A 143,185-nucleotide genomic window follows, 5' to 3' on the forward strand; every position below is an offset into this window, starting at 1 on the left:
GTAGTACTGCAGCACTCCCCGCCTCTCCTCAACAGGCAACAAGCACTATTGATTTAGCCTTGGCCAGTTCTCCTCACATTTTGTAAAATACAAGCCCCTCTCAGGGAGGGGAGGTTCCTCCAGGCCAGGCGGAGTTGGCAAGGCACCATCCTGCTTCTCTGTAGCAAGCTGGGTCCACCCCCAGGTCACCTGGCCTCCCCCTCCCACCACCCCCCTCCCCCTCCCACCACCCACGAAGGCCCAGCCTCGGCAGTGCCCCTGGCTGGAAAGTCACTTGCAGAAGAGCTCACCGTTTCTATTCAGAGGCCTGGAGTGGTAAAAGGTATTAAGATTACTAAAATCAGCAAAACAGCCAGGGTCCCTGACAGCCTGCTGTGGGTCCGGCTCCGAGCTACACGCTCGGCCCACTTGCCTTGATCACCTGTCTCCCGGCTGCACTGCTTCCACAGGTGAGACTCAGCGAGGTCGCGTGGCCCATGGGTGGGTGTGCCAGGCGCTGGAACCGGAACCCCAATCCTGCTCACGCTTCCCGGCGCCACGCCCCCTGTGGGGAGGGGCCCTGCTCACGCTTCCCGGCGCCACGCCCTCTGTGGGGAGGGGCCTCATCAGCTGGGTGCATCCTGACCGGCCAGTCATGGTCACCTCACACTCCCGGCCAAGGCACTGAGAAGCGGTGGGCAGGGAGCACAGGAGAACTTTGGAAAGTTCTCCTCCCCTTTAAGGAAGAACAGAGGACAGGCTGCTTCTCGTCCTGCCTGTGGAAGGCTCCCGTGTCAGCTGCCCTGCCCTGCACGGTGACAGCCCTGCGGGGACCCCAAGGATTCAAGTGCGAGGACAGAAGCTGCCCGTGAGGCCGGGGGCAGGGCGGTGGGGGAGGCGGAAGGAAGCTGGGCATCCTTAGCGACGCGCCCAGCTGCCGCATTAGTCTCGGCACGTGGTGGAAACATCCTTATGGTTGAAGCCCCCTCTGCTGGGTTTTCTGCTTCTGAGACCAGAAGCAGCCTGATGGCCACAGGCTGAGAAACCAGGCCTGCCCTCATGGCCCCGTGCTGGTACCCCTGATCCCCGCTCTTTAATCAGCAGGTGCTGCTACCTTGCTGATTAAACCATGGGGTTGGCGGGGGAGCCGGGAGAGGGGGTTGGATACAGGCAGAAGCCTGACAGTCAAACCTGCCAAGAACTGTCATCTTTCATTTCCACAAATATTTCTTGGCATGAGGCAGATATTGAAGAACAGTCTGCACAAGATTTATAGACACAGTAACGGCTACGTGGATACAGAAGGGGCCAAGTTTACAAAGAGCAGCAGGACCTGCCGAGCGCACCTGTTCTGGAGAGCGCGGAGGCCGCGGCAGCACGGAGAGCGCGGAGAGCGTGGAGGCCGAGCACGGAGAGCGCGGAGGCCGGGGCGGCACAACGGGGCCTCCCGATCCCACACAAAACTCAGACAGTGCCGTTTATTTGATCATTTTAATACAGGAAATGCCAGACCAATCAACAGGGAGGACAAACCTTACAGAGAGGCTGCGTTCACTGCGCGGATGGGAGGGTCTCCACGGCCCTGGGCACGCATGCACGTCCTTTTGAAAAGGGCAGGTTGAGGGCATAAATACCACAAAATAACCAGGCTCGGAGGGATCACAGGCCACGAGGGAACCACGCTTCAAAGGCAATCGAGGCATTAAATACAGGACCTACACATTACATTTCACTTCACCATACGTATAACTTATATATTAAAGGGAGACCACAGTATATATACGTGCAAGCGGCTTTGGTCAGAGAAAACGAACCGAGCTGGGTGAAGCCATGCACGGGGAGGGCTTGCCCGTCTACTCTCCCTCTGTTCTTGTCCCCATTTTCCCTGCGATCACAAAATCAATCAGCTGGCCTTGGCGCGATCTTAGAAAGTCCCACGGGGATCCTCGGGGTGTCCCCTGGGCTCCCTGCGGGCAGGGAGGTGCCCCAGAAGCCAGGACACCGTGAGCCCTGGGAATAACCACATGCCAGGGAGTTCGCCCTGGAGGGACTGGGGAGGGGGCGGGAGGAGGCCAGGTGAGGAGGGAGGCGTGGCCACCAAGCCGGCAGATGCGTGTTGCCTGGCCGCCCCGGGAGAGCAGGAATGATTGAAGAGGCATCCACTTTTGCAAGCTAAGCTTAAACGGCAAGACAAGCCTGTGTTTCTCTGCACTGTCCAGACGCCGACCCCTTAGAACTGACTGGCGCTGCTGGGGTCACACTGTAACAACCGGACGATGGATGGGTCGCTCTTGGCACCTTTAATGAATTCTTCCAGGGACAATTTGCCTGTGGGATGGAGGACGGGAGAAACGGGAGTTAGCCAGTACGCACAGTTCATCACCCTTAGGAGAGCATGGGGACAGCTCCGGTGTCAGGGACGTCTCCTCTGGTCCAAGTCTTGAGCCCTCCTGAAGCTAGACGCGTCCAGGCTCCACACACTTCCAGAGCATTTCTGGAAAAACCTTTTTTGCTTTCAGTGCTCATTGCAAAGCACTGGGCACCTCAAAGGACGTACCCAGTATGGCAGCAGACCGTGCCTGGTGGGGCAATTCAAACCCTTTTAGAAATAGCCCCACGCCTTATTTAAGAAAGATGCGCCTTGTCCAGAAAGAACATGACACCTGCCTCTAAACCAGAACTAACCCAGGGTCGAGAGGGCCAGGCCTGGGTGGGGACCTACTGCTTGCCTCTGCGTCTGAGGCTCTGCAGCTGTACAATGAAATAGAGCCATTTACCCCAGAGGACAGCAGTAGAGCGAATGCCAACCTCTCCACGTCCCAGGGTCTTCATCTGTGTGGTGGGATCGTGGGAACGCCCATCTCAAAGGGCCACCGGGAGGGTTAATTGGGAGGATGTGTTTGAGGGGTCAGCCCACGCCTGGCCTGCAGGATGCACTGTTAGTTAGCTGCCGCCGGGAAGCCAGGCAGGGACCTCCTGCTTGCCCACTGCCAAGAGGGACACGTCCTCCTGTGGGTCCCCAGCAGCGGGGGCAGACAGGCTGCCCCCGAGGGAGACTAAACAACCCCAGGCTAAGGGACGGATTGGGAAGGGAGGGGACAGCCACCCCCTCGGCAGAAGACAAGACCTCTGGGGCCCTCTGACGATGGACAGGGGTTACTGGGCTTTGTTACTATTCACATGGTCGGTGGGGACTTGGGCTCCGATCGCCCAGGGCACCAGCCTCTTCTCCGGGCAGAAAGCGAGGCTGGCAAGGCGCTGGGGGTCCCTGAGCACAGTCTGTCCTGCAGCCATCAGGGTGTTCCTGGTGCATGGCCAGGCTCAGGTCACAGGAGAGGGCTTCAGTGACACCTGTGCTTTCCTAGGGGGGCAGGGAAGGTGTGGGGCAGTCCCCGGAGGACGACCCCAGCTTCACTCTTCTCTCTTCCAACATCGCCTCTTCCACCCCTCTCCGAGCTCCAGGGATGCACGGATCCCGGTGTTCACAGGAGGAGCTCTGTCCCGGTGGGCACAGGCCCAAGTTCACAAACACCCTGGGAAGGTGCCCAGAGCGGGCCCTGAGGGGTCGGGGCAGAGGTGGGTGGAGGGAGAGCCAGGCGCTGTGCTAAGAGCTCTACTGGCTCTATCTCACTGAATCCTCAAAACCACAAGAGACTGAATTATTATCCCCATTTCATAGAGGAGTAAACCGAGGCTCAGAAAAGCCAAGATTGGTTGGAGCAGGTCTGTCGAACCCAAAGCCTGTGCTGCTACTCTGGAAGGCAGAAGACATGTTTTAAATTGGCCCAAAGGCAACGCCAGGCACGAGGCTGTCTTGTTTTGCGCCTGATGGATCATGTTTTGGAAACCGTTTCCTTGCGGAGATGTGCCTGCAGCCATGTTGCCCCCCTCCCCCTGCTGGCTCAGTCCTTGGCGTCATCTGCAAACCACACTTTAGGGTTTAGGAGCACTTTTCTGTACATTAGCTTATTTTTAATCTCCAGCACAGCCCGGGGGTATCTTCTCTTCTTCTTTTCTAAATGCTGCATTTCTTTATCCTTCAAAAGCAAATCAGACCGGACTCTGGGACTGCACTTAACACTGGCAAGAGGTGCGGATCCATCCAGTTTTATAGCTACCTTCCCCGGCAGGGACCCTGCAGAAGCTCACGGCCAATGCAGAAAAGAAAACACAGGGCACGTCCTCACTGTATGGTCGCCACCGCCCCTCCTGGACACGCCACTTCTGCTGCGGTGTAGGCCCAGAGATCCTGGCAGAGCTGCTGCAGGCCAGCACATCCCGACAGAGTCCCTGGGGCCACTGAGGTTTGGGGGAGGGATGACGGGGGGCAAAGGGACCCCCACCACCTGGAAGGCTTGATCCCAGCCCCTCCAGGGCCCAGGTGCCAAGGGCACAGCTGCCTCTTCTCCCCGGGACACGCCCACGGGCCTACAGTCTCCCCGTTCTAGAAGCAAGGAGACTATGGCTCGTGGGGCAGGATGCTGACCCAGTGCCCCAACTCCGAACACTGGCTCTCCCCTCAGCGCAGCTGCGCTGGCCGGGCAGGGCCAGGGGTGGGCCAGGTGAGGTCTGAGAAGCTACAGAGAAGGAGGAAAGGGTCCCGAACACATCTCTGCTCCCAGCAGTGGGGCACAGACACACAGGGATCTTACCGTCATTGTTGGTGTCCATCTGCCTGAAGATCTTGTCCGTCCGTTTCTCCGGTGTGGACTCATCCTCGGGCATCTTCATCACGGAGGACACCATTTTGTATATAGCCTGCAAAGGGGGACACAGACACATGTGCTCAGAGGTTCCAGGGTGTCCCTGGGTGGATGGGGCACAGGCATGAGCTTCGGCCCAGCCCACAGCAGGACAAGAGGTCAGGATGCTCACAGCCTCAGGACCCTTCCCCAGCTGGAAAGTTCCCTGCTACTCCCAATACTGTGGATGCATGTCACAGACAGCATGTGAGCAGAAGGAAGCCCGACTCACTTACGTGACGTTCAAGAACAGGCCAAACAACCCACTTTCACAGCTATGAGCCTGGGGTGTCTGCGGGGGCAGGAGGCGGGACAGTTCCCAGGCCCTCTGGGGCGCTGGGAATGCTCTCTAACTCACAGAGGGTGGTGGTGACACAGGCGCATACGTGCACAGCCCATCACTCAGCACACGTAGCCACAAACATTTGACTATGGGATTGCTGTACCTGAGTTAGAAGCAAAAAAGACAGCCCACAGGGAAAGCCACATAACTAGCCCCAGAAAGGCCAGCGCCAGGGCAGATGGGTCTCTCCAGCAGGACCGAGAACCCCAGGACACTGCCATCCAAGGGCTCAGCACCATTGCCAGCCGTTTCTGTGTGTCTCTGTCCAAGTGGCCCGGCCCAGTGTTGTGGTGTGTGTGTGTGTGTGTGTGTCCAGGGGGCACGATGAGCCCAGTGACCAGCAGCTCATCAGAGTAACTCGCGAGGGGGAGGGGCTGTGCCACTGTGGGTTTCTGTGCGGAGATGGCTTGACTGAGAGTCTCATTCCTGAAACAACACACCAAGGATAGCAGAAGTCTGAGAGTTGTAGCATGTTAAAAAGCAGGTTTATGGGCTTCCCTGGTGGCACAGTGGTTGAGAGTCCGCCTGCCGACGCAGGGGACACAGGTTCGTGCCCCGGTCCGGGAAGATCCCACGTGCCGCGGAGCGGCTGGGCCCGTAAGCCATGGCCACTGAGCCTGCGCGTCCGGAGCCTGTGCTCCGCAACGGGAGAGGCCACAACAGTGAGAGGCCTGCGTACCGCAAAAAAAAAAAAAGAAAGAAAGAAGAAAGTAGGTTTACAAAACAAAACCATAAAGGAATGATCCCAAGTGAGGCTTCTGGTATCTGTTACACTCTCTCCTCCTTGGCCCCTCTCCATTTGCCGAGGAGGGTGGAGGTGGCCAGGCCTCACAGCATGGCCAGTGTGTCTTTCAGGGCCTCTTGAGACAGAACCCCCTCCTAAGAGGGGCAGGCACTTGTTCAAGTGCAGAGGAGGCAGAGCAAAGACCCTCCCCGGCCTCTGGTGGGCTCTGAAGCACGTAGAACCCAGCCCGTTCTGACGATGGAATGGCGGCCGGGCGCGCCGCTCAGCAGGCCAAGCCGCCTGCGGGAGCCACGCGAAGGGCCTCAGAGTTGGGGCACTTGGTCTGGGGGCCTAGCAGCCAGACCCCGTTCGGACAGGCATGGGGCCCCTCGCTGTCCTGCTGTGTCTCTAAGTCTGGGCCGGGCCAGTCTGCTTGGACAGGGCCAGGGAAGCGAACGGGCCAGCTTGTGGGCCGGGACAGGTGATTCCTGAGAAGGAGATCTCTTCCTTCTACCACCGCTTTGTCACCAAGAGCCAGGAGCGACAGCTGAAGCAGAGTGCCCTGAACCTGTGCTGATTTATTCTCACTGTGCGAAAACCACCTGTTTGGGAAATAGGTTGGTCACTCCTCAGGCCACTTGCTGCTGGTCTAGGAGTTCATGAGTTTGATACCCTCTGTTTGTGGCTTAGCCCGGAAGTTCCTTCCATGTAGAGGACATCTCCTCTGAGGAATTCTAGAACTGAACCTCCCAGGCTCCTGGAGTGGGAGTGCAGGGAGGCACCCAGGCAGCGGCAGCTCTGTGCCTCTCTACCACACACCTAGGAAGCTGGGGAAGTGAACAAAACACGGTTTCTTTCTGGAAAACAGCTTCCCCTGCCAGAGCTGCTGGCTGGAGTCGAGGCAAAGAGGTCTCTGAAGTGCCTTCTGTACCAGAGCTTATTCTGTGGCCGCTAATGTTTCAGGTTTGCTCCACAACTGCACCTTCCTGGGGACATGCCAAACTGTTTGTTCTTTTATTCTCAGACACGGGGACTCGAACAGGTCTTGGCAGGTGGCTTCTGTAAGTGTCAAGGGTCCTCTCAATTACTGGAATTCTCTCTGAATTACTATAGCTCAGCTCTGTTAACTCTCTGGAAAACACAGTCCCCCACCCAGCCTCAGATTTTGTGAAATGCAGAGAATGACACCTCCATCCCCGGCTCCGCCCACCCCACCCCCGCCCCGCCAGGGTCGGGAAGGCCACAACTCATCAAAGGGCTTAGGCCAGGCCTGATGGGTGGCCAGTGATCAGTAAACTATGGCTCTTCTCATCACTATCTGCAAGGACCCGCCAGTCCGGAAACAACTCGTCACTTTCAAAAGTGCACGAGGGAGGGGCTGGCAGCCATCTAGCTGCGAAGGGCTGAAGGCGCGGGGAGGGCAGGAGCGCTGTCCGGAGTGGGTGGGGCCTCGGGGGACCCCGCCCCCACCCCACCCCCCACCCCGCGGGCGCGCTCCGCCAGCCCCTCCCTCTCCGGGGCGCACCTGCACGATCTCCAGCATCTCGCTGCGGCTGATGTAGCCGTTGCCGTCCAGGTCGTACATGCTGAAGGCCCACTTGAGCTTCTGCTCCAGCTTGCCCCGCGAGGTCACGCTCAGCGCGATGATGAACTCCCGGAAGTCGATGGTGCCGTCGCCGTTGGTGTCGAAGGTGCGGAAGACGTGCTCTGCGAACTTGGAAGCGTCGCCGTAGGGGAAGAAGTTGGCGTAGATCTTCTTGAACTCGTCCACGGTCAGGTGGCCGGTGGGGCAGTCCTTGAGGAAGCCCTTGTACCACTCCTGCAGCTCGTGGTCCGTGAACTCCGTGTTCTCCCGCAGGTCCTGCAGCACCTCGGGCCGCAGCTTGCTGTTCTGCTTGCCCATGGCGGCCGGCGGCGACACCTGCAAGACAGGGGCCCGGGCTGGCGCCATCAGGGCGGGGGAGGGCGCCCCGCAGCCTACAGCCACCGAGCGGCGCGGAGAAACGTCCCCCGCGTGTCCCGCACCAAGGGCTGGAGAGGCCCGCCTCCGGCCCTCCCCGCGATGCAGTGCCCCAGCCCTCCTAGGACCCCTGCGGGGAGGCGGGCCCTCGGTCTATGTACCACCAGGAAGGCCGGGAGGCGCCGGTGGAGTCAGGACAGGCCACCTCGCGCTGCAAGGCACATCCTGACTTCCAGAATGTGGAAAGGTGGAAACAACTTGAAATCAAGTGCCCAGCAGGGGCTGTACAAGATTGGAGGATGAAACCCTTACTCTCACCGCCCTCATCAGCTTCCGGCAAAACTGTCACGCTGCCTGCACCCCACGCCCTGTGTTCTGAGCAGTTCTTTTCTTGTTCGGGCACCATGTTCTGATTTTATCCTTAGAACAGGCGTCCAGAAGCTTTTAAGGAGTCCCTCTTGTTTGTTTTTGCCTCTGAGAAGCCCTCTGGTTGGGAGTGGGGGGCAGGGGTGGATCTAGAATTAGCACCAAGAGTACATGAATGTCTCTAAGGTTCGTAGTAAAGTCTCAGGCACCTGCGGGCGTGCAGAAGCGTGCTCCCCAACGAGGTTTTCCATAAGACCCATCCATAAGACTGACCCTGGGGTGATACTCTTACTAGACATTAATACAGCTTTCACCTCGCCACCTCACTTTATTTTCTGATTTTTCACAGTAACACTAGTACATGGCTTACTCATTTTTGAAGCATATAGAATAGAAAATAAAAACAAAAGGTTTTCCACCCTCGTCCCAGAGGTAACCACCCTGAACTGCTTCTTAACATTTATAAATGCTAAACATTAAGTACCGAATCCCCATCACTAAATATAATCCGTGTAGTTCACATATCTTCCCTGGCACCTCCTTTTACTTCTTTGTCTCCTCCCAGGTTTTATTAGTTTCATACATATATATCATTGTTTTTACTTGTTATCTTTATGACTTGAAATTATATGAAATTTAAATTGATATACATTTAAATTATAGAAAAGTTCCTTTTCTAACCCCCAGGTAGGGGGATTTGGGAATATCTTTCAAAACTACAAACACGTTCCCTTCGACGCAGCAACCCCACTTCTAGGAACAAATCTAAAGATGCTCCCACCCGTGCGAATAGCCTGTGTACACGGCCAATTCCTGCACGTTGTCTGTAATAATAAACAACCCAGGCGTCTGTATTACTAACTGATGTGAAATAATCATAGATCTGTTTTTAAGTGAAAAGAAAAGGTGTAGAACAGCACATAGAGTTTGCTACTGTTTGTGGAAGAAAAAAAAAAGAAAATATATGTGCGTGCTTGTATGTTTGGAATGACTTCTTGGGAAATGATAACACTGGCTACAGAAAGAGAGACAGCTGATAGACAAGGGTCAAACCGAGACTTTTTTTTTAGTTTAGTTTAGTTTTCATTGAAGTATAGTTGATTTTTTTTAATGTTCTTTGGATCATTTATTCTTTTACAACAAACATATTTTCTTTGAATAAATATCCCTCTACCATTGCTTTCAGTTTTTATTATTATATATATTTTTTATTTTATTTTTTATACAAACGTAGACTTTTTAGTGTAAATCTTTCTGTAATTTCAAATGTTGAATTCTGTGTATTTTTTTAATTCAAAAAAAATAAACACACAAGAATCCTCTATTTCTTGCTTTAGCAACTTGACCCGGACCTCTCTCTCTCTGTATGATCAAGCTACTGATTCCCTTCTCCTTCCCTAACCTCTCCACCTTCCTTCCACATCAGCTCCTGTCTTGCGTGGGAACCACTATTTGTACATCGTCAAGGTTTACAGTCTCTACTTTCTGCTTTACCTATAGGTTGATCCTAATAAGTGGAAACCAGCGAATCTCTAAGTAACTTGGTTGTCAGTTCCCAATGGCCCCCAGCAGCCCCACTCCCCCGCCCCAGGGCCCCCAGACTTGACTTAAGACACCCCGCAGACCGCACACTTCCACCTCCGCATTTCCTGCACTAAAAAGGCTAATCTTCAGTCCTTTACTCAGTTCAGCTCCTCTCAAGGCTTTGTATTTTCCACACTCCTCTTAATTGTGAAAGTCTCCCAGCCAGTGTCTGGAGGGCGTGGAGAGGAGTGGTTTGTCTTAGGTGTCTCTCCTCCAACTTCCCATCTCATGCTTCAAAGACAGCATCCACGAGCAGAAGGGGCTGCAACGTGGAGGGTTTCACCACATCTGCCCCTCCTCGCTCCTCACTCCTTCAGCTGAGACCTGAGGCCCTTTTTCCAGCAGCGTGTGCCCACGTGTCCGTAGGGGTGGGCAGAGCGGGCCAGCTGCTGTCGTGGACTGAACTGTCCCCCCCAAATTCACACGCTGAAGTCCTAACCCTGGGAACTCAGAATGTGGCTGTATTTGGCGACAGGGCCCTTAAAGAGGTAATTAAGATAAATGAGGGCATATGGGTGAGGCCTAATCCAATCCGACTGGTAGCCTTGAAAGAGAAGCTTGGGACACAGACACACAGAGGGAAGACCATGTGTGGACACGGGGAGAAGGTGGCCGTCTTCAGGCCAAGGAGAGAGGCCTCGGAAGGAGCCAAACCAGCTGACACCTTGATCTTGGACTTGCTGTCTGCAGAAGCGAGAGAGAATAGATTTCTGTTTTCGAAGCTGTCCAGTCTGTGGTGCTTTGGTGCAGCAGTTCTGGGGCCCTAAGACAGCTGCCCCGAGAACTGACCTGGTACCGTGTGGCATCAGCATCTGTGAGGCAGAGCCCCGTGCCAGGCACCATGAGGTTCCCAAAGCTTTAACTCCTGATCTGCCAGCATCGGGGACAATCAGAAGGTCCACGGACTGTGGGACACTTTTGTTTTTATCAGACACCTTGCCTGTATTAGTCCCACTTCACCAGGGAGGAAACAGACCCGGAGGCTCTGGAGGCAAAGCCAGCCCTCGGACCAGGTCGTCTGGCCCCCTCCCACATCTTGCCGGGGGCAGCCAGGGGAGGCTGGTCCAGGGAAGGGCACCCTGGTCATGAACATGGCCTTCCCGGCCGCCTTCAATAGTTAATGGTACAGCCTTTTCCCGATTAGCATTCCTGCACTTTTCATCGTGGAAACAACCCACCTTCTGTGAAGCTCTGGGCTCTGAGAGCTCCGGGTTGGTCCTTCTACATCTTCTTTTTTTTTTTTGCTGCACCGCATGGCTTGCAGGATTTTACTTCCCTGAGCAGGGACCGAGCCCAGGCCCGGGTAGTGAAAGTGCTGAGTCCTAACCACTGGACCACCAGGGAATTCACACGGTCGGTCCTTTTAGAATCCGTTCACCTCAGTGAAGACCAAACCACCGCTCAGAACAATGGTATCAACTGGCCTCAGAATGCGTCTGTGATTTGTGTTGTTTCTGATCCCACAGAAATGCCGACTCCTAACACCTCCTCCACCCAATGTAACGAATGTTTATGGGAAGGAAGGGACCATACCAGGGAGCGTGACAAATACGGTCAACACAACCACTGGAAGGTGACAGCCGAGGCCTCCGAGGTCCGCCCGGGAGGCTTCCGCTTTCCCAGCCCTTCTCGCGTGTCCCCGCGGGCAGGCGCGTGGGGCTGCAGAACCCCAGCGGCGCCCTGCGCCGGGCGCACAACAGACACCTGTGTTGGTTGAGGGGGCCTTCCCGCTGCAGTGCTGGTACTGGTTGTGTACACACACACACAGACACCTGCTAACTCTGAGGCAGGGTGGTTTCTGGCAAAGCTGGCCTTCCAGCAGAGCCTGGGTGTGCTCCCCTTTGGGGGATGCAATGCAAAGGAGTTCCTGAGAGTTCTGGGGGCTCACGGGATGGGGAGAGGGGAGAAGGTAGGACTCTGGGACGGACATATCAGGCCTGGGTCCTGCCTTTGAGAGCTCATCAAGGCCAGAGCATGTAGGATGCAGGCGAGGCCCTCACACTGGCCCATTTTAGCATCAAAGCCCCCCACTGCGGCCACAATTCACCAAGCCGTGCCAGGCCCTGTGCAGACCATTTCACAAATGGTGAAACTGGGGCCCGGGGGTGTCAAGTAACTTTCCCAGGGTCCCACAGCTGCTGGAGCTGGGATGTGACCAGGAGTCCATTTGAGCTTGACCACAGAGCTCTACGATCAACCCTGAACCCTGCGAGATGGGCAGGGCCGGCCTGGCATTCCCAGCTGTACAGAGAGGAAAAGCAAGGCTGGGAGAAATTGAGGGATGGGTCCAGGAAGCAAAAAAGATAAGTTTTACTTTGGGGGAAAACTGTCAAGAAATCGTGGGTGGAAAATCATGTTTTCCTGCCACTGTCTTGAAGGTTGAGTTAGTAAAGTCTGGGGCCGTCAGCATCAGGGCTGATGGGAGACCACAGGTTAGAGGATGATGTTGCAGGAATCCATCACTGATTTTCCAGTGTCCTTTAGGGAGACCCCACGGCTTTCAAGTAGGGTACCCACCTCTGCTTTGATTTCTTGACCACACCCAGTCCGCTGAATTAAAGGGCTGACTTACAGCATTACCGTTTTAAAAGTCGGTAACATTAATTTTGCTACAGAAAGCTCAAGACAACTCCAAGGATGTCGAAGCCATCCTGGGGTACCAGGGAAGAATCCAGAGTTGGGGACAGGGCTTCTGTTTGTAGAAATTCCCTAAGAGCCCAAGCTGAATTTAGAGGAGGAGAGTTCTGGAGAGTGCTGGCTGCACAACAGTGTGAATGTGCTTAACACAACCGAACTGTACACGTACAAATGGCTAAGATGGTCACTTTCATGTTATGTATATTTTACCACAAGTTTTAAAACCGGGGGTGGGGGTGGGTGGCAAGCGGTATAAGGACCACAGTGTTCTTTCGGCCCCTCTGCGGTCTGATGGTCTAGGACCCCTGGGCCTGGAGGTCCCAGGTCGAAGAATCCTGTGTCCCTATTGAGTTGCAGAAGCCTCTCATCACAAGGGCTGACCCCCCCCCCCAAGAAAGGCAATGGAGTCAGGGAAGGCGGTACCGCATCCCCTGAGAGAATCCGGAAACTGGTTGTCTACCAATCCCGTGTGGCTCATCACATCCTGCACCTGAGTAATTGTGCACATGCTTGTGGTGCACATGTGCCCACTAGCCGCTGCTCTGCCCCCCAAAACCTCAGCCCAGGAGTGCAGGCCACCCTTGCCCTCGGCGCGTCCTCTGGGTCTGGCTCCAGGCTGGGTGCACAGGCTGTGCGCACTATACTCCAGTCCACTGGGTCCTCTGAATGCCTGGGGACGAAGGTCCTGGCTCTCACTGCAGGCTGCTTATGGCATACGGATGGGGCATAATAAGTGACACGAAGGAGGGGGAAGGTCCAAGCTCCGAGGAGGAATCCTTCATTCCCACGTGGAGCGGAGGCAGTCTGCCTGGAAGGTGGCACGCGGAATCCAAACTGAATGACAAGGACTTTAAGAGCCACTGGAGGCTCGACTCCCACCGGCCACCTCTAGGGCGCACACGGCAGGTTCCAGGCCCTGCAGGCGGGGGTCACGCTTGACCGGACTGGGAGCAAGGGCATCTCCATCATCTCTGACTTAGAGACGAAGAACTGAGGCTTCTGCGAGGCATGAGACTGTCTGTGACAGGCGGGGCTTCCAGCTGGTGACCACCTCCCCTGTCTCCTCGCCATTAAACTTCTCTCCAGACAGTTTCACAAGACGGCCTTCCCACTGTGAAGTGGGGCCCGTGAATGTCACATAAAGCCCCCCCCCCGCCCCGGCACTCCCCATCACCTCCTGGATCAGCCTGCGTGTGCTTTCCAAAGGCTCGGGTGAAATATTTCTAAAGAACCTCATTTCAGCACTCTGTCCCAGAGGCTCTTGGCCTGAAGCAGGCAGCCTCAAGGGAACATGGTGGATGGAGGAATGCTGCACCCCAGTGACCCCTCTGTTACTAATTAAGCCAATGAACCAACCTTACTGACGACCAGCTGGCTGGAAAGATGGCTCACAAAATGCAAGCCTTTCTGCAAAGACAAAGCCACCACTCCCACTTCCCAGCAGAAATGGCCCCCTGGCCCTGTCATCAGGCAAACACCCCAGCTTTCATTTACCGGAAAATCTTACTTTCATCTACAGTGAAAGATGGGGTGAAGAACGGATGTGCCAGGGGAGGACAACTGATTCAGGGTCAGAGCCATCGCTTACTGGGCTTAAAAAGCTTCACGACCAAGCAGGGGTTGGATCAGACAAACAACACCCTTCTGAGGGCATCGAAAACGATGTTTTAATTCACAGTAATGGAAAAATGGGGGAGGGAGTTAATGTAGCGCTAACAGCCATCTCTGTGGTCCTCAGTTACTCTGTTACTGTTCTTAATGTGTTAAATTGTAAAGAAAAAAAAAAGTAAACATGTAACTGGGGAGCCCTATGAAAATATTTAACCCAAAGTCTGTATTGCCTGCAAATTAAAGCCTTTTTAATGGCGTCGTTCCTATCAGCTGCCCGCCTCCTGGAACCGAGGGCGCTCATGTCCCATTAATCACAGCTCAACGCCTGCTGCCGGCGTGCGTAGACATTTCATCCCATTGCTCTAAAACGCTTTCATCACCTCAGATCTCCAAAGCTTGCTGGGCCAACCAGACTTAGAAACACTTGGGGGGAAGATGATGGGAGAGGTGGGAGGAACCAACTCCTCATAAAAGGCCAAAGGCTGGAGGGGCGGCTGCAGTGAATTTGCACTTCAGGGGACTGGAGGGCTCATTTGAGACAGTGCTTGTTCTGTCCGGCAGGACAGGATACGGTGGGCGGGGTGGGGTACGGGGGGCGGGAGGGGCAGGAGAAAAACTGGTGGTATGTGTTGTTTCTCAGGCAGCAGCAGCCCTGGGTCTTTCTCCTGATGACTCATGGACAAACGCTCCTCCTGTGGCTGAGCCCGGGTCTTAGAGGGAAAAGAGGCTCACTGCATTTGTGTCCTTCTTTCCTCCCAGTATGCAGGTGGGAAGCAAGCCGCCTGCTGCCTGGGCTTCTAGTGCAGCTGCTCTGAGGAGGGGCCAGTCCTGTCCCGAGAGGTCTGCGACAACTGCCAGGACCCGGTGCAGGGGTGGCTCCGGCTGCAGTGAGGTTGGGTGGACGCTAGAGGGCGCAGTCGGGCAGGCTCCCCAGGACTTGAGCTGGAGACCCCGCCTCCCAGCTTTCTGACCCCGCCCCTACCACGCCCCCTCCACCTCGCTGGTGCCTCAGTTTTTCCGTCTATAAGCTGTATTTGTCCAATATAGTAACCACAGTGGCTACTGAGCACTTAAAATGTGGCCGATCTGGGGCTTCCCTGGTGGCGCAGTGGTTGAGGGTCCGCCTGCCTATGCAGGCGACGCGGGTTCGTGTCCCGGTCCAGGAAGATCCCACATGCCGCGGAGCGGCTGGGCCCGTGAGCCATGCCCGCTGAGCCTGCGCGTCCGGAGCCTGTGCTCCGCAACGGGAGAGGCCCGTGTACCGCAAAAAAAAAAAAAAAAAAAAAAAAAAGTGGCTGATCTGAATTCATATAAGTGCCCTAGGCGTAAAATTCTCACTGGATTTTGAAGACTTAACACAGGGAAAAAATATCTCATTAATTTTTCGGGACTTCCCTGGTGGCGCAGTGGTTAAGAATCCGCCTGCCAAGGCAGGGGACATGGGTTTGAGCCCTGGTCCGGGAAGATCCCACATGCCACGGAGCAACTAAGCCCATGAGCCACAACTACTGAGCCTGCTCTCTAGAGCCCACGAGCCACAACTACTGAGCAAGCCCGTAGGCCTAGAGCCCGTGCTCCACAACAAGAGAAGCCACGGCAATGAGAAGACCACACATCACAACAAAGAGTAGCCCTTGCTCGCCGCAACTAGAGAAAGCCGGCGCGCAGCAACAAAGACGCAACGCAGCCAAAAATCAATTAATTAATTAAAAATAATTTTTCTATCCTGATTACATGTGAAATGATAAATGATAACATTTGAGATACAGTAGATTAATCATTTTGGTAACATTAATCTCATCTGTTTCTTTTTACTTTTTTAAGGTGGTTAAAATTACATATGTAGGTGACTTGCGTTGTCTATCTAGTGGTTGCTCAGCACTGGGTAGATCCTTGGGGCGCGGTTTAGGGGGCTACCAAGCTCCTTAGCGTCCTGTTTACAGACCCACTGCTAACTGCGAGCCAGCTGGGAGAGGTGGCCTGTGTTTATTTCACTCCTTGTGCCCTTGAGTGAAAGATAAGGGTGTTTGCGTTTCATAATTACATGCGAGTCCCACAAGTTTCTATTTTCAGCAGCTTCAAGAACTTTGCCGGAGGCCAGCTGCAATGAAGATCCAAGTCTGGTCCTGGCTAAGGTGTAAGGCCAGGGGGAGGGGCTGCAGAAAGGGGGTGTCCCTCCTCCTCTTCTGAGGGAGAACACAAAAGCCCCAGGTGAGATCTAGGGCAAGAGGGCGTTAGTAACACCTCTAGAGCCGGTGGCTACTGGGTGTACCTGGATCCAAATTCAGCCCACGTACCTCGGCGAGCCACATGCTGGATGGGCTCCAGGCAATGACAATGGCTGAGAAAATCCAACTGAAAGTCCTCCTGACTTCTGTATCCACCCCAGCAGTTTAAAACCCCACGACTCCCCAAAGCTTTAAAAATATATAAAAGGATGGAAGGAGGGAGGGAGGGAGGAGAGGAAAAGAGAGAGGAAGGGAGAGGGAAGGAAAGAGGCAGGCTGGCCAAGCAAGGCAGAGAAATCTCCTCCTTATCTTGAGCCATCCTCTCCTTCCACTTTCCTGAGGTTGACATGCCCTAAATGAGGCAGGGGAAAAGGAAGAGGTGGAGAAAAGGAAAGGAAAGTCCCCGAGAGGAGAGGATGTTCTTTCCCTTGCAGAAACCCCTAACACAACAGGAATAGGAACTGTAGGTAGCTTTCCCTGAATACTTTGTGCCTGAAATCACCAGGTCAACCATGTGGCTGCTCCTCTCAGCCACCCAGCAAACTCCTACTCATCCACCAAAGCCCAGGTCAAATGTCACCTACTCACGGATGCATTTCCTAACCCCCCTACAGTTGCTCTTCCTTTTGCATTCCAATACCATTTTTAAACCTATTTCTATTATGACCTCAACTTTTAGTACATCGTTTACTAATGTTTTTCGCTCATTAGACTGTGAGATCCTTTAGGAAAGAGGATACCTCACTCATGCTAGTAGGAGAACCTGCTAGCCTGTTCTAGCCCCAAGGCCTTTGCATTTGCAGTTCCCTCCACCTGTCTGTCCTCCCCCTCAGTACCTGCAAAGTGCACTCCCTCAATGTTCACATCTTTGCTCGAGTCTTCTTGGCGGTACCTCCTCCAAAGAGCCCATCTCAAGCAGCGGATGCTGCTTACCCGCCCTTACCCTGCCCCCTTTCCGTGGCCGTTCCTGTACTGATACATGGTTGACTCCCTGCTTTTGCTCACCATTACATCCCCACACTGCCCAGAACAGGGCCTGGCACACAACTAGGCTCAGTAAAAATATCTGAATAACGGTTGCGTGTCCAAGGGCTTAGCGCAGTGTCCGAATGAACGAACAGATGAACAAGTGAATGGGTTTCTTCTAGGACCCTCTTGTTCTAACAGTTTGGGACTCTTCCAGGAACAGGAAAATGGGAAGCAACATCAGGGATTAGGATGACAAAGTGCTCTCTTGCTCGGGTTCGAAGCTCCAGGAAGGGACATTCTGTAATTCAGACTTGGTGTTCTGGAAAGTTCCATGTATCGGCACAGGACCAGCTGCAGCAGAGTAGAGGTCCGTTCACCAAACTGGTACCATCTCCTCCCTCCTGCAGTGAACACACCCCCAGCTCTGTGGTCCTCCGCCACGGGGGCTCACTCTGCCCTCCAGCTGGGATCTCTCAATTGAGTGGTGCAGTCTCACCCTAGAGCCAAGGTCACTGCTACTGGAATCTTCAGGGGACGAGCGCTCTGAACTGCTTCCCCAGTGGAGGAAGGCAGGTTAGTGGGTCAGACGTAAAGGAGCCTCTGGGGGAAGAACAAGACAGGGAAAGGAAGGGGAGATGCCCGAGAGGATAAGCCTCTCTCGACGGACTCTGACGATGCAACAGGAAAAGGACTCGAGGCAGGACCGAAACCAAGACCACGTGGTTTTTCCTAATGCTGAAATTTCCATGCATGTCCAGCCATAGGTGAGTCCCATGTTTCTACAGAGGGTGCTGGATGCCAGGCCAGGAGCGGGGCCAGCAGCACCTGGCGAGAGGTGGGCCTGAGCGAGCCAGGTGGGCATCCAGGTGTGCGGTCCTGGCCCCAGAGCCCGGGTCTCCCTCTGCCCCACCTGGCGCCTTAGTGCCTTTGCTTTGAAGGCAAATTTGACGCTTACGGTGGCACAGCCCCAAATGCCAGGCTGGAGTGGGGAGGGACATTTGTTCCCTTTTGCCCACAAATGTTCCCGAGGCCCACTCTGTGCCGGGCATGGAAACACCTGGATGAACAAGACGCAGAGACCCTTCCCAGGTGCCCCCAGCACAGCCACGATGTGGGTAACGTGTAGAACGAGGCTGACTTACGAGGGTCCAGGAGTGCCGGAGCCGAGCTGGCCTGTCCCCCGTGAGACGGCTGGGAGGTCTGACAGCGCAGGTCTGAGCCAGGCTTAAGGGCTCAAGAGTTCTCCAGGTGGGCGGACAAAGGCATGTGCCAGGCAAGGAGGCCCAGGGAACCCAGCCAGGGCCACAGAGGCTGGGACGCGAGCGCTGAGCACGACTGCAGAAGGACGCCAGAAACGCAACGCCGATTGCAGAGGAGATGGTCAAGGGGAGCAACAGGAGGGGCTGACGCCCCCCAACCCTCCCCAGAAAGAGCCCATGCCCCAGGAAAACGCTCAGAATGAATCTAGTCCAGGACTCGGGACTCTATCACTGTTCTATGGAACGATAAAAGCTCCGAGGTTGAAACTAACGAACATATGAGTCACACAGCACCACCTCAGGGACGCAGAGCCGGCCGCAGGCTGACTGCTCTTTTGAAGGAAACCTAAGAGGCCACGGCAGGCTGGACACCGTGGGCTGAAGACAGGAACCGGTGTGAGATTTCAGAAGCCACTCCCTCCACTCCCAGCCCCACCATAGATCTGCTCCCCCTTCGGTCAGCCCTGGGGGGCACAGAGCTGGCAGAGGGGCCACCACCTCAGCTGGCTTATTGCGCATGGAGGTTTGGGACGCCGGCCCCTGCACATCTTGGAGTAAATTCCTCCTGGCTGCTTGGGCCCGGCTGGCTGCGGAGTGACTCACGCAGACCAAGCCCGCGTGGGAAAGACCCGCAGGCAGGCGGCAGAGTGAGCCTACAATTCCACTCTGATGCTTCCGGCCGGGATGTGAGCCGCTGTCTTTCCCCGAGGCAACGTCCTCCCAGCAGGAGAGGAACGGAGAAGGAGAGGCCCAGCCGGTGGGCCAGCACCCAGCACGCAGTGCTGGACAGGCAGCTCTCGGGAGGCATGGGGGGGGCCACTCTCCGGGCTTCAGTCAGGCAGGCAGTCCCCCGTCTCAAGGCTCCAGGCTAAGGCTCTGATGCTCCTCTGTAAAGGGGACCTAATGCCAGCCTCGGGGGCTGCAGTCGGGATGGGGACTGTGTACAGGAGGGACCCCCACTGGACGGTAAATGGCCTGAGTCTCCTCCCAGGACCCACTTCTCCAGCCTTTTGGTCTTGGCTGTCTCTGGGCTTCTCTGGGCCTCAGTTTCTTTGGCAGTAAATGGGAATAATGGTCCCAACCCGTTGGTTTCACAGTGTAGTTGTGAGGATAAAGGGAAATGAAGGCTGTGAAAGGGCTTTGACAAATTTAAGCATCAGACAAATATACGGAGGTTATATCGCAGCTTTTATGATAAAAGACATGCGTGATGGGCTAGATGAGCTCAATCACAGCATCAGACAGAGCCAGGCTGGGAGGCCGCAGGCTGCAGGCGGTCCCGCACTCTCCGGCCGACCCTCTCCCTTGCATGCCCGACACGGTGGTATTAAACCCTGGGCCACACACCCGGGTGGGCAGAGGGCCTGGGATCCCGGCGGCTCAGTACATCCAGCGGGGGCAGGGCCAGTGAAAATCCAACTCCTGCTCTTCAAAGAGAAAATGAGGGAAAAGGATGGGAGGAACCCAGTCCCTCAACAGCGGCAGAGCCTTGGGCTCACACTGCCCAAGGCAAGTCCGGCTCCAGCCTGAGGCCCCGGGGATCAGAGCAACGCGGACACCACGAACCCCCATCCCGAGGAGGTGAAGGGCTCTCTCCAACAGCAAGGTGTCTCCTGGGGCTTCTAACTGGTTCAGGTCCACTTGAACGGGCACGAGGGTCCTGTTTACCACGGGACAGGCTCCCTGAAGGACAGGGAACTTCGCAGATACTGAAGGAGAATAAGCCCAGAGCAACCCCTGCGCTCCCGGGAGGCCGGCCGCTCAGATCTGTGCTGGACAGAGCAGCCCTCGGTGGGCCTGTGACACACCTGTGCACACACACACCGTACTGCACGCACCACATACACCTCACACACACACCCCCCCCACACAATACCCACAGACACACCATCCATATACACCACACACCACAACATACCGCGTATCACGCCCTACGCACATCCCACACACACCATGCCCATCCCACACGCAGCGTGCCCCTTTCCTCCACACTGGGGTGCTCCCCACCACTGACTGTCTGAAAGCCTCGGTCTGTTCTCTGGCTCCTGGTACTGGGACGGAAATCAGACTCAGGTCTGGTGGTGGGGCTGGCAGTGCTCTCGGGGTGAAGGCCTTTCCTACACGACAGCGTATGGAATGAGCGGGATTTCACTCCTGGGAATTCAACTATCTCAGAGAAAACAGTATGGGCCGTGCTTGTGATTCCTGCCCTCGTGCCACCTCTATTTTATGCACCTACTGAACTCGCAGATACTTTAGGCACCAGCAGGACCTGAAGACGGGACGCGTGAGCCGTGCTAGAGCCGGGCTCTGAGGGGGCAGAGGGGCGAGTGGGCCTCCAAGCTGCCATCCGGGGAACGTCCACCCAGTGGAGAAGGGTCGGAAGCGTTCCAGGAGAAGTCAGCGTTCTACGCGGCGTGAGGGTGTGAACGTATGCGGTGTAGCTGGAAGAACAATGCCGGGGAGATGGGCGGGGAGCCCAGGCCGCATCTGCACTTCAAACAGTCACAGGCCCGAGCTTCTGGGGAGACCACCGCCAGCAAGTACCCGTCCAGGCCGCACAGCTGGGCCTGCTACCTCCCCAGGCACCTTCCTGGGCAATGACTGGCCTAGCAACACAACAGTAGTGAACAGCGTAGAACAGCGTGGAGCGATACAGAGCAGTAGACGACACTGAGGAACAAAAGGACAAATGCAGGCTGGGGAGGGGAGAGGCAGCTGGGGAAGGAAGGAAAAGGCACCATCAAGTGCTAGGAATTCAGACGAATTACAAATCTGAACTCTGCGCTTTGGGTAAAGTCTGAGTCAAAAAATACCTGAAAAAATGCCTCTGAATTCTTTTTCAGGCAAAGGGTAAGGATTGGAACGGCAGAGAGCTGTGAGGTAGATGACGGGCGTTTGCAGTGAGCAGAAGGAATCAGTTATTAGCACAGCCAACGACGTCCCCCCCCTCAGGGCAGACTCGGGAGGCCTGGGCGAGCTTGGGTAAGTCACAGGTCTCACGGCTTTACTTTCCTCATCTAAAGAATATGAGTTTGGACAATGTGGCCCCCAGGCACGACCCACTCTAAAAAACGTCTTGGAGTCTATCCCCAGTGGAGGCCTCCACCGCACCGGAGAAGCTGGCCCACGTGGCTGGAGTGTGTGTCCCTCTCCCCGGGATCCCTGGGAAAAGACCCCTTCCCTTTTTTCCCAGCAGGTGGTAGAAAGCTAATTTCTGCTAGGTTCCTGCCTGAGTGATGACTCAATTCTCAATCCATGGGCCCTAAACGAACCCTTTCCAAATTTTGAATTCCTGTGCCCCAAATGAATGAGGTTTGGTCACAGTCTATGATGTCTTGGGTAGAAACAGAAGAAATGTCATTATAAACATTAGACTTGAGGTGTTTTCAAGAACCACGTGGCCCCCCTGGGGTTTTGCGCCAGTTGACACAGGGCTCCGACCTCAGGGCAAGGTCCACTCTGCGAGGTGCTGCCCACAGCAGAGCCCCTGGAGGGATGGCTTCCGCCGAACGCTGCCTGGCTTCACTCAAGTGCGCTTCAGCACACCAATCCCCATTTTTTGTGTGTGTTTTTTGAAACTTGGAAGAAAACTTCCAGTGAATCATCTCATCTGCTATTTGATTCATGTTTAATGTCTTTGGAGAGAAATAAAAACAGTCAGTCATTCTTCCTAAAAGTGGCATCAGCCTGGCCAGGACACACACATGTTGAGGTACCAGCTGCCCCTTGGTGGGCGCAGGGCTACGGTCTTGAGCTGTCATCAGAGACGGTATTTATAATCAGAGTGAAGACAGCTCACGAACGTTGCCCTTTGCCATTTTTATTCTTTAAATCACAGCACCAGAAGCCAGAGATTCTGCAGGGAGAGCTGGGGCCAAAGCACAAACTCACACAGAAAGTGTCGATCAACACAGATTAACTGAGCACCTACTGAGTGGGAACCACTGGGATACACAAAAGTACAAGGTGCCCCCAAAGCTCCTCCAGTCTAGCTGGGAAGGAAGGAAGACATGGAAGGCGTGAATTCCTCCTTCCCTTTCTACTCCGAGTTAGTTCCTACTCTAGCCTAACTCTGAGACAGCACGGTGCTGGAGGTGTGTGGGGAGGGAGGGAGGCAGCGGAAGGGGTGCAGAGGGGGGAGGGAAGGAAGGGGGCATTCCAGCTCAGGGCCCAAGGGTCCTTCCTTGACCCTTTTCCCCAAAGACATAGAGCTGAGTTCCAGTTACTCAGGGCGCGGCTAGGAATAGTCCACAGCCAATTAGCACAGCACCTCACACACACACACACACACACACACACACACACACACACACACACACACACACACACACACACACACACACACACACACACACGATGGATGCGTAATTGGTGAGAGGAAGCAAGGAAGAAGAAGAAAAGGCCGGCGACGGGGGTGCCCCTGGCAGCAGCCCCAGCTCCTCCGCGGGCCCAGCAGTTCAGCGCATCTGTAGCCGTGGAGCACTGTCCAGCGTGCCCGAGAGCCCGCCTTCCTGGCCCTCCAGGTATCGGAATTGTCCATCAGAGGCCATCTGACCCAGATGTTCTGCGACATCAGTGGAAGAGCCAGTTTCCTGGAGACCCTCTGAGGTCCTAGGAACAGCCATCAGAGCTACCATTTGGTAAGCATGCCCCAGGGGTATTTCTAATCTAAAAATGTGCACCTGGGGTCTGACAAACCCAAGAAAATATGAGGGGTCCACAGGAAAGAAAATGTGAAATCTGGGCTGTCTCAGAAATCACGGCCACGGGCCTGGGGCCGTGCCGGGTGCCTTGGGAGGCGAAGCCAGAGGAAGCAGCGTGGGCTCGACGGGAGAGGTGGGCGACAGAGGGGGAAGAGCCGAGCGGGCTCAGACCTGGCTCAGGGGCCCCGCCAGCGGCCAGCAGGCAGCGAGACCTCGGGGACATTGCTTGATCCTTCGTCTGTTCATTATGAAGCCTCCCTCTCTGTCCTGCCCCTTGGGCGCTGAGCAAAGACTGACCGGCAGGTGCCCTTCCTTTTACCCCTGCCCTCCTTCTCATGCAGAAACCTACCCAGAGCAGAAGCTCAGGGATGCCGCAGACAGCGATTCCCTTGCCTGGGGCTGGCCGTCCTGCAGACAGGCCAGGACAACAGCCCCCACCCCTCCATTGTGCGCAGTGGATGAAAACGCTGAGCCGAGTGGTACGTACCACGTGTGTGCGTGTGCGTGCGCACGTGTGAGCACACGCTTGCCCACGACGCTCGTCGTGCAGGACCTGCCCCTGCGGTTGAGGGTTGAAGGAGACGCCCATAGGAAGTGATGTTACCAAGTCATCGCTAGTTACTCTAAAAATAACCCTCAACGTACAAGCTAGGAAGGATTTCCCTTTCCCGGTGTCCCGCCTCAAAACCACAGCAGTTTCCATTTTGCCGGCCACTTCCGGACGGGCAGGTGGACAGCACCCAGGGGAGAGGTTAGCCCAGGGTCATGTTTCTCCTGGCCCCTGCAGAACCCCTGGTCTCCATGTCCCTGTTCATCTACCATCTTACACAGCCATGGTTAAATCTCTAGGAGCAACAATTATCTTTGAACTGTGTGCAGAGGTCCACCATGCAGTGCGATTTCAGCTGCACTGAGATGCTTCTCCTTGTTGGATTATGGTTGCGAGTGTCCCACTCCTCAGGCATGATCTACACCCTCCCACCTGTCCGGCTCATCTCCTAGCCCCCCACTTGTTCATCCCCTCCAGTGACACTGATCTCCTTGCCGCTCCTGAACACCTCAGACATGCTACTGCCACAGGCCCTTTGCACTGGTTCTTCCTCTGATATCCAATTGCTCCCTCACCTCCATCAGGTCTTGGCTCAGGGCACTTCTCAGTGAAGCCTTCTGTAAGTCCTCTGTCCAAAACTGAAGACCCAACAAACATTCTTATCCCCTTGCCTACTTTATTTTTTCTCTTTATTTTACTGAATTGTCTCTCTCCCCCCAACTAGAATACAGAGTCCCTGGGGCCAGGTTTTATTCTAGTTGGTTCTCCATGGGAAGTCCAGAGCCTGGAAGCTCTAGTGTGTGTGACCGGTACGTGTTTGTCGAGGGAATGAGTGCATGATTGCGGGGGGTGGAGGCTGGGACCCGCAGCCATAGCACGCAGGTGCCTCTTCTCCAGTGCCTGGAGCAGGGGGGCCGAGATGGAGGATGCAGGGGACACACTGGCTTGTCCATCACCGAAGGCAGAGGGAAGAGAGAAGGGGTCCTCCCATTTCCCATCACTGACCCAGCACATCCTGACCAAGGATGTTCCCTGCCAGAGGCGCCATCTGCCCCCCAGAGCTTCTGATCTCCTGGTGGTAGGGGTGGAGGGGTTACTGAATATTTGCCGTGTGTGCACTGAAATACCCGGGGTCCCGGGATGGGAAGAGACACCACAGACCAGCTCCTCTGCCCACTTTGGACCCCTGCGTCTGCTTCAGCTCCTGACGCCTCGCTACTAGCCTCAGCAGGACTCAACCTGGACGGGCACCACCCTCACCCCGTGCACCGGTGCCCACCCGCCAGCCTCCAGCTGGGCATCTGTATGCAGGTGATGTCCAGGCAAGGAGACCCAGACCCAGCTCCAACAGGGCCGGTGAAAGGAGACTGGACTAACGAAAGCAGCACCTTCGTCTGTTTTCTTTGGGGAGAAAAGCCCAGAGACCCACTCACTAATCTGTGTCCTGAGGCAGGGGCCCCGCCTGGGTCTCTTGTTCCACCCCAGTGAATGCTTTCACTGGGTGAACAGGGAAGATGAGAGAAGGAAGGATGGGGCAGTGGGAGTAACACCCCTCCGTCAGGAAGTCCACACCCCAGTGTCCAAACAAGAGAGGCAGGAAAGCCCCACCCACGGGATGCCGGGAGGAGAGAGTGCTCGGCTGGTGCCGCGGCATCTGCCCCCAGGGTGTGCGGGGACCTGTGGGTCTGAGCTGCCAGCTCACATCTGGTGGGAGCCCCCAGATGGAACCGGCAACCTGGCATCTGCCCTCAGACACACCAGTCGTCATGCCGGGCACCCAGCGACCTCGGAAATTAAGGTGCTGACACTTCAGCAGGCTTGGGGTCCAGATCTTAGCCTCATAGCCGGGCGCTAAAGGTGATGGCTTCTGGGTGGGAAGATGAGAATTACAAAGCAGCATCCTCTGCTTCCGAGGGCGAGCAAATTCCAGATGTCCCGGGAGGGCTCTGAGGCTGGCTCTCCTGGGCTGGGCATGGCCAGGCAGGGCTGAGCCTCCAACAGCCGCTGCCCCAAGCCCTCCCCCCACTTGGGAAACAGAGCCCACATCCCTGGCCTCCATGGGCGCTCACAGCACTGGGGGCGGGCAGGGCAGGGCTGAGGACTTAGAGCAGTCACTGTAGTAACTACTGGGCACCTGGGTGGGAAGGCAGAGGAGCTAAGGGGCCCCCGAGCCTCCTTCTCACCCCCACGGCACCGGCCCCAGCACCGCACCGGACACTATTCTTAGCTCTAATCTCGTAACCACCCCAGGGAGGGAGGTGTGATTAACCAGCTTATGGGTGAGACTGGGGGAAGGCTAAGTGGCCTAGAGGGATCCGAGTGCACAGATCCAAGTCAAAGGCCTTTGTCCCACCCACCGACTGGTTCCTTCCTTCGGGACAGGACTGAACACTCAGCTCGAGAAGAGCAACACAGCTGAGCGGCTGGCTTCTCAGCGCCGCAAGCCAGCTGGCTCAGTGCAGCCCGCAGGGCAATAGGGATCACAAGGGAGCAGTACAGAGTGCCTCTGGGCACAGGTGACAGGCACCGACTCTGCCCAGGGTCAGGAAGGCCTGGGAAGGGATGGGATGTGTGAAACGGATACAAGGGGAAAGGTGGTGCAGGCAGAGGGCAAGGCCGAGCAAAGGCCCGGGGGCTGGATGCCACCTTCAGACGGTGCAGGCGCCCTGCGTTCACAGAGCCTCCCTCACACCCAAAGCTTGACGTGAGGCCGGGAGGGCAGCGGATTCAAACAGATGAAGGGCCCACAGGTCATGCTAGTTACCTTGCACTTTGCCCCTTGTCTGACAGGAGAGCAGGCGGGGTTCAGCGCTCCAGGTTTGGGGTTCAGACCCGGTTAGGGCCTTGCCATGCAGGAGGACAGGAGGCTGGGGAGCCTCTGGGCGAGGAAGAGATTCCTGTGATCAGTCTGGGGGGACGGGAAGGGCAGCAAAGCAGGGGGCTGGAGAGAGACAACTGGGAAGAGGGAGGTGGGTGGGAAAAGGGGGCGTCTGAACCCAAGCTGTCAGAGGTAACGATGCGGCTGAGGTCCCGGTGTGGCCATGGGAGGGGCTGTGTAGACAGGGCGAGCAGGGAGGGTAGGCTAGCACTGGGACCCCGTGCCTCTGGGAGGATGGGGTCTGCGTAGTGGATGACAGGAGATGTGGGGGGAGAGGGAAGAGCTCAGCGGCAAGAGCCTCAGCGACCAGGGGCCCCTTCTTAGCTAGAGGAGGGAGGACTTATGCCCATTTCCCACTTTGTCATCGGGGTGACAGCTGGAGCCAGCTGCAGGGTGCTGCGTCCTTGCACACCATGGTTTGGGGGTGGAGCAAAGTCAATTCACCTGGGAGAGGGGCACCAAGCGTCCTGTGGGGCGTGGGCTGGGAGCACCGAGGGCCCCGACCACACTCACCCCTGCCCTGCTCAAGAGTGTCCTCTTCAAAGTGTGCCCCTTGCCCTCAGGGAGGCGCGGGAGAGGAGTGGAGGGCGATCGCGCCACCCACTCAGGCACTGGGAGGCTGCTGAGCTCCCAGGGCGATCCCCGCCCTCCAAACCCCCCTCCAGGCCACATGGGCCCTCGGGGGCACAGGAGGGAGGCCGGGGAGATCAGGAGAGGCAGGCGGGAGGGGCCCTCCAGGACCCCAGACCGGAGGAGCAGGAGAGGAGAGGAGGGAGTTTGCCCCGCCCACTCGAGCCCAGGAAGCCTGCTGAGCCCCCAAGTGAGGTCCTCTGCCCTCTGAGACTGGGGTTGGGGGCTCGCCTGGGCCCCTTCTGTTCCTTGAGCCTAAGCCCCACCCCGCACAGCCCCCAGGGCCTTTTCCAGCCCTGGGGGTCCTAAGCATTGGCCCCACCCACCCCCCCAAACCTCACCCTTGCTTAGGCCTCGCCCTCCACAGTCAAGGCCTTTCCATCCCCCCCCTTTTTTTTCCTTTCCCCCCTCCTCTATTTTATTACTGTGGTACTGATGTACCTTCTGGTTGTTGATTCATCTATATTTTTATTTTTACATTCTTTCTAACATATCTGTTAGTTTCCTAGTCTAATTTTATTTTTTACTTTGTTATTTTTCTCTCTCTCTCTTTTTTTTTTTTTTTTGCCACCCCACGCAGCTTGCGGGAATCTTGATTCGCAAGCCCAGGGTTGGGGGGAAGCTCCTGACGTGGGAGCTCCAAGTCCAAACCACTGGACTAACAGAGAACCTCAGACCCCAGGGTATATTCATTGGACTGAGCTCTCACAGAGTTCCTCATCTCAGCACCAAGACCCAGCTCTACCCAACAGCCTACAAATGCCAGTGTTGGAAGCCTCAGATCAAACAACCAGTAAAACAGGAACACAATCCCACTCATAAAAAGAAAAAAAGATGAGACAGCAAAAAAAATATGTCACAGATGAAGGAGCAAGGTAAAAACCTACAAGACCAAATAAATGAAGAGGAAATAGGCAGTCTACCTGAAGAAGAATTCAGAGTAAGGACAGTAAAGATGATCCAGAATCTCGGAAACAGAATGGAAGCACAGATTGAGAAACTACAAGAAATGTTTAACAAAGATCTAGAAGAACTAAAGAACAAACAAACGGAGATGAACAACACAATAACTGAAATGAAAAATGCACTAGAAGGCATCAATAACAGAATAACTGAGGCAGAAGAAGGAATAAGTGAGCTGGAAGACAAAATGGTGGAAATAACTGCTGAGGAGCAGAATAAAGAAAAAAGAATGAAAAGAATGGAAGACGATCTCAGAGACCTCTGGGACAACACGAAACACACCAACATTCGAATTATAGGGGTCCCAGAGGAAGAAGAGAAAAAGAAAAGGTCTGAGAAAATATTTGAAGAGATTATAGTGGAAAAATTCCCTAACGTGGGAAAGGAAGTAGTCACCCAAGTCCAGGAAGCACAGAGAGTTCCATACAGGATAAACCCTAGGAAAAACATACCAAGACACATATTAATCAAACTAAGAAAAATTAAATTCAAAGAAAAATATTAAAGCAGCAAGGGAAAAACAAAAAATAACATACAAAGGAATCCCTGTACGGTTATCAGCTGATTTTTCAGTGGAAACTCTGCAGGCCAGAAGGGAGTGGCAGGATATACTTAAAGTGATGAAAGAGAAAAACCTACAACCAAGATTACTCTACCCAGCAAGGATCTCATTCAGATTCAATGGAAAAGTCAAAAGCTTTTCAGACAAACAAAAGCTAAGAGAATTCACATCACCAAACCAGCTTTATAACAAATGCTAAAGAAACTTCTCTAAGTGGGAAACACAACAGAAGAAAAAGACCCACAGAAACAAACCCAAAGCAATTAAGAAAATGGTAATAGGAACATACATATTGATAATAACCTTGAATGTAAATGGATTAAATGTTCCAACCAAAAGACACAGACTGGCTGAATGGATACAAAAACAAGACCCATATATATGCTGTCTACAAGAGACACACTTCAGACCTAGGGACACATACAGCCTGAAAGTGAAGGGATGGAAAAAGATATTCCATGCAAATGGAAATCAAAAGAAAGCTAGAGTAGCAATACTTGTATCAGATAAAATAGACTTTAAAATAGACTGTTACAAGGGATAAGGAGGGACACTACATAATGATCAAAGGATCGATCCAAGAAGAAGATATAACAATAAATGTTTATGCACCCAACATAGGAGCACCCCAATACATAAGGCAAATGTTAACAACCATGAAAGGAGAAATCGACACTGCACTTAACACCAACGGACAGATCATCCAAACAGAAAATAAATAAGGAAACCCAAGCTTTAAATGACACAATAGACCAGATAGATCTAATTGATATTTATAGAACATTCCACCCCAAAGTGGCAGAATACACTTTCTTCTCAAGTGCACATGGAATATTCTCCAGGATAGATCACATCTTGGGTCACAAATCAAGCCTCTGAAAATTTAAGAAAACTGAAATCATATCAAACATCTTTTCTGACCACAACGCTATGAGATTGGAAATCAATTACAGGAAAAAAACTAAAAAACACAAATACATAGAGGCTAAACAGTGCGCTACTAAATAACCAAGAGATCACTGAAGAAATCAAAGAAGAAATAAAAAAATACATAGAAACAAATGACAATGAAATCACGACGACCCAAATCCTATGGGACACAGCAAAAGCAGTTCTAAGAGGGAAGTTTACAGCAATTCAACCTCACCTCAAGAAACAAGAAAAATCTCAAATAAACAATCTAACCCTACACTGAAAACAACCGGAGAAAGAAGAACAGAGAAAACCCAAAGTCAGTAGAAGGAAAGAAATCATAAAGATCAGAGCAGAAATAAATGAAATAGAAATGAAAAAAACAATAGCAAAGATCAATAAAACTGAAAGCTGGTTCTTTGAGAAGATAAACAAAACTGATAAATCCTTAGCCAGACTCATCAAGAAAAAAAGGGAGAGGATGCAAATCAATAAAATTAGAAATGAAAAAGGAGAAATCACAACTGACACTGCAGGAATACAAAGGATTATAAGAGACTATTACAAACAACTATATGCCAATAAAATGGACAACCATGAAGAAGTGGACAAATTCTTGGAAAGGTACAATATACCCAGATTGAACCAGGAAGACTTAGAAAATATAAACAGACTTATCACAAGTAATGAAATTGAAACCATAATTAAAAATCTTCCAACGAACAAAAGTCCAGGACCAGATGGCTTCACAGGTGAATTCTATCAATCATTTAGAGAAGAGCTAACACCTATCCTTCTCAAACGCTTCCAAAAAATTGCAGAGGGAGAAACACTCCCGTATTCATTCTACGAAGCCACCATCACCCTGATACCAAAACCAGAAAAAGATATCACAAAAAAGGAAAATTATAGACCAGTATCATTGATGAACATAGATGCAAAAATCCTGAACAGACTCAAACAGCACATTAAAAGGATCATACACTATGATCAAGTGGGATTTACCCCAGGGATGCAAAGATTCTTCAATATATGCAAACCAATCAATGTGATACACCACATTAACAAATTATGCAAAGATTCTTCAATATATGCAAATCAATCAATGTGATATACCACATTAACAAATTAAGGAATAAAAACCATATGATCATCTCAATAGATGCAGAAAAAGCTTTTGACAAAATTCAACACCCATTTATCATAAAAACTCTCAAGAAAATGGGCATAGAGGGAACCTATCTCAACATAATAAAGGCTATATATGACAAACCCACAGCAAGCATCATACTCAATGGTGAAAAACTGAAAGCATTTCCACTAGGATCAGGAACAAGACAAGGATGTCCACTCTCACCACTCTTATTCAACATAGTTTTGGAAGTCCTAGCCACGGCAATCAGAGAAGAAAAAGAAATAAAAGGAATACAAATTGGAAAAGAAGTAAAACTGTCACTATTTGCTGATGACATGATACTATACATAGAGAATCCTAAAGATGTCACCAGAAAACTACTAGAACTGATCAATGAATTTGGTAAGGCTGCAGGATACCAAATTAATGCACAGAAATCTCTGGCATTCCTATACACCAATAACGAAAAATCAGAAAGAGAAATTAAGGAAACACTCCCATTTACCACTGCAACAAAAAGAATAAAATACCTAGGAATAAACCTACCTAGGGAGACAAAAGACCTGTATGCAGAAAACTATAAGATACTGATGAAAGAAATTAAAGATGATACCAACAGATGGAGAGATATGCCATGTTCTTGGATTGGAAGAATCAATATTGTGAAAATGACTATACTACCCAAAGCAATCTACAGATTCAATGCAATCCCTATCAAACTACCAATGGCATTCTTCACAGAATTAGAACAAAAAATCTTACAATTCATATGGAAACACAAAAGACCCCAAATAGCCAAAGCAATCTTGAGAAAGAAAAACGGAGCTGGAGGAATCAGGCTCCCCGACTTCAAACTATACCACAAAGCTTCAGTAATCAAGACAGTATGGTACTGGCACGAAAACAGAAATATAGATCAGTGGTACAGGATAGAAAGCCCAGAGATAAACCCACGCACATATGGTCACCTAATTTACGACAAAGGATGTAAGAACGTACAATGGAGAAAAGACAGCCTCATCAATAAGTGGTGCTGGGAAAACTGGACAGCTACATGTAATAGAATGAAATTAGAACACTACCTAACACCATACACAAAAATAAACTCCAAATGGATTAAAGACTTAAATGTAAGACCAGACACTATAAAACCTTTAGAAGAAAACATAGGAAAAACACTCTTTGACATAAACCACAGCAAGATCTTTTTTGACCCCCCCTCCTAGAGTAACAGAAATAAAAACAAAAATAACCAAATGGGACTTAATTAAACTTAAAAGCTTTTGCACAGCAAAGGAAACCATAAACAAGACAAAAAGACAACCCTCAGAATGGGAGAAAATATTTCAAATGAATCAACAGACAAAGGATTAATCTCCAAAATATACAAATAGCTCATGGAGCTCAATATCAAAAAAACAAACAATCCAGTTAAAAAATGGGTGGAAGACCTAAATAGACATTTCACCAAGGAAGACATACAGATGGCCAAGAGGCACATGAAAAGATGCTCAACATCACTAATTATTAGAGAAATGCAAATCAAAACTATAATGAGGTATCACCTCACGCTGGTCAAAATGGCCATTATCAAACAAACTAGAAACAATAAATGCTGGAAAGGGTGTGGTGAAAAGGGAACCCTCTTGCACTGTTGGTAGGAATGTAAATTGATACAACCACTATGGAAAACAGTATGGAGGTTCCTTAAAAAACTAAAAATAGAACTACCATATGACCCAGCAATCCCACTGCTGGGCACACTGAGAAAACCATAATTCAAAAAGAGACATGCACCACAATGTTCATCGCAGCTCTATTTACAATAGTCAGGACAGGGAACCAACCTAGATGTCCATCAACAGATGAATGGATGAAGAAGATGTGGCACATATATACAATGGAATATTACTCAGCCATAAAAAGAAACAAAATTGAGTTATTTGTAGTGAGGTGGATGGACCTAGAGTGAAGTAAGTGAGAAAGAAAAACAAATACCGTACGCTAACGCATATATATGGAATCTTAAAAAAAAATGTTACTGATGAACCTAGTTGCAGGGCAGAAATAAAGAGGTAGACATAGAGAACGGACTTGGTGACATGGGGTGGGAGGGCAAAGCTGAGGCGAAGTGAGAGTAGCATTGACATATACACACTGCCGAATGTAAAATAGTTGGCTGGTGGGAAGCAGCCGCATAGCACAGGGAGATCAGCTTGGTGCTTTGCGATGACCTAGAGGGGTGGGACAGGGAGGGTGGGAGGGAGGCTCAAGAGGGAGGGGATACGGGGACATGTGTGGGCATATGGCTGATTTGCTTTGTTGTGCAACAGAAACTAACACGGTATTGTGAAGCAATTATACTCCAGTAAAGATCTATTAAAAATAAATAAATAGGGCTTCCCTGCTGGCGCAGTGGTTGAGAGTCCGCCTGCCAATACAGGGGACGCGGGTTCGTGCCCCGGTCCAGGAAGATCCTACATGCCGCGGAGCGGCTGGGCCCGTGAGCCATGGCCGCTGAGCCTGCGCTCCGCAACAGGAGAGGCCACAGCAGTGAGAGGCCCACGTATCACAAAAAAAAAAATAATAAAATAAATAAATAAATAAATAAAATAGTTTAAAACAAAAAGTCTGCCCCTTATATTCTTTCTTTTTTTTGGGGGGGGGGGGCCTTGCTGCACGGCTTGCAGGATCTTAGTTCCCTGACCAGGGATCAAACCCGGGCCCTCAGCAGTGAAAGTGCCGAGTCCTAACCACTGGACCGCCAGGGAATTCCCTGCCTCTTATATTCTGATTCGCTAATTCTCCTCAATGGACGCATCCCACAACCAAAGCACCCAGGCCAAATGACTTACCCACAAAAACCCGGCCAATTTAGGACAAGAAACCTAGATTACTGTAGGACCTGGGTGGTTCTTTTTGTCTCCAGGCTTCAGTTTCCTGACCCATCTCATGGGAGTGCTGGTCAGGCTGTCCCCCCAAAGCCCGGTCTTCCCTGTTCGTTCCGCTGAGCTGGGTCAAGTCCGTGCACACCGGCACATGGTCAGGACCCCATAGAGTGGTAGAGGCCCCTCAGCTCTCCATCCTCACCTGCCCCCAGGCCCGTCTGGTCTCCAGGAACACTTACCCAAGGCCAAGTGGAGGCGGAGAGGGAGCAGGGATCAGAACCTCGGAGGCCGGTTCCACGTCCTGGCCCGGGCTGCTAGACCATGCCCTGCAAGAGAGGACAGACCAGTCATGTGGGGTGGGGACACCCCGGCTCAGAGCAACTGACTTTCTCCCCGGTCGGTTCCGTGCAATCTACGCACATTTCCCCGTTATCTTCTCATAATACTAGGTTCTCTCCCTCCACAGCAATGATCATGGTTTATATGCACTCACTGGAGCGGTCCTGAGGACAGGAACAGAGTAGCTCACCCACCCGGAAAGCCCAGGCCCCCACAGTGTGAGGGCCCCCGGGGCTCCCCTTGCTGCTGCAGACTGAGGGGCTACAGCTCCCCCGAACTGACTGTGAGCTCCACAAGGGCAGGGAGGCGGCGTGTTTGTTTCTGTGCAGCAGGCTCCTGGCCCAGAGCTGTATGCAGCAGGTGCTCAATAAATAATCCGTGTTTGACAAACGAGTGCCCCAAAATGCATCACACGGACATTACTGCAGGCAGAGTGCACTTTGCTCAGAGTTGAAATTCGACCCTGCTTCACCAATACAGAGCTTCATATGCCAGTTACATTATTTAAACTCACTGCTAGGATTCCAGACGTGGAGCAGAAAAGGCACACATCTTTCCACCAGAAATTCTCACTGGAGGTCACTTACAGATTTTATACATATACATACACACACATATATATCTATATGTAACATTTTTAATAGACTTTATTTTTTAGAGCAGTTTTATGTTCACGGCAAAACAGAGCAGAAAGCACAGAGATCCCACAGACCCCCTGTCCCCCAGACACAACTTTCCCCACGTTCAGCATCCCCTCCACACAACGGGGTGTACGTGTTACGATCGGTGGACCTACAATGGTACATATTATCACCCCAAATCCATAGTTCACACGAGAGTTCATTCTTGGTGTTTTACATTCTGTGGGTTTGGACAAATGTTTAATGTCCTGTATCCACCCTTATAGTATCATACAGAGCAGTTTCACTGCCCTAAAATTCCTCTATCTATGCTCGCCTCGTCTCATATTTTGAAAAGGCGCTTTCACGTCAATGATCTCAGCGAATTCATCTCACGACTCTGTGATCTCTGCTTTGACACTCAGGGAAATCAAGGTCCGGACAGGGTCAAGGGCCCTCCACAAGGTCACCCTCGTGAAAACCAGTAACAAGAGTCGGTGGCAGAATGTGCTAGAAGCATTGTGTCTGGTGGTCGTTTTATCATCCCACCCTCCTAACAGCCCTGGCAGGGAAGGTCCATTCTAACCCCCGGTTCACAGAGGTGCAAACAGACTTGGGGACACTTGCCAAGGTCACACGCGGCTAAGTGGGACGCTCAAAATGCAAATCCCTAAGCCCACTTCTGCTCTTTCCAGATGACTTGTTAGTTACAGGGGCTTATAGAAGGCATGAGAATGCAGGGGGAAGGCACCGCCTCGGGTTAGGGGGGCTTTTGCTTTCCCGGAGCTGGAGCAGGTGGGTCCCAGGGCTGCAGCCCTCCTGGGGGGACCCCGCCCTCCAGCCATACTGCACAATTAATACCTAGGGGCCTCGCCTGGCTGCAGGTCAGTCCAACATCCGGCCACAGAGGCCCCACCATTCCCAGCCTCGTGGGGGCAGCCCTGCAGAAACATCGAGCTCAGGGATCAGCTCAGGGATGGATGAAAACATCCCTAGTACACATGGACACCGTCCTGTCTCACCAGACACACCCCAGCTCTCACGGGGCAAGCTCTGTGCAGTGGGGAGAGCAGAGAGGTGCACCTGTGCAGAGCGGCCCTGTGATCTCTGCCATCCTTAGTTTCCCCATCTGTGACAAGGCGGAGGGGCTGGATCCCTGGGAGGCTGGGCCAGCTCTGACACCAGGCTTCCTAGCAGGAGGGGCCCTCATTCCAGAGGCTTCTGGCTCCCAGGCTGCTTGGGAACACTCCATTAACTCAAATTGCAAATTTCCTCCTGGCTCTATCGCTAAGCCACAGGGGCTCCCCCGGCCACCAGCTTTCCTGTGACAGATAAAGATTACAGTCATTGCTCGAGATGGAATCGAGGAGCAGAAGTCATTATGCAGAAATAATTATGTGGAGTTATGTCTGGTTGCTCCTGATTTCTGCCTCACAATTGTCTTACAAATGGTCCTGCCTCTTCCTCTCCGGGACAGCAAACTGCGGAGGCCTGGGTGATTCAGACAGACCTCCTGGGCCCAATTGTGCTGCTCCAAACTCCTCCTGCTGGGTGGGGCATCAGCATGGTGGGGCAAGGTTCTCTGTGACACTCTTTCCTTTCTCTGGGCACTTGGGACAGAGGAGAGGTAGAAGACAAAAGCCCTGGGGAGGGGGCACACTCACTGACTCACCCACATGCCCCACTGCATTGAACCCTCCTAGGAGGCCCTCTTCACCCATCACTTTCTCCTGGGTCCCTGCCTGACCTCTCAGCCCTTTGTTCACGATAGGCCTAAGGCACCTCCCTCTCTTAGGTCTGGGGTCTCTGAGGAGTGACTCAGGCAGTGACTAGGATTGATTCATTCTTGTACTCCCAGCTCCTAGCACAGAGCAAGGCCTCGGGAGAACGGAGAGGGCTGTGTGGCTGGACTGCTTGGGCTCAAATCCCAGCTCTCCTATTCCCTAGCTGTGTGACCCTGGCCCATTATTTAACTTCTCTCTGCCTCAGTTTTCCAGGCTGTAAAATGGAGACGATGATAATCCGACCTAGTTCTCAAGCTCTTATAAAGATTAAATGAGCTAATGTACACACACACAAAAGACTTGCTCATAGGAAGAACGCACTAAATGTCAACACTGACTAAAAGAGCAGAGAGGTCTCAAAAACATTCTTGTAAGACTCTAAGCCAACTAGAAAGACACAAACTATCGAAACGGACTCAAGAAGAAATATGTCTGAAATAACCTATAACAAGGCAAGAGATTGAATTAATAATCAAAAAATTACTCACAAAGAAAAGCCCAGATGGTCTCACTACTGAGTTCTGTACACTCTTAAAGGATTAATAACAATTCTTCACAAACTCTTCCAGAAAATAGAAGAGGAGGGAACACTTCCCAACTGGTTCTATGAGGGTAGTACTACCCTGATACTAAAACCAGATAAAGTCTTCACAAGCGAAGAAAGCTACAGGCCAATGTCCTAATAGGCGTGGATGAAAAGAGAAACAAACCAACCCTCAACAAAATACTAGCAGACCAAATCCAGCAACATAAAGGATAAAAAGAATTATGCATCACACCAAGTGGGATTTATCTCAGGAATGCAAGGTTGGTTTACCATCTGAAAATCAATTAAGGTAGTATATCATACAATAAAATAAAAAGCAAAATCACATGCTTGTCTCAATTGATGCAGAAAAAGCATCTGACAAATCCAACATCCCTTCATGATAAAAACACTCAAACTGGCATAGAAGGAAACTTCTTCGGTCTGACAAAGGGTAGTTGTGAAAAACTCACAGCCAACATCATACTTAATGGTGAAAAGACCAGATGCTTTTTCCCTAAGATCAGGAATGAGACAAGGATGCCCGCTCTTGCCACTTCTATTCAACATTATACGAGAGGTTGTAACCAGGACAACTAGGCAAGAAAAGGAATACAAGCCATCTGAATTGGCAAGAAGAAGTGAAATTATTTCTATTTGCAGATGACATGATCTTATATATAGAAAATCCTAAGGAATCCACAAAAAAAAAAACCCACCTAAATAGAATTAATAACATAAGTTAAGCAAGGTTGCTGGATACAAGATCAACATACAAAAATTAATTGTATTTCTGTACACTTGGGATGAAAAATCCGAACGCGAAATTAAGAAAACAATTCCATTAGCAACAGCATCACATATAGTTGTAAATGTACTAAAAACCATTGCGCTGTATACTTTCTAAGCGTGAATCGTATGGAACGTGGATTCTACCTCAATAAAGCTGTTTTTAAGAAAACAGAATCCAAGCCAGCGCTCTTGTACTTCTCTACCTCAGAGGACAGAACGGCAAAGGTGCAGGGAGACAAGCCACAGGGCTTCCCAGTGCTACAGCCCGGGGACCCAACGGGGCTCAGAGCTCGTCAGTGTGGCCGACCTTGAGCACCTGGCAGACTCAAGTCCAGGCAGAGCTGCAAAATTGCCTTGAAACACCCGCCTCTCCCCACAGCATGCACTCCAGAAACATGCTGAGTGCCTGCAATGTGTATTAGGTGCAGGGACACTGGCCCAACTTTTGAGGAGCCCACAGCCCAGTGGGGTGCCAGATGTCAGGGGTGGGCAGCCAAACACAAGCTCTAAGGATGGCTCTGCATTCAAGGGGGTGATCTGGTCCACTGGCGGGGCAGGGAGGGCGGAGTCCCTCAGGATACACCCTCGGTCCAGGCTGAAAGAGCTCAGTTCCCGAAACCACACGTGCTGCCCCGCAGGGCTCTCACTGTGAATCGCCACCTAAGAAGCAGCAGTTCTAGGGCCATTTCTGGGGCCAGTTCCTCCTCTAGTTGCCCAGGCCTGGAGGGCTCAGTGCCCATCGTCCTTGCTGGCCAGCCCTTGGGAAAGGCAGCTACACAAGCTTTTTCCTGCCAGGGCTCGACGCCTCCTCTCGCCCAGCCACAGGCCTCCTGGGCTGCCCCTGATCTGCCCGCTCACACCAGGGTGGATGTGTGCTCAAGAGATGACAAATTATTTTAATATATCCTGAAGTCCAACTTAATTCAGCAGCAAAGTCCCGGTGGGAGAAAAATATAGTGGGTCTGGAGTCAAAGACGGATGGATTTTGGATTATGACTATTTCTGAGGTGACTGTGGTTTTAGGATGACTAATCTCCCCACGGTCCCCAGGGAATCAGGGCAGCGGCTCGCAGAATACTTTCACACAGACATTTGGCACAAGACAGAGGCATTTTCTTCTACTGCTCAATTCAAGAACTGAGTTAGAGGGGCTGCATGTCCTGCAGATGTCCCCAGGGGCGGGAAAGACCACAGAACATACCATGGAAGCCAAGACGTGCTGGTGAGACCACACAGGATGCAAGCTTCACAAAGGGGAGCAGGACTGTAAAGGACATCAACGCGATAGCGAGCTAAACCCTGAGCCCTGCGTGGCCACGACCAGTACCCAGCACTAGCCCTCCGGTCACCTGGGGCCCTGGCGGCTGGCCAGCTGCATTCCCAGCTTCCAGTGGGCACTCACAACGTCTTACTGTAGCTCCTGTGTCCACTCCCATTACTTGGGTATTTGAGCTCATGTCACTAAACAAAAGGAGCCTACAATCTCCAACCGTTTTGAAAAACTGTCATATTTACTAAAGATGACTACACACACTCCATGAACCAGAAATTCAACTTCTTGATGTATTCCCGACAGAAAGTGGACCTATGTCCACCGAGAAGGCTCACAGCTGCACGACTTGTAAAAGTCCCTGGTGGAAACTGTCCCTGTGTCTATCCACCATCAATGAATAAGAAACTGTAATGTGTTGGTACAGCGGAGGACCACAGAGCAATCAAAACGAACCTCAGTGACACATGACACATAGATGAAGCTCTAAGCAAGACGCTGAGTGAAACGGGAAGACACAGAAGAGGACATGCTGTGTGAGTCCATCTACAAAACGGACGCGTGGTGATTGGCACCAAGCTAGCGGCTGTTCCTGGTGGGGGGCAATGACCAGAAATGGTCAGGAGGGGGCTTCTGGGTGCTGGTGACACGGATTTGTTCATTTTGTGAAAACTGACCAAGCTGTCCACTTAATGCACACAAGTTAAATTTCAGTAAAAAGTTAAAGAAAGGAAGCGAGGCACCCGCTGTCATTCCTGCATCCATCCTAGCCCACCCGGCAGATCTGGGGGCTTCCCGGGAGGCCCACCCAGGCTGAGGACTGGTGGTAACTGTTCTCATAGCCCATGGACATCTCCCAAGACAGGTCCACTTATGAAATGGTGGAAAGAGAGAGCTCTGAAGTCGGGCAGGCTGGGTTCAGGCCCTAACCTCCTCCAGGGGCCCCAGTTTCCCCATATCTGTCCAGGGAAGCTGCTAGAGATGTGAGTTTTCACAAAGTGAGACCCCTGTGGACCCAGCGCCCAGCGTGCACTTCCTGAAATGTCAGCCACCCATTTACTGGACAGAAATTTACTGATGAACTACTGTATATGCCAGGCATCAGGGGTACTGAGTATTGACCAGCACCCCATTTCTCAAAGGGCTGGCTTTCCAGTAACAAGACACCAAAAGAGAAAGTACGCGCAGATCACAAACTGCTAGGAAAAACATAAAATGAAGTGATCTGACAAAGATTACCAGGCAGCTAGGGGTCAGGGCAATACTCTAGCTTGGATGCTCAGGGAAATCCTGAGTCAGGGACACACATGAGGAGGAAGGGACAGACTTAGGAAGACAGCTCAGAGCAGAGTGAGCAGCAAGTGCAAAGGCCCTGAGGCCGGAGTGTGCTTGGCATTGTCAAGGAGCAGCAAGAAGGTGAGTGTGGCCAAAGTACGGCAAACAAGGCCAGGGTGGGGGTAAGAGATGCGGTCAGCAGTGAGCAGGGGCTCAGAGGACGGGGCAGGGAGTTCACATTTTTATTTTAAGCACAATTGTTGTAGAAGAGCTCTGGGAAACCAGAGAGTGCTACAAAAATACCAGGCATTGGGGAATGGGATTATAAGATTCCCTGGAACTGAGGGCAGCAAAAAGTGGGACCTTCTGGCGACCCTCCAGGCCTCCCCCAGTGGTGGGGGGTTGGGGGTAGGGGCAGGTTACTTCTAAAGGTGTTGCACTTCCTTGAGACGTAACATTCGAGTTTGTTCACTCTTGATACTCCGTGGGCAGGAAAGAACATAAAATGGCTCATTGCCCACTAATGAATTCCTAGAGCCTCCGGAGACCCAGCCACTGCTCCCACTCGACAGGCTCCTGATGCCAAAGACCAGGGGCCATAAAAACCCTGCCTAGCGTTCTTCTCAGGCGGCGTCTGAGGCACCTCCTGTTCCCGACAGAGGAGGAAAAAGCAAACCTTTGCCAACAGAGAACAATGAGGCAGCCACAGGGGAAACACCGGTAGGCCCGGGGAAGGGGGAGCAAGAAATCCAAGCCCGAGCCGGCAATTTCTATTTGGGGGCACATTCTGCCCACAGATACGCCCACCGTCAGCTGTCAGTCTCGGCCAGAGAACGAGCCTCACGCTTTTGCAGTTGAGGGGACCCTAGAGACCCCAGGCTGGTGCCGGGAAGTGGCCAGGCTTCCCCCACCCCCGGTGAGGCCACCTCACCTGCCGTGTACATGGACCTCCACCACGAATTCACTTGGGAGGAAAAGATTCCGCTGCAAAGAATAATAACAAAGAAAAACCACCCACATTGTCCCACCCTTTCTCTCACTTTGCAGTTGAGCAGACAAACATCCCCGAGAGAAGGGTCTCACCCAGGATCACAGAGCGAGGTCCAAGCCCGACCTCTCACCCAGGATCACAGAGCCAGGCCCAAGCCCGACAGGAGGGGTGGAGGGGTGCAGGCGCTTTCAATCTGCTGCGCAGAGATGCGAAGATTCAGGCCCCTTCCAGGTGCTCAGACTGCATGTCACCTGTCCCCGCTGGTCACTTGTCCCGTGAGCTGGGCCACAGGCCTCTCTCTTAAATGTTCTGAGAATTTTACGAGTAACGATGTTGGAGAAGAGAGGGGAAGGGTTTCGAACGAGCTGTCAACATTGCTCTTTTCCTTGAAAGCCCGTGGGCAGGAGAGGACAGGAATGATGCGCCCCATGAACGGCAGCAAGGGCCACACCCGGGACCCCAGCTGACTTCATGACAGCGGGGCGACACACTGGATTCAGTCTCACCCCCACTTCATGGATGAGAACACTGAGGCCCAGAAGTTCAGGGTCTCTCCTGGAGCCACAGGGCCAGAGAAAGGAAGAGACTGTGGGCTTCTGACTCCCACTCAGGTCACTCAGGGGAGGTGTCAGCACTCCCAAAGGGGCTACTTGATGTCCAACCAGTTCTTCCCCCTCAGAACAGCTGTCCCTTCGAGGAAGGAGGCTCTCTGCCGGCCCGGGACGTGCCCGGTCTGGTCGCAGGCTTGAGGTGGGAGCTAGCTCTGGCCAGCCCACCTGCTTCTCTGCCCTGTGTGCCTCTATCCACTGACCCGACGGCCCATGAGTCGGCCGACCGTCCAGACACAGAGGGCACACAGACCCAGAGCCCTGCCCTCTTGGGGCTTAAGTTCTGGTTACATATGGTTCATGCCACACATTGTAAGTTCTGAGGGGGGAGGGGGAGGGGTTTGCAATTCTACACAGGAGCCAAGGAAGGGGTCACCAGGTGACAGTGGCCATGCCTTGTAGACAGGCACCCCGTGGCCTCTGTTCTCTGGCTGCAGGCCCAGGCGGGGTCCCTCACCATGGACGTCTGGAGTAAGTAATGACGAGGAAAGAGAGCACGGGGGCGCCCGTACCGCACCTGCCATCCCAAAGTCCCCTCCCTTCACAGCCAGTGCGGCCACAGCTGGGCAACAAAGGACAGGAAGGCCGCTTCTCGACAAGGTGTCCCTGGGCCCACCCTGGATGCCCCGGACAGCAGGTACTAGAGCATCAGGAATGGGGGTGGGTACCAAGCACCCCCTTCACATGGAAATGGCCCGAAGCGCATTAGATTTGGACTCTGACATGTCACCATGTGGCTCTGGGCAAGTCACCTGTCCTTTGTGACTGCTTCCACCCCGTGAGCTCCCGCAGGGGACTGCAAGGACCAGAGGAGGCGACACATTCACGTGGAGGCCCTTGAAGCTCCTAGCGTTTAAGGCTCTACCTCAGGACCACTGGGCACACTCACACACCGCCCCAGTCTCAGGATCATCACCCACCTGTAGATGGGGAAATGGAGGCTCAGAGACATTAAGCCACTTTCCCGAGGTCACACAGCCAGACGGTGCTATGCCAGCTGAGCCTGCCGGGCCCTGCAGGCCATATGACCTGCGCAGTGGAGGCTGCCAGAGACTACACCTTGCCTTCGAGGAGCGACAGATAAAGGAGCGAGGAAAGCGGCGTTAATTAAGCATTGAGGTGTAATTAAGTGAGACGTGCAAGGCAGCGCAGAGGGTAGTGAGGTGGGGTCTGTGCAGAGGGGCCCCTGGCCAGGCTGCCCGCAGAGCAGTCTCCTCAGGCCGGCCTCCCGATGCCTGCCCCGTGCCCTGACTGAAGCCCTGGTGGTCCCCCAGGCCCCAGCACTGAGCGTTTGGGGACTCTGACAATCCAGCCCCAGTCCAGGTACCCCTGGGGCCTCAGGTCGAGGATGTGGACAATTCCGAGACTCCTTCCCACACGGCCTCCCCCCATTCCCGGGGCGCTGGGAGTCTGTGAGGCCTGCCTGGAAGCCGCCTGCTGGGGCTCCTGGCCCTGGAGACTGAGCGCTGGGAGGGCTGGGTCTTGTTCCTACATCTGTCATGCACGGCGCCTGGAGGGCGGCGGAGCAGACCCCGAGCGTTTAACGAATGAATCGGCAACCAGGCGGCTCCGCGGAAGAGGAGATGCGAGATGAGGCTGCTGAGAACGACACGGCCAGACCATGGAGGGCATGAGCACTGGGGTCCAGGTCGCTTTTGGCAATACGGAGCCACGGTGGGATCTTAAGCGAGGGATTAGGAGGAAGACCTGCGTGGCAGCCTGGGCAGGAAGGAAGGTCAGCAGTGCCGAGGCTGGTGTCAGGGAGACCATCGGAGGAGTGGGGGTGAGCGACGCGGGCACTGACACTCGTGAATATCGGGGATTTTTAAGGGTGACTGCGATCACGTGTGGCTTTCAGCTGGTCACACACAGAAATGGGAAACAACCCCACCCCCCAAGACAGAACTCTAGTGCATTGTTGGCATTAATGTCCTAGTTGCCGGTCCACCCTGAAACCCCAGGCCAGCTTGTGCTCCGGGCTGTGCTTCCCAAAGCAGGTAACCGGGAGGAAAAGTATAACTTCCCCACAAAGAAAGGAAAGCACCTTGAGAGCATCTGGGCTCCCCTGAAACACAGCAGCCTGCAAAGCAGCCCGCCAACGGGCAGCCAGGGCCGTGGAGCATTGAAGCAAGTTCTCCTGCGAAGCCACTTATCCAGCCACTTATTCAGCACAGAGCTCGCGCAGCCGATGTGCCGTATCCGCGATGAAGGGATAGTCATCTGAAAACACAAATAAATTATTCATTCCCCGCAAACGAGCAGCCTCTGGGCTCCTGCGGCAGCTGAAAGGCTCTGCGAATCCTATTAGCGACAGCGCTCAGCCGAGCAGACGCTGGATCCCGCCGCCGCCCGGTGTAGGCGGCTCTAGCCGGGAGCTGCCCACGCTGCGGTCCATTCCGCGTCCGCGGGTGAAAGCAGCCCGGCGCCACGTGGAGAATCACAGCCCTGCCGGCCTGACCCGGGCGGCACGGGGCCCCTGGGCAGAGCATTTACACCGGAGGACCGGGTCCCAAGGACCTGCCTTCCACACAGAGCCTCCCCAGGCCCCCACTCCGGGGTCTGCATCGCCCTACCACCACCCATCAGGACCCAAGCCTGGGGTCGGCCCGCTTGCTCGAATGCAGAGTCCCAGGCCCTGCCCCAGACACCCTCTGGGACTCAGTCCGCAGCACCGCATTTCCCACACACGCTGGAGCTGAGGTCACCAGGAGAAAGTGCTGGGGTCCCCGAGTCACCCCCGGATCAACGGCAGCTCAGCCGGCCTCGCAGCCCTAGGTCAGGTTCTGGGCCTCTCAGGGCCCCAGGTGCTCTGGGGGGCTCTTGGGAGGATGACAAGAAAGAACCTTTGCAAAGCAACTGTCACACATGGGTCTCTGCCCTCTCCGTGTCTGTATCTTTGATTCCAGCCTCTCAGCTCACTTCACAGCTGGGAAGAAAAGCCTCAGGGGTTTTGACTGCCAAGGCGGGGCTCCGCACCACTATTTCCTCCACCTGGAACAAGCCCTCTGTCCCCACGGCCCCTTCCTCGGGGAGGACTCCCACCTCCCCGCAACGCCCCCCTTACTTTGAACGCACTTTACCGGGGTGCCGCTCGGCGTCTGTAGCACAAGGGAGGGGCTGTGGACGGGACGCGGCCCGACCGCGGGGCCCACAGGCGGGCACAGAGCCGCGCGTCAGTGTGGCGGTGAAGCGGTGACAGCGTGAGAGGGGCGCCCGCGGCCCACAGCGCTCGTTCAGCTGAAAGCTGTCTCTCTGCAGACCTGTTGCACGTGATGTGAGCGCGCGGGCTCTGTCCCTCCATCCCCGTCCTTGCAACGAGGGGTCTTCTGCAAGAGCCACACTTCTCACCTCTCTCCTTGGCGGGGAGGAAGGAGGGGGCTTATCTGACCTGGCTAAAGAAACGACCTTCCAACCTCATTCCCCCATCCCCGCTCCCATCTCCCCTACTCTGTCCCGACAGCGGACGCTGGCAGTGGGTCTGCTGTCTGCCTACGACTGGGAAACATTTTTAAGGGTGAGAGCAAGTAGCAGGAAGCTGATTCTGGCCACAGAGCAAGCTTGCCAATCCAGAACTACCAGCAAAAATAGGGTGTGTGTGTGTGTGTGTGTGTGTGTGTGTGTGTGTGCGCGCGCGCGTGTGTGTGTGTGTGTGTGTGTGTGTGTGTGTGTCTCTGGAGACATTTCTGGTCCTTATAACTGGGACGGGGGAGGGATCGGCCGTGGGGGAGTCATCTACTGGCACCTGATGGGTAAAGGCAAGGATGCTCCTAACACCCCAGTGCACAGGTCGCCCCACCACAAACAGTCATGCAGCCCAAGCTGTCCACAGTGCCGAGGGTGAGATCCTGACATAAACGCTGTCCCCTGTTGCTCACCACTTGGGTCCACCTCTCCACTGGTTTCAGAATCTAGTGGCCTGGGGTGTGCGGATGGAACCACACCCTCATCTCCAAATGCCAGGTCAAAGGTCCTGCAGGGCGCAGAGCCACTGCTCTGCCCGCACCCACTGCTCTGGAATCGTGGCGACCACAGCCACGTTTTACACTCACCCTACTCGGGGGCAGCGGGCAATGTTTTAGGAAGCCCAGCCCTCGGGGTAGTATGAGCCCCCATGAAGACCTGGGGGCTGCCTCTGTCCTGCACCAGCGGTGACCCAGGCCAACCAAGACGCCCAGGGGTTCCCACATTTGACCCTTCTCACAGGAGTGATGGGCTGGTCTCTGAGATGGAACAGAAGTCTCATTTATGCATCCTTTCACTCATTCAAAACACATTTAATTGAACACCTACTATGTGCCAAGCACTTTCCCAGGTGTTACCGATGCAACAGGGAACATGCGCAATTCTTGCTTTCAAGGAGCTCACTTAAGTGTCCCAGGAGATTATGGGGCAAAGTGACAAGTGCCATAAGGATAGTGAGTATAAAATTTGAGGGGGGCCGTGGTGAGATGTACAGCCCTACCTAAGGATCTGGGAAGGCTTCTTGGAGGAGGTGACATCTAAATGGCAACCTGAAGGATGCCTAAGAGTTAGCCATGCAGAGAAAGAGGAAATGCAGAGGGGTGGGGTCTAGGGAGAAGCTTTTCCAAGGATTCCCAAGATGCTCCCTCACCCAGGCAGGGGCAGTTGACACACCACAGGGTGGTGGGCCTGAGAGGATCAGGTGGGGAAGCCTTTGCCAGGAGCCCACAGGCTTGTGTCCGGCAGGGCTGGCCTGGGTGGAAGAAGCCCAGGGGCCAGTCATATTGAAGTCACAAACAGCAGACACACATCCACCCCCACCCAGACCACAGCAGTGGCCCTGCGTAAATACCCTTTGGCCCCCCGAGGAGGCAGGCTGACCTCTGCCGGCCTGCCCACCACCTTCTCACCATCCCCAGGGCACAGGACCCTGGTGTCCCTAGACCAAGCCAGCCTCGTGCACTTCCTGACTGAGAGCTGGATTTTTTTTTTTTAATTATAAATTTACTTTGGCAAAGGGAAACGCAGCCCACAGTTTCACAACCAGCTCTGCCTACACCTCTTCGGTGCTGTAGACATTTGTGCAGTTAAAATTGTGCCAAGGTTTTCTGCAGTGATGACAATTCCTGTCTGGACCTCCAGGTAGACCTGGCGCAGGGAGCCCACCCTCCCTTACAAGAGGGCCCCCTGGCTCCCGGAAGCTTTGCCCAGAGGACGCACAGCCGGGCCTGCTCCGGACTCCAGCTCGGAGGCTGCAGTGCAGCCTGCGTGGACCAACCGGGAAGAGTCAGGATCCGCGTGTGCGCAGAAGCCTCCCACGTCTTTCCATTTTTTCTCAAACCTGCACGCTCATGAATGAATGAATCTGCACTAAACCAAAGTGCACAGCTTGCCTTTAACCCTGTTAAATTCGTCTTATGTTCCGCTCGTCCTTTCAACCTACCAGAGCTTCTGGAATTTCATAGCTCTCCAGTTTTGTACCCTCAGCCCATCTGATACACATGCCACATCTTATACAGCGGTGGCTGAAAACGCAGACGCGGTCGGCAACCACCATCCCATCACTCAAGGCGTCTGGGGGTCGGGTCATTCGGCTGCCTGTGAGGCCACCTAACCATTGATCTTCAGCGCCCGTCACCAGAGGCCCAGCTGCACCGTGCTTGAAGGGCTGGGCCCACAGCTGTCCTCTGATAGCCCAGCCCATCAAAAAGCAGGCGGAGTTGCGTGTCCTCACGTATGGCCACCCTCAGACCCGCCTCCCAGGGCCATCGACACCTCGCCTTCAAATTAACTCCCGCTGGGAAGCTGGGACTTCAGGTCTCATCTCTAGAATCGCCCGTTTGCTCGGGCGGACAATCACAGGCCTGTGGGCTGGAGAGCCAAACACGCTTCCAGTGGAGGGAGCAGAGTGGTACGGGGGGCAGGTCACAGGGTCGCATCCAGTGCCAACTCCCCACTCCGTCCTGATGCCCCCGGGAGGGTGCCAGGGGCACGAGGACCACCTTCCATGGAATGAGGAGGCTGGGCTGAACCATGTCCGAATCCAAAACTTCGTGACCCTCCATTAAAAGTTTACAAAAACTTTTGCTGTAGTTGTTGTTGTTTCATTTTGTCTGTGGCCACGCGGCACAGCACGCGGGATCTTAGTTCCCCGACCAGAGATCGAACCCGCGCCCCCTGCATTGGAAGCGCGGAGTCTCAACCACTGGACCGCCAGGGAAGTCCCTACAAAAACTTTTTAATGACACAGGAAAATGGGCTGAAATGAGAGTAAATGGAAAAGGTGGGACGTGACACGAATGTTACATGACGTCAAGGAAAACATACCGCTATGTCTCTTCACCTCTCTGTAAACAAATACTGACCAGAGAGATGGCCCCAAAGGTTAGCTGTGATTATCTCTGAACTGTCGGCCTGCAGATTATATTTGCTTTCTTCTTTTGATCATTACCCGCCTTTTTTTACAATGAGCATTTAACGTATATAACCAGAGCAAAAATATTTTGAAGGACATGCTTCTCCACGACAGATGCCCAGAGGACAGCAAGCCCCCCGGCCCCGCGCCCAGCACCGTGCAGCGCCCTCCTCGGGACAGGAGGTAAAACTGACAGCTGCAACCACATCTCTCTGGCCCCCGTGGGCCTCGGAAATGTTAACGCTTCATGCAAACGAGTCCCACACCGCCCTTCAAGGCAGCCTTTTAAAAAAACCAAGCGTGAGACTATACCTTCCTCCAATTTGCCTTGGGCAAGGCAGCTGCAGAGTCTTGACACTGGAACATGCCAGAGAATTCAGACAGCTGAAGCCATCCTCAGGATCCTACTATGTCAGAAATCCCATCGAGAGCCCGAATCCAAACAAGTTACCCCAAAAGGGCCAATGTCATCCTGTCCTCTAACACCCAGGCTGGCAGGAGGACACGAGCCTGGAAATTACCACCTTGCCTCTACTAAGGCCTTCAGTCCAAAGGAAGAGGCCTTCCCAGCCCCGTGCCTTCTGGCTCCGGCAGCCCTCCCTTCCCTGCAACTGCTTCAATGCCCCCCCACCCCTGCTGCCTTCCCTGCCCCTCGGCAGCTCGTGCCCCCGGGACAACTCTGAATGTTCGTATATGTTTACGTGTTTACTTTTCCACACTGGGCCAGCAGTTCTCCAGGACAGAACTCCCTAAGAACCTGTGTGTCTCAGTGCCAAACCCAGCGCTTGGGTTGAATGGAAGACAGGAGAGAAGGAGAAAGCAGGTGGTTCTGTGTTTTGGTGAATAACCTTGGCCCCGGGCACCGCCCGAGGAGCTGCTCATCTGCTGGGGAGACACTCAATGTGAACAGAGAGGGAGGGAAGCTTCCGGGAGGGAGGACCTACGGGTGGGCTTGGAGGCAGACGGGGAGGAGTGGAGGGAACCGCGCCCAGGTGGGAGGGGGTCCTATGTGGCCAGGCACTCGGGTGCCAGCCAGGTAGTGGGTGAAGCCACTTAACTATCCCAGAGTCCACAGATTGGGAGACAAACTTATCAGCAAGCAGTATGGCAGTGACCGTCCACACACCTGTCCAGGTGACGCACCTCTGCGTCTAAAGCAATGGAAAAACAGAATAAATCCAGAGCGTCCAGCAACTCTGGACGCACAAGGTACTTTAGTACCTTTAGTACCAAGGGCTTTAGCTGGGGCTCAGTTCAGCCACCGCCCACTCGGCCATTCAGGGTGGACTCGGCCCCCGCTGCCCAGCTTCCCTCACGCCTCCCGGCGGCGCCTTCTAGAAGGACCAAGCACTGAACAGCAGGGTGTTAGTTTAACAAATCGTCGTGCACGCTGAGGAGTGAAACAGTACAAAGCCTGCAGAGTCCGGCCACGCAGGGTGATTTTAATAAACGGAGTAACATTTTTCAATAAGTCATGACGTTAGGTCACAGCACAGTATGTAAAAACTAGAGTCCCGTTATGGTAAACTTGAATGAAACATGCATTTTGTGACATTCACGAGAGTAGGAACTCTAAGACAGTGTGATCGGGGCGGCCCTGCCCGGTGAGGAGGGTTTATTTCCCCACTCAGACTTTTAAGGTTGCCCCAAATTGCTCTCCACTCTCCCCACGGGCTCTGGCACTGGCTCGGCCTGTACCACCCTCCTCGGCAGTGGTCCCCATACTTTGCTCGCCTATCACCTTCTTAGTGAGGTCTGCCATCGCGACTTACCTAAAACTGCGAGACCCCCGCCAGCTTGTCTCCACTCTCCATCACCCTGCTCGATCAATGCCTTCCCGTGGCGTGTAGCACCTGACACGTGATACGATTTACCCACCACATTCATTATTGGTCTCCCCCAAGAAATGTGCACCTCTTGAGGCAGGAAGCTTGTCATTTTATTTTTCAGGTGGCTCCCCAGAGCCTAAAACAGTACCTGGCACATAGCAGGCACTCAACAAACACCTGTTGAATGAGGAACGAACACGTATAACTTTTGTAACAAGGAAAAAATAATAGAATATTTAAATCCTTTTTCTTCTTCATCTAGGTCAGCCCTATTTCTCCTTAATGCTAGACCTGGGTATTTTCATATGCTTTGTCGGCATTAAGAATGGGGTCTTTTTTTTTTTTTTTCAGTCAAGCCCTTTAAGGTATAACTCACATACTGTAAAATTCACTCATTTTAGGTATATGGTTCAGTGGGTTTTACAAATGTGTATGGCTGTGTAACCACCGACGTAATATTTTCAGCACAAGTATGGGATCTTTGAATATTATGATAATAAGTGGTCGTGGCTGATATGAATTTTTATCATCTCTCCGACTACTCTTCTGATTATTTTACTAATTGATAGGTTTCCAGTTGATTCCTTCATGTTTTACCAGGTACAGAAGAAGGGCAGAAGGGCAGCCAGCACACGCTCAGTGCCCCGTGTGCATAAGGGGTTGTTGTAGAGACTTTTCTGGGGTTTCATTTTCTCCTCCAACTCTCAGAGGGAGGCACTGTCCCCACCGTACATGGGGCAGCTAACTCGTCCAAGGTCACCCGGTTGCTAAGAAGACGATCTGGGGCTTAAATCCAGGTCAATTCTGATTTCAGAATTCACGTTCGTCCCAACAAATAACGGTACAGTACCACCACCAAGGATGTAGCTGTAATTTGTGTTCTTATTTCTGCGTCTTGTCTGACAGCTTCGTCTTGAGTTTCCTAAATGATATGAAACAGGAGTGGGGGTCATTCCCAGTCTCTCTGCCGCTGTGCTTTACCCGGACGGCTGTGACACACAACTCTGGGCCTAAGAAAAGCCCCCAAGACCTCCTAAGACCAGCCCCAAGATGAGTTACAGGGTGTCCGGGCAGGAGAGGTTTCTCTCTCTTTTTTTTTTGTTTTTTTTGTTTTTGCGGTACGCGGGCCTCTCACCGTTGTGGCCTCTCCCGCTGCAGAGCACAGGCTCCGGATGAGCAGGCGCAGCGGCCATGGCTCACGGGCCCAGCCGCTCCGCGGCACGTGGGATCCTCCCGGACCGGGGCACGAACCCGTGTCCCCTGCATCGGCAGGCAGACTCTCAACCACTGCGCCACCGGGGAAGCCCAGGAGAGGTTTCTTGTCAATACGGTGCTGCCTGGTGAATTCTACAGAGAACGAAACGTCGCTAAGTGAACAAAAACAGGCTTTCAAACAGTAGATGCGGGATGATCCCACGTATGAAATCATATCTGTAGGATTACGGATCTGTGCAAGAGCATCCCGGGGTAGGATGTACACCAAAGTGTTGCCTCTGTACTGGGATTAAGGGTAGGAATTCTCTCCCCTCCCCACATTGCTTTGTTCGTCTATGATTTTCTCATTTTTCTTCTCCAAAGACAGCTAATTAGGGAAGATACCCCAGAACCCCTCTGGGCTCAGATCCCCCTGCAAAGACCACCCTTCTGCGGCCAGCCCATGGATTCTGCCATTGCACAGACATCAGCCTACCACCCCTCCCCCTCCCATCCCTCCAGTCCGTACTTTAAGGTGTCTATTCTGTGTGGCGAGTAGGCCAACGAAGCCCTGTCCCTTGGGCGTTCCCCTCAACCCATCCCGCCAGACAAGGTAACAGCAGACTGGTCCTCACCGGGGATGACGGGGTTAGGACACCATCTCTACGCCACTTGGTCGGGGGGAACGTCTGCCTGCCTCCTCTCTGTCCCAGCTCAGCTCCCAGGCCTTTCCAAGAGGCCGTCACGGAACCTCTCAGTCAAAAGCACTCTCTCCTTTCCACCCAACACCCCCATCTCCAGACCCCGCTCCTGCCTCACTTGGATCCCGTCACATGTTTCATCTCTGAACTAGATGCACCCATGTCTGTCTCCCTGCACGCTCCGAGGAGCCAGGCCTCACCCGCACCCAGCACGGGTCTGGCAGTCACGGGGCCCTGGGAAGGCCAGCTCAGTTCAAGCCGTGCCTCCGGTCTAGAGCGTCAGCCCCTCCGAAGGCAGGACGGGGCCCCATCTCTGCATCCTGTGCTCTATAAGACCTTGAAGAGACAGCAGTACATGAAGAGCAAGGGTACAAATGAACTTATTTACAAAACAGAAGTAGAGTCACAGATGCAGAAAACAAACTTATGGTTACCAAGGGGTAAGTGGGGGAGGGATAAATTGGGAGATTGGGATTGACATACACACACTACTATACATAAAATAGATAACTAATAAGAACCTGCTGTAGAGCACAGGGAACTCTACTCAACACTCTGTAGTGGCCTATATGGGAAAAGAATCTTAAAAAAAAAAAAGAGTGGATCTATGTATATGTATAACTGATTCACTTTACTGTACACCTGAAACACAACATTGTAAAAAAAAAAAAAAATCTCAAAACAAAAACATGAAGAGAAACAGCTCCCCAGGGCAACCTGTAAAGACCTCAAGAACCATCAGATGGGGGGCAACAGGCAACCCTGGAAGGTAGGTGCCGATATTGCAATGAAAACAAAGACCAGAAGGGGATACACAGAGGAGAGGGAGCCTGCTTTGGGAAGCCACCATCCGTGATTTCTTTTTTTTTGGCCTTTACTCTGCCAACTAGCTGATAGGTTGTTACATAACTCTTCTAATTAAAGTAAGTGTGTTACGCGGTCCGCTGTCCCCTGGGCTCCGGCGTTCTGCCCCAGTGACCTGAAGGTCGTGGCCCAGTGGCTCAGGGGAAGATCTAGGACACCCAGAAGGAAGGAAAGGAGGCGCAGGACCATGGGGACGGGCACGGACGGGGGCGGGGTGGGGGGCTGCTAGCTAAGCCAGCCAGGTCACCACGAGCCCCGGGCAGGGAAGCAAGGCTGCAGCCAGCTGGATTTTCCTTGAGGCCCGGGGGAAAACAGACTAAAATGCATCAGAAAGGCAGCCATGCCGGGGCCCAGGTGAGGCAGGTGGGCGGTCTAGATTAGGAGCCCCAGGGCCCTCTGGTCAGGAATGGAAACATCCAAATCTACCGGGGTTAGGGTGCCACTGGGCCACGCCAGGGTGCCCAGCTTCCCAAGGGCCTGTGCCTGCCCGGCCCGGGGGCCTTCCTGGTTCCAGAGGCTGGGGGCCGGGTGGGAGGAGAGTCTGCTTCCCAAGGCTGGTGGAAGATCTGAATGAGAAGGAGGTCTCAGACCCGAGGGGGTCAGCTCTGGTCCCCTGCAGGAAGGAGCCACCCCAGGACCGCAGAGGCTGCACCCGGAAACAAAGCTGTGATATGTGACTCAGCCTGAGCCTGGGACTCAGAGCGCTGCAGACGGCGGACACCCTCCAGCCGCCCCAGAATCAAGGGACCTTTCACCCTTGCGTTAGGATTCTGAAACATTAAAAACCCGCCAAATCCAGGGGCTTTTGCGTCTGATATCATCTGTCCTGAGATCTGCTCTGCCACCCAATCTCCGGTTTCTAGGAACATTCCTGTCACTTGTCGCTTTAGATCACTTTAAGTTTTAATTTTTCTATTATCAAGTCAAATGGTAACGATGCCACGTCGAGGCCTCTGCCCACCTCATGCCTTATTCACGGAGAAGCAGCAGTGTCTTCAGGGAGAACGTGCGGGAGGCCCGGTTCCGCCCTTCCCAGGACAAGCCCCGCTGCTCTGGGCCTCAGTTTCCCACCTGCCTCCCATCCAGTCCAGGAATCTTGCCCACCCGCCTCCCCCGGCCCACAGGCCACTCTCTTTCCTGGAGCATCATCGGCGCTCAGACCTGCTAGCCTCACCGGCCTGGAACATGCCTGTGGCTCTGAGCCCCCGATGTCACACCTGTTCAAGACCGTCCCACCTGTGGGGTAAGGCCAGCGTGGGGACAGTGAGGCAGGGGGGCCCTGAGCGCTGATCTGCTCACTCGGGAGGGCGCTGAAGGATGAGAGGTGGGAAGAGGGGTCCAGGAAGCTTCCAGAGGCCACAGGGAGCTGGCCGCCTTCTCCAGGATCAGCCTCAGCTTCCGGGCCAGGGAGTGTGGGCCCCCGCTGCCCCAGTGGCAGTGCCCGTGACACTGTGTCACATCTATGCTCCCCTGCCCATCTCCCCACCCAACCGGGGGCTCCCGGGCATCAAGCCTCACCCAGCGGGTATCCCCCACATGGAACACAGTGTCTGGAACACAATAGGGGCTTAATAATTGAAGGAGGGTGGGAAGTGGGCACTCGACACACTCAGGCAGAACCAAACCATGCCCCAAAGAAGCACCTCTTGGGAGATTCCGCTCCCTCACCTGAGCCGCGCAACCCACAGCGCCACCCGGCTCCCTTACGCGGCTCATGCCACAGAAACGCAACCTTTCAGATCTTTAGCCCCAGCTGAAGAATGATCAGAAACAGAGATGAAGCCAAAGTGAGAGCGGAACCAGCTGGTGAAACTAGACTGATCTCCGTTCACCCAACACCCAACAGTTAAGCAACGCAGTTCTGGGCTTTTATGTTAGAGAAAGAAGGCCCTCGAGGTCTATTCTGTCATCTTCAAACTCACCGGGCAGAGGAAACGAGGGATGCGAAGCCGCCTTTTGAGGACGAGAGAGCCGTCCAAAGTGCAGCAGACCCAGTCACGGCCCGAGGAGAGGGCGGCCAGGCCCACAGACCGTAGTCTCCCCACCACCCACATTGGCTTCCTGAACAGGACCGGAGCCAACCCGGCCCGGAGCCCCGGGACAGCCAAGTGTGCGGACCCCGCTCGGCTCAGACGTGATCCAACCCGCCCCGAGGCTAGCACTTCCTCTTCCCGCCAGCATCCATCTAACTGTTCCTTGGAGAGACAGTCCGGTTCTGCACACAAAGGCCTAGATAGAGCTTCCCCAGCTGGGGACAAACTCACAAAACAGGCCAAAATCCTAACCCCAAAGTCCCCTGTGCGTACGCGCGTGCGCGCGCGCACACACACGCAGACCAAATTCCGTGCACGCAGCCATGGACACAACGGGTGCACACGCACACGTGCTGCTTCTCGGTCCTCCACCCCATGGCCCACCCCCTCTAGGACTGCTGGGAACTGGGTTGGAAGAAAATTAAGCTGGAGGCGTTGGGATGGGGAAGTAGTGGCTACTAAGGGGAAGGGGAGATTCAAGAGACAAAGAAGAAAAGGGCTCCCAGATTTATTTAGCTACCTCCACTGGGGCCCCGCCAAGGACAAGCTTGGGCTGCCCTGGGCAGGATGCCAAACACAATACCTGAGTCCCCACCAGCCCTGGGGCCTAACCCCGTCATTTCTTGAAGGTAAGTGGACCAGGTACGGCCTGCACGTAGAGATAAGGGCTGTATACAGAAGAAGAAAGTTGGTTTTTCCTGAATGTTAAGAAGCATATTTCAAGCGGTGGAAAGGGCTCAAAGGACACACTGGGAGTGGCCTAGTGAGGCCAGAGCCTTTCCCTTGTTCAGAATCCTAAGTTGAACTTCTTAAAGTATAACTAATTCCGGTCTGGTTGGACTCACACTGCTTTTTAGCTCAGTGAAGCTTTCCCTGTTGGATCCAAACACAACGTATAGTATTTGATTAAGAGGGAATCGAGGGACTTCCCTGGCAGCCCAGTGGTTAAGATTCCACGCGCTCCCACTGCAGGGGCTTCCTGATCGGGGGACAAAGATCCCGCAAGCCACACAGCGCAGCCAAAACAAAAACCAAAACAACAAAAGAGGGAATCAAATAGGGGACAGCTGCCAACAACGCTGGCTGGCTTAACTGCCACCTCCTCCAGGGAGCCCGCCCCAGCGCTCCCACTGCACCCACCGTCATGGGAGCTGTATTAGGGCCACCGTGAGAACACCTCCCTCTGTCCAGAGAGCCCCTGGGGGCAGGAGCGGTCCTGCAGTACTTGGACTTGCACCTCATCAAAAGGAACTGAACCAGAAAGCACCAGGCGGCCCACAGGCGCTGCTGGTTAAAATGACCGCAACAAAACATGTTTTATCAACCAGCTCCCTGCCTTGCGGCTGGCCCCATTCTCATTTCTTAGGCAGGGCTCGGTTACATTCCCTCGGGCCTACTCCCAGCCCTGGGCCCGGGGCCCTACGTGGGAGATGAAAACGGAGGCCCAGCTATGGGCCTGGATCCCGTGCAGCCTGACCCTACACCCAAGATCACCCAGAGGACGTCCACACATCAACAGCACGGAGAGAAGGACCAGGTCAGAGCAGAGGGGAAGGAGGGGACGGGAGCTGGCAGCAGGCTGAGGGCTGTCCTTTCTGGATCGGAGACTCTCTCCTCTGAAGTTCCTTAGGAAAACTCACGTCTTCCTGGACACACCAGGGTCTAAATCCGCCTCCTGTCTCACTGCTGGGAGGGCCTCCGCGGCTCCCACCTGTCCGCAGCAGCAGACACCTCTGGACTCACACCCTGGATGGGGGCCGGCCAGGGGCCCAGCTCAGCTCCACGCAGAACCCAGACAGGCGCACGGGGCAAGTGTCTACACTTGCCCGGCCCCCAGACTCCCGGCCAGGAGGCAAGAAGGCAGATGCCCACGCAGGGCCAAGAAGGCACCCCGAGACCTCTACAGGGTCTCCCGATACCGTGAGGCCAGAAAACCCCAGAGAGAATTTCCCAAGGGGTGAAGGAAAGGACAGCCAGCCACGAGGGCTGCCGGGGCCCGGGGACGTGTGACCCCGAGGAAACAGCCCCAAAGAGGCAAGATGGGGCACAGAAATCAGGCCGCAGGTATTCTGTGACTCTCCAGGGCACAGGGGGACGTCTCCCTCTCCCTGATCCCACAGAGCTGGAGGGACATCCCTCTGCTGTAGCTGCCACCCTGAAGCGGCATCTGTAGCTGGCTGGGTGCTAGGCAAGTTCAGCCACGTGGGCCAGGTGGGGCAGCCGGGCGCCGGGCGGCACGCTGGGCGGGTCTGGGTCCTACCTGGAGGCGACCTCACGCTTTCCCCAACCTCCAGAAAAGGCCACAGGCCACCACCAGCTTGGGAGACGCGCTTTGGGGAAAATGCAGTCCTTGTGGCATTCCTCTGCTGTCTCTCCCCACTCGGGATAGACGATGGCTAAGAAAACAAAGCCAGTCGTGGCAATGACTTCCAACAGATGTAATCAAATTATCTATTCCTGGATTCTGCAAGTACTGAAACGTCGTAATTCAATTCCTGAAGTGTCATTTGGAGCTGCTGGTGCAGGTGACAGGGAAGCTCGGGAATCACGCATCATTCAGGCCCAAACACACCTCCGTGACCCGGAGCTCCGGTGCCCGGAGCCTGTGCTGGGGGCCGGCCAAGGATGCCACAGGGGCGGGGGGCAGGTGGCAGTGACTGAGAGTCTGGGAGGTGCGCTGCAGAGCAACGAGGACGTGACACACTGAGCTTGAGGACAGATGCGCCCACCGCACCGGGGGAGTCGGAAGGCTCCCGAGGGAGGTCCCTGGCGGTCAGCAAAGCTCCACTGACCGCAGGATTAAAGGCTAGGCCAGCACTGGGGACAGAGAGGAGAGGGACCTGGCCTGCCCTCAGGGGCCTCCAGTCCAGTGACTGTGGGCACACACATGCTGACACCCACGCACACACATGCACTCGCAAAGTCCCAGGGCAGGCAGTAAGGACCACATGACAAAATGAGGACCCCAGGCAGCGCAGGGGTCCAGGGCAGACCTACCCCCAGCACCAGGCCCACTGTGACAATTCCAAGGTTCCCATGGGGGCTGTGGACTGTGAAATGGGACGAGAGTTTTTCTGGCGCTTTGACAAACTTACGCTGAGAAGCCTAAAATATATATATCTAAACCAACGTGTGGGACTATAGTGATTATTATTTCACATATCTACTGGTTTCCTTCGAAAGTTGATGAATTTTCCACAAGAGGGTATGAAAATTTTAGTTTAGGGGCTTCCCTGGTGGCGCAGTGGTTGAGAGTCCGCCTGCCGACGCAGGGGACACAGGTTCGTGCCCCGGTCCGGGAGGATCCCACATGCCGCGGAGCAGCTGGGCCCATGAGCCATGGCCGCTGAGCCTGCGCGTCCGGAGCCTGTGCTCCGCAACGGGAGAGGCCACAACAGTGAGAGGCCTGCATACCGCCAAAAAATAAAATAAAATTTTAGTTTAAAAAATGCCAACAAAGTGCCCCCAGATACAGCGCCACTATCTAGCCACCTCCCCAGATTAAATCTCATGTAAGGAGCAGCATGTGCAGGGACAGAGTTCTCCTCAAGGCCCAGGCAGGTGACAAGAAACTGGAGAAACAACTGGAAATAGCAAGACAGAAACATCTCCTTCCACCCATCGCGACTCGGGGGCCGTGCTCCTGACGGGCTCCTCCCGCCAACAGGCAGGTCCAGAACGACTGCGTGTGGCTCCAGGCCCCCCTCGCCTGGTAAAAGCCCCCATGCTCACGCTGAGGGTCCAGCGCCTGCCCTGCAGCACTGTCCCCCGGAAGTCCTGACTCCGTCCCCTGCGTGAGATCCACTGGGGCCCCTGCAGCCCTAGCATCCTTGATCTAACAGCCAAACCACTGGTGCTTTCACCGAGTGCCGAGCGCTCCCTGTGCCCATGGCTAGAGGCTCAGAGATGCACAGGCAGACTGTCTACACCAGGGGGTAGAAACCAGGACAGCACACAGTTCGGTGGACGGGCGGGGCGGGCATCGGAGGCTTCCAGAGGTGATGGTGGAGCCACTGAGGTGGGAGGCTGAGGCTACAGATGGGCCGGGGAGGCGGGAGGCGTCAGACCAGGAGGGACCAGGTGCCATGAGCTAGGGATGCTGGTTCCCCCGGCGCCAGACAGATGTGCTCTGGGAAAACCAGATCTTTCACTGAATTCGAGATTTTGCTATTTATAGGAATGCAGCAGTGAGCGCCTCTGGGGCACCAAAGCATCCCTCCGTGGCAGGCGAGGCACTTCCTCCGAAAGACGGTGAGAGGAGTGGGTTCCAGAAAGCAGAAGAGCCGGGGCTGGTCCAGAGCGACGGCTCGGTGTGCTGCTCACCCTTCACCTTCTCGGAGCCGCGTGAGGTCAGGACAGACAGCCCCTCACTCGGACGAGCGTGTGTGAGCTGCAGGCCTGCCATCTGCTAGTGGCTGTCATGACTGTCCCACCTCAGCAGCTAAGGCAGGCAGAGGCGACTGTGGGGTTGCGACGGGCACATCGTGATGCAGGAGGGGTGAGGGGGAGCCATTCCTGACCAGGCAGGAAGGCAAGCGATGGCTCCTGGCTGCCGCCTCCAGAAACAGCCATCCCTGGGGAAGACCTGCTGTCCCTCCCAGGCCGGAGTCCAGTTCCACTCCACCCCCTTCCACCTCCGGGCTGGCGGTCCACACGGCAGACACACTACCCACCCGCCTCGCTGCTGGAAGGTGCAGTTGTTTCCAAGAACATGTCTAGAGGTGGGGCTCCGGCTCTGGAAAGTACCCTCAACACACACACACGCACGCACGCACGGACACACGAGGGCCTGGAGCAGGTGCTCGGTGAGGGTGTCCACCAAAATAACCAAGATCTTACTGTCCTAGAACATCATTCCAGAGGAGCAAAAGCAGGGTCAGAGGACCTGAGCTCTAGTCCCAAAGGCCACTCTCCTCCAGGAGGCCCATCACGACCAGGTACCTTCCCTGCGGGGATGTCCCACCACCCAGTGCCTGCACCCCCTCTGCACCCCAAGTCACCCTGCCCTGCTTACCACTTAGCAGGCCCACTGAAGGCCACCACTCCCTGGGCGCTGAACGCCTTCTACACGGCAGGCAATCGTGACCTAGAATGGCGGTGCGGTATCTCCGCCTTACAGAATAAATCCCAAGGCTCAGGAATGGGGAATTGCTGACCCAAGGGCACAGCCACATCTGAACCACATCCTGGCTCCGGGCCAGGGGCGCTCACACCTTGGCTGACCTAGGAACCACCTAAGGAGCTGGTTTAACATGTGGATTCCTGGCCCCGCCCTGGAGATTCTGATCAGTAGCTCTGGGAGGACCCAGGAGTCTCACCTTCCCCTGCCAGCTCCCCGGTGGTTCTGAGGGAAAGTGGGTCACACCTTCCAGAAACACAGCGATGGCCCAGAACCTCTCATAGAACTGAAATGCCACACATAAAACTTATGGGAGTGAGTACGTATTGACACGGCTAAGTTTGGGGGCAGCAGAAACGGAGGTGATGGAGGGGAAACCTCCACCCACCCACACTGGAGGGTGCATCTGCTCGCTTCACATTGCCGAGCTCTCTGAGTCAAATGCTCTCCCTCCTTGCCATGGTGTCACGGTGACCTCAGAAAAATGGCTATCCTGCTGCTCTGCTCTTTACTGCATTTGTTTAAAAACAAAAACCAAAAAAACCCCAAAACCCCCTCATCTTCAAGTCCACTTCAAAAAAAAAACAGACAGCATGGGCTAGAGAGAACAGTGCTGCAAGGCTGTGTGACTCTGGGAAAACCACTTTCCCTCTCTGGGCTGGAGATTCCCGCCATACGGGAATCCCTAAGATCCGTCTCTGCTCAGGAATCACCTGACCTCATCCTTTCTATAATACAGGCCAGGGTTGTCCTAAAGCCACCGTTCAAAGGAGCCCCTTTATGGGGTGCTTCTATCTGACAGAGGACAAGTGTAGGCTGCGTCCCCCTTCAGCCTGGGCGCTGGGGAAAGGCCGGGGCAGGTGCCATGTGGGTCCCCACCCCCACCCCCACCCCCACCCCGGCATAAACAAGCGTGCATTTTGCACAGCCTCAGGGCCTGCAGCAGCAGAATGGGATCCCGTGTCTGCAGATAAGCACAGGTACTGCTATGTCCCCCCCACAGGCTGTCAATCAGCAGAAGCCTACAATAGCACATTGTGAAGGCCTGGGCCTCCTTCCGTCTCGGCGGCTCACCTTTCTTTCCAGAAGGAATGAAGGCTCATCTAAATAAGGAAGTAGAGGGACGAGCAGAAATGTTCCTTCCCTGTTCTCGCCACACTCCCCGGATGTCTCTCTGCAGAAATAAACCCCCAAGAATGCCTGCCTGACCTGTCAGGGGAGCAGGACCCAGAGGCATTCGAAGTTCTAGCCTCCCACAGGTACTGTCCCCACCTGAGGTCCAGGTGCCACCCATACACCTGCCCTGGGCTCTTCCCCCTGCCCGAGGCCGCGCCAGCCTGAGACTGCCACCCTCCCCCAATGCCACCACTCAAGCTCTGACTGCTACTGCCTGCGTGCCTGTGCTCCACTCTCCCCCATAATGCTGCATACAGCAAGTGCTCAATATAGATTGGCTGGTTGAGAAACCCATATTCAAGGACAGCAGAGTCAAGTCGAACCAGCACTGAGGCCCTGCTCGACCACGTATTAGCTGCGTGACCTTGGGCGCGTCACTTAACCTCTCTGAGTCTCAGTTTCCTCATTATGAAAGAGAGAAGATAGAACTCCAGTTCCTAGTGCTACTGTGAGAATCAAATTAGCTGATGTATATGAAAGCACTCAGCAAGCTCTCAAGAGCCATGGAAATGTTATTAATGTTATTATCAAAAGACACAGTCACCATAACAGAGCCCAACCTTCTGATGAAGAGAGTAACATTTACAGCATAAGAAGGGCTGGAAGCATAATGTTAAGCATTACTGTTCACAGCTTAGGCAATCAGCTACAAAGTAATTGACGAATCGACCATCTCAAGTCCCTAAATGTGACTGGTTTCCCAAAACCAAATGAGGAGACGGAAGTAAGATCCAGACAGCTGGGGTTGGCCAAGATCCTTTGCTGGGAGTTCTCCCTTCAAGTAGGGTAACTGATTCAAATTTCAGAGACAGAACAAAATGTGAGTTATTTTGTAACTTTCCTCACGAGATAATGGATGGAAAGTGAAACCAGCTTCTCTCTCTGATCCCCCCACCCATCCACCACTGACTGAACTCCCCCATCACCTGGGAGCCTGTGACCATCAGATGCCCTGGGTGGCCACTCGCACCAGGGTTTCCAGGGTACTCTCGCCCATCCCGAGCTAATATTTATAGAAATAGAGGACCCGGCCAACAGGCCAGACAATGAGCTCCTTGAGCGCAGGGCCCACGTCTGCCCATCTTGTTCTCACACGGTCCCAGCACCTTGCAGCTGCACAGCACATGCAGGAGACAGGCTGTCGGCTACGTAATGAAAAGTGTGATGGAAGGAAGAGAGAGAGAGAGAGAGAAGAGGGAATGGAGGGAGAGGCGAGCTCCACTCTGGACCGCGCGCAAGGCTCAGCCCTCATACTAGGAAGATGGCTGTTTTCCTATCACAGGGGATTCATTGTCCAAAGGAAATTTTGATGAGATTTAGCTTTATTTTGTTTTTGCTTTCCATTTTTCAGTCTTTCATCAAACAGGGCTGTCAGATAAAGCCTCAGCTACCCTTCCTGGAAGCCTAAGGATCTTCTCAATTTCCTGGACAAGGCGTCATGTGCCTGGAATCCCCTCCCCGCTCAGCGCGCTCTCCCCTGGCAGCCCCTTCCAGGGACGCCTCCCCGACACCCTGTACCCTAGGGGAGTCGGGCCTCCCCCCCTTTAGCCCGTGCCCCCTCCATCCATGTGCTTGTGGGATCTGACTGCCCTCGCGAGACTGGGAGCCTTTGCTAGTGACCAGCAGCCCCAGCGCAAGGTCAGACAGGATGCCAGCGGAGGAATGAATGACAAACAGAGCAAGTGAGCGAAGGTGCCGTTCAGCCCTGACGCCACACCAGAGGGCGACACACAAGGAGGTGGGAAGCAAACTCAGGGTCTCTCAAGCTGGGGGAAGACCCCGGCCTCCTCTGAAAGGGGTTTTCCGTGTGCATACGGAAATAAAATCGCCCACCACTGCTGGGAGCTCTGGACTCTGCTGGGGGGCGAGGGCGGGGGGGCACCTCACTCCGGGTGGAGAGGAGCTGGCCCGACGTCAAGCCACGGTGTCACTAAAGTCAGGGTCCCGGGAGGAAGGGAACCGGGCGCTGTGGTTGGTCTGGGTTTGGAGAGTGAGGCCACCAACCACCCACCACCCAGCAGACCCGGAAGCCCAGCGCGTTCACGGTTCAGAGACGTGGCTTTCTTGCCTCTGAGGCCCAGGTCTAGCTGGGAGGCTCCACCTGCGGAGAGAGCCAGAGAGACGAGGCCCCACTCGCCGTGGCTCAGGGCTCCCTTCGGGGCAGAGGGTGGGAGAAGGGCCTCCGGGACAACTCTCTGACCTCGGTGCTGCCACGCAGGCCACGAGGATGGGGCAGGAGTGGGGACGTCTGGGAACAAAGGCGCCTCGTTTCAGCTCCTTAGCTGCTGGCTGGCAGTCCCATGCCTGCGGGGACTACAAAGGAAAACAGATGTGGAGAAACCAGGTAAAATGCAGGCCCACGGACGCCTGCAAAAGCACCAGGCCGGGGGTGCCCACATCACCTGGGAGGCTCGACTCCAGCCGGAGGGCTGGGGCTGGGGGCGCCCTCGCTAGGCAGGCTGCCCCTCTGCCCACCGTATGGCCACTGCTGTGGTCGCCAGGAATTTCTGAAGTAGGAGGAGGCTCTTCAGACAGTTACGCTACTGATTTATTCTTGTTTCCCTCCTCAGACTTTCTATTAAAAAGGTAGGGCTTGACCCAGCTATCCTGACAACCCGACGTTACACCTGTCCATTTATCAAGGGGGACCAGAGTCATCGCAAGCAGGGCCATGTCTAGCCAGAAAGGCTCTTCCTTCTGCCGGCAATTCACACAGGCTCCTGGGCCACGTGAAAGGAAGCAGGCTGGGAGGAAGATGATGGGCCGGTGGTCAGAGCTAGCAGCCCGCAGGGGCAGTAGCCCTGGGGGGTGGGTACACCTGGGGAGGTGTGGCTGCTCCCCGCTCAGCCCCCACTGCTCCTTATGATTTCTCATCCCTGGTAAGAAAACGTCCTTTCTGGGCTTCCCTGGTAGTGAAATGGTTAAGAATCTGCCTGCCAATGCAGGGGACACAGGTTCGAGACCTGATCCGGGAAGATCCCACGTGCCGTGGAGCAGCTAAGACCATGTTCCACAACTACTGAGCCTGCGCTCTAGAGCCCGCGAGCCACAACTACAGAGCCCGCGCGGCACAACTACTGAAGCCCGTGCGCCTAGAGCCCATGCTCTGCAACAAGAGAAGCCATCCCAATGAGAAGCCTGCACACCTCAACAAAGAGTAGCCCCTGCTTGCCGCAACTAGAGGAAGCCCGTGCACGGAGACCAAGATCTAATACAGCCAAAAATAAATAAAATAAAATTAATTAATTAAAAAAAAATAAATAAAGACTATGTGGTTAAAAAAATCACATTGGTTATTAAAAAAAAAAAGAAAGAAAGAAAGAAAAGAAAAGAAAACATCCTTTCTGCCCAAAGAAGTTGCTGCGATTTCGTAACAGGATGACAGTCTCCTTACTGTTGCTGTCGGGGATGGGATTGTTCGGGGGAGAGAAACATGATTTCTTGATTTTCTTCTCTAAACTGCAAATGGGGAAAACAACAGGAGTAAATAACATTGTTCTGAAAACACCTCGTGGGGAGGGAAGGTCGTGATGTTTAAAAGAACATTCTGGTTCGATGCTCAATTTAGGGTAATCTAATCATTGATGCAAGTGGCATTTCTGCTCTTTCTAATACACTCCTTGGGGGAAACGCATCACCAGAGATGGTGGGAAACCAATCAGGATAGAATTCTGCCGGTGCCAAGCCCCACAAGGGCCCACTCCCTCCCGCATTTCATCTGGGGTTTACCGTGACCTGCTGCCGCCTCTCTGCCCACATCAGCGCCACAGAAGGTACGAGACTTGGGCCTTGCATCACACAGCTCACACCATGGATGAAGGAGTAAGATAAGGAAGCGCTGTGAATTAATAAGGAAAATGCTCACATGGGAAAGAAGGAAACCTGAGCTGGGGTACGCAGGACTCCGGGCTAGGCCAGGGTGTGGGAACTTGGTCACCTGCGCGGCTCTCCCTCCTCCCCAGCCCCAGCCACCCCCCAGCTGCGTGGACCCAGCACTCCTCCTCTATCCCACTCGGCCATCCAGACCTTTTATAAAAGGATGCAGCTGCCTGAATGGACAGTGTGGGCTCGTGGGAGGAACACCTGGCCCACAGGTGGAGAGCACGGCCCACAGGTGGAGAGCACGGTCATCTCAAACTGCTTTTTTGTCTGGCCATGTCACGCGGTTTGTAGGATCTTAGTTCCCCAGCCAAGGACTGAACCCAGGCCTCGGCAGTGAAAGCACCAAGTCCGAACCTCTGGACCGCCGGGGAATTTCCTTAAACGGCTTCATAGATGAGGATTTACAGCTAGGATTTGGGGGATGGGTAGCCAGTGAAGGTGTGAGCCCCCAAACACGTCAGGCCTGAGGAGCTCACAGGAGCCCAGGGCAGGAGCTGGACCTGGGGGAGGCCGGGGCCAGGGCCCAGGACCCCACGGGAGGTACCTGGAGAATTAAGCTGAGGGCTTCTCAGTACATCGGCCGCTCACTTAGTGCCACCAACGCTGGAATGCTAACTGGGGTGCTCCTTCCTGCCAGCCAAGCCCCGGGTGGTGGGGTGACGGGGGCACGGGCTTGCTGTGAGGCCAGACTGACCTGGGTCCCCATCCTACCCAGTTACTTAGCCTTTCTGAGTGGCTGTAGGACGAAGGGGACAGTGTGTGTGACACCCGCACTGGGGCGCCCAGCACCGAGCAGCCTGTCTCCACCCCCTCCCCCAGTGTCTGCACCACCTGTCCCACCTCAAGCTTGTCCTTCGAGGTCTAATTCAAAGCCACCTCCCAGACCCTCAGGCTAGAACGGGTCTCCGGCCTGGACTTGGGAGCTGTGTGTCCTTAAGCAGGTTACCTAACCTTGCTGGGTATCCATTTACGGGTAAAACAGAGACAATAAAAATACCTGGCTCACAGGGTTATTGCTGGAATCAGAAAACAAATGATTTGAATGAGTGAGTGAATAAGCACGGGGGGCGGGGCGGGGACGTATCCCCACCAGGCTCCTCCCACGGGGGGCTCTGTCCCTTCACAGGCACAAGGCGATGAGGGGGGCACCAGGCAGCTCAGAAACCATGCTTCCCAAGGAGGCGAAAGGCCAGGGCATGAGTGAACCCAACCACACCGGCCTCTCCCCCTGGCCCTTCTCTGGACCTGCATCTCCACGTGTCTCGCCCCCGACCTTGTCTCTGCATGTCTTCCTCTGTGCATATCTTTCTCTCCCTATCTCTCCATCTCTGCCCAGAGTGTCTCTGCATCTCTCTCCCAGTCTGTTCGCCCTTCCTGTGTCTTTCTCCATCTCCCTGTCTCCCTCCCCCGTGTCTCTCTCCCACTGTGCACCTCTCCTTCTTTCTTTCATTCCGCGTGTCCGTGTGTGTGTCTCCCTCCATCTCTCCCCTCCTCTTGGTCCCCTTGCCTCCTTCTCTCTGCAGATCTGTATGTGTGCGTGTGTGTGTATGTGTGTCTGTGTCTGTCTGTCTCTCTGCACCCCACCCCCATCATCTCTCTCTCTCCATCTGTCTCTCCCGACGTGTGGAGAGCAGGGCAGGACCTCACCTGTGACCATGGACTCAGGCTTTGCACGGCATGTCTTCAGGCTGGTCTCTTGCCAGATATGAACAAGTATGTTTTGCCAAAAGGCTCACAAATCAGTACCATCCCACTCTGTACAAGTCCTGGGGTAAATTACGGTTACATGACTAATGTTCCCTGGGACAAGAACACACTTTCCAAGACAGAGCCCATTGCCTCAGCCAGGGACCCCCATGTCCAGATAAGAGAAAATAGGTACTGATTTCTGAGACTCTCATAGCAAGGCTTTGTGGGCCCCCTACACAGAGCCAAAAGAAACCTTAATAAGTTCTTTCTTTATCTATCTAGAAAAAAGTGTGTATGTCTATGTGGAGTTTTTTCTTCCAATGCCTTTGTAAAACTACCTTCTCACTCTGCTTGACCCCTGGGCAGTAAGCAGATAAAGGAGGTCAAACAGTTATTGATCTTCCCAGCCATTTCTAGGGTGTCACTGCAAAAACCAACACAGACAGTCTCCAGGAAAGGTTGTCAGGACTGAACACCATTGTTGCTCCTCACTTACTGTTTAGCAATCAGTTGATTTTGTGGCTGTCCTGGAAAACTCTTATGCACCCTTCAAAGCCCAATTCAAAAGTCCTCTCCCTTTGCTGCCACTGCTCAGCCCAGGAACGTCCCACCCATTGTTCCCAGGGAGCCTTCAGAAGGCTGGGTGCATGTGCCCCCTTTGCCTCCTGACCTTCTGCTAATCTGTGAGCTCCCAGGGCACAAGGTCACCATCTCCCTCATCGTCTCCCAGCAGCTAACACAGGGCCTGGCACCTGGAGGAAGCTCAGTGGACCTGTTCATCGAAGGACCTATGTGGAGGTGACCATAGTTTGCAAAACAAAGGTTGCTCCACAAGTTTTCACAGTAGACCCTCCCATGGGGCTGCATGTTTAGGATCAGATGCTTTTGGAAAAGCTGGGGCACTTGTACAATAAGCCCCCATCCATATCTTCCACCCCTGGAGCTTCTGGAAGAACCCAGAAAGAAGCAAAAAGGAGCCTTAAGTAGTTAGAACCCTGGTCCCTGCCTTGACAGTGTGGCACGATGGAAAGAACGTGAGATTCAAAGCCAAGAGACCTGGCCTTGAGTTCACGACTCGGCCTTGGGCTGAGCAATGAGCCTGGGAGCCTGGGAGCCTGGTTCACGCCTCCGTACAAGGACAAGGGTGCTCGTGGGACGCCTGGGAAGTGAACGTGTAAGGTAGCTGGCCCTGACCCTGACCCTGGCCAGGCGGGCCCTGATTTCAGCCCAGAATTTCTGAGAAGAGATGGGAGGTTCTGTTTAAGTGAGCCGCGGAGCAAAGTGGCCTCTTACCCTGACGGGGAAAACGAAGGCACGGGGCTGGGAGGATTGGGGAGTGTCTCCCAGAGGCCTTTTAGCTGCCTGACAGGTAGGAGGTCCTCAGAAACATTTGTGGAATGAAGGAAAGAGGGAGTGGACATAGGGAACTCACCTAGTGCACTTCGGTAACCTAAACGGGAGGGAAGTCCCAAAGGGAGGCGATATCTGTATGTGTACGGCTGATTCATTTTGTTGTGCAGTGGAGGCTAACACAACATTGTAAAGCAACCATACTCCAGTAACAATTAAGCAAAAAAAAAAAAAGGAGTGGAAGTGCGGGGCTGAAGGGCTGTGCACAGGGAAGAGGGAGCCAACCGCCGCTGGGCCTGGAGGGGCTGAAAAGGAAGATCTGTGAGTCAGACAAGGACAAATATTATATGATATCACTTATATGGGGAATCTAAAAACTAATACACATAAACTTATTTACAAAACAGAAACAGACTCACAGACATAGAAAACAAACTCAGGGTTACCACAGGGGAAAGGGGGGGAGGGATAAAGTAGGAATCTGGGATTAACAGACACGCACCGCTATATATAAAATAAACAAGGTCCTACTGCACAGCACAGGGAACCATATTCAATTTATCTTGGAATAACCTATAATGGAAAACAATCTGAAAAAATATATATATTATGTATATGTATATATAAAACTGGATCACTTTGCTGTACACCCAAAACTAACACAGTATTGTAAATCAACAAACATTACTTCAATAAAAATAAATAAGGAAATAAAGAATAAAATAAAATAAAATGCCCCTTCTATTATCAAAGAATAATAACAGTAGTTGAGAATGTTTTATGTTCTTATTTGACAAAATTTAAAGTTAGAAACCCTATCTTGGCCCCAACTTAAAAAAAAAATTTTTTTTAACCAGTTCATAGAATCCTAAAGTCTGGGAGCCACTGCCCCTTCCTTGGGTCCTAAAAACTGACTTTCCCTCAGGCTTCTCTTGACCCTCAGAGCCTCGCCTCTCCAAGACCCACGTGAAGCACCTGCGTGACGCCCTGACCCCCTGCCAGCGCTGAGGGCAAAGCTGAGGTGGCCGCAGCCTCAGGCGGAGAGTGGCACTGTGGGTACAGGGGACCTGCCTCGCCGTGGGTGTCACCCTGACCTCATCGTCCCAGGTCCCACACGCCTGCATAGGCCCTTGCTGCTTCTCAAGTCAATCTTCGAGGCCAACAGGGCAGACATACTCCCCATTTGACAGATGAGGAAACTGAGGTGCAGAAAGGCCAAGTGACCTCTCCATGGTGCCCCAGCAAATGAACGGCAAGTCCTCACTGACTGACCACCAGCCCAGGGCAGTGGGGATCATCTCTGCCCTCATCTTAACCTGGTCAAGCAAACAACCTCCAACCGCCCTGTCTCTGCAGAACTAACAAAGCACAATTTTCGTGAAAAGTCTTGGTTTTCAGTGACCAATTCAAATCAAAAAGCATTACGTGTCTAACCTGCTCAGAATTTTTTAATGTCAAGAATGGAACCCACCACCCGCCTACAAGAAAGAGCCTTGCAGTCTTCCTGACCAGCTAGTAAGCTCTGTAAAGGCGGGTTCCATTCTTGACATTAAAAAAATCCCCACGTCTCCTTCCCCACCTCTCCCTGGAGGCCTGTGCTGACTGCTGTGAACTCTCCTGACCCCTTGGCAGGAGACCAGACCAGATCCCAGACGTCCCCAGAGGGCTACAGAGGAAGAGACAAGCCTGGGTCTTGCCCCAGCACACATGACCTGTGCCAATGGAACCAATGGGGGATGGAGTCAACTGCTTCCCGGATAATTAATTTAGGTCCAGACAGCCCATTAAGAGAAAAAGAGATTCAAGACTATAATGGAAAAGTTTTAGCTAATATGTGGGTGGGGATAAAGGTATATTCTACCTTCTAAGAAGGGGCTTAAAGGGATTACGGAGGGGAAAGAGGAGGGTCCCAATATCTCAAAAGGAACAGGATGCAGAAGAACCTCCCTCTGCTAGAAATCTGAGATGGGAAAAGAGGGAGGGGTCAGGCAGGGGTGAGTACGGATAGGCAGCAGTGCTCCTGGTGTTTTGTTTTGTTTTTAAAATAACAGCTTGTTGAGATATAATCTACACACCACACAACTCACACATTTCAAGCGTATAATTGAACAGCGGCACAGAGTTGTGCAACCATCACTGCGATCAGTTTTAGAACATTATAAGAAATCCCTTACCTGTTAGCAGTCACGCCCCGTTTCCCCCCAACCTCCCAACCCCAGCCCTAGGCAACCAGGAATCTACTTTCTGTCTCCATATATTTGCCATTCTGGATATTTCACATAAATGAAATCACACAATATGCGGTCTTTCGTGACTCACTTCATTCACTCAGCAGACTGTTTTCAAACTCCGTCTGTGTTGTAGCATGAGTAGTACTTCACTCCCTGGACCGGGAGGTTCCCACATGCAGCAGAGCAACTAAGCCCGTGTGCCACAACTACTGAGCCTGCGCTCTGGAGCCCACAAGCCACAACTACTGAGCCCGCAAGCCACAACTACCGAGCCCATGCGCCACAGCTACTGAAGCCTGCGTGCCCTAGAGCCCGTGCTCCACAACAAGAGAAGCCACTGTAATGAGAAGCCCGCGCACCGCAATGAAGAGTAGCCTCCGCTCGCCACAACTAGAGAAAGCCCGCGCACAGCAACGAAGACCCAACACAGCCAAAAAAAATAAATTTATTTTTTTTAAAAAAAGAGCATAGATAGAAAAAAAGACCAGAAAGAAAAAAAAACAGAGCTTCGTTAACTTCATCCCCTGAGCTGTCCCTGGGTTGTGGGAGGTGCTCACCTCCCTCTGTGAGGCACAGGGCCTGTGGGACCCTCTCAGGCGGGCTGCACTCTGAGCTCGCCAAGACTCAGCTGTGTCTGTCCTCAAACCTGCTTATTCCAGTTGTACTTATTACATTACTTAATTAAATTTTACATAAACCATTGGAATAGGTGTTAAAAAGGAATTGCTTTTATGAAATAAGAGTTGAATATTTGGGGAAGATTGCTGTTAACTCAGGCACAGACAAAATAGCTGTATAATATTAGGGATCTATAAAAATCTGCAAGTATTGGGCACTTAGTTCCTGCTTCACTTGATAGAAACCAAGAATCACAGAAAATGTATTAAAGGATACTACAGGGCTTCCCTGGTGGCGCAGTGGTTGAGAGTCTGCCTGCCAATGCAGGGGACACGGGTTCGAGCCCTGGTCTGGCAGGATTCCACGTGCCACGGAGCAACCAGGCCCGTGAGCCACAACTACTGAGCCTGCGCGTCTGGAACCTGTGCTCCGCAACAAGAGAGGCAGCGATAGTGAGAGGCCCGCGCACCGCGATGAAGAGTGGCCCCCGCTTGCCACAGCTAGAGAAAGCCCTCGCACAGAAACGAAGACCCCAAACGAAGACCCTAGTCAAAATTAATTAATTAATTAATTTTTAAAAAAAGGATACAACAAAAAAGGTAACGTGGACACCATGCAGTGGTAATCCGAGAAAGGCCTGGGCCTTAAATCAGATGATGGCAGAACGAACACACGTTTTATGTTCAAATGAAATGTTTTACATTAAAATCAAATGCTCAAGGTATGCCTGTATTCTTTTTCTTTTCATTTTTATGATCCCCTCTTTAATACTCTTTTTCATTAAGCAACTTGTTGCCAGGGCTGATGGTAGCAGAAGAGGGCTTTTTCTGGACACAAATATACAATGGTTACCTGGGCACGTGTGACAAGATGTCATTTTTTCCTCTCTCCTTTTTATCAATCTAGTATTTTCAAGATGTTCTAATGAGTATGTATTGCTTTTATAGTAGAGAAAAATGTGTGATAAATGTTCCTTTTTAAGATTCAGATTCTATTACTTCCAGCTAGCAATGGGGAGAAATTCAGGACTGCCACACTGTCCGGGCCAGCACTGTCCCCGGTGGTGCCAACCAAGTACCCCGGGGCTACACAGGTAAATAAGGAGCAGGAACAGAAAGGGAACAGCATAGAACCAACCAGGACTCCCAGGAGTGTGCTGCTACCTTCACTGAGAGGTAACAAACACTGAAATAGAGTCCCTACTTTGGTGGAAACTAAGACAGGCCCCTCCACTAAGCATTTTGGGCCAGCAGTTGGAGAGGCAGCCTAGCTTTTGGAAATGAGACAAGGCTGCCAGATCAAACAGGTTTGAGTAACATCACGCCACGCAAATCTGGATTTCCTGGGAGAAGGCCAGAATCCAGAGTATTGCTAAAGAAACACAAGGCTTCTGCTTTGATACGTGCGAAATAAGGCAGTTAAGAGGCCCGTCTCACTGTACCTAAACTTCTCCACTGCTGATGAGGCTTCTGAGTCCCCGGCACCATGCTGGGTTCTAACAATGGGCTGGGTTCTAACAGCAGGCATCTAACGATGGGATGAAAGAATGCGTGATGCAGTGCAGAGTGGCTTATCAGGACACCGATCCTTCTGCTGCAGACCAGGGCTTCTGCAATGGCAGGGGCCATGGAAACACGCCTTCCATCCTTCAGCTGCACAGCCACTCCTCACATTCTCATAACTAGGCTTTCTTATGTTTGAAAGACAGTCTGCTAAGCCAGGACCCCGACTGAATCCACAAAGACATGGAAGTGAAGGGACTGGGGAACTGAAAGCAAGCCGATCGGCCCGTGCTCTGTGCCAGGAACACAGTGCATCCCAGGGGTGTGAGGGAGGCCTCCGGGAATCCCCACCCTCACCCGGAGAGAGGCGATAACCCACGGGTGTTTAAATCCGTAGGGGACCAGGGGCCGGCAGAAGGACCCAGAGTCTCTGAGCTGGACTTGAAGGAAGGGACTGACACCCCCAAATCAGATCCTGGAACCCCAGGGTAGCAAGAGGCACTTCCGAATGAGGAGTGGAAAGTGTGGCCATTTGAAAACTGTTTTCCTCCCCCCACCTCTGCCCCCCGCCCCGTCCCCACTGCCCCCCCACAGGTCACTACACCCGTGACTGGAGCTCAGCCAGAACGACCATTATCAGGCGCTGGGAGGCACAGTTCTTACCGAACATGAAACCACATGATCCAAGTCGGCCACCAGCTCAGGAGGAAGCTTCCCCTGGACGCGCTGGATCCCAGACCCCGTGAGGTTCGGCCACAGCCGGGCCTGGCACCGAGGAGGTGCTCAGAGGGGAAGGCTAGTGGGTCAAAGACCAAACCAGTGACCGTGTGAGCGAGTCCTCCCAAAGGTCAGGGCCCACCGCTCGGACCCCAGAGGCCACGTGGTCAGACACACTCCCTCTCGTGAGCTTGGCCCGCATGGCAGGCTGAGCTCACATGACCAGCTTCCACCACCAGCCAGCACCTGGGGCAGGTGTTCCAGAGACGCCTTCTGAAAGTGAATTCCAGTCGTACAACACTCGGGCTTGTCTGTGAGCTCCGTGTCCCTTTGAGGATGAGAATGGTTCGCACCACCCCCTTCCTCCCGCCCCCCTCGCCCCAAGCAAGTAAATACAAATCCCTCAGAAACTAGTGTGGGCAGTAGACAGGGTGTCGAGAGGGAGAGAGAAGGGGGAGGGAGGGGGAGGGCCAGCATCTGCGTAGGGGGATACGGGAGCTTTAATAGACATGGAAAACAAAAGGGGAGGGAGAGAGAGAGTGACAGACTGGGTCACGTTCTCATTTTTATACCGTCGTCCTGCAGATACAGAACTTTTAGTTCGCTTGACGGTGACCATGCTGAACGCTCTCCCGGCACCTAATCAATGTAACTAAACACCTGTCTTGGGTCTGGGGTCCTCAGTTCAGTTGCCCAGTCAATGGGGGGGGGGCACTCAACTGATCGTTTACACCACCTGGCTTGCGACGTAAGACACAAACACCCTCAAGAGTATCTGGAGATGTGTTTTGGTTAACGGTCTCTAGAAGACAGAACTGCTTCCCTACCCAAAGAGGAAAAAAGCCTCTTCGTGGAGCAGGGTGGTGAACCAGTCAGACAAAGTGTGCACCGGGGGCTCCAAAGGCCAGTCCTAAGTGAGGCACGAGGGCTGGGATGGGGTCGAGGACCGGTCAGGTGGGGCATCCCGGGACCAGGATTCCTCTGCCACATCCCAGAGCTTCCCGGCCCAGCCTCTGCGGGGCCGGACCGGGAAGCTCTGCCACATCCCAGAGCTTCCCGGCCCAGCCTCTGCGGGGCCGGACCAGCTCCTCGGCAGCACTGCTGGAAAAAAAAACAGAGGAGGCCAGCAGCGCACCTTCACACCCCCGTGCCACCAGCACCCCGCCTCCCCTCAGAGAACGGCACCCATGGAACAGAGCTGGTGCCCCACCAGGGGACCTGTGGGCCCCTGCTCGGACCAAGGCAGGCCCAGAGACCCCAAGGCATCGTGCACACGTGAGCACACTCACACATACACGCACACATACATGCCCCCGCGGGAGCACACTCAGACGTGCCCAGAGACTCACGCTCCGTTTATAAACTCAATCACTCCCCCTGGTTTGCGTACATGGACCATCTGTGTGCTCGAGCTACTTGGAAAATCTTCCCCCAAATGGCCAAATGGTCTCCGTGGTTGCCCCTTGGCAGGGAGGGGTATTACACATTATTAATCTGTTCTCTAGTTTCTCTATATTTTCTGAATATTCTACAGTGAACACGCACGTATCACATTTACATTCAGAAAAAGTTCAAGTATACAATTTTTAAAAGTCTTTCTAAGGCAAGTAGTAAGTAGCGTCCAAGTAGGACACACTCAGGTATCTCATCTTGATTCACATATAACAGCACTGAGCGTCTCCACGTACAAAGGAACAAACCGAGGATGGGAAAATGCACAGAGCTGCCCAAGGTCACCCAGCTAGTCGATGGTATCTTACTGCTGGGAACAGGCTTCTCTGGTGTTTCCCAAAGACAGCAGAGTGAGTGAGCGAGACAGAGAGACAGAGACAGACAAAGGGAAAGAGAGAGAGAGAGAGACAGGGAGAGACAGCGCATTGAGAGGGGAGGGTGGAGGGTGGAGGGGACTGTGGCGTGCAAGAAACCCGTCTTACTCATTTGATTATAAAATATTTCTGAGCCACCAGATGGTATAATAGAGGCTGCAGATGCCCGATAGCTTTTCTTCATTTCTCTGCACCAGGCTCCATTTCAGGGCCCTGCAGAGTGATATCCAAGAAGTTATTGTGGACGCCATAAAGACAATAACTGTACAACTTAAGAAACACTGCTCAATGCATCCGAGTAACAGATGTGCCTTCATTCCTGCTTCCCAGATAAATGGGCCTTTGGCTACCCCTCAGGCAACTGGGGGCCCTCGGGCAGGGGTGGCCCCTTCGTGGCATGGCCGCCCGCCCAGGGATCTGGGCTCTGTTACATAATTAATCCTTGGCTCAGAAGAGCAGCACAGCCTCCACAGACAGCCCGACTCAGCGGTGATAGCCCCGGGGAGAGCGCGCATCAAAGGCCATGTCTTCCTCTCCTCCAAGATCAAAGCAGGGTTGATGAGGTCACCGTGAAACGCACTCAGTCTTCCCAGTGGCTTGTTCTGCTTTTCTTGTCTAGTTTTAATAAGGGACCCTGCACCTCTGGTCCTTCAATAGCTCAAGAACCTAGTTTAAAAGCAACAGGTCAGGGCCCCATGAAGACGGGCTACACAGCCCTCTGCTCCCCGCCGCTCGGTCTGCACTTCAAAGAGCTGGTGCGCTAAAGTTCTCAATAACCCAGGAAAAGCGAGATCCTCCTGGGGCGCGGGCCTGCCCGAGGCTCGCTCCGTAATTGCTTGCCTAGGAAGAGCTCGGCCGTGGGCCGTATGTCCAGCCTCCAGGCTGAGCCCTCTGTCCTTCTCTGGTCACTCTTTACCCCGCAGCCCCACCCCGAACAAGAGGATGGCAGAAGGACTTTATACGCCATAGGTGGCCCATCTAAACACCCCTCTGCAAGGACGTGCTTTGCGTCTGCCCTTCAAACTCAGTTTTAGTCGGTTCCAGTGGGGTCACTCTGAGCTGCCATTGGCCACGCGCAATCCAAGGTCTGCAGTCAAAGGCAGCTGTGCCGTACCAGAGGCCCCACCCTAAGCCCTTCCTCACCCTGAAAATGCTGCAGACTTCAAGGAGCCTCCAAATTCAGAAACGAAAGGAAGGATGACCCTGAGAACGGGAAGCGCTTACGTGAAAGTCTGTGGGCAGATGCTAGGCTGGCTCACCTGCCCGCCCCCCCAGCATGGCCCACCATCCAAACACCCCCTACACACACACACACACACACACACACACACACACACACACACACACACACACACACACACGAGTCCTGGGGGAGATATGGTGCCATCAGTCCTTCACACCCTAGTGTGAATTACCACCAGGTTGCATTCATCCTGCCCCAGAAGGGAGCGACTACTCAGAGCACGGACCCTCCTAGCAGAGGGGTAGGGGAAGAGGGGATAAGTAATGAGTGAGGTGTGTTTTAAGGGGGTTGCCTTAGGGGAGAACAGGGGCAGGATGGGCGCAGGAGGGGAAGCGGGTGCAAAGAGGAATGGAAAGGACCGAATGTTTCCCTTGTCTTAAAACTCTGCCAACCTCAACTTGACTTTAGTTAGAAGGAAACAGTCCTCCTCCCTGGCGTCCCACGCAAGGCCATAATCAGGAGCTGGCAGCCTCCAAAGCCCATGTTTCCACCGCGTGGCTCAGCTGCGCCCTGGCTGGTGCGTCGGCCTCCCCGTGAGGGGGACAGGGGACACTGCGGGGAGAGATGCCAACGGCCACTTACACGCCACAGCCTTGGATTCAGGCCACAGGACAGACAGAAGGAGAGAATCCTCAAAGGCCAGGCTGGAACATTCTGGCCAGCTTGGAGGGCAGCCAGCCCACCCCAGGAACAGATTGTGCCTCTCCTTGCCCTGAGACAGAACCAAACTCAACCAGAGAGAGAACTGGAGGCACAGAAAGAGCTTAAACACATCTGGCTCTTTACGGCCCAGATGCCTTAGCACATGCTGTTCCTGATGCCTGGAATGCACTCGCCCCAAATTCTTCCCAAGCCAAAGTCTAGCAACCCTAAAAGCCCAGGCTAGCAAATCACGCCCCGCCTCCCGCCTCTCTCAACCGCTAGGCCCCGCAGGGTCAATCAGTCCCTCCTGGAGCTCTCTGGGCACTCGTCCCCTTGGGCTGTATTATTTATGTTCATCCTCCCTATCAGGCTGGAGGCCAGGGACTGCAGCGCTTTATCACGGTATCCCAGGAGCCGGAGCTGCCCGGCCTTGCACTCCAGGCGCCTGCGCAGAGAAGGCGGGGTGCCCCTTGGAGCCGAGCAGTGCAGCATCCCCACCCCCAAGCTCATTCAGTGACGAGCCACTGATTACTCACCAGCGATAAAACATCTGCCTTAAATCCTATAAAATCCCTATCTAAATGGAACAGCGCAACTCTACGAGGAAGGACCCCTGAAACTCCAAACTCCTGGATCTTTTCAAAATATTTGAATTTTCCCCAGGGTCATCAAAAAGGCGTTGCTTTAACACAGTCACATCCTTGCGGAAGCACTGGGCCATACCAGCTTCTGCTCTATCTGCGCTTCTCCCACGTCTCCCGGGCGGTCTTACAACACAGCCTGAGCAGCCCTGGAATCACTTCTTGATTTTGTAAGGGCCAACAGTTCCCCATTAGGTTTCCGAAGTCTGTGGGCAGCTTCCAGGACTCTAGGGGAGAGTTTTGCTTAAAGACCCAGCCCACACCCTGCGGTCACAGCTGAACCTGATAGAGAAGCAGCCCTGTAGTTCAGTTTCTGCCACAATTTCCATTTTACATCTAGACCCTTGGGCTCAGCCTAGGCTTTGAGAAACTTTGCCGGGAACAGCCAATTTAGAGCACAGCTCCGCTGAAAACCTCCCTCTAGGTGCGTTATATGGGGCATAGGTTAGTGGGCCGTCACGTAACTTATTTGGAATTTACTGCACATCCAATACAGTATGTGGAATTTATGACAGATGTTCCGAGGGGAGGGGGAGGGATGGGATGATTCAGCCCAGAGAAGAGAAGTCTGAGGGTTAATTGAATGAACTCATCTTGATTATAAGAGCTCTTTCTTACCCAGAGGAAAGTCAACAGGACAGGGATGCAGGGACAGGGGAGGGGAGCTCTGGGCACTGAAGCCAGCCAGAGACAGAAACCTGCAGGGCCTGTAGGCTGCAGAGTTTCTTCTCAGAGGCTCTTCAGAGATCAGACTAAGTCCCAAAGGAAACTCCCCTGGTATCCAAAGTGACAGTAGAAAAGCAAAGCTCTGGGAGTGACAAGCTTGGGGCTGGAACTTACAGACCTGGTGGCCCAGCCAGTTCAGCCCCCTGTGAGCCTGCATCCCCGTGGGACAAATGATGTCACCCCTCTGGGGGCATTGCCACACCCACTTACAGGTGGCCTCGCAAAGTCACCACTTCTACTGTTGTAAGTGACATTCTGAGTTATCCAACATTAAGGAAACATTAATAACTAGAACATTTCTCTGACAACCCTTAGCAGGATTGTGGTGCAGTTTTTAGCAGCAGGCCCTATAACATTATCGGCCCTATAACATAATCGCCCCTATAACATAATCGCTATGCCTTACGTGGTCAGAGCAGCCTGGAGACCCACAGGAGGAGCTCCAGGAATCAGTAAAGGAAGCATTAACAGCCTTCCTGTTCAGGTAAAGCAACTGGGCTCAGAGAGGTTAAGCCACTTCTCCAAGGCCACACAGCTGGTTGGAGGGCTACATTTCACACTCAGGTCTGTGTCTTATTTCTGCTCTGGGGGTGGCGAGGTGGGGATGGGGCGAGAAAGCAGGGCAGGCGCACATGCCCCGCCCCCTACCATTTGATTCCCAAATTTCTGAGAGGTCACAGTATGAGAAATAAAGAGATGTCTGTGCCCACAGACTTTACCAGATCAACATAATCAAGTGAAACAACTTCATCCCAATGTCACGAAGCCCAGATTATCCAAGAATCCCCTGCATTTAGGGGCAGAAGGAAAATGTCTTCCTTCTTTAATCCCCAGCCTTTAATCTCCAACCTGTCAAGTCTGGATCCCTCGGGATAAGGAAAGGGGAGGGTATCAGCCAGGGTTGGGCGACGCAGGAGCCCCAGGCCCTCGACAGCTCTGGCAGTAGGAAGAACTGGTGTCAAGTAACCCCAGGAGGCCCACTGGCCCAGGGGATCCGTTCGCCAGTCTGGTTGCTAAGCCCCAGTATCCAGAAGACTGTAGCGAGCTGTCTCGGAGTCTTGCCGTGTAACCTTGTACGCTCTGTACCACAATTTCCCTATCTGTAGCACACAGATAACAGCGCCTACCTCACGGTGTTATTGGTCTGTAAACGTTTTATTGTTAAAAAAAGAATTCCAATATGTACAAGACAGAGAGACTAGTGTAATGAATGGTGGGTACCCATCACCCAGCTTCAGATGCCCAACTCGCGGCACATCTTGTCCCCTCTGTGCCACCACCACCGCCCCCCCTCCGGTGCTTCCTGGGAAACATCCCTGTCCATCGCTAGCTATCTCAGTAGGCCACCGGGGCAGGGGCCCTGACCTTTAGACACCAGGAGGGGGCACACAGTTAGAACTCAATAAACGTTAGCTTGCACTTCTCCGCGTTATTACGTCAATGAGCCCACATGAGCGCGCTGCCACGAGCCGGGCACGGAGAAGGTAGCCAAACAATCACGGCCACCACTCTGTGAGCACCTGCCAGTGCCACGCGAGACAAACGTCACCTTGCGGAGTCTGCCCTTCAGCCCTACGAAGTGGGGATTATCCCCACTTTACAGCTGGGGAGACTGAGGCTCAAAAAGATTACGCCATCTATTTTTTTTTTAAATTAATTTTATTTTTGGCTGCGTTGGGTCTTCGTTGCTGCACACGGGCTTTCTCTAGTTGTGGTGAGTGGGGGCTACTCTCTGTTGCGGTGCGCAGGCTTCTCATTGTGGTGGCTTCTCTTGTTGTGGAGCACGGGCTCTAGGCACACGGGCTTCAGGAGTTGTGGCTCTCAGGCTCTAGAGTGCAGGCTCAGTAGTTGTGGCGCACGGGCTTAGTTGCTCCGCAGCATGTGGGATCTTCCCGGACCAGGGCTCGAACCCATGTCCCCTGCATTGGCAGGCGGATTCTTAACCACTGAGCCACCAAGGAAGCCCCATCTATTTTTTTTAAATCACACAACTAACATCCAGGCCTGTCCGGTTCAAAAGTTCACACTCTGTTCCCTTATGTTGCCTCCCGGTAATCTGTCAAAATACTGTCCGTTAATATCTGCTTGGTTTTGTTTTTAAAGTATACAATTCGGTGGTTTCTAGCATATTCATAAGGTTGTACAGCCGTCACCACCGTCTAGTTCAGCACATTTCCATCGTCCCTTCAAAGAAGCCCCACACTCTGGCAGTCACTTCCTAAGCCTCCTCACTCCTAGCCCCGGCGACCACTAATCTACTTTCTGTCTCTTTAGATTCGCCTGTTCTGGCCATTTCATATAAATAGAGCCGTACAATAATTGGCTTTTTGTGTCTGGCGTCCTTCACTGAGCATAATGTTTTCAAGGTTCACCCACGTTGAAGCATGTGTCAATACTTCATTCCTTTTTATGACTGAATAATATTCCACTGCGTGGATACATCATGTTCTGTTTATCCATTCATCAGTTGAGGGACCTTTGAGTTGTTTCCACATTCGGGCTATTATGAATAACGCTGCTATAAACATTTGCGTACACGTTTTTGTGTGAACATGTGTTTTCGATCCTCTGGGAATGGAACTGCTATGTCATATGGTAACTCTATGTCTAATTGTTTGAGGAAAGCCAATTTGGTTTTCCAAAGCGCTGCACCATTTTATACCCCTACCGGCAATGCTTCTATTTCTCCACATCTTCACCAACACTTGTTATTGTCCAGCTTTTTGATTCTAGCCATCGCGGCGGAGGCATCCGTTTATATATATGCATTTATAGTTCGTCCTAAACTTCTGTGAAATCTCATGGGCTCCTCAAGGCAACCACACAAGGTAGGCAGAGGAGACATTTGCATCTTACAGATGAGTAAACTGTAGGCTCAGAGGAAATGAATAACCTGACTGAAAGACGATAGAAGGTCACCTCCATCTCAAAGAAATAAGAAGTATGATTTTGAGCTCAGTTTCTCCTCTGCTCTAGAGACCGGCCAGACACTGGCAACTCCACGAGGAAGAAGGACTCCCGCCGTTTATTGTGACCGCACTGTGAGGTTTACATAGATGTCAGCACCTCAACATCACTCAAACCACTCCCCTTGGTCTAAAATGCACCACTCCTAAGAAAAAGTCACCCTCCCCAGTAAAGAATCATGTCTCTTCAGTTCTGCCCACTAAAAGGATTTATAATGCTCCTTTAACTTTTTCTAAAAATAGTAAATCCCCTCCCCAAATCCAAAGATGGTCAGTGACACAGATTAAGCCGGTGCCGCAGGGGCGGCTCGTCCTCAGAGGGCAGCCTCTACAGCGTCACCGGGGACACCACCAGGGCCTTCCTAAGCCCGGGTCTGGCCCAGGTGCTTCCTTCCCAGGGGACTGCACACCCAGCCACTGAGAGCGCTTGAAAAGGGAGGAGGGGAGGAAAAGGCAGGCTGTGGGAGGAAGGGAGCAAGGGGATGTGTGGCAAGATGCTACTCACAGCTTCCAAAGGCCATAATGGCAGAGAAAGAGCCCAGGACAGGGCTGGAATCAGGGCCTCTCCTTATCATCAGCTGTGCAGCCCTGAGCACATTTCTCAACCTCTCTGAGCCTCAGGCACCTCGTCTGTAAATAGCGATGAAACACCTGTAACACCAAACCTCCCAAGGCGGCTGTGAGAAGTAAATAAAATATGAAAGCAATTTGACAACTATCAAGCTAGATGAGTTGTTATAGTCATGAGCGGGGAGGGGTGCAGTGACGTATTTCCATGTATTGTTTTCTTCTAAAAATGGTCATCAGGGGACTTCCCTGGTGGTCCAGTGGGTAAGACTCTGCGCTCCCAATGCAGGGGGCCTGGGTTCGATCCCTGGTCGGGGAACTAGATCCCACACACTGCAACTAAGAGTTTGCGTGCTGCAACGAAGATCCCATGTGCTGCAACTAAGACCCAGTGCAGCCTAAATAAATAAATATGGTATATTTTTTTAATAAATAAATTTTAAAAAATAAAAATGGGGGCTTCCCTGGTGGCGCAGTGGTTGAGAGTCCGCCTGCCGATGCAGGGGACACGGGTTCGTGCCCTGGTCTGAGAAGATCCCACATGCCGCGGAGCGGCTGGGCCCGTGAGCCATGGCCGCTGAGCCTGCGCGTCCAGAACCTGTGCTCCGCAACGGGAGAGGCCACAACACTGAGAGGCCCGCATACCGCAAAAAAAATAAAAATAAAAATGGTCATCAGAACTGATAATTACTTATAATTTCACAGCAGACATGCAGCAACAGATGAAACCTAGTAAACATAATAAATAGCAAAATCTTTACAAATGTGCATATTTCTAACCTAGCAACTCTACTTCTAAGACTCTATCCTCAGGCATAAACACACAAATTGGGGGAGGGAGGTACAGGAATGTTCGTTATACCATGTGGTAAATTGTAATGTTCAAAATGCTCACTGCCCCTCCCCCACAGCGAGAGGAGTGGGTACGGTAAGGTGGACCACCCCACTGACATCAGGCCTGGCCATATGGTTTGCTTTAGCCAATGAAGTGTGAGGGGAACTGACACGTGGTACATGTCAATTCTCGATTCTGAGCAGAAGCTTAAAGAACCATCATGTGCCACCATCTTTTCTTCTTTGCCATGAGACCAGCAATGTCTCACATGAGGCTGCCCTGTCCGCCTGGGTCCCAGAGGGACGAGGGCATCCAGCAGAGCCAGAGCCAACAGGGATAGTCATGTAACTTGAGCAAGAAAGAAACCTACGATGCTGTAAACCATGGAGACTCGGGGGGGTCATTTGTTACCAGAACATAACTTAGCTGACTGACACACAGCCCTGTTCCTATTAATACAGAACTGCAATCAACCTAAATGGCCAGCTAAACAAATTCTATCTATCTATCTATCTATCTATCTATCTATCTCCACATCGAAGGCCAATAAAATGATGTAGACATTGGCATGGAAAAACGTTCTCAATATGTTAACTTTAAAAAAGCAAAATTTAAAAAAAAAGCAGAATATAAAATAGCAGTACTGACAAAGGATTAGTCTCTGAAATACAAAAATATCTATAAATCAATACGAAAAAGATAATTACCCAAAAGGAAATTGAGCAAAGGAAATGAACACACAATTCACAGCAGAGGAAACCAAAAAGGAAAATAAACATACTGAAGTGTTCAGCCTCGCTAGAACTCAAGAATGTACAATTTAAAACAACCGTGTGATACTGTTTTACGCCCATCTGTCATGTTTACAGGTCTTTACAGAACCATCAATCAAAATAAGTGAAAATATGATCTTATTTTTGCTAAAGATATACATTTCTATTACAAGTATATACAGGGCATCTATAAAGTCTGGACACAGAAGACATTCTTTTGTTCCCTCACAGGTTGAAGATGTTCTTGACGATGCTGTGTCTACCTGGCAATGTTTCCAGACCTCACGGACTCCTCTATGTAGACAGGAATAACTCTTGAGGGGTACACGACAGCATGCTAGCAAGAGTTGTGGGAGATTTTTTTCTTTCTTCTTTGCTTTTCTGTGTTTCCCAATCTTACCCAGCAATTTTTGTGTGAAAAAAACAATTTCTTCAAAAATCAAGTCAAGCTCAAAAGCAAAACAGTCACAGGTGAACCCTGGACGTGTCAGCTTCGGGAGCACAAAGGAATTCCAGGGGCAGAGGAAGGTCTGGGGCAGAGGAAGGAATACACCTGCCTCCTCGAGAACACAGACTCTAGAAGCTCGTCCTAGGTGGTGCCCCGCCCCTGGGCACGGCCAGGTGAAGGCGCACCTGACGTCAGGACCCTGGGGAGCTGCCTGGGAGGCTGCAGTGGCTCCTAGCCCCGGAGGGAAGGCTTCTCTTTGCCTGTGCTGAGGCCAGGAGGCTACTGAGACCATCGTGCTGGCTCCCCTGATCTCCAAGGCAGAACCCTTCCCCCAGAGGGTTCACAGAGAGTGAAGGAGAGTCAGAAGGAGAAACGCCAAAGCCCCAAGCACAGGCACAAGTGTCTACAAGTAATTACGACCACCTGATTTACACTCTGCTCTGCTGCCCGAGCCTCAACAGTAAAAACACATCGCTTGTACCAGAGGGGAAAAAATAATCTTTAAAAAGAGGAGTAGCGGGCTTCCCTGGTGGCGCAGTGGTTGAGAGTCCGCCTGCCGATGCAGGGGACACGGGTTCGTGCCCCGGTCCGGGAAGATCCCACATGCCGCGGAGCGGCTGGGCCCGTGAGCCATGGCCGCTGAGCCTGGGCGTCCAGAGCGTGTGCTCCACAACGGGAGAGGCCACAACAGTGAGAGGCCCGTGTACCACAAAAAAAAAAAAAAAAAGAGGGGACTTGCAGAGAACCACCGGATGGTGGGGATGGGACAGTGGCTGGAGGGAAGGAGGGCAATTCCAGAGAAAACAGAAACCTGTTGGGTACAGGGACTTAAACACACATTTAAAAAAAAGTCAGAGAACATGATGAACTTCATGGTCCTGTAACAGAGTCTTTACTAGAGTGAGATGGTAGATGCTTAGGAGGCCAGAGAAAATGAGAAGGGAAGGGAGGCGGGCTGGGGATGCAGTGAGAGGACGCGGGCTCTGGTCCAGCACTGCCTCCAAATGGGTGACCTTGGGCAAGTCACTTCCCCCTGGAACCACCCTCTGTCAGCTTCCACAGAAGCAAGAAGGGAGGCGGATGAGATAAGCAAATGAGCGTTTAGGAACCATGTCTCTGGGAGTCCGCAAAACAAGTGATTCTGCTCTCACGTCAGGGAGGAGGGGCCTTCAGCAGCCCCGGGGGCGTGGGACCCACTCCAGTTTGATGCCAGCGGCAGGACAAGGCAAATCCTCCGACTGCAGCCTGTCTCCACACACCACGATGCAAATCAACACTTAGAGCTACGCGGGGTTCAACAAGGCTAAAAGCCTCAAGGCCCTTCTTTAGAAAGCCCGTTACCGCTCATCCGCAGGCTGCCATCCCTCAGGTCTTGTGACGGGATGACAGTGGTGTCCTTGTCTCCCACCCGGTTAGCTGGGAACCCTGCGCCCCAAAGCTGTGTTCAGCCCCCTAAAGTGCAGGCCACATCTGCCGGGCAGCAGGGAGGGGACAGCTGCGGCTCAAGGGTCGGTTATGTGGCCAGGAGCACGGCCATGCAGTGACCGGCGGGGGATATGCTGAGGGCCAGGACAGATGCTCACACGCAGGGGTCCCACCGGCCACGTCCCAAGCTGCCTTTCCTCTCAGCCATCCTCACCCACCCGGTCTAGGCAGCCACGACAGCTCATAGGAACAGTGGGGACAGGCACCCTCACCTTAGTGACCTCCAGTGAATGTACCCACAGCTTCTGATAGGATATGCTTTACGAGCCAAAGAAGGTGCGCACTGGGGAGGCCTCGGAGATTGCCTCGGTTAGTGTTTTCAAACATTCTGGCTACGGATTTAAAAATGAAATCTTACCAGAACCTTGATAAAATGCAGGTGCGGGGTGAGGGGGGGTGGCAGGGCAGGCGGGGCGCTCACCAGGGCTCAGGCCCTCCCGTCCACCCTCCTGCACCCCCAGCTTCAGAGCAGGTAACTGTGACAGCTCAGCCCAACCCCCTACCTGGTGCCGCGAGCGCAGGTGTGCACCAGGTTACAGCTCAGCCAGCAATCGCAGGGCACGACATGACAACAGGCAACACGGGGCTCCCCCCAAGATGACAACAGGTGACACGGCCTCCCAAGTGAAATGACCGCAGGTGACACGAGCCCCCCCAAGGGAAATGACAACAGGTGACAAGAGTCTTCCAAGTGAAAGGACAACAGGTGGCACAGGGCTCCCAGGGAAACAATGGCAGATGACACAGAACTCCTAGTGAAATGATGACAGGTGACATGGGGCTCCTAGTGAGATGATGACAGGTACACACAGCTCCCAGTGAGATGACAGCAGGTGACACAAGCCCTGCCGAGGGCACGTCACCAGCACAGGCAGTAGCTCAGCCGGGGGCCACCACGGCATGGCCAACGTGGCCGAGCAAGTGATGGCGGCTTATTTATTTCCAAGTCCAAGAAGATCAGAAACACCACGCCAGATGGGGAGGAAGGAGTAGCCGGAGAGGACACAGAGCCTGGAACAAGCGAGGAGACAGACAAGGCACAAAACACGCCAACTCACAAGGTGAACGGTCTTCCGCTCCCCGAGAACACACCTAACAAGGAAGGATGTCCAGGCCAGCCTTGAAAAGTTCCTGGGAGTTCACTTCCTACCCTGGAAAATCACTTCCTGCATCCATTTGGCCAACAAAGATTTCCTGAGTGTCCCTGGGTTTGGGACACTGCTCCGTGCCCCAAAGGACATGAAGGAGGCCTAGCCCAGTGCTTGAGGACTTGGACAGGAGGAAACGCAGGAGGAGGGTGAAGGGAAGGATCCCCGGACCACAGGAAGGGCACGTGCAAAGCCTAGGAAGCAGGAGAGGCTGCCAGTTCCACAGATGGCAGCCGCTCCTGAAGCCTGGGGCCAGGGGCACCTGGGGAGTGGCGGAGGGGTGGGCAGGCGCCCAGGAAGGACAAACCTGGACGCCAGGCAGTCCCCAGAGCTGGAGTTGGTCTCTGCAGATGACTGGCCCGTCCCCAAAGTGTGAATCAAGAAGGCAGAGCAGTCGCGTGTGGCTTCTTTTCTGTCACTACTGCAGCTGGGAGACTAGGCAAGAGGCATGGATGGACGTGGAGGCGACCAGGGAAGTGGGACCGCCTGGTCCACGGGAGGGACGAGGGACAGGCCAAGACAGCGGACTAGAGGGCGTGGACGGGAACGTGCTAGTGAGGCAGAATCCACAGGGCTTCGAGCAGTGGTTCTTAAACTGCAGTTCCTGTATTGAAAACGCAAATTCGCAGGCCCGACAGAGCAGCTTCGGACTCCGAAAGGCTGGCGTGTGGCCCACGAATCTGCATCCTCAGGTAGAGGGTCAGGGTCCATGCTTTGAGGAACAGGCGCGGAAAGCGGCTGCTCTGCACATCAGTAAGAGAGGAGGGTCCAGCAAGAACCTAGGCCTGGCATATAAGAGGCACTAAAGAGAGAGTCCTTTTCCTTTTCCATAGTTAGCGCTAGCCACCACCTGCTGAGTATGCTAAGCCCTTAAGGGCATCATCCTTGAGATTAATCCCTTACCAACGGTATTAGGTGAACACTATCATTCCCATGTGCTATAGGCTGAGTTATGTCCCCCAAATTCATACGCTGACAACCTCACCCCCAGGACCTCAGAATGTGACTGTATCCAGAGACAGGCTCTTTAAAGAGGTGATGAAGTTAGAAAGAGGTCATACGGGTGGACGTAATCCAATCTGACTAGTGTCCTTAGAAGAAGAGGTGATCAGGACGCAGAGGGGTGACCACATGAGGACGCAGTATGGAGGTGGTCGTCCACAAGCCAAGGAGAGAGCCCTCAGATGGAACCAGCCCTGCTGACACCCTGATCTCAGACTTCCAGAAGTGTGAGGCCATCAATCTCTGTTATTTAAGCCTCCCACTCAGAGGAAACACTGAGAGGGGCGTGGTTAAGAAACTGACCCAGGACTTCCCTGGCGGTCCAGTGGTTAAGACTCTGCGCTTCCACCGCAGGCGGGCATGGGTTCGATCCCTGGTCGGGGAACATTTATCACCTTTCCTCCTCAGCAGAAGGATCTACGCTGGGACCATCCAGGCCTCACCGAGTCCCATTACAAGGCCCTCATCACACACTCAAAGATCACGGGACCACTTTGAACAGGAAAACACCTCTGGCTCTCCACAGAAACTGCGCAAAGTCTTTAGTTTAAAAAGCAAAAGAACCAAGATTGAAATAAGAGGAAATGTTCTGAGGGTGGGTGGAGACCCTGCACGGCTCGGCTAATCCTGGAGCCAGACTCTCGGAACCGCCCACCGATCCATGCAGCCACAGCCTGTGCCCCCGTGCACACCAGGGGGGCGGGGCCTATTGCCGCTGCTTTATCAGAAAAAGCGTGGCAAATCTGAGGCCCAGCTGATGGGGCCAGCGTCACCTCAAACACACTTTGTTAGAGGAATCTTCATCTCGGAGGAATTTCATGGTTCCTGCAGCTGGGAACCACGCCAGCCCAGCACCTACCTGGAGGCCAGGAATCTGGGCCTGGGTGGGTAGGGGGTGGGTGGGTAGGGGGTGGAAGCAGTGGGCCAGGATGGTGGGTCGGGGGCTGTGCCTGGGGGGAAAGTGTGAAGTGACGCAGGAGAGACGGGTCTCGCTGCGAGGCAGGTGTCGCCGGGCCACGTCCGTGCTGGAGGCTCTAAGGGAGAATCTGCTTCCCTGCTTTTTCCAGCTTCTACCCGCCACCCACACCTCTTGGCTCCTGGCCCCTTCCCCCATCTGCATAGCCAGCAGCGGCGCTGCACTGCATCGCGGCCCAGTCTTAAGTCACACGGCCATGGGACTGACTACAGCTGGGAAAGGCTCCTCCCTTTTAAGGGCTCGGCCCTGGTGGTACCGGCTCCACCCTGGTCATCCAGGACACTCTCCCCGTGGCAAGATCCTCCATCGTAACCACATGGCAAAGCCCTTTAGCATGTAAGGTAGCATGTAAGGTAACACATTGTAACCCAGGGATTAAAATGTGGACTCCTTTCAGGGCCATTATCCTGCTGACCACAGGACTGCCAAGGAGCTGGATTCCACAAAGCTGGAGCCAAGGGTTTCTACCTTCTGGGTGCGTGAACCCCTCCGGACAGCTCACAGGCATTCTGAGGCTCACCCCTGGGGCCCCTGATGCAGGAGAGGTGGGATGAGGCCAGGAAGCTGCATTTAATAATCTTCCCTGACAACCCCTCGCAGGCCAGAACATCTGTAGCAGACAGTATTCAGGTGGGGGAGTCACCCAGATGCTCCGTGCCAGGCCCTGCTGCAGGCTGGACTCAGACACCCCTGAGTTCCCATGCAGAGCTGTGGCCCCCTCGGAGAAGTTACTTAACCTCTCTGGGCCTCTCAGTGTCCCCTTCTGTGAAATGGGAGCCTCCCCAGCACCCGCCTACTGCAGAGGGTGCCTGAGGAGACAAAGGAGGCTGGGGGAGGCAAGTGCGGGCGCCCCTGGGCTGTCCCACCCATCACACCAGGCCAGGCTGCCTCAGAACCACACGAACAAACGGCTTGAGGACAGAAATGGCCTCCACTGAAGTCTTTTTACACTTACTAAATGCAACAGGCCATTACAAATGAAGCTTCTGCTACATCAGTCAGGAAATGAAAAGTTACGGGTCTGGTGTAACCATAAATCACCCACTTGTGAATACATATATAGTAAGTCGTTAGCGTTAATGCCATCTGCAGAGAACGCTACCTAGAGAACCAAGCCCCGCGCAGTTCGGCTCTGAATAATATTCTCTCCCGGAATAAGACAGAGCTCGGGGCCAAAATTAAGTCCTGGCTGAAGGTTGAGAGTACTCACACCCAGATGACTCTGGTAAATTGGTTCCTGTCCAATCCCAAAACAAAAAAATAAATCAGAAAAAACCTACTTGAGCCCAACATTACCAAAATAACGAACAAGAATACAATAGCACTTTAATGAACACTAGCTCATAGAATCCTCGTGACAGCCTTCCCCGGTCAGGATAATTTACACGTGAGGAAACGGAGGCTCAGAGCAGTTAAGGGACTTGCTTGGGGCTCACGGCGCCAAGAAGCAAAGAGCCGGCATCTAACCCATCACTGGCCGTTGCATGGGCTCGAGAGAAGCAACTGACCCAGTCCCCCCGCCACCAGTGAGCTGCTTTACACATTCTGGGGTAACAGAACGGCTGTGCAAGAAACGCACTTTTGGAAATTCTGTCTCACATGATCTAGAAGAATACCAAAGTATTTCCCCAACTCTTAGCCGTAGTTGCCAATCCCAGGAGTAGCGGGGAAGGCGAAGCCAGATTCCAGGTGGACGCAAGTGACAGGAGCCATTCCACAAGCTGCAAGGGGCTCTGGACCACAGGGAAGAAGGGCCCCGGCTCACATCCCAGATGCGCTCATCTCCTTGGAGGAGGCTGCAGTGGAGAGGCTCTCGCTCTCTCTGCCTCTAAGATATGGGGTCCACAGGTCGAAGCAGGGGCCAGCCCCGTGTGCTCTGGCCACCCAGACAGAGAGCTGGCTCCAGCTTGGGGAAGGAGGGCTTCCCAGAGGAGCTGACACCTGCCGTTGAGCCAAAGGGACAGCAAAGACAAACAGCTGGAGGCCGGAAGGGGATGCGTTTGGGGGATGGTGACGGTCCAGTGCAGCTGGACCCCAGGGCGGATCTGGGGCGAGAGGCCTCGGTAGCCAGCAGCCTAGGCTGGAAGCCGGGAGCATCTGTCAGAAAGCCCCGGCCAACCTCAAGGTGCATGGGGAGAGGGGAAGGGGGGGCAAGGGCTCTATAAAAGACAGAAGATGTCTAGTGACACCACCCCAAGTCCTCCAAAGGGAGAAACCACGTCTCATAAATTTACCAGCACTGCCGCTGAGAAGGAAAGTAAGTACCTCACGCAGGGCTCCACAGACTTCAAGCCAGCCTCGCTCACACTCTCCCCTCTCATTCTCACCCTGACAGCGAGCTGGCCAGGCCTTACCTAACCTCACAGGTGGCGACACTGAGGCTCCGGAGGCAGGGAGGCCGCGCACACCAGGCCGCTAACTCCCGGGCCAAGCGTCCCGCCAGCACGACCTGACCTCCACCTCCACCCCCAAAGAGTAGCCGGTCAAGGTCTTGTTTGTTTGTTTGTTTAAATTTATTTATTTATTTATTTTTGTCTGCGTTGGGTCTTCGTTGCTGCGCATGGGCTTTTCTCCAGTTGCGGCGAGCGGGGGCTACTCTTAGTCGCGGTGCGCGGGCTTCTCATTGCGGTGGCTTCTCCTGCTGCAGAGCACGGGCTCTAGGCGCGCGGGCTTCAGTAGTTGTGGCACATGGGCTCAGTAGTTGTGGCTCACGGGCTCTAGCGCGCAGGCTCAGTAGTCGTGGTGCCCGGGCTTAGTTGCTCCGCGGCATGTGGGATCTTCCCAGACCAGGGCTCGAACCCGTGTTCCCTGCACAGGAGGATTCTTAACCACTGTACCACCAGGGAAGTCCCCAGACAAGGTTTTGAAAGCAGGACGAACCACAGGGCTCCCACCATCTGCTCTAAGAGACCAAGGATGCCAGACGGGGATGACGTGCCAGCCTCCTTCAACCCGCATTGAAACCAGCACCCTCCCTTCCCAGTGACGTGCTGGGGCCGACTGGGCAGCATTCGCTCAGGCCCATGGCCAGCAGCCTGGGAGGCAGGGAGACCCCCGCTGCACTTTGAGATCTCCGAAGCAGCCCCAAGATTACATGGCTACGTTAATTCACCCATACACCCCCCAACAGGCCTGGGAGCGAGGCTGTCCAGTGCCCCTGCTGCCTCTGCGCTCATTCTGTCCAGGATGCATTTGGGGAGCTCCCAGCAGGCCATGGGTGCGGGCACCGAGGTGGAGTCGGGCCACCGCAGGCCCGTGGCAAAAGTCCAATCTCACCCCCTCTGAGTTCTCTGGGTCCTCACCTCACTTTCAGGCGGCTCTGCAGCAGGTTAAACGTTAGTGCAACAACCTATCTCCTGCACAGAGTTTTAAAAACCCCCCAACTGCAGACGTAGAGAACAAACGTATGGATACCAAGGGGGAGGGGGGGTGAACTGGGAAATTGGGATGGACTCATATATACTATTGATACTATGTATAAGTAGATAACTATGAGAACGTACTGTATAGCACAGGGAACTCTACCCAATGCTCTGTGGTGACCTAAACGAGAAGGAAATCCAAAAAAGAGGGGATATATGTATACGTACAGCTGATTCACTTTGCTGTACAGTAGAAACTAACACAACATTGTAAAGCAACTACACTCCAATAAAAAACCAAACCCAAGGGGCTTCCCTGGTGGCGCAGCGGTTGAGAGTCCGCCTGCTGATGCAGGGGACGCGGGTTCGTGCCCCGGTCCGGGAAGATCCCACATGCCGCTGAGCGGCTGGGCCCGTGAGCCATGGCCGCTGAGCCTGCGCATCCGGAGCCTGTGCTCCGCAATGGGAGAGGCCACAGCAGTGAGAGGCCCGCGTACCACACACAAAAAAAAGAAGAAAAACAAACACAACTGCTTCATCATTTCCCAACAACCGCCCCCCAAGAGTGGGAAAAGGCCAGTCGGATCTCATTCAACAAGGACCCAGAGTGCAGCCCCAAGAAGGCACTAATTAGCCCTGATATAGCCAGAGAGCAGGACCGCAGGGCAGGGACAGTGAGTCAGGCCAGCGGCACCTGAGCAATGACTCCTGGGCCCTCCTCCAGCCAGGAGAGCAGATGTTTAATGCGCACTTTTCTGACTCGTGACGTCCTAAAACCATGCAGCACGAGGAAGCTTCTCTGCAGGACACCCCAAAAGAAACATCATGGCAGCTCTGCGCCTGGAGCTGGGGACTGAGGCCTGGTCGGCCTGATGCTGACGAGGGCGGCTCCCTGGGACCCGCTCCGAGCCACTCTCTGCAGAAACGGGTGCAGGGAAAGGCCGAGTAGCCTGGGCCTCCGGGGCTCCATGGGGACAGCCCATCCCAGCACCTGGGAGCCTGCACCAATCCTGGCCCAGCCACCTGGAGCCTGAGAGCTCGGACAAGCCACCCACCAAGTCCCGATGTCCTCATCTAGAAAACAACGGTGGCCCCAGAGAAAACCCCCTGAGGAAATGTGATTATCGCAGGCGATGGGTTAAAAGCACTGAGTTCAACCCAACAACTGCCCTCACCCTCCACACACACACACACACACACACACACACACACACACACACACAAGAACAAACAACAAGAGGCCAGCTATTCACTGGCCACTGGCCACGATGATAAAGAACTCCATTTTCACCAAAGGTCAGACAGGCGAGGCGGGAGCAGAGCGGTGTTTTCACCTTCCCTCGCCTCTGTTATTCACGTTTCCCCAAAAGGGAGGCTGAAAAGCAGCAGGGCCAACGAGAAATCCCAAAACTTAATGCGGTGGTTTCTGAGAAGCGCTGAATGGCTGTGTTACACTCAAAACTGTGGAGGGGCCGTCCCTACAGCGAGGAAACTGAAGCAGAGAGATGGTGACTTTCTTCCCAAGGTCACGAAACAGGTAGCCTGGCTGAACCCAGACCTGACTGCAGGGAGCTCCAACCCTGCCCGAAGACACGCAGTCACTGCCAGAGCCCGAACCTGAATACCAGACCTGGAGAGACGGAGTGCTGTCGTCATGGCAACCAAAGTCTTAACAACTTTGGCATTTCCACAACCTTTGATTGATCCAGCTCTCGAAATTAACATTACAATGAAACAGTATTTGCATTTATTTTAATTGGCTTTTACATAACTAAACGTCTCGGTTTCACCCATAATGACAACAGGGTGAATGAGTTCTTAATGGTGGGACCCTTAAAACAGCAAGATGAAAGTTCATAATTTAAAATTTTCGTGTTTGGAAAAATTCTTCACTGACCTGCCGGAAGCACATTTTTGCTTAATTCTCCTCTTTTTTTCTGAGAAGACGGCAGGACCTTTGCATGTTGAAATTCATAGACTTCCTGCATCACACTTAAAAATTAATAATTAGAATGCTTTTGGTGCTTTAGTGCAAGGCGTGCGAAGTAGCAACAGTGGAAGTGTATGTGAGTTCCATGAGGACACAGGGGAGGTTTTTTCTTTTTTGGGGGGGGTCTTTTTTTTTTTTTTCCATTGATGTGTCCCTTGTGCCTAGAAGAATCCCTGGTAGGCCCTCGATAACCATTTGTTGAATGAGTAAAGGTGGGCCACTTCTCATTACCTGCGATAAAGCATGTACAACACTTAGCATGGTGTCAGTTACTTGAGCTTTACTATTTTCATTATCATTATAAGTGAGGTGAGGCTCCTGCCTGGAGAAGGCACTTCTGCGCCTGTAAGGATATGGGTGCAGGTGAGAGGGAAGGGACCTCACCTGGGGGCCAACACCTGTAACTGCCTCCGTCACCCACCACCCCCAGCAATTCCCCAACACAGGCTAGAGTCTCTAGACCACACGTGTTTGATCTCTGTTCTCCGGGGAATTCTGTCTACTGGGAAGAAAGATGTATTTTTTTAAATGCCATTTCCCCCCCTCCAAGAGGTGCTCTAACACGGACAATACAGTCGCGTGCACAGGAAAAGGGATCAACTGGTATGGAAAGCCCTGCTCGATTCTTGAAGGATGTGTGGGTGCTTGTTGGGGGAGGGGGTGTGGTCAGGGATTCCCAGAAGGAACAGCACGTGCAAAGGCCCAGAGGAGTGAATGGGTGATGAGGAACTGCCAGTCAGTGGAATTCAAGACATCATGTAGGGGATGAAGGGTCGGTCGAGAGGTCAGGCAGGGTCGAGGGTCACAAGGAGGACTTTTCAGGCCATGCTTAGCATTTGGACTTTGCTCTGCAAGGAAGGATTTGAGAGCGTGGAGCAACGCAACTGACTTTAGAGAAGGCTCATGCAGGGCTGGGGCTGGGGCTGTGTGTGGGCGACCGGTCTGGTGGGTGTGGGGAGAGGCGGGGTCAGGAAACCAGCTAGAAACACAATCACGCAGAAAGGTGGTGTCACTGCAGCACAGGAGCGGTGAAGTTGGAGAGACTGGGATGGATCTGGGGGATCTAGATCTTGATGACTAACTTAAGAGACCAGCTTGATAGGATGGAGGGAAAGAAAAGCTGAGAAGGGGCTAGAATGTCTCCTGGGCCTGCCTCCATATCTGAGCAGGCAGTGGTCTCTCTGGGGGACTTGGGAATAGCAGGTCCTGTTTCGGACACTCCATCAAACAACCTAAAACCCAGCAAACCATGGCTTTGACAAGAAAGGGTTTTCTTTGTGTCCAGGGCTTGGGCAGCGGTTCAAGAATGCCATCAATGACCTAGAGTCTCTTTCTGTTCTACCATCCTTAGCACATGGATCTCAGCCTCGTGATCACAGGATGGCTACCCTATTTCCACAAATTGCGTCTGCTTTCCAGGCAGGAGAAGATGGATGGGTCAAAATCTTTCTGTCTTAGGACTCTGGCTTTTTATTCAGGAAGGGAGCAGGGACAGGAGAGCATGCCAGCAGCCTTGAACTGACATCTCACTGGCCAAAACTCACTGGGTTCTCCAGGCTGGAAGGTTGCGCCTTTAGTTGTCCAGCCTCTGAGCTGAGGGGCCCTCGCACTTGCTGTTCCCTGTGCCTGCCGTCCTGCCCAGCTTCCACGTGACCAACTCCCTCATTTTTTCCAGTCTTTGCTCAAATATCACCTTCTAATGAGGCCTTCTCTGACCACTCTATTTAAAATTTCATTTCTCACCCACCCCCCCTATCCAATACCTCTGGACCTTCACTAACATTTTTTCCACAGCTTCTTTTTTATGTCTGCGCCTTGCAGCTTGGAATATTAGTTCCCCGACCAGGGATCAAACCCAGGTCCTCAGCAGTGAAAGCCTGGAGTCCTAGCCACTGGACCACCAGGGAATTCCCTTCCCCCCCCCACCCCGCATCTTCTAAGTATTACTGTATTATATTACAAATTGACTAATTTAGTTTACGGATTGTTGCTCCCAGCTAGAAACGTCAGCTCTGAGAGGCAGGATTTCTGCCGGATATTCTCCTAGAGCGAGTCTGGTACACAGTGGGAGCTATGTGAATGAATGAATGAATGAATGAATGCAGGGCCGGTTCATGAGAGAGCACCTTTCCCTACCTAGGGATTCTTCCCAAGCCCGGTCTCTACTTAAAGGGAGACTACTCAGTACATGGTCCCTGCCCTTAGGAGCCCCTGGCCTGGAGGTAAGATGAGACCCACGTTTGGAGGTGACTGGCCAGGACCAGAGCCTTGCAGATGGCAGGGCCGTGGGAGCTGGAGCAGCAGTGCCCCAGGAAGAGCAGGGAACCTAAGCGGGGCACCTGAGCAGGCCCAGAAGGCTTCTGGGAAGAGGCAACCCCTGAGAAGGCTGGGAGTTGTGAGAGTGATTTGGGAGGGTGCAAGGGGCAAGCAGAAGGGTGTAGCAAATGTTCCTCTCCTCAAATGATGGCGCTGAGAATCATAGCCCTAGCCCAAGGCCGTGATGGGGAGTCCCCAGGACCAGCTTCCTGAGCAGGGAGAAGGTCAGATGTGAAAGAAGTCCCTTAAAAAAAGAAAAAGAAAAAATAAAGAAAAAAGTCTCTGAGAGTTTCATGGCAAGTCCCCACCCCATCCTGGCCCTCTGTCCCCGACAAAGGTGACCACACAGCTGGCTGTAATCCAGAAGCAGGTTTAAGGGAGCTCCTTGCTCAATCTATGATCTGATCTGAGCCAAGCTGACTGCCCTCATTTCAACAGATGTCTTTAATCTGAGCAGTAAATTCCCAGGCTGCCCAGCACGCAAACAGTCATTCCCTGCGGGGCAGAGACAGAAAGACGGAGCAGGTCCGACGTTCCAGGAAGATGGAGAAGCAGATACAAATGTCCACGTCCTTTGTAAGGCTCAGTCAGTACACACCCCGGACCTCTTCTGTGGGCTAACATCTTGCAGGAGGAAAATGAAAACCACAGGTTGACTCCAGACCAGAGAAGGGAAAAGGGCAGAAGACTGGGAACTCCAATTCCACAAAGGAGACCAGAAAGACCCTGCTGTTTCAGGCAATCATGTGTCAGGGGCAGCAGGATGTGAATAAGAAGACTGGTGATGAGGATGAGGACGGTGATAATGATGGTGACGGTGACGGTCCTTACATTCATACAGCACTATAGAGTTTACAGGAGGTCTAATGGCTATTTGTACAATCCTGGGAGCTTCTATAACTCCCATTTCACAGATGAGGAGACAGATGCTCCAGGGCAGTGCTTTGCAGACCCAAGGGACTTGCGTGGAGAAGGTGAAGGTGGGAGGCGTTTGAGCCTCGGGGAAGAAAGGAGGATCGGGACAAAGTGATAGAGGTGACTTTTTTCCTTTAAAAAGAATGGTCTTGGGGTGGGGGAATGAATTGGGAGACTGGGATTGACGTATATATACTACCATGTATAAAACAGATAACTAATGAGAATTTACTCAGTGCTCTGTGGTGACCTAAATGGGAAGGAAATCCAAAAAGGAGGGGATATATGTATACATGTAGCTGATTCCCTTTGCTTTACAACAGAAACTAACACAACACTGTAAAGCAGCTATACTCCAAGAAAAATTATTTCAAAAAAAAAAAAAAAAAAAGAACGGTCTGTTCCCTATCCATTAGACGGTAAGGAAGTCAGGACAGCATCAGGAAGAGATATCTCCAGTGTGCAGTTACCTCCAAACTAGAACCCAACCAGGCAGGATGTCCCTAAGCCCAGGCCACTTGGGGTCTGAAGGTTGTTTTCTTGTTCAGAGCACAGCATCCTCTGCAGCTGCGAGACCAAGCTCTCCAGTCAAATCACAGAGCACACAGAGGCCAGGGTCTGCCACTTTCTCAACGTCGCTGAAAGCCAACACTGCCACCAGCTCTGTTCCACGCCCACGTACAGCCTCTGCAGGCTGTGACGAGCCCACTCGAGGTCCCACCAATTAAGGAGTTTGTGCAAAACGGGCCATCCAACGGAGGGGCTGAAGGAGGCCTTTGCTCATGACCACCAACCCGCAGAAGGGAAGGAAAAGAGTGGATGTGCCTTTGCTGATGAAGTGACTGCAAAGAAGCAGAGGGCGGGAGAGCGAGGCAGGGATGCCCACCGCAGGCCTCCAGCTGCTAATGTTGTGGGCGGGGGAGGCAGTCTGTTTCCACGGGGCTGGAGGATGCTGAAGCCGAACTGGATGAAGGGAGATAGGAAGCTGCCAGGCATTCAACAAGACGCAGGAAGCACAGAGAGCTTTCTACACAGCTAACCGTCAAGGGATTGCCTTTAGAAGCTATTAGACGGAGAGGGACCCAAGCATAGGCACGAGTAGGATTTTTTCCGTGTATAAAATCATAAGCAGACTGATAAAGCAAGGTTCTACACTCTGGAAAATGCCTGTGAATAAGAACAGCTCAAACGAATCAGTTGCTGTGTCATCCCTCCAACAAGGCCCGGGGGCCGTCACCCCGCGGGACAGTGAGAGGGGTTCCAGGCCCCGTTGCGTGGCAGTGGCCAGCAGTGTAAGCCAGGGGAGGTCAGCCCAGGGTCCCTCCTTGGCTTCCCGCTGTCTTGGGTCACAGTCATAATATGAGCTCCCCAAGGGCAGGTCCCCCAACAACTTGTTCATCGTTGTATCCCCAGGCCCAGAGCTGGACTTGGCATACAATATAGAATTATTGAACTAATTTGTTGAACTGTACAGGGTAATCATCGTTCACACTAAAGAGAGCATTCCTGGCTTTATTCAAAGATTTTGTTCCAGTTGTTGTCTTGGGGTAGGCGTTCCTTCGATTCCTTTTAAGCATTTTGGCAGGAAAGGTAGGGTTATGCATGTTAAAAATTAAGCAAACAGAACGGAGGGCAAAATTCTGTCAGAAATCCCTGTGTAAGTCAATAAAACAGAGGACCTTTGTTTAGAAAAATTTAATTCACATACACAGTTTCAGAAATATCACAGAAAGTGAGGTTTATTCCTTCTCCAGGACAACTGGGATACCCAGGAAACCAGTGGGACACACCCGGTCTCCATGGTAACCTACCTGTTTCCAGTGACAGGAGAGCTTCCTTCCCACCTCCATGTGGAATCCCGCAATAAGCTAAGGACCCAGCTTTCAAAAATAACAATTTCTGAACACAGGGGCCATACTAATTTTTTAAAAATATGGTTTCCTCATAGTGAAGATCCTGAAATAATTAACCAGATGTGTATGTAATTTTGCTGACAATTATATTTTCTTTCACAAGATCATAAATACAGACACTAGACTATAAAGATATGATTTTTTTAAATTTCTAATTCAAGAAACTATGAGCAGGCACTGAGCTAGTAGCAAAGGCAACCTCTGATTTATCACATTTTATAGCAATATTATTTGCCTGGAGAGACAGCCCAGCCCCCAAGCATCCCTCTCCTTCATCCACTCTGAAATTAATCTTTCCTATTAGCCAATTTCTCTTATGGCTGGCTCTGCCTTCATAACTTTCCACTGCTGACTCAATATCCTGGACTCAGACAGATTAAACCTCTGCAAAACGACAGGAATAACAGCCTAAGAAGCCTTTGGAGGGATGCCACCGAAAGTCAGGCAGGGCCCTGACAAGGGCTGAGATGGCCCTGCTCACCAGCCGGTAAATAAAGACGGTCAACCCGACGTAAGCCCAAGATCAACGCAAGGTCAACCCAAGTCAACCCAACATCAACCCAAGTTCAAGGCAGGAGCAGCACAGGCAGGGGGGAAGGATGACCCTCAGAAGCCCTTCAATTTGCAGGAGCTGAAGACCAGCAGTTCCACTCTGGGGGAGTCAGGAAGGAAGGGCTGGGATGGGATGGGAAACCCAAAAAGTTATTTTCAAAAAGGGAGCTAAAAAACATCATCCTGAGAGACAAACAGTAAGGAGATTATTCCTGGAAGAGGGCCACTGCGCGATCACTCAGTGAGGAGAATACAGAAGGAAAAGCTGGGGTAGGTGGTCCGAGGACATCAAACCACCTCATTAAAAGACCCAATGTCAACACAGCAGGAGCCGTGAAGCCTCCTTACAGGGCAAGAAACAAAGTGAACGCCCAGATTGAGGCAAACAAAACGGAACAAGCACATCCCAGATCATAAACAAACTCTACCCCTGCCATGTTGAAATGGCGAATTTCTTGGAAGACTTGGAACATTTTTTTTTATATCCAAGTTAATAGAGTTACTCAGTATTGAATTTAGATGAGATTAACAAATTCTAACAATGTAGCATGATAAATTTCCATTAATTCAAATCATCACAAGTATGGAATTTATGGGTTCCAGCCAGTCTGACTATAAAAAGAAAGTTTGCTAAGCAAATTAAGAGGATAAACAAGGTTATCAGAGGAATGCGTTCTTCGGGTTCCTTTCTAAAACCTTCTTTTTTTCCTAATTGCAAAACTAACACATTCCCGTGGGTGAAAATTTAGAATGTAGAGCAAAATGAAAAAGCAGAAAAGAGAAACCACTCATGATCCCATCAGACTCAGCTGCTAACAGTTCGGTATATGTCCTTCCCATCTATTTTCTCTGAGCTTTTTTTCCCTCCCTATCTAGTTCTACATCTTGCTTTTCAGCCCCATATTTAAGAGACACATTTAAATTGCTTATTTTCAACCCCTTTAGCAAATACTTACTAGCTTACTACCAGAAATATGTTCATTTCAAAGAATTCTTAGTAACTCATTAAAAAGACCAATTTGAGGTGAAAGCTGGTCAGGAGTTTGCATCAATACATATACTTTTGTCTGAAAATAATGCAATTATTTATCTTCTACAATACTCCCTAATTCTGACTTTTCTCTGGTTCACAACTAGTCAAAACAAGAAGTTCAGTCCACCAGTTTCTTAGATCGTGAGCAGCATGACCTCCCAGAAAAAACAGAAGTGCCCCATTACACCGAGGAGGGCAACAGCTACATCCTCTACACTGGCTTTTCTTGCCATATTGTCCTCTTAAAGGAATTGTAAACATGGGACTTCCCTGGTGGCACAGTGGCTAAGACTCCGTGATTCCAATACAGGGGGCCCGGGTTCGATCCCTGGTCAGGGAACTAGATCCCACATGCATGCCGCAACTAAGCGTTCACATGCCGCAACTAAGTGTTCACATGCCGCAACTAAGGAGCTGGCGAGCTGCAACTAAGGAGCCCACGTGCTGTAACTAATGAGCCGGCGAGCCGCAACTAAGGATCTCGCCTGCCGCAACTAAGACCCAGTGCAACCAAATAAATAAATAAATAAACAATTGTTTTTAAAAAAAGGAATCGTAAACAGCTTCTAAGTAAGGCTCTCGGATCTAGAGCATAAGACCTCAGCTCAACTGCCAACCTGCTTCCGTGCTCCCACAGCGAATACCCCAATGAAATCACACTCTTCCTTGGTACCAGGAGTCCCTTTCTTCTTAATCTCAGCTTCCTTAAGACATAGCACCGTCCCTGGCACAGGAAGTTATAAGAAGGCACTGAATGGACGGATGGGTGGATGAAACACACAAAGGTCGTCTCCCTAAGTTCAGTACCCTCTGCCCTACCCCTTCCTTCTAGTCTGTGCTCCACAGATCTGTTCCTCAATATTGTCACTCTCTTCTGAATTGTGATGCCAGCTCTTCAGATGGCGGTTGCATCTGTGTTTCATAAGAGGTTCATTTTTTTGTTGCAGTCAGTTTAGCTATGAAAATTCTCTCCATACTTTATGTTGGATGTGCCCTACAACTCAAATTTACTTTTTTTTGGCCCCTCCGCGCGGCATGTGGGATCTTAGTTCCCCAAGCAGGGATCAAACCTGCACCCCCTGCAGTGGAGGCGAAGAGTCTTAACCACTGGACCGCCAGGGAAGCCCCTCAAGTTTACAATTTTAAGCATTTTTCCTGGCTTGTAGAGCTGACAGAGAATTTACAGGTTATCGAGCCCCGAGCTGCATTTGACAAATGAGGAAACTGAGATCTGGGGAGGAAAAGCCGCCCATGCCAAGTGAAACCAGACATTCATAACAGGAGGGCAGTCACTCCACCAGCCCATAAGGTCGTGATGCTTTCCAGGCCGCTGTCCTGCAGTTTTCATGAGCGCGTGAAACACTCACCACCAGCGACAGCACAGGAAACAGCATTAGTGCACTGAACCGCACAGTCGCACATTCAGGCCTGCAAAGCAAGCCCCTTAGCTGAGGTGCTAAGTTTTAAATAATTCAATTCACTCACCATCCTACAGTTGAGAGAAGAGGATGGTGGTTTGGCCACACATCTGGACATCCACTGAGTCCCAGGCTCAGTGCCAGGAATGCGGGGCCATGGAGGAGAAATCCACAGGGGCCCCGTATGCAAAGAGGCCCACTGCCCTGGGAGAGGCCGAGAAGCTCAGTCCCCAACCTGCTAGGTCAGGCCCTAGAGAGGCGCATCAGCAAAGGGCCTGGAGAATACGGCCAGGAGCCCAATCTGTCCTCCCTGGGGGGACAAAGGTGACAGTGGCTCCCCCCTGGGCCTGAAAGAATGGGTGGTGAATTAGCCAGGGTTCTCCAGATAAACAGACATATGCAAATACAGGATATGCATATATCTTATATCTTGTGTGTGTGTGTGTACACACACACACACACACACACACACACACATATACATACACACACACACACATACAGTAGTCCCCCCTTATCTGAGGCAGATATGTTCCAAGACCCCCAGTGGATGCCTAAAACCACAGACAGTACTGAACCCTATATTGCTATTTTTTTTTCCTGTACATACATACCTATGATAAAGTTTAAACTATAAATTAGGCACAGTAAGAGATTAACAACAATGATAATAAAATAGAACAATTATAACAATTTACTATAATAAAAGTTATGTGAATATGGTCTCTCTCTCAAAATAGCATACTGTACCATTCTCATCCTTCTTGTGATGACATGAGATGATAAAATGCCTACATGATGAGATAAAGTGAGGTGAATGACGTACGCATTGCGATGTTATGTTAGGCCTCTACTGACCTTCTGATGATACGTCAGAAGGAGGATCATCTGCTTTGGGGATCCTGGATCACTTGAGCCATCAAGATGTTGACGGTTGGATGTCAGGAGCAGATGATGTTGACGGTTGGATGTCAGGAGCAGATGATGTTGATGGTTGGATGTCAGGAGCAGATGATGTTCATGGTTGGATGTCAGGAGCAGATGATGTTGATGGTTGGATGTCAGGAGCAGATGATGTTCATGGTTGGATGTCAGGAGCAGATGATGTTGATGGTTGGGGATCCCAGAGGGATGAGGTGGGACAGTGTGATATTTCGTTATGCTACTCAGAACATCATAAGATTTTATTTTATTTTATTTTCTTCTTTTTTAACATCTTTATTGGAGTATAATTGCTTTACAATGGTGTGTCAGTTGCTGCTGTATAACAAAGCGAATCAGCTATACATATACATATGTCCCCATATCCCCGCCATCTTGCATCTCCCTCCCACCCTCCCTATCCCACCCCTCTAGGTGGTCACAGAGCACCGAGCTGATCACCCTGTGCTATGTGGCCGCTTCCCACTAGCTATCTGTTTTACATTTGGTAGTGTACATATGTCCATGCCACTCTCTCACTTCGTCCCAGCTTACCCTTCCCTCTCCCCATGCCCTCAAGTCCATTCTCTACGTCTGCGCCTTTATTCCTGTCCTGCCCTAGGTTCTTCAGAATCTTTTTTTTTTTTTAAGATTCCATATATATGGGTTAGCACATGGTATTTGTTTTTCTCTTGCTGACTTACTTCACTCTGTATGACAGTCTCTAGGTCCATCCACATCACTACAAATAACTCAATTTCGTTTCTTTTTATGGCTAAGTAATACCCCATTGTATATATGTGCCACATCTTCTTTATCCATTCATCTGTTGATGGACACTTGGGTTGCTTCCATGTCCTGGCTATTTTAAATAGTGCTGCAATGAACATTGTGCGACATGGCTCTTTTTGAATTATGGTTTTCTCAGGGTATATGCCCAGTAGTGGGATTGCTGGGTCGTATGGTAGTTCTATTTTCAGTTTTTTGAGAAACCTCCATACTGTTCTCGCATCACAAAATTTTAAACTTAGGAATTATTTCTAGAATTTTCCATTTAACACTTTTGGACCACAGTTGAGCACAGGTCATTGAAACCTTGGAAAGTGAAACCACCGATAAGGGGGAACTACTATATATACATATACAGATAGACTTATTACAGAAATTGGCTCAATTTGAGGCCAAGAAGTCCTACAATCTGCCAAGTACAAGCTGGAGAACCAAGAAAGCCAGCGGTGTAAGTCCCAGTTCACACCCAAAGGCCCAAGAACCAGGAACACTGAAGTCCAAGGACAGGAGAAGATGCCTGTCCGAGCTCAAGAGAAAGAGCCAATTTCTCCTTCCTCTGCCTTTCTGTTCTACTCAGGCCCTCAGTGGATTAGATGACACCCATCCACAATGGTGAGGGCAATCTTCTTTACTCTGTCTACTGAACCAAATGCTAATTTCTTTCAGAGACACCCTCACAGACATATCTATACATCCCATACCTAATGGTTTACCAGCTACCTGGGCATCCCTTAGCCCTGTCACATAAAATTAAAAAATAAAATTTAATCCTACACATAAAATGAATCATCGCAGGTGAGATTTTTCCAAGAATCTTACAGATTAGTTATTCTCATGAGGCCACTTGCAGAGTGACATTCCATCATCCACCCATTCGGGTCCTCTGTGCCTACCACTATCCTGTCGTAACCCCCCTCATTACCCCCCTAACACTAGGGGGCATCCCCCCAAGGAACAGCTAATTCAGCAGAAATGGGCTATGTGATGCAGTAGCCAACGTTTGGGAAGCAATGCTGAGACTGAATGATGATGACGTGGTCGTGATGATGGTTATAGCGATGCTACTGATGGCGATGGTGATGATAGTGGCGATGGTGGTACCAGTGATGGGCGATGATGTGGCTGTACTGGAAAGACAGCAACTGGCCCAGGACAGTACCCAGGGGGAAGGAGTTACAGCGGAAGGAACATGGTGAGACCTTTACACTGCTTGAGGGTCCCTGGTCCTGAGGACCTAGAGTCCCTTACCTGCGCTACACCTCCCCTGCCCCCCCCCACCAACAATGTTGAAACTAATTCCCAAATGCACAAGCTCTCACTTTACAGCTAGCTCTGGGAACAATGAGGCAGGCCATGTTGTCTTTAGGTAAGCACATCACCAGGAACGTAGGCTAATAAGGCAGTAATCCTTTGTCCTGTCTTTAGAGAGAAAGGAGAGAGAAAAAGCCATCCCCAGAGAACAAGAATGCCAAAGTTCTGGCATGAAGGAAAGCCAGGGCTTAGCGTCTGTCCAAGGCCTGCTTCTGCCTTTACTCACCAGGAAGGAGAAACACACCCAAACAAGCCGCAGCAGCCGGCATGGCCGGGCTCCCACCCCTGGAAGCTGAGCCAGGCCGTCCAGGCTGCGTCACAAAGCGTGGCACTGGCCCCACACGACTGAGGGATTTTTAATAAAGCCTCATCCCTGCCGCCGCCCCACGCTCCGGGGAGGGCTGAGAGCGAGAGAGGGGGCGAGCCCGCCACCAATCCTGCCCCTCAGGGGACCCCCCACCGGCTCCACTCAGCCACGCCCGTAAATACAGAAAACGGCAGGACATTGGAAACGACTGTCTTTAAACCCAGGTGATTGATTTGGAGAGGTTCTCACTTCCCTCCAAAAGTGGATTACAGAGCAGCAGAGAGAGAGGATGGGAGTGACAGCGAAGGGTGGGGAGCTGTCGTCAATTCTGTTTTCTGGAAACGTCTGTTAAATGCACAGGAAGGAAGCAGAGACCTGAGCATTTTGCTGCTGGAGGGAAAACAGCGCTGTGATCCACACATACGGCTGCTCAGAACCATAACTCTGCCGGTGTTGCCAGGAGTCCCCCTTCAGCCCATTGGCACCCACGCACCCAAACTAATAAACGCTTTCCAAGTGCCCAAGGGGGGAGGGGATTAGGGGGTCTGGGCCTCCTAATGTCTGAGAAATAACCCACAGGTCTCTCTCTATGTGCCGCCCCCCGCCCCAAGTTCAGGGTCACTGTGGCTGCATCAGGGACCCTGTGCGACGCTTTGCAGGAGATGCGAGCTGGGGCACTCCAACACGGCAGCTCCCCGAACTCCAAATCACGACCCTCCCGGCTCCCTTCCAGGACCCTTGGCACACACACATTCACAGGCTCTCATGTCATGTGTCTTGCTGCTACAGTCTGGGTCAAAATATGCCTAATAATCCAGAATTTGAAAAGAAACATTGATTGCTGGGGAAGCCCTGCAGCGTTCTCCATTTCCGCAGACACGTGACCAGCCAGACTCAACCGGGTCCTCTACATCCAGGTTTCATGAGATTGTCTGATGGGGGCCCAGAACCCCTTTGCTCACATGAGCAAACTCAGAAAGGGTCACTCAGCCAATAAACAACAGAGCAGAGACTGACTGGAACCCCGGTCTGCCTGACCCCATCCCTGGTCTTTCCCCTGGGATATTCTGAAAAATAGGGTCTAACAACCCCAGTCCTTCAGGAAGAAACAAGACACTCTCAGTGTCCACGGTGAAAGTTCTCTGCATCAGTGAGTGGTAGAGACCATTTGTGACCTGGTGGCCTACACACCAGACCCAGATCGATCTATATACACTGGGTATACAATTTCTGTGTCTCAGGCTGCACATTTGTAAAATGGGATCTCCTCCCCTGCTACTTTCCTCAAAGAACAAAACTGACACAAGAGGGGACTTCCCTGGTGGCGCAGGGGTTAGGAATCCGTCTGCCAGGGCAGGGGGCACGGGTTCGAGCCCTGGTCTGGGAAGATCCCACATGCCGCGGAGCAACTAAGCCTGTGCGCCACAACTACTGAGCCTGCGCTCTAGAGCCCGCGAGCCACAACTACTGAGCCCGTGCGCCACAACTACTGAGCCTGCGTGGCCTAGTGCCCGTGCTTCGAAACAAGAGAAGCCACTGCTATGACAAGCCCGCACACCGCGACGAAGAGCAGCCCCCGCTCACCACAACTAGAGAAAACCCGCGCGCAGCAACGAAGACCCAACACAGCCAAAAATAAATAGAATTAATTAATTTTTAAAAAATGACACAGGAAGAGACTTCTGAACGCACAAGGTATGGAGGCACATGCGCCCCCTCCCTCCCCCAGGGCCTTCCTCCACATCTATTGACCAAGAAACTTCGCTGCACGTCCACACACTTAAACTGAGTCACTCCTACCCGGCCAAGTACTGGGGCAAAGGAAGCTGCGCCCTGTACCATTCATGCCCTTGAAGGAATTTACATTGTCTGGGAGGTGATGGCAGGAAAAGCCACAGAAGGGCATCTCCTTACTGCCTAGTAGGCCTGGAAGAGAAGGTTTAATTCTTGCTGCTTCTTATCTACCAATGGCTTTGGGCTACTTATTTTGCCCTGGGCATCCTCCACGTTTTCATTTTAAAAAATGGGTTTCATCCCATTTGCCTCACATGTTCCTGCTGAAACAAGATAATGTAGCAGGCCGCACAACACAAGGACATACTCTGTGCTTTAAATTCCAACACTTTGCTGGATACTCAGGAGTTCACAAAAGAAACGTGAGGGAGGCCACTGCAGTTAGTCCAGCCAACATGCTCTGGGCATCCCAGGTGCTCGGCGCTGTGCTAGGCGACAGATGAGGGGCCAGTAAGACCTGAGGCTCCTCCTTCAGAGAGCTCCCCGACCCACAGGGAGACAGCACTGGCTACTTCAGCAGCCTGAGGGAGAAGCCAATTCGAACTGGAAGACTCCAGGAAGGACTCCCAGAGGGGACCCTTGAGCCAAATCTATAAAAGGAACCATAGGAAGAAAAAGCAAATCTAGAGACAGAAAGCCGGAGGGTAGTTGCCCGGGGCCAGGAGTGGGAACAGGGAGTGACAGCTAATGGGCGCGAGGGAAACGCTCTAAAACTGGATTGTGGTGACAGTTGCACAACTCTGTAAGTTTACTGAAAAGTATCGAATAATACTTTTTTTTTTTTTTTTTTTGGCCACGCCGTGCAGCATGCGGGATCTTAGTTCCCCATCAGAGATAGAACCTTCACCCACGGCAGTGAAAGCTCAGAGTCCTAACCACTGGACCACCAGGGAATTCCCATCTAACGATACACTTTTTTTTTTTGGCTGCAGCGGGTCTTCGTTGCTGCGTGCGGGCTTTCTCTAGTTGCGGCGAGCTGGGGCTACTCTTCGTTGCGGTGCGCAGGCTTCTCATTGCAGTGGCTTCTCTTGTTGCAGAGCACGGGCTCTAGGCACACAGGCTTCAGTAGTTGTGGCACACTGGCTTAGCAGTCGTGGCTCATGGGCTCTAGAGCGCAGGCTCAGGAGTTGTGGCGCACGGGCTTAGTTGCTCTGTGGCATGTGGGATCTTCCCGGACCAGGGCTCGAAGCCGTGTCCCCTGCATTGGCAGGCGGATTCTCAACCACTGCGCCATCAGGGAAGTCCTACTAATACACTTTAAATGCGTACACTCTGGTGGTATATAAATTATACCTCAACAAAGCTGTTAATTAAAAAAAAAATTTTTAAAGGTCGAGTAGGAGTTTAGTGGATCAAGTGTGGCTGGGAGAGAAGAAAGACGCTGTGCCCACCTGCCTGGCCTCACCCTCACTGTCCCACCTCCCTCCAGACACCTCCTCCCGAGGCTTTTCCCCAGGCCCGGGCCCGGGGCGGGAGCTGCCCTCCCAGCACCTGTCAATTCCACCAGCTCCCTAGATATTCTCCCCAAGACCAAGCTCTCAGGGGCAGGGATGAAGCCCGTGGCCAGCTTTCAGAGCCCAGCTTGAAGCAAGACCACAGTAGGTGTTCAGAAGAAGTTAGTGAGGAAGAGACTGAACTGGGGGGTTGGGGGGGGGTGGAAAGGGACAGGATGAAATGGAAGCCGAGCTCCAGGCTAAGGGATGAGGCTTTGCTGGGCGTTGGGCAGAAGAGGCATGGGTCTGGGGAGGAGGGCGGGGCAGCAGAGGTCTGACCCTCTAGATGGGTGGGGAAATGGGGGAAGGGCAGGCACGGTGGGCTCTGGGCTCTGCTGTGACCTGTAGTAGCACGGAGCACACACACAGCACGGGGTCAGGGCGGTGGGAGAGCGCCCTGTCAGTGCACAGACGTGACGGCAGGTGCCTGACCAAGGGGACACCTCCCTTGCTGAAGAGGACACACAGCAAGGGGAGACTTCGGTTGGGCAACAGCGTATTCAGGCAATCAGGGAAGACTTTCAAGAGGGGAACTGCATACCTCCAAAAGCTTTTTTCCTGTGTCCAGGACCATGGCTGCTTTATCCAAAGAGTCAGAATTTAACAATCCTGAGTATTTCTTAACCAAGGGTCAGAAACCCATCACTAGCTCTTCAAAGAAGACTTCTCGCCTAATGAGGCCGGTGAGGCTGATGCCAGCACCCCTACTCCAGTCTTCTGGCTTCCTGCCAGCCTGTGTTGTACTAAGACTCTAAAGAGAAACCAATATCCAGAAAACACAGCTACTGGATTAGCGAGCAGGGCTCTGGGGTAGAGGGTACACTAGGCTTATAAAGGAAAATGAAGAGGTCAAAGAAGCCATTTTGCTGCCCTGAGGCAGGCGGGGGAGGGAGCCTGAGGCCTCTCATTAAGTGTCTTTAGTTAGTCACGTGTCATGAACGCAAAGATATGAAGCACTGCCTCTGAAATTCAATTCGACTTGAAACGACATGGCCGAGGCAAGGCTCTCTTAAAGGATTCGCTGAGCTTTTCAGATGATTTTTTTCTTTTTAATTCTTTAGACTTGCCCCTTGCTCAGTGCCTAAGACATGTTCCACCTGTCAAACTGTAATTGATTACCTGAAGTTACATTAAACCCACACCAGTAGATTCCAATGAATTTTTTTTTTTCTTTTTGGTGGAAAGTGATTTGAAAGAGTTTTTTCCATGGGGCACGTGGCACCGAGAGGCCCTAAGCTCGCTCTGCTATCTCCATATACAATTACCCTCTGTCATCCCCTGATTAGAAACTCAACCCAAAGGGAAGAGGACAGGAGCCACATGAGGTGCACAGATGCGCAGACTGGCGTGTGGGCGTGAAAACACGAAAGGAACCCAGTGAGACTGTGGGATAATGGTGAGTCCTAAAGGAGAGCATGATTAAGTCTCCAAGTGCCCTCCTTCCCCCAGCACAACGACATCAGGGGCTGACAAACTAGCAAAACACACAGAATCCGCCATCAAGTCTGGGCTGGCAGCTCGTAAATTGGAAGCATTATCCTGCAACAAACGAGCACGGTTTAGGGCTTGGTGGAACGCTAAATTCTAATACCAACCCAATCCCCAACCTAGATAGAATGTTGGCCGCCAAGAAGCTTGCTGTCTGATGCCAAATAAAGTCTGGGGCTCCTTACTATTACCCTGGATTATCAGACCTTGGCACTCTACCACTTCCAAGTGGCAGTGCAAGGTCTTAGAGTAAGTCTCGGGGAGGCCTGTGGGAATAAGGGGAATATAGACTACCCTGAGGGACGAACACTCACTATGGGATTTTTTTGTTTTCAAAGACTTTTTGGATGTGGACCATTTTTAAAGTCTTCATTGAATTTGTGGCAGTACTGCTTCTGTTTTATGTTTTGGTTTTCTGGCCACGAGAAAACCGTGGGATCTTAGCTCCCCGACCAGGGATCAAACCCGCACCCCCTGCATTGAAAGGCGAGGCCTTAACCACTGGACCACCGGGGAAGTCCCTCACCATGCTGTTTTATGTGAATGGTGACCTTGGAATTGTGCACACAGAGCCCTGAAAAGAGGGGGGTGCCAGCCCCAGATGATAGCACTACCTCTTTACCAGATGCAACGGCACCGCAGCTCCAAGTAGAAATGGGGCTTGGTGAGTGCAAGGCCCAGGCTGGGGAGTGTGGGCCAACGGGGGCCCACTCCTTGCCCTTCTGTCGCTTGTATTTCTAATTCTGCACAGCCCTGAGGTCAGAAAGGGACATTAGGACAAATTCTGAAGGAATTCGTCCAAGCTTTTTATTTCTCTAGAGTCTCTCTCTAGAAGGGCTTATTGGAAATGAATGGGTCATTGGCTAGAGTTGGGGCAAATCTTTGTTCTTCTGGGGTTTTGACTTATTCTTGTTTCTCCACAAGAAGATGACCTTCCGGACATCTGATTCCCAAAGCCAGGTCTCCCAAATTATTATCGCACGTTGACATCTATTTTCCAACTTACAAAAATCGGAATGCAAATGGAGCAGGCAAGGCGAGGACAAGGCACCACGACCCCGGCCCCGGCAAGCAGGAGGCAGAGCCCCTGGCCCTTCCCTCTGGCACGTTATCCAATAGAACCTCAAGAGCTCGGTAATTACAGGCCTTTCAAAAGTGCAACAGAAATAGATCTAGGGCCAAAACACTCGTTTCCTTAAGGCAAATGCTGGTTTTAACTAAGGGGGAAAAATCCCAGCTTTTGGTCTGTCTTCTGAGCAGAGAAAGTCAGACTGATTTTTTTTAATATTATTATTGAATTGGATTATGGGGAAGAGAATAGGATTCAGATCAAGAGTCTTGTCTCCTCTAGGATATAAAATCATTTTATGAAACACGAAAAGCAGGTTCCATTCTAAGTATGCTCCTGACACCAAATCAGGATAACAAATTAGCTTATTCGTTCCCCTGACATGCAATCACTGTTGAGATCTCAGGGCTTCGGTCCGGGTGGAAGACAAACCAGAGGTTTCTGCTACTGTGTCATAAAAGCCTGAACAAGCTTCCTTGAGAACACCAACCGGGAGCATCTGATACTTGGAAAGGCACCCAGACCCAGACGCAGGCCCTGCCCACTCCCTGCCAGCGCTTCATTTTAACAGCCTCATGTACCATGAGGTCAGCTGCTCCCTTGGCGAAGGGTTTTTTTTTTTTCCCTACCGGGAAGGGTCCTGAGAGGAAGAAACCAGAGATGGAGGGAAGGAATCACTGGCTGTGGCAGAAAGCGGCAGAGCAGCTCTGGCCAGCTCACCCTGCTGGGCCTGAGCAAGCGCTGTGGCGCTGCTGGCAGGACTCCGCCAGAGAGAGAATCATGGTTAGAGCTGTGTGCACATTCACTGCAGTTCAATGAGTAGTAGGTTTGAAACTAAGCAATTTAAAAATTAAGGCGTGGGACTAGGATGCAGACCCTCAGACTCCTGCGTAAGGCTGATCAAAGGGAGAGGGGATTGCCGTTGACGGGGCCGGTACCCAGAGGGTGTTCAATGCCAGGGCCTAAGGCAGGACTCATGCTCCGGCAATCATGCTCCTCTAGGGGGAATCAATGTTGGAGGGGAGGAAAAGGGGGCAGCCTTCGGCGTGACCAGGCCTGGCCAGGGTGCCCTGGGAGCCCGAGATCCGTCTCTGCGGGGAGCGCCACTTCACACCGGGGCTCTCAGATTGCAGATGTGCACGCCCCGGGGACTAGGCACTTGTTGAACAAAAGGGCTCCTGACTTCCTCAGCCTCTGCCTTCGGCCAGGAGAGGGACCCCCGCTCGGGCGCCAGAGCCTTCGCAGCTGGAGAAGGGCCGGCGCCCCGCGAGACGCGCTACTGCACCTTCGAGGCGGCGCCGCCCGGGAGCTGCGGCGGGGAGGCGGCGCAGCAGGCAGCCTAAACTTTCTCGAATCTCGGAGCTTCATGGTTAAGTTAGGACGGCGAGTGAGGCACAAAACACGCGCGGGGTGGCGGGGGGGTGTAAGAGTCCCACCCACGATAAAGAAAACAAAAGGATTTTTTAAAAGAGAGACGCTAATGCAATTAACATCAACACCTACTATGTGCCAGGCACTGGGCCGAGAGCCATCTTTAGTGGTTCTCATTTTAACTGTCACGACAGACCCCGAGGGAGGAACTGTCCCCACTTGATAAGAAAACCGCGACCCGGGAAGGTGGCGTGTCGGGCCCAGGTCGCAGTGCGAGTCACGGCGATGCCAGGGCTCATAACTCCGCATCAGGGCTCTGTACGTCGCCCCTCCGCCTGGGGAAGAGGGAGCAGATGGCCGCCGCGAGGGTCCCTCCCCTGGCCAGAGCACACAGGCGACTCACGTGGGCCGCGCGGACCTGTCCCCGGGCAGGGCTAGCCAGGGCTGCCCCCTAAGCCCGGGCTAGCCCCCTCGGATCCCAGCTATCCTCCGGGGCTCTGTACTCCGTCCGCACTGGGCCGGCCGGCTGGGACCCTGGGCTCCGCGCTCGGGGTGGACCGCCCACGCCCACCCTGCCACACGCGCCTCACGCACAGCCGCTCACACACGACACGCTCCCCGCCCCGGTCCCCACCAGCAACTGCGCCCCGACACACAATTCCACAAACGCAGCCCCAAATGTGCACATCCAACTGCACACACGGATCCGCACGAGGACACGCCATTCCAGGGACACACCACCGTACTCAGTCACCCACAACTCCACTGCGCAAAGAAACACAATCACCCCTCAACACACACACACACACACACACACACACGCGCTGAGAGCCCGATCGCAGCGCACGCCGGTGCACACGCCCGTACTCCCCGCAGCCCCGCAGCCCGCCCCTTTCCTACCTGCTCCGTCGCAGGACGCGATCCGCCGGCTCCCCGAGCCCAAGTTCCGAGCCACCGGCGCTGGGGCGGGCGCGGGCCGCTACGAGGGGCGAGTGCGCCGAGGCCGGAAAGGGTGCCTAGGAACGCGGGCCTCCGTGCGCCCGCAGCCGCCGCGCCGGCCCTGCGCTCATCTCCTCGCAGAAAGACAAAAGGAAGCCGGCAGTGAGGGAGAGAGCGAAGTGGAGGTGCCCGCCAGTCCGCCGATCCGCCAGTCCGCCGTCTGCAGTCGCCGCGGCCCGCCTGCCAGACCGGGAAAGGAAGGGACGCGAAGGCGGGGCCCGGAGGCGGGGCGCCCGGCCGGGGTGGGAGCTCAAGTCTCCTGCGGACCCGCCCCCGCCTCGACCACGCCCCAATTTAGCCCCGCCCGTCAACCCACTCAGGTCACGCCCCCGTCCCTAACCACGCCCCCCTTATGGCCCTGCAGCGCCCGGCCTCCGCTCTTCCAACGCCGGCCCCTCGCTACTCTCTAGCGCACGCTCTGCCCGGCTGAGGCCTTGACCCGGTCTTAGCCCCGCTTGGATCTCGGAGCAGGGGCGGAGCCAAGCACCGGCTCCGCCTCCCTAACCTTTGGCCTCTGGCCTGAGGGTGTGGGAGAGGCCTGGAGGCGGCACGCGGGAGGGGCAGACCCCGAGCCCTCTTCCGGAAGTGCGGCCCGGGTGGCCCAGAAGGGAAAAAGGCTTCAGTCGCCGCAGGCTGCCTGCCTGGTCCCTCTGGTCCCTTTCACCACCCGTCCCGTGCCACAAGCATTCCCGCGCCTGGTTCAGGGAAGGAGCCCGGGGCCGGGAGAACGGAGGCCTGGGTTCCAGTTCTGGTTGCCTTTGCTGACTCTAGGCCATTTTGACAAATCCCTTGGACTCCTTCGGCCTCGGTCTCCCCACCCATAAAATGGACAGGACGAGGAGCGGGCTTCCTCGGGCCCTTCCCTCCTTGACATGCTGTGGGGGGTCAGTCTCTGCTCAGGAAAGGGCTTGGTTGCCATCTTAGTCCCAGGAACTGAGAATCCCTGGGCCTCGGGGAGGTGGACAGGTGTCTCCTGCAGACTTTCCCGTCTGCCTGCCATGGCACGCGTGAGCAGCTAGCCGACAAGCATCAGGGTCTGTGCTTCCCAAGACCCCTTACCAGCAGCCCCAGAAAATCTGGGTCGTAGAAGAGCAAATATGTCCACACCCCCACCACTACCATCACCACCACCACCACCACCACCACTACCATCACCACCACTACCATCACCACCACCCCCTCCACTACCATCACCACCACCCCCTCCACTACCATCACCACCACCACCACCACTACCATCACCACCACCACCACCACTACCACCATCACCACCACCACTACCATCACCACCACCCCCTCCACTACCATCACCACCACCACTACCATCACCACCACCACTACCATCACCACCCCCACCACTACCATCACCACCACCCCCTCCACTACCATCACCACCACCCCCTCCACTACCATCACCACCCACCCCAAACATCCCCAAAGAAATGTAACCACAGAAACAGCCATAAATGTGGAGCTGGGAGTTAGTGTTAGGCTGAGACAAACTGTCTTTCTAGCGTCTCCAGGGGAGAACTCAAATCCTCCCCCACAAAAGCACAGTAAGTGAATTCCCACTACACAGGAGGCTGCACAGAGAAATGGTGATGGGCAGCTTTGGGGGGAATTGGCTGGGAGCTGGCAGAGAAGGTGGTCTGACCCCAGACCCCTCTCTCTGCAGACAAATGATGGAACTAAACCTGCAGGGAGTTCGTCTCCTAGGGCCCTGCTTCAAGCATTAAATGCGGTAATGACCGTTAGCAGGGGCAGTGCTGGGCTGTGGTGATGTCATCGGGATCCAGCTCTGGCACCCAAGGGCTCCGTCTTTCCTTCTCAGCAGAGACCAGTGGCCAAGGTCATTGCCTAGGCTGCTGGTAGCATATCCACGCAGAGGGTAGGGTTGCAGCTGAGCTGCCCTGACTCCGATGCCCAGCCCGGGCCTATCAGCCTGGGGTAGTGGGGGCAGGTTATGTTCTGCTGTGGTCACACTTAGGACCCTACTTCTCGCTCAGGGTGCAGTTCAGTGCAGGTCGGGGGGCATGGAGAAGAGTCCATACAGGCACTCAGGAACCCTAGCCCTTCCATCTAGAGAGTCCACCACCCTCCTTCAGGGCTTCGGAGGCCTCCACTGGCCCCTCGGCTACCAGCCAGCAATGAGAGAAGAGAGCGCGCCAGCCGGGGGTCTCGGGGTTCCTCAGGAGCCAGCCCTGGAGGAGGCACACAGCACATCCGCCTCATTCACTGATCGGAATTAACCACCTGGTCCCACCTGAATGCACGGGGTCTGAGAATTACAGTCTCCTGTGTGCCCAGAAAAAAACAGTCACTTTGGTGAGCTCATTGCAAAGTCTCTGCTACAAAATCGGAACACAATTTGAAGCTCAGTTACAGGGCCACAGATGTCCACCAGAGCATGGTAATCACTGTCATCAAGGTCTGAGCTGTGACCACCTATGACGACACACAAAACCCGCTCAGAAGAGGCTCACAGAGCAGGTGACATTCTTGCTGGGTCTGGAAAGATGAGGAGGGGAGAATAGAGCCAGGGGAGAAGCAGAGGCTGGAGGACGAAAAAGCCCTGGGAAGGCACAGAAGCAGACGGGGCGCGTTCCTGGACTCCCCCGCCTTTGCCCAGGCTCTTCTCTCCCACAGCATGGCTTCCCCTTTTCTCCCCACCAATCTGGCACCTACCCGTCCCTTGAGGCTCAGTTCAGCTCCCACCTGGCCCTCCATCCCTCAGCTCAGATGTACTTCTCCCTTCTCTGAACTTCTAAGGAATGCATGTTCTCCCTCAGGTGAGATACAACCGAGACTCTTCCTTTCTGTGTCTGCAGCTCCTTCAATACCCCTTATGAAGCTTCGTGGAGAGCATGCAGTGGTCACTCAGTAAGCACATGTGGGGCTTCCCTGGTGGTGCTGTGGTTAAGAATCCGCCTGCCAATGCAGGGGACACGGGTTCGTGCCCCGGTCCCACATGCCGCAGAGCAACTAAGCCCGGGAGCCACAACTACTGAGCCTGTGCTCTAGAACCCGCGAGCCACAACTACTGAAGCCCACGCGCCTAGAGCCCGTGGTGCTCTGCAACAAGAGAAGCCACCGAAATGAGAAGCCTGCGTACCACAACGAAGAGTAGCCCCCACTCACCGCAACTAGAGAAAGCCCGCGCACAGCAACAAAGACCCAACACAGTCAAAAATAAATAAATTAAATAAATAAATTTTTAAAAATAATAAATAAGCACATGTGGATTTAATCAATAGAGCAAGAAATTCAGAGTAGCGTGTTACGTTAGTTTCCTGGGGCTTCGGTAACAAAGTACCACAAACTGGGTGGCTTAAACTACAGATATTCATTGTCTCATAGTCTGGAGGCTGAGTGTCCAAGATCAAGGTGTCGGCTGGGTCGATTCCTTCTGAGGGCTGTGAGGGAGAGTCTTTTCAGGCCCCTCCCCGAGCTTCTGTAGCCTCGGGTATTTCTTGGCTCACAGGTGGCTGTCTTCTCCTTGTATCTTCATGTCAGCTTTCCTCTGTGTGTGTCTGTCTCTGTGTCCAAATTCCCCCTTTTCATAACGACACCAGTCATCGAATTAGAGCCCACCTTCATGACCCCACTTCAATCAACTGCAAAGACCCTATTTCCAAATAAGGTCACATTCACAGGTACCAGGGGTGAGGACATCAACATCTTTACAGGGGAACAATTCAACGCATAACGGGTGTCATACGACTTGTTTTCCATATGATAGCTGTGAAAACAGGAATGACTCTGATTATTCTTAATAATATCTGACTTTTATGGGGTTTTTTTTAATTGAAGGGTAGTTGATTTACAATGCTGTGTTTCAGATACACAGGATAGTGATTCAGATATATATACATATTCTTTTTCAGATTCTTTTCCCTTATAGGTTATTACAAAATACTTCCCTTTCTGTTATCCTTTCTAAAATCTCCTTGGAGATGAAGATTACCATTCACGTTCTGCATGAGACAGATATTAAATATTTTCATCTATTTGATTTTTTATGTACAAATTTTGTTTTTAGTCTGTCTTCTTTTTATTTATTTAATTTATTGGAGTATAGTTGATTTACAATGTTTCAGGTGAACAGCAAAGTGATTGTTTATATATATATATATATATATATATATATATATATATCCTTTTTCAGATTCTTTTCCCTTATAGGTTATTACAAAATATTGAGTATAGTTCCCTGTGCTATAGGTAAGGGTTAGGGTTAGAGTTAGGGAACGGGTACTGTTTAGGGTACAGGTTAGGGTACGACAACAGGTACTTTGTCCCTTTGGTCCTTGTTGGTTATCTATTTTATGTATAGTAGTGTGCATATGTTAATCCCAAACTCCTAATCTATCCCTCCCCACCCCCTTTCCCCTTTGGTAACCGTAAGTTTGTTTTCTATGTCTGGGGTATGATGTTGTTTTGGAAGCACTTTTACATAGACCACATCTAACATTCTTGAGATTATTTCCCCCCCATTTTACAGGTGAGGACACTTCTGCTTGGAGAAATGAGGTGTGTAAGGTTGCATATTAGAATCAGTGACAGCCAGGTTTAAAGCCAGACTCAGTGTCACTGTGCTGGGTCCACACAGGCATCAGAAAAAATACTATTTAAAAAAACTATCTGTACTACTTTGGGGAACTTGAGTGTGCATCTTACTAGGGAGGTCCTTTCAAATAGATGAAGTTCTAGCTCACAAACCCCTGCTCCGGAATGTTTGAGAAGGTGGAGGCCCGCTTGTTTCCAGGTCCTCTTTTTATTCTGTCACTGTTTCGTTGGTAATTACAGTGTGACTGCCAGGAATAGAGCGGGTGACGGTGGCCCCTCTGGCTGCCCGCCCTTCTCCTGACCCCAGAAGCTCAGGCAAAGGAAACAGGCAGAGAACTGGCTGGCAGCACCGACAGTAAGAATCACTGGACCTGCCTCTGGTCAGTGGATGCGCAGAGGTGGGGAAATTGAACCATTTAGCCCATCTTGCTTAGGCCTGAGGTCCACCAGCGTTTGTGGCGGCCCCCAAAGATGATGCTGTGGTCCATGGGTCACCCAGGGAATGTGACTCAGGGGCACGTTCTGATGGATCCCCCTTTCCCCATCATCCTTGCAAGCTCCAGGGGGGTCAAGATAAACCAGGTTTCTGATTTCCTAATTTGTAAAATGTGGATATTAATGTCTCCCCTGCACTAAGAGAGGCAAATGTGTGTACAAGGGCCTATGGTATGAGAGAAACTCAATAAATGATCAGTACGTTACCTTCATCAGCACCAACATCATCATCACATCAAAGGCGAGCTGACTCAGAACAAAGGTATAAAGAAAATCATCGCAGTGAGCCTGTCAGGAGACCTGGGTTCCGGTCCCAGGTCCGACAGGTTTTAGCTGTGCTGCTTGGACAAGAACAGCTACCCTCTCTGAGCTGTTTCCTCACGAGTGCTCTGCCTTCAGGTGGCTACAGGGAGAGCTGCATTCAGATGCACCTCGGAATGGGAAATGCCTTTGTCCTCTGTTGCAGTGCAGACCAAGGACCGAGGGTGTTGATCTTAAAGCGGTGGCTCGCAAGGATAGGCGGGTGGGTTGCTCTAGAGCCCCCAGGGCCAATGCATGTTGTTGATTTGCAGAGCAAGATGGGCCAGGGCGTGTGTCCACGCACAACACGGCTGTGGATAACATGGTTACCCAGTGCAGGAGGAGGCATCGGGGCAGCAGCCTGCCAGCCCCCGCCAGCCGAAGGCCCCAGCCCAGGGCTCTGCCTGCCAGGCCTGACATCTTTTCCATGTCAGTGAATGAAGTGGCGAGCAGCCCAGAGTCTGTCTGGCTGCATAAGGCTCCCTCGAAAGGACAAAACCCAAAGCCAAACACAAACAGTGGCTTGACCACTGTTTCAAACCAGTTCGTACTGGAAAAGGCTGCTTTCCTTTCCAGCTCTGCTCCTGATGGCTTCTTTTCTGGGAAATAGAGCTCCTGGTGCCTGAGAAATTGGTACATGCCCTGAGCAGGACAATAGGTGTGTGCTTGCAACAGTTCCACAGCTACTGTGGGGTGCAAGGAACAGCCTGCAGTCCTGTACCTTCTTGCAGCCAACAGTGTCCAAATCCCAACAGAAAGACAGCACAACCCACATACACAGGCACAATTCTAAAAGTAAAACCACACAGATGAGATTAATTTTAATGATACATTTTATTTAATCCAATCTATAAAAACTATTACTTCAACATGTAATCAATTTAAAAATTATGAACGAGATATTTTGCTTTTTTTTAATTTCATACTAAGTCTTTGAAATTCAGCGTGTGTTCTGTACTTACAGCACATCTCAGTTCGGATTAGATGCGATTCAAGTGCCTAATAGTCTTTTCGACAAATGGTACTGGAACAACTAGATAGTCACTTGAAAAAGAATGAAGTTGGGCCCCTACCTCACACCGTTTACAAAAATTTAACTCAGAATGGATCAAAGACCTAAATGTAAGAGCTAAAACTATAAAACTCTTAGAAGGAAACTAAGCATAACTCTTTTTGACTGTGGATCAGGCAATGGTTTCTTAGCTATGACCCCAAAACACAGGCAACCAAAGAAAAAACTGACAAGTTAGACATCAAAATTAAAAACTTTTGTGCTTCGCTGGCGAGCCGCAACTAAGGAGCCCACCTGCCGCAACTAAGACCCGGCGCAACCAAACAGACAAATAAATAAATAGAACTTTTGTGCTTCAAAGGACACTCTCAATAACGTGAAGAGACAACCCGCAAAATGGAACAAGATATTTGCAACTTAAATATCTAAGGAACTTTTATTTAGGATATATAAAGAACACTTACAACTCAACAATAAAAAGACAACCCAATTTAAAAATGGAAAAGGACTTGAATGGACATTTCTCCAAGGAAGATATATGCAGGGCCAATAAGCACACACCAGGAAAAGATGATCAAGGGATTTCCCTGGTGGTCCAGTGGCTAAGACTCCACAATCCCAATGCAGGGCGACCGGGTTCGATCCCTGGTCAGGGAACTAGATCCCACATGCTGCAACTAAAGGTCCCACATGCTGCAACTAAAGGTCCCACATGCCGCAACTAAGACACAGCACAGCCAAATAAATAAATATTAAAAAAAAGAAAAAGATGATCAACATCATTAGTCATCAGGGAAATACAAATCAACACCTCGGTGAGATTACTCCACACCCAGTAGGGTTGCTATTGTCAAAAAGATGGACAATAGCAAGTGTTTGTGGGATGGGGACAATCTGGAATCTCCGTCCACTGCCGGTTGGTAGGGAGCAGATACAAAATGGTGTGATGGCTGTGGCGTCTGGCACGTCTTCAAAAAGTTAAACACAGAGTTACCACATGATCCAGCAGTTCTACCCCTGGGTATATACACAAGAGACTTGAAAACATATGTCTACCCCAAAACTTGTGCATGAATGTTCGTAGCAACACTATTCATAACATCTACAAAGTAGAAATAACCCGAAGTCCACCTACTGAGGGATGGATAAACGAAATGTGGTCTTGGGAATTCCCTCGTGGTCCAGTGGTTAGGATTCTTCAGTCTCACTGCTGAGGTCCCGGGTTCAATCCCTGGTCAGGGAACTAAGATCCCACAAGCCGTGCAGTGCAGCACGGCCAACAAAAGGAAAAAAGGAAAATGTGGTCTAACCATAATAGTGGAATATCATTCAGCCCTACAGAGAGATGAAGTACTGATACATGCTACAGCGTATTGAACCTTGAGAACATCGTGCTGAGTGAAAGGAGCTACACAAAGTGTCCAGAACAAGCAAAGCCACAGAGACTGACAGTAGATTAGTGGTTGCCAGAGTCTGAGACTTGAGGAAAATGGAGGAAGACTGACCGCCAGTGGGCGCGGGGTTTCTTTCTGGAATTAGACAGGGAAGATGGCTGTGCAGCCTTGTGAATATACTTACAACCACTGAACTGTACACTTGAAAAATAAACTTTTAAAAATCAGAGAGGAAGATATTTGCCCCAAATTATATAGATAATAACATCGAGGTGGGAGCTAGACTCTGTCCTGGACTCCTACGTAAGAGTTTTTCCCTGCAGCTTCACATGACCTGTGGGGCTACACTTTTTTTTTTTTTTTTTTAGTATTGCAAGAACATGACATTAAAAGAAACTTGAAGGGCAAAATTCTTTTATAAAGTGAAAAAGGAATTGCACAGAAGACATAATCCGAGTGGCCAATAAGCATGAAAGATGTCCAGCCTCCTCAGCAGCTGAGACAAAATAAAGCAACCACGAGAGAGATAGGGTTACTCCTTACCAGTACCAAGTAGTGAAGAGGATGTGAGTAAGGGACGCGAGTACATGGAGGGGAAATTGCGACAATCGCTTTGGAGGGCAATTTGGCAACATCTAGTAAAGCAGAGAGGCAAATACTGTTCCGTCCAGCAATTGTCGCCCCCTCCGGTTATCCACCCCAAGAAAACCTCTGTGCAGAAGCCAGAAGTCCATGTGCAAGAACATCACCGCAACAAAGGAGGAGTGAAAATTGAAAGCAGCCTCAATGTCCAGCAGTCAGCGAATGAGTAAATAAAGTCACGTTATAGTCACACGATGGGCTCCTATAAACCGCAGTTAAAATCAACCAACTAGATGTATCTGAATTAACGTAGACAGATCTAAAACACAGCACTGAATTTTTTAAAAAGGCAAGGAATGGAAACTCTATGGTATGTTACTGTTTAGGTTTATTTAAAACATACGATACAATGTATATCTGTGTAAATATATACAAATATAGCAAAAGTATCGAAATGGACTGAAAAAGAATGTCACTAATTCATGTTAAGCATTGTTTCTGGAACAGGGCAGGGTGGGAAAAAGACTGGAGTGATGGAAGGGGGCCTCACTGATACCTGACGTACATTATTTCTAAAAATATGAAGGGAAACCTCTGGCGGTCCGGTGGTTAGGGCTCTGCACTTCCACTGCAGGGGGCACGGGTTTGATCTTAGTCGGGGAACTAAGATCCCTCAGGCTTTGCAGCATGGCCAAAAAAAAAAAAGAAGCCGCTATGTCCTGACAGCCACTCTGTTGTGGCTGCATAGGTATCTGATATTCTCTGTACTTACCTGTATTTTATTTTATTTTATTTATTTGTTTATTTTTTTTTGCAACACCACGTGGCATGCGGGATCTTAGTTGAACCTGTGCCCCCTGCAGTGGAAGCATGGAGTCTTAACCACTGGAGCGCCAGGGAAGTCCCAGTACTTACCTGTATTTTAAATAGTTCTCATTAAAAAGTAACATGAATAGTATCCCTTGACCCACATTTTATTTGATGTTAAGTCTCCAGTTCTGATCTATGGTAAAGTCCGGCTAATCTAAAAGTCAAAGTGCCAGGAACCTCACCTTTTGGAATGCAACCCTCAAACCAAGGGAAGGGCCCTTGGCGTGGTGGAGACAGTTGTTATGAAGCCCAGGTGCCGAATTCTATAGAAGCTTCAGCCTTAGTTGGTAAAATAAAGCAGGCTATTAGAAACAATTCTCACAACAGAGGAATGTGAGTAGCTCAGAAGGATGTTAAAATTTCATGTCTTTCGAGCAGGGTCAAAGTCACCGTAAAGCTCAAAATTAAGGAAGGGCCGGGACAGGAGGAGGCACTGCCAAAGTCAGGGTGTGCAAAGACAGCCCCTATGAGGGGAAGCTTAAGAGACAGTGAGAGAAGGCGTCTGATGCCACAGCCTCCCCGGGGAGGGGGTGTAGGAGGGGCTGTTCAGAGGGATCCAGGAGGAGAAGCGCACGGAAGGTCCAGCAGAAGCAGAGCAGACAGCTTCCTTGACAACTCATGGCCCTGCCCCCACGATCAGGCCTCTGCTGTTCTGAGAGCTTCAGGGCCCACAGAGCCAGGCATCTGCCCCAAGAGGGACGTAAGATCTTGCCAGGCAAGCGCAAGCCGCTCGCACGCCCCTGAGTTGCCCTGAGGATACCACCCAGAACTCGCAGTATCGTGGCTGCTGTGATGCACCTCCCAGACTCCCCATCAGACCCAAGACACGCACACCTCAGCTGCTGGGAGTGCTGGCTACTAATGGCTCTCGGCTCATCCCTCCCTGGGAACCGCCTTGAGTGAAAAGAGCTGCTTGGCCTAAGGTTCACCACTCCCCAGGGACAGCCCACATCCAGTAACTGTTAGCTTGGGGACCCAGCTCAGGACGTCTCTGAAGGTCTCCCCAGCCTCAGAGCTCCCTGTGAGGATGGCTGAGGCTCTGCTGTAGCTGCCTCATTCTGTGTCTCTTGCTTCCTGCAGAGGTGTGTCCCCAAGGGCACTCCCTCATAAACCTCCTGCCTGAAGATCTCACCTCCAAATCTGTTTCCCAGGGAACAATCAAAGACACAGGATATCTAACAATGGTCTGAAGTTATCAAAAACATGTCACATACAATGTGTTTAGGAGCCTCTATCTGAGACTGTGTAATACATCTATATTCAATTCTGCATTAGAATCAGCTGCAAATAATAAAGGCCCAAGAAATACTGGCTTCAGCAAAGTAAACATTTCATTTTTTCTCTTATAAAAGTAGACCAGGGCAAAACTAATCTATAGGACAGAAAGGAGATAGAGTAGGTATATGGAGGAAGGGGGTGGGGATTGACCACAAAAAGGTACAAGGAAACGTTTGGGGGTAACGGGGATATATATATGTATCTTGATTGGGATGGTGGTTGCATGGGTATATACATACATCAAACCTCATTGAACTGTACACTTAAAATGGGTGCAATTTATTTTATGTAAATTATAACTCAATAAAGTTGAGAAACCCAGAGACAGGAAATAGCCCAAAGACAGGAAGTCTGGGATTAAAATTGTCCAGGTGACTGGGACTTGGTCTTCTATTTTTGTGTTTTTCCTCCTTGCATCATCTTTAGTCTCAAAGTCCCCTCATGGCCCAGAATGGCTGCAAAAGCTCCAACACTTACATACTTTTTCTAGGCAGAAGGATGGAAAAAGGGAAAAGAGGCAGCTCCCTCCTTTCTAAAGAGAAATTAAGTGCCACGCAACACTTCTGCTCACATCTCACTGGCCAGAACTTTGTTATAGCTACACCTTCCAATAAGGAAGCTGGAAAATGTGTAGCTACACCTTCCAATAAGGAAGCTGGAAAATGTGTAGTCCTTCAATGAGATCTTTGCAGCTCCAAATAAATTTGAGATCCTGTAGTTAAGGAACAGGAAGAGGATGACTGTTGGGGCAATTCTCACAATATCTTAGAAAGATTTCCATGAAAAAGCAGTTGAAATAAAAAATACTTTGTATACTTTAAAGGGAGAGCGTCAAGATGGAATATTGACTGGGGGCAGGGGGTGGGGGGTCTTAGGGCTTTTCCAGTGAAAGGAAATGTCAAAGAAAAAAAAAGAAAGAAAGAAAGAAAAGAAATGTCAACGTCAGCACAGGGAACTCCCTGGTGGTCCAGTGGTTAGGACTCTGCACTCTCACTGCCGATGGCCCAGGTTCAACCCCTGGTCAGGGAACTAAGATCCCACAAGCCGTGCGGCATGGCAGAAAAAAAGGAAAGAGAGAAAGAAAAAGTCAGCATACATTCGTATCTACACTGTTAAGACAGGTTTAGGATCTGCAAAGATCTAACCTCCAATGTAAAGGCATCTTATTTTCTTGGTAGATTCGTGGTTTCCTAGGGCTGGAGGCTGTGTTGGAGTGAAATGGGCAGGTGTCTGCTAAAGGGTTTCTTTTTGGGGTGATAAAAATGTTCTAAAATTGGTCCTGGCGATGGGCTAACCCAGGCTGACTGGGCAGCGTCCTGTCCTGACTTGGGGAGAACATGGCTCCTTCTCTGTCCGCTGTCTCTGGAGTTCAGACCAGCTGCCAACAGAACCCCCAGCGTTACCCCCAGCCTCTCAGGCGCGTGGTCTAGAGGCTCACGGGAGGCTCCAGGGGTACAGGGTCTGAAATAATCCCCCCACCAACGCCCCCATGTGTCAGTTACAGGTGTGGGGAGGTGGAGGCAGGCCTGGGCCATGCCCTGAGCCTCGGGCAGCTCCAGAACCTGGGTCTCCGGACCCACCCAGCCCTCCGTTGGTCCGACACGCACTGCGCCTCCGCCTCCCAGAGCAGGAGCTCTCAGCATCACTGTCTTCAGGTGGAGGGGGGCCAGGACGTCAGAGAGAAAAGGGAGCTGAAAGCGCTTTGCGGACAGTACAGCACCTGGCTTTGTCGTTCCTCTTTCAGGGTTGAGGCTGCAGTGGTGCTGGGCATTGCTCTGGGAGGGGGGGATCTGCTGGATCGCTTCAGGGGCGCTTCTCACCTCCTCCACCTTTCCGGAGGCTGTCCAGATTTGCCAGAAAAGACCGTCAGCTCAGAGGGAGCAGAGCACTGAGCTCACCGACCCTCTGCAGCCCCGGACGAGGGCAGAGGCAAGCAAGGGCCGGGCCTGCCTGTGCGGAAGTCAGGTGAGGCCCTGACAGGCCTGCTCTCGGAAGGGACTCCCCGTCAGAGATGTGCATTTGGGTGAAAATATACAGGGTAGGGACCTTCCCCACAGGGTTTGTGCCCAAGACCTCCATCTTCTGATCTCAGTGATGAGACACTGAGCCCTGCAAGCCGTCCTCACCACCGGCTGCTCCTGCGGCAGGACCCCTCGGCCAGCCCGGCCAGCCTTCCCTGCCCAAGAGTCCACCCAGCGCCTGATCAAAGTGGAGACGGCTGAGGAATCGGGGCCCACCGCAAGTCGGCAGGCCCCTAACAGCAGAAGTCGGCCTCCCCTCTCCCTGGCCTCCCCCAATCGGCCAGGCTGCACGGGCCACCCTGGGATCCCTCCTGCATCCCCACAGGCAACCTTGCCCACGCCACCCCCGCTGGGAAGGCCCTTCTCACCTTCTGCACTTATTTTACGCACTTTTCACCCTTCAGGCTCATCTCAAAGCTCAACTGTGGCCTCCCTGAGCGCCCTCCAGCCCTGCACTTCTCCCTCACAGCACTGTGGCGGGGCTGCACGATGATGGGTTACCTGCCGGCACGGCCCAACCTGTGAGCACACTAAGGGGCATGGGGCAGCCCCAGCCCAGTAAACACACAGTGACAAGTGAGGGTTGGGGCCTCGCCAGGCCCTGCAGGGGTCGGTGGGTTGGCTTGTCCGCAGCTGGCAAGGCCACGTGAACCCAGGCTGCTGGGAACCCTGGGGAGCAAAGGGCCAAGCGGTCACCACAGCCCGGGCAGCCACCTTCCTCCTGCCCACACCAGCCAGGGCCCAGAGTGACTCAGCACTGGAGGCAGGCTTCCTACCGAGAGCGCCACCACTTCTGCCGGCTGGGCAGCCAGCAGGGAGCTCGGTGCCCGCCAGCGCCTGGGGCTGGTGTGTCTGAGGGGCCCCCCCGGACCAGAGGTCAGACCTTGGGACTTGGGCTTCTGATAATCCATTTGCAGCTGTGTAGCCTTGGGCATGTTGCACAACCTCTCCGAGCCTGGGTTTCTTCATCTCTGAGAAGCAGGGATTGGAACCCAGCGTTCCTCCCTCCGAAGCTGATTCAAGAATTAAATGTGACCCTGTGCTTCGTGACCACCTGGAGGGGTGGGATAGGGAGGGTGGGAGGGAGACGCAAGAGGGAAGAGATATGGAGATATATGTGTGTGTATGGCTGATTCACTTTGCTGTAAAGCAGAAACTAACACACCATTGTAAAGCAATTATACTCCAATAAAGATGTTAAAAAAATGTAGTATTCATGATTAATGATAAAAAGGAAAAAAAAGATAAAGCAATATCACTTGTCAAAATAAATAAATAAATAAAATTTTTTAAAAATAAAGTGACCCTGAAAGTCCCGCCCCTTGTCTGCAGGCCCCGCCCTTTCTTACCTCTCTGGGCTGTTCCTGCTCTTAGCTGTGCAGACACCTCCTTCCAGCTCAATGTCCCCGCAGGAGGTCTGGCCCTGCAGCTCCCCTCTCCTTGTTGGCAGTCGAGGCACACATGGTGGCTCTCTGTGTGCTCCCCACTCTCTGCCCTGTGAAGTCCTTGCAGGGTTCCCCGGGGACAGCCCAGAGAGGTGCTCGGCAAGTTTTCCTTCTTGCAAGAGAAGCGCAGTAGTGACGACGGAAAAGCAATGGACCACAGGTCCCCGCTTGGAGCTCAAACACAAACACACATTTCTGCCCATGCTGTGTGCCCCGAGGCAGCTCCCTCACCCCTCGGGACGCCAGTCTCCAGCCTCAGAAGGCAGGTTTTCTGTCTGGGCTTCACCGCAGGCTGTCAAGCGGAGTGAATGAGTCCGCCCGTGGGAAGTGCTCCGTACGACGGAAGCTTCCAGATGTTAGCGCAGCTGGGATGGGACAGGTCATGAAGGTCACACGTGATCTGCTTCCCTGCAGACGTCTTGGGGTAAAATCTGCTGTGGATGGTGGTCATATTTTCCAAAAGTCAGGACACCCAGACTGACGGTGGGGAAGGATGCTCATCCAGGAGGACCTGGGTCCCGGGGCTGCCGCGGGTGTGTCAGCCAGGAGTGCAGGTTGGGAGGGAGGCTGCACAGCCTCCCATGGAGCCTGGGGAGGCATCGTCCTCAGAGCTGCGCCTGTTTTCAGCTGGCTGCCTAGGGTCAGTTAACATACGCCAGAGGACACGGTGTGTCCTCGTGCTCAACCTGGCACCTGCACCAGCCTCTGACAGGCCTCAGGTCCCCACACCCTAATGGCAGAGGGCCTGGAGAATTGTGTGGGGAGTCTCCACTCAGCCCCCTGTGTCTCAGAGCTCCAGAGGTATGGGAGCCCGGGGCTTCCTGAAGGAGCTGCCTCGGGGCGTCTTCTATCTCCAAGCTCTCCCTTTTCCCTGGAGTGCTGAACCACGCCCCCTCCTGCCACCCCGCTTCTATGCCTCAACACCTGGGTGATGGAGAGGTGCCTGGGGACCCTTCTCCCCTTCTCTGCAGGGCCAGCTGCCACCCTTGCCCTGGAGTCACTGGGGCCCTGAGCACCCTTCTAGCCAGCACTACCTCTGCTCTGTGACTTGGGTCTTTTGCTCAGACTCCCCCACAAGGAGTGCTGAGGGCGGAAAACATCTTATTCCCCGCTGCATCCCAGGCTCATTTGGGGGGCCCAGACAACAAATGTCTGCCTGACGTGAGACAGGAAATAAACGTACAGCTTGGTTTGAAATGGAAACTACAGTTTTTTTTCCTCTTAGTTTTCTTTGTTGCTTAAAAAGGATCCAGCATTAAACGCACCTCCCAGGAGAAAAACGCAAATATTTTCCTTTACACCCAGGAAGTACATGGAAGTTAAGCTAGCCTGGCCTTTGCAGAAAGGATCTAACCGAAAGAAAAAGAGAGAGCACTTTGGGGGCGGAAGAATAAAGAGGGTGAGGGTGAAAGAGGAGAGAAGGGGTGCCGTGCCCCCAACTTCTCAGGCTGGGAGCTGGTCCTACCAGCGAGGTTCCATTTTGGAGCGGTGAGAAGGGATGAACAGCTGCTTGGGAGGGGCTGTGAGTGGGCCTTGAGAAAGGCCACTTGGGGGCAAAACTGAGGGCGGGGGGTCCAGCAGCTGGCCATGGAGTGAACCCTCATTGAACAAACCCCTCCCCACAGGCTGGTACTTACAGAAGCCTCCCCGTGATGCCCAGGATACCAGCAGCCAAAGAGGGGGCCTGGGGGCCAGCAGGGCTGGGCCGATGATGGGAAGCCTGAGCTGGGTGGTACTTGGTGACACCCTTTAATAACTGAATCAATGGGGAAAGGGTGGATTCCCTGGCAGTCCAGAGGTTAGGACTCAGCTTTCACTGCCGTGGCCCCTGTTCAATCCCTGGTTGGGGAACTAAGATGCTGTAAGCAACACAGCGTGGCCAAAAAAAAAAAAAAAAAAAGTGGGGAAAGGGTGGTGCAGAGAGTTGGACGTGCAAGCCCTTGGGAGGCAGCCCAAGGCTCTGTTCGCTTCAAGGTCATGGCCATGACACCCCGTCTTCCCCTACCTTTCCCAGCTCCTCTGCCAGACCATCTGGGCCCGAGGACATCCCCCACCGGGTGTGAGGTTGAGAACCCACAGAGAGAGGGGGCCATGAGCCCTCGCTGCCCTCACTCTACATGGATAGCTCCCTCCTCCCCTGCTGCTCCCTCCCTGCGGGAGGCTGCGGCCCCCGGACTCACTCGTCCCCTCCTGGGGATGTTTACACTGTGGGCTCTGGGGCCAGGCACCCAGTCAGCGGCTGTGCGGGAAGCAAAGGTGAATCCGACTTGCTGCTCTTGTTTTGGGCACAAAGCTGGCCTGTTAGTCTGCTCTAAGTGCGTCTAGGAAAAGCGCCTGTGTTCTTTCTACTCACAGACTATTCTGAACACATACGTTGGTTTTCCCATCAAGTAACTCTACAACCCCAGCTGGGTGCCCTCCAGCTCAATTCTGACACTGTCCTCGGAAGAGAGGGACAGATCCCACAGGGTGAGGGCCCAGCCTGACGAGACTACTCCCCACCCTCTTCAGATGCCAGTCGCAAGTCCAGTTTGTCATCTGTGCTTCTGGGCCAACTGCCTGTAGGTTGGAGATTCCCATGACCCCTCCTCAGCTTTGATTAATTTGCTAGAGTGGCTCACAGAGCTCAGGAAAACCGTTTCCTTACTAGATTACCAGTTCATTAGCAAAGGATATAACTCCGGAGCAGCCAGGGCAACCCGGGCATCGGGCAGGAGCTTCCCTGCCCCTTCCAGAGGTGCCACCCTCTGGAAGCTCCACTACGAAGTTCTCCAAACCCTGTACTTTGAGGATTTTTATGGACTTCATGATTGATTAAATCATTGGCCATTGGTGATGGAACTCACTCTCCAGCCCCGCCCCCCTCAGGTCTCCCCTGGGGGCTTTCCAAAGTCACTTCATTAACATAAACTCAGCGGTTGAAAGGGGCTTATTATGAATAACAAAAGATACCTTCATCTCTCCCACGTTTAGGAAATTCCAAAGGTTTTAGGAGCTCTGTGGCAGGAAGTGGGAGGCGGGGCTGAAGATGAAATATACTTTTCTTATTCAAAATCACAAGTTGCCATAACAAAATACCACAGACTGGGTGACTTAAACGACAGACATTAATTTCTCACAGTTCTGAGGGCTCGAAGTCTGAGATCAGGGTGCTGGGAGATTTGGTTTCAGTGAGGAAGTTCTCCCTAAAGCTCCCCAAGGGACCAGAGCATGCACCCTGGGTCAGGGGAGCTCCCTGTTGACGGATCTGCACCAATGGGAGGTGAGGGGGTTTGCAGAGGCATCGCCTTCCTTTGTCTCTGGGCTCTGCCTGGCACCTGGGGAGCCACTGCTGCCTCCTTACTGCCCCTTGGGGAAGAACGGTCCTCTCATTTCTGGTGTTTCCTCACCCTCACAGCCCTCGGCTTTCACTTTCCAAATAAAGAGGCAGCTCTTCAATCTTTGCCCCGTGCCCCGACTCCTAGAGCCTGCGGCTAAGGCACGTGCTGCCCCTGTTCCTGCATCCAAAGGCAGGAGGGAATCGGGAGGTGGTGGTGATTCTGAGCCGTGTGTGTGAGGCACAGAAAGTGCCCAGGAGACTTTCCCGGCGGGAGGGCAGACGTGAGGGGGTGGCTGTCACTCCCACCCTGGATGGCCGACCTCTAAACTTCCCTGACAGAACAACCACACCCTGCGGTCGGTGTCAGAAGTAGTCAGCTCGGGCTGCTGTCACAAAACACCATGGCATGGGTGGCTCACACCACACACATCTGTTTCTCACACTTCTGGAGGCTGGGAAGTCCAAGGTCGTTATGTCAGCAGGTTTGGCTGTTGGTGAGAGCCCTCTTCCTGGCTTGCAGGTGGCCCCCTTCTCCCTGTGTCCTCACATGGTGGAGGGAGAGAGGGTGGGAGAGGAGAAGGGAGAGGAAGAGGACTTGGGTCTCTCTTCCTCTTCTTATAAAGCACTAATTCCCTTCTTGAGGGCTCCACCCTCATGACCTAATCAACTCCCAACCCCATCCCCCACCCCCACCCCCGCCAGATACCATCACAGTGGAGACTGAGGCTTCAACATACGAAGTTCAGGGGACCAGGCATTCAGTCCATAACAAGCTCACAGCAAACCCAATTGTAATGGATAATCACCCTCTACTATCCCCAATCTGAAAATAAAACGAAACAACAAATCCTTTCTAGAATTCCATGCTCTTCTCCATGTACTGCCCTCCTTCTCTTTCATTTCTGTTTCAACTGTGTTGTAATTTGAAAGGACTCATGGTCTCCACCCATGCACTCATGCATCTCCCATTTCCTTTTGCTCCTGGTTCAAGGTGGCATTGACCTCCACCTGAGGCCTCATGCCCAAACGTGGCCGTCATCTGTGATCCATCCCTCTCTCTTACCTCCTCTATCCAGTCCACCACCAAGTCTCCATGGTCCAGCTTCCAGAATATTCCTTGCATCTGTCTGCCTCTCTCCATTCCCATGACCACTGCCAGCATCTCCCACTTGGCCTTCAGGAAGAGCTTCTTCTCCATAGAAACACTCTCTCTCCAAGCTTTCTGGAGCAGTGTTGTTTTAGTTTATCAAAAAGTGGGCTCAGGGGCTTCCCTGGTGCGCAGTGGTTGAGAGTCCGCCTGCCGATGCAGGGGACACTGGTTCGTGCCCCGGTCCGGGAAGATCCCACATGCCGCGGAGCGGCTGGGCCCGTGAGCCATGGCCGCTGAGCCTGTGCGTCCAGAGCCTGTGCTCCACAACGGGAGAGGCCACAACAGTGAGAGGCCCGCATACAGCAAAAAAAAAAAAAAAAAAAAAGATAATAGTAATAAATATCTGCTATTTTTTTCTTCCTAGAATCTACCCTATTCAACCGGCAACAGTATCTGAAATTTTCCTGGGGAAAATGAATCCTTTATAAATCAGCAGCGTGGTTACTGTGGGACGTGACCCTGCCCAGGTTCGATGCATCACACTTTCCCCGCCCAGAGAGACTGGTTCCGAGGTTGGTGCCTGAACCGGATCAGGCCAATTAGTCAATGTACTGGAACCCTTCAGAAAGAGAAGCTATGTGTCTCAGAGTTACGGCTGGTAGGATTTAAACTTAGAGCTGCTGAATGGCACTCTTATTACCACGTGTGGAGCGTCTGTATGAAAGTGAACCCTAGAGGGAAGGGAGCTAGACCGAGGGATGGAGGGAGTCGGAATCCTGACAGCATCATCTGAGTCTTGGAATCTAGCCACGCTTGGGCTTTTCAGTTATGTGTATCAGTCAGTACTAATCCTTTTTCTTGATACATTATTAGTTCTTCATTATTTTCATTATTATATATTATGTCTTATTAAGTCTTAATAAATAAAAGTTGTTCTTCAGCCTAAAAAAAAATTCAAACATATCTTAACATTTTTAACTTAAATCATATAGAAGTACATTCATCAGTCAACTGTGATGACGGGGCAAAGCCTCCTCTGAGCCTGGGTCACGTGGTTGGAGCACGAGTGGCTCTTCTCACACAGGCGGCCCCCACACCGCACTACTCATGACTCCTACTTCCTGTTTCTTTAAAATCTGAAAAACACTGAAAAGCATTTGTTAAACAACCTGAGTGCAGGCTCCGTTTAGATTGTTCTTCTTTTTTCTGTGGTTCTTTTCCCTGTGTGTGCTGGTTATCTACTGCTATGTAAAAAATCCCTTCAGTACTTAGTGCTCGGAAGCAATGAGAATCGTTCATTCTGTCTCAGTGTCTGCGACCAGCAATTCAGGAGCAACTGGATTATTCACGTGTTGACTGGAAAAGAAAAAAACCTGAAAGTTTCGACTTATGTTTTATTTGGGGAACTTACTAAGGACCATAGCCCGGGAGACAGCCTCTCAGAGAATTCTGAAGGATGGTGCCAAAGAGGTAAGGAAGGAGCCAGGACATATAAGAGATTTTTATTGTTAAAAAAAAAAAAAAAGAAAAGAAAAAAGTAATCAAAAGATTGCTGCTAATTGCAAAAAAAAACAAACATCTTGAGTTAATGATTGTAGTGCTTTTCTATGTATGCGCAGGTGCAAGAGTCAGGGCTCATTGAAATTATTCCTTTCATATGCATCTTAACTGTCTAGGGCCAGTATCCTATTTTTCTCCATCCCGAATTCCCACCAGGGTGCACCGTTGGCTGATGGCTTGATGGAAGGTAATGTTCTTTTTATTTTTAATTAATTAATTAATTTATTTTTGGCTGCGTTGGGTCTTCGTTTCTGCGCGCGGGCTTTCTCTGGTTGCGGCGAACGGGGGCTACTCTTCATTGTGCTGTGTGGGCTTCTCATTGTCATGGCTTCTCTTGTTGCGGAGCATGGGCTCTAGGCGCGTGGGCTTCAGTAGTTGTGGCACACGGGCTTAGTTGCTCCACAGCATGTGGGATCTTCCCAGACCAGGGCTGGAACCTGTGTCCCCTGCATTGGCAGGCGGATTCTTAACCACTGAGCCACTAGGGAAGTCCCAAGATAACGTTCTTTGTTAACTGAAATGGCAGGCAACGTGTTTTTCATCCACACAGGTCTGCTCAAGTTTTCTCATGAGGCTGCTGCCAGACGGCGGCCAGGGCTGCCCTCACGAGAAGGTTCGGGGTGCTGCAGGGTCCACGTCCGCATCTGCTCCCTCACGGGGCTGGTGCCGGCTGGCGGTAGGAGGCCTCACCTCCTCTCCGTGTGGGCCTCTCCAAGAGGCTTGCGTGTCCTTATGGTGTGACGGCTTCCTCCAGAACAACTGACCCAAGGGAACCAGGCAGAAGCTGCAATACCTTCTGTGACCTCACCTCAGAAGGCACTGAGTGTCACCGCAGTCTCTCAGCCTCACGCAGCAGTCTTGATTCAGTGTGGGGGAGGCTTACACAAGGTGTGAACGCCAAGCGGGCCTCCTGGAGACTGGCTACGGCACCAAGCTTAATTCAACAGCAATCTATTTAAGGCAGCTCACCTAGAATTAATCATTCTCAAAGCATTTAATTTAGCATTCAGAGAAACAACTCTTTAAATCCACATTTTATCATTTTATGTATGCTTAATAACAAGCATAACTGACATAAGCGGATTTGGGGATGTAACAGACTGACGGGGGGACAGGTACGAACGGCCGTAGCAGCCCGATGACGCAGGCACACCAGGGAGGTGCTGCCCACTGGAGATGCTGCCAGTGGGCATCACCTGGAGCTGCAGAGCATCAGTTAAATGGAGCCTAATGTACTCAGGTGCCCCCGGAACCTTCGAGAGGGTTGAAGAGTCTGTGTGCCCAGGCCCACTCTTCATTTCTTCCATGAACCTAGGAGCTGTAGAAAGTGTGTATTTGGTTTAAGAAAAGTTTAGTTCCCTCCAATAAGCATTCCCTGAATACCTAGACATCCAGGCACTGATGGTGAGATGAATTCCTCTGCAGGGAAGTCACCATCCACAGCAGGAGATGTCAAGGTAAAGAAAGCACTTCAACATGGTGCTCGCTGACACGGAGGGAATCGGGGAGGCGGGAGAGCATAGGGGGTATGTTAGTCTCCTGGGGCTGCCATGGCAAATGGGGGGGAGCCTAATCAACAGAAATGGAGGCCAGAGGTCTGAGATGAAGGTGTCGGTGGGGATGCATTCTCCCGAGTGTCCCCCTTTGGCTTGTAGTTGGCCGTCTTCTCCCCGTGTCCTCATGGCGTCGTCCCTCTGTCTGAGTTCTCTGTGACCTCATCTTCTCTTCTTATAAGGACACCAATCATGTTGGATTGGGGCCCATTCACACAACCTCATTTCACCCTAATTACCTCTTTCAGGCCCTTTCTCCAAATACAGTCACGTTCTGAGTTACTGGGGGTTAGGACTTGACAGTATGAATTTGGAAGGGACACGATTCAACCCTACCAGGGAGGGAAGGGCATCCACTCCAAACTGGGAGCCTCAAATGGGCTCTGAGAGCAGGCACTGCCTCAGCTGTGTCCTGACAGATGCATAGGGGTTTTCCTGGCAAAGAGGGGGCGGGCTGGGGACATGAGCTCTGCGTGGACAGTAGGAGGGGAGGGGGGCCACAGCCATTCAGTGGGGAGTGTGGGGTTGAGCAGGAGAAGCCCTCTTTATTTTATTTTATTTTTTTTATGTTATTTTTTTGGGCCGCACCCCATGGCACACGGAACTTCCCCGACCAGGGATCGAAGCCACAGCCCCTGTGGAGTCTTAACCACTGGACCGCCAGGGAAGTCCGTTTTTTTTTGTTGTTGTTGTTGGTTGTAAGCCCTCCTTATTTTAGACTGGGTCCCTGGGCCCCCTCCCCCCAGCCCTACCTTCTCCTTCTCGGGGCTCAGCTCTGGGGAAAGAGGGCTGAGGGTCCCCCACTCAGAGCCCAGCCTGAACCAGTGCTGCCACTGTTGCCTGGAGGGAGTCTCTAGTGTGTAATGTGGCCTTGAGCGTGGAAAGTTAACTCAGTTGGAAAGAGTAAAAGGAAGTTGGAAAAAAAAATGTTAACTCAACCACAGGCATGATAAAGAGATGGTGAGGTCACTAAGGCTTTTGGAAAATATGAATCTGCCCGACAGTCTGAAGGAAAAAGAGAAAAGCAGGGCCAGGCGAGTCCCTCCCCTGCCTGTGTGTGCAGCCCAGGGGGCGTGTGTGGTCTGGCCCTGCGGGACGCTGTCCTCCTTGGAAGAAACTTCCCCATCCGGCTGTGGTCTCCTCGGGCCAGCTTTGCTGCAGTTGGGCGTTTGACTCCAATTCCTGGGAAGGAGAAGGCGGGTCATACATGATCCTTCTGACCTAAGTCTCACAAAAGAAGGAAGTGCTCCCAGGAAGCAGAGGGAGTGTAGGGACACACACACACACACACACACACACACACACACACACACACGCTTCCCACTCAGCGGGATACCAGGTTTGCAATATCTGGTTTGGGGTGTTTGGGGCAGGGCTGGCCCGATAAGGCTCCTGGCTGGCCTGAGGAAGCGGAGTGGTACCAGGTGGAGCCAGGCAGCCTTGAGGGCTTGGTCCCTGGGCACCTTCCTCAGGCAGAAGCCCTTAGAAACCTGGGTGAGGTCCCACCGTGGGAGGCTTCAGACCCCACAGCAGACTCCAGCCCTCTCATTTCACAGCTGGTGGACTGAGGCCCTGGAAGAAGAAAGGACGTGCCCAAGGTCACCCAGCCGGTCAGCCATAGCACCTTCCATCCTCGGCCCTCCGTGCCCGTGTGTCCAGCCCTGCGTGCCCAAGGACCCTGGGGGTACAGAGTGGCTGGCACGGGCTGGGCTCAACCACCCCAGGAGCTGACAGGGTGGGATCCTTCTCGCTGCCAGACCTGACCCAGCTCCACCTGCTTGGGAACAGGACTGAGGACCAGCAGAGAGGAACACCTCTGGCCTACCTTCCGCCCTCACTCCCTCTCCACCTTTCAAAGTCAGAAAACCTGGCTCATCTGACATATGCTGGAGCTGGGGGCCAGAAAGAGGCCGGCACCTGGGCGCTTCCCGCAATAGGTGTGCGTGTGCGTGTGCGTGTGCGTGTGCATAAGAAACCACTCCCTGCCTGCCAGTGACACAGCTTCTGTAGTTTTGGCTTCTTGTTGGTGACACGCCCCTGATGCCCAGGGAGCAGCGTGAATGGTGATGAAGCCGATATTTGCAGTGTTTACAGCTTCGAAGCCACGCTCCCCTCCCCACGTTTGGCCTCCTCTTGGGTCCTGCTGCCTCTGGAGCACGCTGGATTTCCCTTTCCCCCCGGCAGGGAGGGGAGATGGGAGTCCAGAGGAACAATGTGATTTGCCCAGAGCCACGCGGGCCTGGTGCTGCAGAGCCTGCCACGAGCCCTGTCTCCTGCTCCAAGTTCAGAGCTGTCTGCAGCATCCCCACCTGACACCTCAGTAGCTTCCATGCTCTGCAGGGCTGGCTCTAGACCAGCATTCTCAAACTTTGTGGTGAGCTATTTGTCTCACCTTCCACTCTTAAAAATTGTAGAGGACGCCAGAGATACTCTGTGTATGGGGTTATATTTATCAATATATTGTAATCGAAATTAAAACTTCCAAATTTCAGAGATATTTTTATTAATTCACTTAAAAATAATAAGTCCTTTACATCATAACATTTTACATGAAAAAAACCCCTATATTTTCTAAAATAAAGCAAATTTAGTGAGAAGAGTGGCAGGCATTCTTTTACATTGTTTGCAAATATCTTTAACGTCTGGCTTGATCGAGGATTTACATACCTGCTTCTGCATTTATTATAATAGTGCCCACATCTGGAAAACTCTGCTGTACCTTCAGAAGCGAACTAGAACAATGAAAGCAAATAATGTCTTACTATTATTACGGAAATAGTTTTGATCTGCAGATCCTTTGAAAAGGTCTTGGGGAACCCCTGGGGTGCCCTTGGATCACACTTTGAGAACCGCTGCACTGCACACTCTGAGGTACGGTTTGCCTCATGCGTCATCTTCATTCACTACATCTCCAGGATTCTAAGCTGCCCCCCAACCCCCAGCCACACACACACGATAATATGTGTGAAATTCTAATGAATCTTGTCATCGCATCTGGTCTATCCCCTCCCCTCATGCTCTTTTGCAATTGCAGGTACATCTTTGAACAGGTGGCCCCTTTGAATCAGGGGCAGGTATTGTAATAATCATTGGCAGGAGGCTCTGCAGGCTGCTCTCAGCACAAGGGCTGGCGCACTTAGCTGGCATGTAAGCAGAGCCCAGGCTGAGGTGGGCACTGGGGCAGAGGTGGAGGTGGAGTCCTGATCTGGTCAGTGTGCACACCGGCAGCGGGAGCCGTCCGGCCCCAGCCTGGCTTCACCGCCTGCCCAGGACGCCTCTGCCCCCACTGCCCCTCCAGGCTGTGTGTTCTGTCCGGGGACCAAGCTGCTGCACTAAGTGTCTAGGAGTCTGCCTTCCCACCTGGCCGGGGGCACCTGGAGGGAGGCGGAGTATCTTTTCCATCCTTAGAGCTCAGGTCCTGGCGCCGAGCCTCCTCTCAGACGTAGGAGAAAGGAGGCTGCCGGGTTCCGCCCCGACAGCTAGGGAAACTTTAGTTCCCACAGACCCATTCCCGGGAGCAGATGGAGGGCAGAGGCAGCAGAGGGATTGGTTCACGCAGGGCAGCTGTTGAAGGGCAAAGCCAGGGTGTAACCCAACACAGAGGGGAGCTCTCTTCTGGCAGCTCCTCCAGCCTCTAGAGATCAGCAGGCAGGGAGCCTCGCTCCACACAGAGGTGTTGTTCGGAAATCCTGCTGAGTTTAGGCAAGTCAGGAAGCTGATGGCTCCGGGGACGTGCAGGGGTGTCCTCCGCCAGGCCAGTGCCCTCGGGTCGCGCTGAACGGGCCCCTCCCTGCCCTGGATGCAGCCCCGCCTTCTCAGAGTCACTGGGGAGTTCTTCTCATGCGTGCGGTCTCCGGGGCCCCAGCTTGGTGCCCAACACAGCGCTTGGCACCTAATAAGGGTTTTTGGAACTGAATATTTCAAATGCACCAGGAGACGTGTATTGAAAGGATCTGCAAGGTGACTTAGTTGCCCAGCGACTGTTTCATCTGGACCAGGAATAGTGGCAAGGGCGCTGACACACGTGGGGTTTTCTATCCTGGGTTTTCTTCAAATGGAGCCCACTGGGTACTTGTAGCTGAGGCAGCTAGAATGTTCAGGGATTCTCGGCAAATCTGAGCTGAATTCTTCCTCCAGAGGAGGTGACCAAGTGAGGAAGGCCCTGAAAGCCCAGAGGGCCGAGTCCTGGGCAAGGCCGGCACCTCTAGTGTGTGTATGTGCAGGGAGTGGTGGGATTAGGGGCAACCCCGGCTCTTCTGAGCCTGTCAGGTTTTTGTGTGGCCCAGGACCCCACAAGCATCCGTGTCTTAATCCCTGAAACCTACAAACGTTATCTTCTATGAAGAAACGGTTCTGCGTAGGTCACCCCTCCACTTAAAGATCTGCCATCGTTCCCCACTGTCCCCAGAATAAAGGTCACATTCTCTGGACTTGAAATCTCAGACTACTGTACAAAGTCTCTCCTCTGTTCAGAGCCTCCTGAGAGGTCTTCCCCAGGTTTGTCACCTCTGCTCCTTGTACCACTAATGGCCTCAACTCTCGCCAATGCATCCACGTAGACACAAGCTGAGATGTCCCTAAGACCACCCAGACCATCCCTTCACACATTTCCTGCCCCCCCAGTCTTCCCTGCCTGGGTTCCCCCAAGCCCCAAACCTGGTGTGGGACAGGCCAAAAACCAAGTCTGTTGCCTCTTCTTCCTGGACACACAGTTTGGACTGTGTTTCCCAGGCTCCCTTGCAGCTAGGTGTGGACATGCGATGGAGACGGAGCCCAGGGAACTTGGGTGGAAGTGATCTATGGATCTTCTAGTCCTGGCCCATAAAACCCTCCCCCTCCTCTCCCTCCTTTTTCTTCTAGTGGGTAGAGGGCAGGGCAACCCCCAGGGTGACCCTGGGGAGCCATGTGTCGTACAGGGTGGCTCTACAAGAGGGAAGAAGCCTGGATCCCTAAGTCTCTGCTTGCAGCTAGCTGCCTATGACACCCAGATTGAAGCCCTGCTTGAGCAGGATGTAAGCTCTGCTGTGCTGAGCTGCTGAGATGTGTGAGCTGACTTTCCTTATCTGGGCACCTGGCTTCCTTCTGAACACTCCCTCTGCCTCATCTCCGATCAGAGAGAAACCAATCCTTATCCTTTCAAAGCGCTAGATGTCTCCTGATTTACTCTCTGTGTGTCCTCTTTTTACTAGTTCCAGCCTCAGTGACTCCATCCCCAACGGTCTCCAGTTTTGACACAAGAGCCCCCACTCCCACTTTTCCCCATGTTGCTGTCAGTGCCACCTGCCCATCTGCTGGGGGGACCACGTCACGCCCCTCCTTAAAGCCCATAAGGGATTTCCATTGCCTTTGGGACAAACTCCAGACCCCTCCCCCTGGCCTGAGGCCGCTCTGTGATCTGCGGGCTGCCTGCCCCTCCTGTCTGTCTCCTGCCTCATTGCCTCACCACACCCCCAAGGCTGGGCTGCAGCCACTCACCTCCCTGAGCAGAGGTCTGCCTCACGCTTGCGGACAGTGGTTCCCTCTGCCTGAAATGCCCCTCCGCGCACACTCGAGGCTCAGTTGGTGTGCCTCGCTCCAGAAGGGCCTTTCCTGGCCACTCCAGGCTGCACTGTCTCCTCTGAGCTCCACAGCCTGTGTTCACGCCCCTTGGTGACCTTTGTGCCACGGGAGCCATTAGTTGCCTTCCTGTCTGTAGAGGATGTCTGTGGGGTTTTGTCTGCCCAGCACCCTTTTCCAGCTGGGGAGGTGCCCGTTTTCCTGATATTCCAGTTAGTTCTGGGGTGTGTCTGTCAGAGTGTCTGAACCTCTCCCTGGCCCTGGGATGGGTTTGTCACCTAGACCTGACCCATCACCATGGGATGGCTGTGTCCACATGGTCAGTGCATGAGTGACCCCAACCCTACCCACCTACATTCATGCTTTTGCCATGTGACTTCGTGGTTTCTCCCATCACATGAATCCTTTGGGTTTGGCCGTGTGTCTTAGTCTGTTCGTGCTGCTATAACAGAGATACTGTAGACCAGTGGCTTATAGACAACAGAAATTTGTTTCTCACAGCTCTGTAACCTCACATCGAGGAAGGGATCTCTCTGGGCACTAACCCCATTCATGAGGACTCCACCTTCATGACCTAAGCACCTCCCAAAGACCCCACCTCCTACTACCATCACCCTGAAGGTTAGAACTGGTGGTGGTGGCCAGGGTTACTTTCTTCCTGCTCACCTTTCCCCTCCATTAGGACGGCGACCTCTACCTTGTCCAGAGGGACCCACGGTCCCAGTTTGCGTGGGACTGCCCCAGTTTGAGCATTAAAAGTCTTGAGTCCCGCTGAATCCCTCAGTCTCGGGCAAACCAGGATGGTGGTTGCTTTGGTCAGCCCGTGACACATACATATATCGATATAGTAGACACTCAACAAATATTTATTGCATGAATACATAAATGCCATTTAGTTAAATTTAATACCATCTGATCTAACAGACTCACACAGATACATAACAATGTGGCCTGAGTTGCAGTCTGCAAAACTCCTTTCTGTTAACGGTTGTGACCTGATCTCCTCCTGTTCCTGGAAGGTGGTTTCGGGGATGGAGAGGTAGGTATCCCTCATAAGGAAACCAAGGCCACTGATGCCTACTTCCCAGCTCAGAGAAGCTAAAAGTCAAAGCGGTTCCCCGAGGCCAGCATGGTGGTGGCGGCCCCAGGAGGAGGGTGAGGCCTCGACAGAAGTGTGAATCTCCCAGTCCAGGCTCTTCCTCTCTTCCTGTGCAGTTGCCTCTCCCAGGGCCTGCTCAGACCTCTGCTGTCCTTTTTCACACGAAGGTACATGTTAGTTACATTTCGTCCTCACGTTTCTTGAAAGCATTTTGACAGAGCGTGAGGTGGGAGTGGGTGCCAGAGGAAACGGCAGCCCTGCACGCTGGAGGGGAGCCAGGGGGAGTTCAAAGTGCCGAGGGAGGTGGCGGGAACACGCTTCTCACAAGTGTGAACATGCCTTGTTCCCAGCCGTCTGTGCTCGTGCGCCAGGAATGTAAGTTCTGTTTTGTTTTGGTTTGGTTCTTCGTAAGTTCTGGTTTTGATGCCAAGAGAGCTCCGAGTACAGCCCGGCCAATTCTGCTTTCAGCAGAGACTAAACTGCTTCCCCTCCCTGCAAACTATGAACTCACTCATTGTGATGACGAAACCGTAGGGGCAGCAACCGTAGTCATCCCGTTGGATGGAGCCTCCCTCGTTTCCAGAAGAGCAGACAAAACCTCCCTGACCACATATCAGTCCTTCCTGGTTTGCAGAGAATCAGCCCCAGGTAGCAAGAGGGTCGCCATCTTCCTAGACACAGAGGAAAGTAAGATCCATCTTTGTACTCTGGGGGGAATATTCCGGATATCCCCCGCAGGCTGTGACGTTCTGTGAGTCCATTACACCAGCGTGCACCCGACACAAGCTTCTAAGAAGCTATTATTGGCTGGGTGTCTGGGGGCCCTGGCTCAGCACAGAAACATCGTGAGGGACTCTGGGAAGCAGTGGGAAGACCCAGAGGGGGTGAGAACAGGGTGGCCACTGAAAGGGTCTGCAGCAGAATTCTGCCCTCCCTTCTGTGACCCTCCCCCACTGCCTCCTTCAGGCCTTGGGTAGCCAGGCTCGTTTCACCGTCCTTCCCTCTCTGTTGTCACTCCATGATATCCCCATGCGGTGTGCATCCGGTAAGGCTACAGTTGTATTGTGTGTCACTGGCCATATCTTTTCACTGTTGTGTTTCGGCCACACCTGATAAGATGGGCTTGCTGATGGGAGGGTGCAAGGCAGGACCCAGCAAATAAGGAATAAGAAGTGGAAGGTGGCAGAAGTGTTGGCGAGGACCGTGGGGTGGGGAGCGCGGGGAGGGAGGGAGGAGATGATGCAGGTGGTGACATAATGCTCAGGGCTCCGGGAATTCTAGCTCAGCCAGCAGACGGAGTCAAACAGGTCTGCCCTTGGCTTTGCGGATCTGGGCCTGTGATGACGTGTCCATTGCAGACTCCAGCACATTTACGTACCCCAGCTACAGAATCAGTCACTGCCCAACCCACAGCCTGGCTCAGTCCATCCCTTGTCAAATGCTACACGTGATCATAAAACATCTTCTAGGAAGAACATGTTTCCACTTGGGGCCTTTGGAACGACAGCGTGAGGGGAGCCTAGCTTCAGAGCCTGGGAGCTTGCTGCCTTGGCGGTTAGGGGTGTGGGCGCGGAGGAGAGTGAGCGCCGGGCGTGCAGAGCCCACGCCGGGAGA

General features: G+C 52.7%; 1 protein-coding gene and 1 non-coding gene across 3 annotated transcripts; one reads left to right on the top strand and one right to left on the bottom strand.

Moving 5' to 3' along the window:
- Positions 1 to 1,456: 1,456 nt before the first annotated feature.
- Positions 1,457 to 113,631, bottom strand: HPCAL1 (hippocalcin like 1). Of its 2 annotated transcripts, XM_060169205.1 has the most exons (5): positions 113,333 to 113,631; positions 33,866 to 33,952; positions 7,314 to 7,709; positions 4,632 to 4,737; positions 1,457 to 2,307 (listed from the first exon to the last, which is right to left on the bottom strand). In XM_060169205.1, exons 3-5 carry the CDS (start codon positions 7,689 to 7,691, stop codon positions 2,210 to 2,212), a joined length of 582 nt encoding a protein of 193 aa, XP_060025188.1. In that variant the 5' UTR covers positions 7,692 to 7,709; positions 33,866 to 33,952; positions 113,333 to 113,631; the 3' UTR covers positions 1,457 to 2,209. The 2 variants fall into 2 exon arrangements, with proteins under 2 accessions (XP_060025188.1, XP_060025189.1); XM_060169206.1 differs by lacking the exon at positions 33,866 to 33,952.
- An 11,253-nt stretch (positions 113,632 to 124,884) lies between these two features.
- On the top strand, positions 124,885 to 124,957 carry TRNAE-CUC (transfer RNA glutamic acid (anticodon CUC)). The gene has a single exon. It is a non-coding gene; the product is annotated as a tRNA-Glu (tRNA).
- Positions 124,958 to 143,185: the final 18,228 nt, after the last annotated feature.

This window comes from Lagenorhynchus albirostris, chromosome 13 (genome assembly GCF_949774975.1).
Source record: "Lagenorhynchus albirostris chromosome 13, mLagAlb1.1, whole genome shotgun sequence".
Classification (NCBI taxonomy): Eukaryota; Metazoa; Chordata; class Mammalia; order Artiodactyla; family Delphinidae; genus Lagenorhynchus; species Lagenorhynchus albirostris.

Coding starts and splice junctions, on each gene's coding strand:
- HPCAL1 (XM_060169206.1), bottom strand. CDS start 7,691: ATGGGCAAGCAGAACAGCAAGCTGCGGCCCGAGGTGCTGCAGGACCTG. Junction 4,738..7,313: donor AGATGCTGGAGATCGTGCAG/GTGCGCCCCGGA, acceptor CCCCCTTTGCAG/GCTATATACAAAATGGTGTC. Junction 2,308..4,631: donor GATGGACACCAACAATGACG/GTAAGATCCCTG, acceptor TCCATCCCACAG/GCAAATTGTCCCTGGAAGAA.